The 143,863-nt window shown below is 44.4% G+C and overlaps 2 protein-coding genes, 2 long non-coding RNA genes and 1 other non-coding gene across 6 annotated transcripts in view; 2 read left to right on the top strand and 3 right to left on the bottom strand.

Annotated features, from left to right (window-relative positions):
* Positions 1 to 32,212: 32,212 nt before the first annotated feature.
* On the top strand, positions 32,213 to 112,121 carry RAF1 (Raf-1 proto-oncogene, serine/threonine kinase; the record flags this gene model as incomplete). The annotated part of the gene is given in 17 exon segments (NM_001133258.1): positions 32,213 to 32,543; positions 77,018 to 77,250; positions 83,699 to 83,811; positions 86,445 to 86,547; positions 86,862 to 87,019; positions 89,445 to 89,543; positions 91,442 to 91,595; positions 95,333 to 95,360; positions 95,469 to 95,596; positions 95,951 to 96,068; positions 103,933 to 104,017; positions 104,745 to 104,921; positions 108,090 to 108,136; positions 109,940 to 110,058; positions 110,486 to 110,617; positions 110,759 to 110,893; positions 111,083 to 112,121. Coding segments are annotated over 16 exon segments (1,947 nt in total). The 3' UTR covers positions 111,227 to 112,121.
* LOC112132928 (small nucleolar RNA U13) lies at positions 62,964 to 63,064 on the bottom strand. Its single transcript, XR_002914629.1, has one exon. It is a non-coding gene; the product is annotated as a small nucleolar RNA U13 (small nucleolar RNA).
* LOC134760976 (uncharacterized) lies at positions 92,014 to 93,534 on the bottom strand. Its single transcript, XR_010139110.1, has 2 exons — positions 93,095 to 93,534; positions 92,014 to 92,648 (listed from the first exon to the last, which is right to left on the bottom strand). It is a non-coding gene; the product is annotated as an uncharacterized LOC134760976 (long non-coding RNA).
* MKRN2 (makorin ring finger protein 2) lies at positions 112,018 to 140,838 on the bottom strand. 2 transcript variants are annotated; one of them, XM_002813106.6, is made up of 8 exons: positions 140,672 to 140,838; positions 126,668 to 126,796; positions 125,413 to 125,594; positions 123,285 to 123,589; positions 120,659 to 120,873; positions 118,943 to 119,053; positions 113,749 to 113,893; positions 112,018 to 113,585 (listed from the first exon to the last, which is right to left on the bottom strand). In XM_002813106.6, exons 1-8 carry the CDS (start codon positions 140,695 to 140,697, stop codon positions 113,448 to 113,450), a joined length of 1,251 nt encoding a protein of 416 aa, XP_002813152.2. In that variant the 5' UTR covers positions 140,698 to 140,838; the 3' UTR covers positions 112,018 to 113,447. The 2 variants fall into 2 exon arrangements, with proteins under 2 accessions (XP_002813152.2, XP_063577752.1); XM_063721682.1 differs by having other exon boundaries at positions 112,018 to 113,893; positions 140,672 to 140,810.
* Positions 140,839 to 142,565: 1,727 nt separating this feature from the next.
* Positions 142,566 to 143,863, top strand: part of LOC129058422 (uncharacterized) — a 1,544-nt gene continuing 246 nt past the window's right edge. Inside the window, exon 1 of the long non-coding RNA XR_008523489.2 lies at positions 142,566 to 142,795. This is a non-coding gene — a long non-coding RNA (uncharacterized LOC129058422). The remainder of the gene's footprint in view (positions 142,796 to 143,863) is intronic.

Here is a 143,863-nt window from a genome sequence, read left to right as displayed (position 1 = left end):
ATACCCAGCCAGTGAGCCATGATTGCATCACTGCACTCCAGTCTGGGTGACAGAGCAAGACCCTGTCTCTAAAATAAAATAAAATAAAATCCTACAATGATGAAAGAATGATCCAGAGCTTACAGCCGGGAGTCATTAAGCCTGGGTTCAGATCTCCTAGCTTTTCCTCTGCTTAACTGTGTGATTATGGGCAAATGACTTAATCTAAGTTTCAGTCTTACCTTATGTAAAATGGGACTGTTCATAGCCCAACCTCATAGAGCAGGCCTAAAAACTCAGTGAGATAATACATGAGAAATGCTTAGCGTGGTCCCTGGCATTCTGTGGTGCTCAGTAAAAATTCAGCTACGACTGATTATTCCTGGCCGATGTATGCTTTTTAGATTTGGTGAGCCTCCGGCCCTAAGAAGATCCAAATTTTAGTGGTGGAGAGAAATAAAGGGTCTGAGGGCTGCAGCTCCAAACATGAAAGCGAAGCCTGGAGGAGCAGGAGCTGTTTATAAAGTGAGGTACGGCCGGGCGCGGTGGCTCACGCCCGTAATCCCAACACTTTAGGAGGCCAAGATGGGTGGATCACCTGAGGTCAGGAGTTCAAGACCAGCCTGGCCAACATGGCAAAACCATCTCCACTAAAAATTAAAAAAAATTAGATGGGCGTGGTGGCAGGTGCCTGTAATCCCAGCTACTAGAGAGGCTGAGACACGAAAATTGCTCGAACCCAGGAAGCAGAGGTTGCAGTAAGCCAAGATGTCGGCTACTGCACTCCAGCCTGGGTGACAGAGCAAGACTCTGTCTCAAAAAAAAAAAAAATGAGGTGCACGGTGCGGGGTGGGCTGGGACCTGTGTGTAAGTACTGGAGGTAGATGTACCGGAGCCAGCCAGGCGCTGTGATGGGTAGGAGGATTCCCTCTGCGTGTGCTCATCCACCCTGTCTGGTACAGTCGCCAGCTCTGAAACTGTCCCTGCCGTCTCCTCCCTCCAAGTAAATAGGTGTTGTTATTCTAAGAGAGGCCTGTGATAAAAATAGTTGCTTTGCTTTGGAGGGTTTGTTTTTTTTTTTTAAAGCCATGAAAATAACAGGGCAGTAGGCTGTCTATTTTGGGTTGGGGCCTTTGGCCCGCTTTCAAAGTCACAGCCCAATGAGATCTATTTAGAAAAGGTCACTGCACACTTTGCTCACGTCGATGGCGCCTTAAAACAAGCCTGCGTGGATGCACTTAGGAGACTCTGGGGCTTACCCAAGGGACAGAGTTAGAAGGAATTGTGGGGCCACTATGTTTATGCCCCTGTGTAAATGTAAGCCCTGGCAACTCTCCGTGGGGCTTCAGTGGTCTTTCTCTCCACCGACCTTTCCCCCAGCCCTCACCAACTTCTCAGGAGGCGGAGCTGCCAGCCTGCTTCTCCCTCCACCTTAGGAATCCTGCATCAGGGTGACGCTGGGTGTGGGGAATGCTCTCCTACTTCTCCATAAATCAGCCTATCATGTGGCAGCATCAGTCAGGCAGGAGCTCCAGCTGGGGCCTGGCATCTGGAACTGGGCTGGATTTTTCCATTCTCAGTGGACCAAAGCGTGACTTGGGTGACTGAGAAAGGCACACCCGAGTAGATGGCCTAAGATGACAGAGCAACTGGAGTGAAAAGAACATGAGCAGTGTGAACCTTGTCCCTAACCCTCACTAGCTGTGTGACCTTAGGCAAGTAACTTCACTCTCTGATCCCTTGTTTCCTTATTAGTAAAATGGTGATAAAACCAACTTTATAGGACTATTGGGATGATTAAATAAAATTATGTATGTATGTATGTATGTATGTATGTATTTATACTTACTTATTTCTTGAGACAGGGTCTTGCCCTGTCACCCAGGCTGTAGTGCAGTGGCACCATCTTGGCTCACTGCAACCGCCACTTTCTGAGCTCAGGTGATCCTCCCACCTCAGCCTCATGAGTAGCTGGGACTACAGGGGGACACCATCACAGCTGGCTAATTTTTTGTATTTTTTGTAGAGATGGGATTTCACCATGTTGCCCAGGCTGGTCTTGAACTCCTGGATTCAAGTGATCCGCCAGCCTTGACCTCCTAAATTGCTGGGATTATAGGCGTGAGCCACCGCACCCAGCCACAAGATAATGTATTTTAAAAGTACCTAGTATGTATAGGGTGGCTACCAAGTCTGGAAACACAGAGGATTTTTCAGAATAAATGGTCTGTTGCTAATATATACTAAAATTCTCCATACTTTCAGACTTTAACACTTATATGGTGCTTACCATGTGCCAGCCACTGTTTTAAATGCTTAGCTTTTTTTTTTTTTTTTTTTGAGACAGATTCTTGCTCTGTCGCCCAGGCTGGAGTGCAGTGGCGCGATCTCAGCTCACCGCAAGCTTCGCCTCCCGGGTTCACGCCATGCTCCTGCCTCAGCCTCCCGAGTAGCTGGGACTACAGGCGCCTGTCACCACGCCGGCTAATTTTTTGTATTTTTAGTAGAGACGGGGTTTCACTGTGTTAGCCAGGATGGTCTCGATCTCCTGACCTCGTGATCTGCCTGCCTTGGCCTCCCAAAGTGCTGGGATTACAGGCGTGAGCCACTGCGCCCGGCCTAAATGCTTTGCATTTTTAAACTCATTAATTCTCCATAACAACCCTATGAGGTAAGAACTGTGTTACACCCATTTTACAGAAAAGAAAACTGAGGTTCAGAAGTTAAATCACCACCCAGTGATGTGGTAACTTTCTGCCCTTTTTAGTCAAGAATATACTGAAAACACATTGGAATCAGTTAGCAAACCTTTTTCCGGGAGAGGGCTCTCTATATTGCCCAGACTGGGCTCAAACTCCTGGGCTCACGGGATCCTCTCACCTCAGCCTCCTGAGTAATTGGGACTACCGGCCTGCCACCACACCTGACTACATTTTTTGACTTCGCCCAACCTGTCAGGTGAGAAGTGGTCTCTCAGTGTAGTTTCTCTTACTATACTGGTGGCTCTCTTTTTGTGTATTTGATTTACTTGTGTGTTCCTTTATGTGAATTGCCTATTCATATCCTAACTATCCTAGTCCTGATTATTTGTCTGTGGGGTTCTTTGTTTCTTCTTAATTGATTTTTGGAGCTCTTTTTACATTAGGGAAACCAATCCTTCATCTGTGAATTGTATTTACTTATTATTTTTTTTGAGACAGAATCTCGCTCTTGTCACTCAGGCTGGAGTGCAATGGCGCCATCTCACTGCAACCTCTGCCTTCTGTTCAAGTGATCCTCCTGCCTCATCCTCCTGAGTAGCTGGGATTACAGGCACCCACCACACCCACTAATTTTTGTATTTTTAGTAGAGGTGGGGTTTCACCTTCTTGGCCAGGCTGGTCTCAAACTCCTAACCTCAGGTGATCTGCCTGCCTCTGCCTCCCAAAGTGCTGGGATTACAGGCGTGAGGCACCACGCTTGGCTCATCTATGAATTGAATTGCAAATGTTTTTTCCCAGCTTATCATTTGACCTTTGATTTTGTTTAAGGTATTTATTACCATGCAGAAATTTGACTTTCATGTAGGTCAATTTATCAGGCTTTTCTTTTATGCCTTCTGGCATTCGTATCATGCTTAGATATGGAAGTTTCCCCTGTACTGAAAAAAAATGTTTTTAACCTTCTCATGCTTTCCTCTAGTACTTCTTTTTTTTTTTTTTTTTTTTTTTTTTGAGACAGAGTCTTGCTCTGTCACCTGGGCTGCAGTGCAGTGGCTTGATCTCGGCTCACTGCAACCTCTGCCTCCCGGGTTCCAGCGATTCTCCTGCCTCAGCCTCCTGAGTAGGTGGGACTATAGGCACACACCACCACGCCCGGCTAATTTTTGTATTTTTTAGTAGAGACAGGGTTTCACCATATTGGCCAGGCTGGTCTTGAACTCCTGACCTCGTGATCCGCCCGCCTTGGCCTCCCAAAGTGCTGGGATTACAGGCATGAGCCACTGCGCCCGGCCTTCCTTTAGTACTCCTATGGTTTCATTTTTTGCTTTTTCTTTTATTTTTATTTATTTATTTATTTTTGAGATGGAGTCTTGCTCTGTAGCCCAGGCTGGAGTGCAGTGGCGCAATCTCAGCTCACCACAACCTCCGTCTCCCGGGTTCAAGTGATTCTCCTGCCTCAGCCTCCTGAGTAGCTGAGATTACAGGCACCTGCCACCACACCGGGCTAATTTTTTTTTTGTATTTTTAGTAGAGATGGGGTTTCACCATTTTGGCCATGCTGGTCTCGAACTCCTGACCTCAGGTGATCCGCCCGCCTCAGCCTCCCAAAGCACTGGGATTACAGGCGCCTGCCACCACGCCTGGCTAATTTTTGTATTTTTAGTGGAGAGGATGTTTCACCATGTTGGCCTGGCTGGTCTCGAACTCCTGGTCTCAAGTGATCCACCCACCTCTGCCTCCTAAAGAGCTGGGATTATGGGCATGAGCCACTATGCCTGGCCCATTTTTTACATTTAAATCTGCCTGTCATTTGGGTATCATTTTGGTGTAATTTGTAAAAGTAGAGTCGCTGGGCGCGGTGGCTCACACCTGTAATCCTAGCACTTTGGGAGGCCGAGGCGGGTGGATCACGAGGTCAGGAGATCGAGACCATCCTAGCTAACATGGTGAAACCCCGTCTCTACTAAAAATGCAAAAAATTAGCCGAGCGTGGTGACGGGCTCCTGTAGTCCCAGCTACTCAGGAGGCTGAGGCAGGAGAATGGCGTGAATCCAGGAGGCAGAGCTTGCAGTGAGCGAGATTGCGCCACTGCACTCCAGCCTGGGTGACAGAGCGAGACTCGGTCTCAAATAAAAAAAAAGTAGAGTCACTTTGGGTCCTACTCTACATGCCCAGCACTTCCACTTTCAGCATGGAATCATTTCTGTCCAGTTCCAATTTTAATAAAAAAATTTAGCCTTAATTTGGTGTATCAGTGTCCAGGGCTACCATAACGAAGTACCACAAATTTGGTACCACAAATAAGAAATCATTCTGGAGGCCGGAAGTCTGAAATCAAGGTATCAGCGGGCCACGTTCCCTCTCAGACTCTGGGTAGAATCTTTCCTTGCTTCTACCGAGCTTCTAGCAGTGCTGGCCATCCATGGAGGCCCTTGCCTGCAGCTGCATCACTCCAGTCTCTGCCAGTGTTGTCTCTTGGTGTTCTCCCTGTGCCTCTGTCTTCTTATTAAGACATCAGCCAGACCGAGTGTGGTGGCTCACACCTGTAACCCCAGCACTTTCTGAGGCTGCCAAGGCAGGAGGATCGCTTGAGCCCAGGAAATTTGAGACCAGTCTGGGCAACGTGGGGAAATCCCATCTCTACAAAAAATAAACAAAATAAACAAATAAATGGTGGTGGATGCCTATAGTCCCAGCTAATCCAGAGATTGTAGTGGGAGGATTGCCTGAGCCCAGGGAGGTCGAGGCTGCAGTGAGCTGAGATGGCGCCACTGCACTGCAGCCTGAGTGACAGACTGAGACCCTGTCACTCAGACCCCTGAGTGACAGAGTGAGACCCTTCTCCACTGCAAGTTCACTTCAGCTTCATTGTGTCTGCAAAGACCCTGTTTCCAAATAAGTTCTCATTGACAGGGAGGCTGAGGCAGGTGGATCATCTGAGGTCAGGAGTTCAGGACCAGTCTGACCAACATGGTGAAACCCTGTTTCTACTAAAAATACAAAAATTGGCTGGGCGTGGTGGTGGATGCCTGTACTCCCAGCTACTTGGGAGGCTGAGGCAAGAGAATCCCTTGAACCCAGAAGGCGGAGGTTGCAGTGAGCGGAGATCTCACCACTGCACTCCAGCCTGGGTGACAGAGTAAGACTCGTCTCAAAAAAAAAAAAAAAAAAAAGTTAACTTATTTGTTTTTTGTTTTATTTTGTTTTTGCTCACTTCAACTTCTGCCTCGAGGGCTCAAGCAATTCTCCTGTATCAGCCTCAGGCAGGTACCACCACACCCAACTGATTTTTTGTATTTTAAGTAGAGATGGGATTTCACCATGTTAGCCAGGCTGATCTCCAACTCCTGGCCTCAGTTGATCCACCCACCTCAGCCTCAAAAAGTGCTGGGATTACAGGCATGAGCCACCACACCCGGCCTTTTTTTTTTTTTGAGACTGACTCTTGCTTTATTGCCCGGGCTGAAGTACAGTGGCATAATCTTGGCTCACTGCAATCTCTGCTTCCTGGGTTCAAGCAATTCTCCTGCCTCAGCCTCCCTAGTAGCTGGGATTACAGGCTCATGCCCCCACACTGGGCTAGTTTTTGTATTTTCACTAGAGATGGGGTTTCACCACATTGCCAAGGCTGGAGAAGTTAACTTCTTTATCATAAAAAATCATTCTTATATACTGGTAAGAAAAAAACACCAATACCCAAATGGTCCAAGATCACAAACAGTTAAATCAGAAAACAGGGAACAGGTTGGGTGAGGTGGCTCATACCTGTAATCCCAGCACTTTGAGAGGCCAAGGTGAGCAGATCACCTGAGGTCAGGAGTTTGAGACCAGCCTGGGCAACATGGCGAAACCTGGTCTCTACTAAAAATACAAAAATTAGCCAGGCGTGGTGGCGTGCGCCTGTAGTCCCAGCTACCTGGGAGGCTGAGGTAGGAGAATCCCTTGAACCTGGGAGGCGGAGGTTGCAGTGGCACAATCTTGGCTCACTGCAATCTCTGCTTCCTGGGTTCAAGCAATTCTCCTGCCTCAGCCTCCCTAGTAGCTGGGATTACAGGCACACACCACCATGCCTGGCTAATTTTTTTGTATTTTTTGTAGAGATGGGATCTGGCCATGTTGTCCAGGCTGGTCTCGAACTCCTGGACTCAAGTGATCCACCAGCCTTGGCCTCCCAAAGTGCAAGGATTATAGTCGTGAGCCACCACATCTGGCCTTCTCAACTTCTGTTTTTTTGTTTGTTATTTTTATTTTATTGAGACAAGGTCTCGCTCTGTCACTCAGGCTGGAGTGCAGTCATCCAGGCTCAATCATGGTTCACTGCGGTCTTGACCTCCCGTGCTCCACTGATCCTCCCCACTCAGCCTCCCAAGTAGCTGGGACCACAAGCAAGTACCACCATGCCCAGCTAACTTTTTTTTTTTTTCGTAGAGACAGGGTCTCTCTGTGTTGCCCAGTCTGGTCTTGAAGTCCTAGCCTTAATTGATCCTCATGCCTTGGTCTCCTAAAGTGTGGGCCTCCTAAAGTGTTCAGCCACCATGCTCGGCCCTAACTTCAGGAACTCTATATTAGAGAAATAATCTGAAGTGTGGAAAAGCTATTTGAACAGGTAAAGGAACATTTGTTGGATGCCTACTAAATGCCAAGCTCTTTCCGTATCTTATCTTTTTTTAATTCAGTAATCTTGTAACATAGGTATTCCTTGCTCCATTTGAAGATAAGATCAAGTCTCTGTGAGGTTAAGTCCCTGTCAAGGTCACACAGCTTGTAAATGACAGCTGGGCTTTGATCCCAGGAGATCCAGCTGGGCTCTCAGCTGCCCACGGCTCCATGTGACGCAGAGCACCCTGACCCCTCTTCAGGCCAGCACCCATCTGCCAAATGTGGGGGCTAGAAAGGTTTGCACTGGAAGGTCTCTAGGATTTCTCTAAGCTGTAAGCTTTCGTGACTCTTTATTGCAAGTAAACCTCAGGAAGGACAAATACAGAAATGAGTAAGAATTGTGCAGTAAATTGGCTGGGGGCGGTGGCTCACGCCTGTAATCCCAGCACTTTGGGAGGCCAAGACGAGCGGATCACGAGGTCAGGAGATCAAGACCATCCTGGCTAACACGGTGAAACCCCATCTCTACTAAAAATACAAAAAAAAATTAGCCAGGCGTGGTGGCGGGCGCCTGCAGTCCCAGCAACTCAGGAGGCTGAGGCAGGAGAATGGCATGAACCTGGGAGGCGGAGCTTGCAGTGAGCCGAGATCGTGCCACTGCACTCCAGCCTGGGTGACAGAGCGAGACTCTGTCTCAAAAAAAAAAAAAAGAAGAATTGTGCAGTAAATTTGATCTTGGCTCACTGCAAGATCCGCCTCCCAGGTTCACGCCATTCTCCTGCCTCAGCCTCCCCAGTAACTGGGACTACAGGCACCTGCCACCGTGCCCGGTTAATTTTTCTTTTTTTGTATTTTTAGTAGAGACGGGGTTTTACTGTGTTAGCCAGGATGGTCTCGATCTCTTGACCTCATGATCCGCCCGCTTTGGCCTCCCAAAGTGTTGGGATTACAGGGGTGAGCCACCGCGCCCAGCCTGTGCAGCAAATATTAGACACTCTTCATTTCCCCCTTCAGCATTGTGGCTTTCAGCCAAGATTTATCTTGTTTTGGATTACCATTTTGAGTATGTTGGTGTTTTTTGTTTGTATGTTTGTTTGTGGTTTTTTTTTTTTTTTTTTTTGAGACAGGGTCTCCTTCCGTCATCCAGGCTGGAGTGCAGTGGCATGATCACGGCTCACTGGATCCTTGACTTCCCAGGCTCAGGTGATCCTCCCACCTCCACCTCCCCATGTAGCTGGTACCACAGGCATGCGCCACCTTGCCTCAGCTAATTTTTGTATTTTTTAGAGACATAGCAAAGAGACAGGGTCTTTGCTATGTTGCCCAGGCTGGTCTTGAACTCCTGGGCTCAAGTGATCTGCCTGCCTCGGCCTCCCAAAGTGCTGAGATTACAGGTATGAGCCACTGCAACCGGCCTGTTGGTGTTTTCTTAATTAAGATTAGTTATGTACTATGTTTGAATGCCTATTTATTTATTGAACAAATAAACTATAATGGTTAAAGGTGCAGGTACTATGTAAGGATGTTTCTTGCATATTTTCTCCTTGTTAGAAATTCTATCCAAATAGTTATTTTAGGCTGAGCGCGGTGGCTCATGCCTGTAATCCCAGCACTTTGGGAGGCCGAGGCGGGCGGATTATGAGGTCAGAAGTTTGAGACCAGCCTGACCAACATGGGGAAACCCTGTCTCTACTAAAAATGCAAAAATTAGCTGGGCATGGAGGCACGCGCCTGTAATCCCAGCTACTCGGGAGGCTGGGGCAGGAGAATCGCTTGAACCCAGGAGGCGGAGGTTGCAGTGAGCGAGATCGCACCGCTGCACTCCAGCCTGGGCAACAGGGCAAGACTCCGTCTCAAAGGAAAAAAAAAAATTATTTAAAAAAAATAGAGGGGTGTGGAATTGGACAGCTTGAATTGGATCTACAACTCAAGCACTGTTAGCTGTGTGTCCTTGCCTCAGTTCCCTCATCTGTAAAATGGGATGATAATGGTAGCCATCTAAAACTGTTGTTATGCCCATATGATCATGCGCCTTCTAGCATTATGCCTGACATAGAGCTGGTGCTCTATTTTTGTTAGCTATTGTTGTTAATAATTTCCTTTCTACGTTTTATGACCAACCAATTTGTTTTGGAGTCATTTGGCTTCTGAAATTGTTTCTAAAAGAAAACACTGGCTGGGCTCAGTGGCTCACGCCTGTAATCCCAGCAGTTTGGGAGGCTGAGATGGGTGGATCACCTGAGGTAGGGAGTTCAAGACCAGCCTGACCAACATGGAGAAACCCTGTCTCTACTAAAAATACAAAAATTAGCCAGGTGTGGTGGCAGGCGCCTGTAATCCCAGCTACTTGGGAGGCTGAGGCAGGAGAATTGCTTGAACCCGGGAGGCAGAGGTTGCAGTAAGCCATCACATCACAGCACTCCAGCCTGGGCAGCAAGAGCAAAACTCCATCTCAAAAAGAAAACACTGATTTTCCTGATCGGACAAATGTCTACAGGATGCCAACATTACTATAAAGAATCTGAGAGGCAGGTGCGGTGGCTCATGCCTGTAATCCCAGCACTTTGGGAGGCCGAGGAGGGTGGGTCACGAGATCAGGAGATCGAGACCATCCCGGCTAACATGGTGGAACCCCGTCTCTACTAAAAATACAAAAACAAATTAACCGGGTATGGTGTCGGGCACCTGTAGTCCCAGCTACTCGGGAGGTTGAGGCAGGAGAATGGCGTGAACCTTGGAGGCAGAGCTTGCAGTGAGCCGAGATCATGCCACTGTACTCCAGCCTGGGCAACACACACACACACAAAAGAATCTGAGGAAGAAGATAAAACCACAGTTGCCCAGATCTATAATGAGAAAATGAACTAAAAGAAAGCAATTTCCAGAATTAATGTGCAAACCGTATTTTAGGCTGAGAAAAAGGCTGTATAGACAGGCTTGATTTTTTTCAATCTGATGACCGGAGCTTTTAGCTAAGGTTGACCCTCTTGTATTATCCTTAAATTTTTCACTTCTAGAGAGGTAAGTGAAGGGGCACAAAATTTAAGCTAAACATCAGAGGACTGCATCTTCAGCTACTGTTTAAAGTTAGTTCTCATGGTCTCCAAGTTATGGAAACATTGCACATTATAAGGGTTGTAAATATTGTTAATTATAAACATAATACCAGGCCAGGTGTGGTGGCTTATGCCTGTAATTCCAACATTTTGGGAGGCCGAGGTGGGTGGATTGCCTGAGCTCAGGAGTTTGAGACTGGCCTGGGCAACATGGCAAAACCCCATCTCTACTAAAAATACAAAAAATTATCCAGGCTGGTGGGGCGCGCCTGTAATCCCAGCTACTGGGGAGGCTGAGGCATGAGAATCGCTTGAGCTCAGGAGGCAGAGGTTGCAGTGAGCCAAGATTGTGTCATTGCGCTCCAGCCTGGGTGATAGAGCGAAACTCTGTCCCCCAAAAAATAAACTACCTGCCAGGTACGGTGGCTCACACCTGTAATCCCAGCACTTTGGGAGGTCGAGGCGGGCGGATCACGAGGTCAAGAGATCGAGACCATCCTGGCTAACACGGTGAAACCCCGTCTCTACTAAAAATACAAAAAATTAGCCAGGCGTGGTGGTGGGCACCTGTAGTCCCAGCCACTCAGGAGGCTGGGGCAGGAGAATCACTTGAACCCGGGAGGCGGAGTTTGCCGTGAGCCAAGATCACACCACTGCACTCCAGCCTGGGTGACAGAGCGAGACTCCGTCTCAAAAAAAACAGCCAGGCGTGGTGGCTCACGCCTGTAATCCTAACACTTTGGGAGGCCGAGGCGGGCAGATTGCCTGAGCTCAGGAGTTCGAGACCAGCCTGGGCAACATGGTGAAACCCCATCTCTACTAAAATGCAAACAAACGAACAAAAAATTATCCGGGCGTGGCAGTGTGCGACTGTAGTCCCAGCTACTTGGGAGGCTGAGGCAGGAGAATTGCTTGAACCCAGGAGGTGGAGGTTGCAGTGAGCAGAGATCGTGCCACTGCACTCCTGCCTGGCGACAGAACAAGACTCTGTCTCAAAAAAAAAAAAAGCTGGATCTCCATCCAGGCCAGAGAAGCTTCTCACAGAAGGTTTTCAACTCTAAGAAATAAATTGGTTTGGTAATAAATGGCTTCTAGTCAGATAAAAAATAGTAATAATAAAATAAAAATAATAATTCCAGAGTTCTCACAATGTACAGAATCTGGTCTGATGAAGCCTCTCCAACATGAACCCCTGTGAATCCACAAAAGCCTCAGAGGCTGTGGGGCAAAGCAAGCCACCTGAGGGATGAATAGCGGAAGGAAGACTAAAGGCAATGGGCAGCCTTTTACCCTCATTGGTCTTTGGGGCTCGGAACACTCCTTCAGTTCATAGACTCCCTCTTCCTGAAAGCGTGTGCATAACTTCCAGTGATTTCCACATGTGGTCTGAAGAGAACCCTCTTCAGAAGGAGAAGACATGAGCTTCACTGAATGTCAATATTCAGTTTCCGGAGAGAAAATCAACAGCTAACCGCCGAGGCATCTATCAGGGCTCTGCTATCGGCGATAGAAAAACTAACTTAATTGTTTTAAGTACAAAAAAGGGGAATGTAATTTGCATGGAACTGAAAAGCCCAGGTCTGGCTGTTGCAGGTCTGGATGGTTTCAGTGCTCAACAGAGGTTGAAGGACCCCGCGGAATCCATTCTCGGGTCCTGTGAACTCCAGGCTCTGTTTTTTTTTTGAGACAAGTGTCTCGCTCTGTCGCCCAGGCTGGAGTGCAGTGGCGCGATCTCGGCTCACTGCAAGCTCTGCCTCCCAGGTTCACACAATTCTCCTGCCTCAGCCTCCCAAGCTGCTGGGACTGCAGGCGCCTGCCACCACGCCCGGCTAATTTTTTTTTTTTTTTTTTTTTTGGTATTTTTTTTTTAGTAGAGACGGGGTTTCACCGTGTTAGCCAGGATGGTCTGGATCTCCTGACCTCGTGATCGGCCCGCCTCGGCCTTCCAAAGTACTGGGATTACAGGCGTGGGCCACCGCGCCCGACCCAGGCTCTGCTCTCATTGTATAAAGGTGGCTGAGGGCCGGGCGCAGTGGCTCACGCCTGTAATTCTAGCACTTTGGGAGGCCGAGGTGGGTGGATTCTCTGAGCTCAGGAGTTGGAGACCAGACTGGATAAAACGGTGAAACCCTGTCTCTACTAAAATACAAAAAATTAGCTGGGAATGGTGGCGTGCACCTGTAATCCCAGCTACTCGGGAGTCTGAGACAGGAGAATCACTTGTACCTGGGAGGGAGGTTGCAGTGAGCCGAAATGGCACCACTGCACTCCAGCCTGGGCGACAGAGCGAGACTCCATCTCAAAAAAAAAAAAAAAAAAAAAAAAAAAAAGTGGCAGACGCAGCTCCAGCCTTTCCTCCCCTCCCAGTTCAAGTCCATGGGAAAGCCCAGAAGGCTTATTTGGAAGCTTCCGCTAAAACCTGAGACTCACTGTGATTGGATCCGTTGAGTCATGTGTCCATCTCTCAACCAATCACAGTGACCAGGGGCCTGTGCCTGAGTCACAGCTTCCATTCCTGGCACCAGGGGGAGAGTCCCAGCCAAATAGCAGGGGCTGAGAGTAGGGGAGAGGTGGGTCCCCAAACGTTTCTTAGGATAAGAAGAAAAGGCAAACAATGAAGTCCTCTGTAACCGGCTACTTCAATTGAGGCATGGGGCCTGAGATGGACAACCCAGGTGCTTCCCAGCCCCTTCCACTGGGCCTGTATCTCGCCAAACTTAGGCACTCAACAAACCAAACTACTTACATTTGCTTGCACACACACACTGTATAAGTGATCTATTGCTGTGTAACAAATTATTCCAAAACTCAGCAGCTAAGACAAGCATTTACTATCTCATGCAGTTTATGAGAGTTCAATTCAGCAGGGGCTTAGCTGGTGGCTCTGGCTCAAGGTCTCTCATGAGGTCATAGTCAAAAAATAAAAGCTGAGGTTGTAGTCAGTGGGGACCATGGTATCTGAAGGCTTGATGGGCTTGAAGAATCTGCTTGTGTGGCTGTTGGCAAGCGGCCTCAGTTCCTCATCATGTGGGTCTCTCTATAGGACTGCCTGTGACTTCCTTCAGCACAAATGATCCAAAAGAGAGAGAAAGAGATAGAAGATAGAAGAAACAGGGCTTAAAAAAAAAAAAAAAAAATCTTAGGTGAAGTTCCTTTTTTTTTGGCAGCATTGTACACAGTCTTCTAGAACTAGCCTTGGAAGTGACACAACACCACTTCTGCGGTATTCTATTGGTCATGCAGACCAACCCTGACAAAATATGGCAGGGAATTTCACAAGCTGTGAATACAGGAAGTGGAGATCACAGGCAGTCATCTTGGCTACCATGAAGAGTGCCAACTCCTGCCTCTGTGTGTATCTTTATTTGCCCTGTTTCTTCTGCCTGTGTTTCCTCATCTCCTTCCCTTGGAGAATTTCACTTGTGATTTCATCCCTGAACACACTCCTCCTCCAGGAGGCCCTCCCTTCCCACTTATCCAGTCATTCCCTCTCCAAGGAACACTGACACGTAGATAGACTACTATGTTTCAAAGCCTTGCCTGGGCCTGTAATTCATTTGTTCTCCTCCACACTGCACAATGACGCCCTCAAGGGCAGGGACTCTGCTGGGCATCTCTACATCACCAGTAGCTGGTGTGGCCTCCAGCATGAGGCTGAACTGTAGATAATGGAGAGTGAAAGGGAGAACTGAGAGGATTGTCCATATCATTTCAGCAAAACAAAACAACACAAGCACATCTTTGGTCCTGATTATCTGGCTTTCATTCTCCCTTTGGAGCCAGCCAATGTGAGTCAATGAAGGAAATTGTATCAATTTTAGACTGGATGTGGTGACAATGAAATAACCAGAAATTAAAGTGTTAGTCATCCAATAAGCCTTGTTCCTTCAAGGTTCATCTTAAGGCTAAAGCCACAGTTTCTCTTCTGTCTTAGCTAACAGTGAAATAAGTATACATCAAGCACCAACTATATGCTCAGTACTACACGCTGTGGGATGAGAGTGGTCGAATATACCATAATAAGGCCCTTATCCCAGAGACTGAGAAAGACCTAAGCCATTACTTTTTTTTGAAGCTCCTGAGATTTTTTTTTATTTTTTATTTTTTTTTAAGAGATGGAGTCTTGCTCTGTTGCCCAGACTGGAGTGCAGTGGTGCAATCTTGGCTCACTGCAAACTCTGTCTCCCAGGTTCAAGTGATTCTCCTGCCTCAGCCTCCCAAGTAGCTGGGACTACGGGAGTACACCACCACGCCAGGCTAATTTTTTGTATTTTTAATAGAGACGAAGTTTCACCATGTTGGCCAAGCTGGTCTCGAACTCCTGACCTCAAGTGATCCACCCGCCTCGGCCTCCCAAAGTGCTGGGATTACAGGCGTGAGCCACTACCCCCGGAATTTCCTGGTATATTTTTTTAAATGTAGAAATTCCAAAGCAGGTATTAAAAAATGGTGATGGGCCAGGCGCGGCGGCTCAAGCCTGTAATCACAGCACTTTGGGGGGCAAAAGAGGGCGGATCACGAGGTCAGGAGTTCGAGACCAGCCTGACCAACATGGTGAAATCCGGTCTCTACTAAAAATACAAAAATTAGCCTGGCGTGGTGGCGCATGCCTGTAATCCCAGCTACTCGGGAGGCTGAGGCAGGAGAATCCTTTGAAGCCAGGAGGCGGAGGTTGCAATGAGCTGAGATTGAGCCACTGCACTCCAGCCTGGGTGACAGAGCCAGACTCCGTCTCAAAACAAAACAAAACAACTGATGATGAAGGCTGGGCACGGTGGCTCATGCCTGTAATCCCAGCACTCTGGGAAGCTGAGGCTGGAGGATCGCTTGAGCTCTAAAGTTCAAGACCAGCCTGGACAACATGGTGAAACCCCATCTCTACTAAGATACAAATAATTAGCTGGGTGTGGTGGCATGGGCCTGTAATCCCAGCTACTCGGGAGGCTGAGGCAGGAGAATCACTTGAACCCAAAAGGTGGAGGTTGCAGTAAGCTGAGGTCACACCACTGTATCCAGCCTGGGTGATAGAGCCAGACTCTGTCTAAAAAAAAAAAAAAAAAAAAAGTGATGAATTATTTTAAAGGCTTATTTTTAAATTTTTATTTCTATTTGTAGAGAAGAGGTCTTGCTACATGGCTCAGGCTGGTCTTGAACTCGTGGCCTCAAGCAATCCTTCTGCTTTGGCCTCCCAAAATGCTGGGATTACAGGCATGAGCCACTGTGCCTAGCCTTTAAAAGCTTATATTCAACAAACTAATAACTTTTAAATTCATAATCCACCCCCATACAAACATAATGTAAATTTATGATGCTCTTTTCAAGATAAAGGATTTAAGATGTAATTCACAGATGTGGCCAATTAATAGTTTTCAAAGATAGTGCAACAATAGGTGCCATCCCATATGAATTTCTGTAACCTCATCAGTCCCACATCGAGAAGTGGATTCTGTATTCCCTCCCCTTGGCTCTGTGGGCTGTGACTGCTACAGCCAGTAGAGTACAGTGGAAGAGATGCTAGGTCAGTAGGTCATAAAATACCATGACGCATTAGTTGTTGGTGCTCTGAGTCCCCACGTAGGAATTCTGGACACCCTGAGGCCACCGTGCTGGAAGAGCAGGCAAAGGTGCTCTGGCAGATACCCTCAGCTGAGCTTAAGTTCAGGCAGCTTGTTACACAAGAGAGGACAGCTGGAATAATAATCTACCACAGACAGTGTGGTATGATGTCAGGCTCCAGTTTAAAATTGTATGATGAGTGGTTTCTTGTTTTATTCTGATCAGTGTACCTCTATAACCTTGTTTGGGGAGAATGGCAAATTTTAAGACCCTTCCAGGCCTATATGACCCTCCTGGCCTCTCTCCAGGGTCATCTACATAATTTGTGAGACTCAGTGCAAAATGAAAATGCAGGGCCTGGCTGGGTGCGGTGGCTCACACCTGTAATCCCAGCACTTTGGGAGGCCGAGGTGGGCAGATCACAAGGTCAAGAGTTCGAGACCAGCCCGACCAACATGGTGAAACCCCGTCTCTACTAAAAATACAAAAATTAGCCGGGCATAGTGGTGTGCGCCTGTAATCCCAGCTACTCGGGAGCCTGAGGCAGGAGAATTTTTTGAACCCGGGAGGCAGAGGTTGCAGTGAGCTGAGATCACACCACTGCACACTCCAGCCTGGGCGACAGGGTGAGACTCCATCTCAAAAAAAGAAAAAGAAAAAATGCAGGGCCCGTGGCTGGTTGCGGTAGCTCACACCTGTAATCCCATCACTTTGGGAGGCCAAGGTGGGAGGACTGCTTGAGTCCAGAAGTTCCAAACCAGCCTGGGCAACATAGTGAGACCCCTGTCTCTATTAAACAGAAAAGAAAAGAAAATGCAGGGCCCTTGTTCAAAAGGCAAAAAAAAAAAAAGTGCCATTAAAAATTCGACTAAGGCCGGGCACAGTGGCTCGTGCCTGTAATCCCAGCACTTTGGGAGGCCGAGGTGGGTGGATCACCTGAGGTCAGGAGTTCGAGACCAGCCTGGCCAAAATGGCGAACCCTCGTCTCTACTAAAAATACAAAAATTAGCCGAGCGTGGTGGCGCATGCCTGTAATCCCAACTACTCAGGAGGCTGAGGCAGGAGAATCGCTTGAACCCGGGAGGCGGAGGTTACAGTGAGCCGAGATCAAGCAACTGCACTCCAGCCTGGGTGACAGAGTGAGACTCCCATCTTGGAAAAAAAAAAAAAAAAAGAAAAAAGTTCAACTAAAATATAGAACTTGGCCAGGCACGGTGGCTCACGCCTGTAATCCCAGCACTCTGGGAGGCCGAGGCGGGCGGATTGCCTGAGGTCAGGAGTTCGACCAGCCTGGCTCTACTAAAAAAATACAAAAATTAGCTGGGCATGGTGGCGCATGCCTGTGGTCCCAGCTATTTGGGAAGCTGAGGCAGGAGAATCACTTGAACCCAGGAGGTGGAGGTTGCAGTGTGGTGAGATTGTGCCACTGCACTCCAGCCTGTGCGACAGAGCAAGACTCCATCTCTCAAAAAAGATAAATAAATAAAAAATGAAAAATAAAATGTAGAACATTTTCTTTTCTTTCATGGTTTCTCCACCATGTTTTATATTTGTTATTTCATGTCATGTTCCTTTGGACATGGGGATGCTTATAGGGTGAATGCAGATCCCAATAGGGGCCTGTGTGTTCCCACCAGCTGGTTCCCAGGTTGCCCCTCCCACCAACTGCCAGACTGATGTGCTGAGCCCAGCTGGGGGCAGGGAAGGCAATCTTCGCTTCCCAGTAGAACACTGTCCCACATCCTGATAGATAGTGACCCTCAAGGGATTGCAGCTTCTGTGCCAGGTAGTGTTCAGAATCTGGGTCGGGGCGGGAGGCGCCTGCTAGGCTGCCTGCCAAATGTGTAGTGATAGCACCACACCTGGTGGGCTGGGAGGAGTCCCACCCTGACCTTCCTGGCCCCACCCCAAGGTGGAGGGTCACAACAGGAGCTGGGTGGGGGTGAAAGAGGGGAGGCTGCGCCAGGTAGCAGTAGGGAGTGGGGTGGGGTCGGAGGGAAGTGGCAGAACACAGTGGAGCAAGTGGCTGCAACCGCCCCCCTTCCCAGGTAGGGAGGAAGTAAGAGGCTGGACCACGCAGGAGCAGAGGTCTCAAGCTCCGTCGTCACATTGGACTTCACATAGAAAACGCAAACTCAAAGATAAAATGATGAAGAATTCCAAAACAGAGATCACAGAGCATTCAACCCCAAGTATAGGTGCTTTCTGAGCATGGAATGGGGTTCCTGTGTGACTAGCTGGCCTCGTGGTCATAAAGCCTGCCCTGTCCCTCTCACCACATAAAATAAGAATGCTTTTTTTTTCTTTTTTGAGAAGGCGTCTTGCTCTGTCGCCCAGGCTGGAGTGCAATGGCGTGATCTCGGCTCACTGCAACTTCCGCCTCCTGGGCTCAAGCGATTCTCCTGTCTCAGCCTCCCAAGTAGCTGGGATTACAGGCATCCACCACCACGCCTGGCTAATTTTTTTGTATTTTTAGTAGAGATGAGGTTTCACCATGTTGGCCAGGCTAGTTTTGAACTCCTGATCTTAAGTGATCTACCCACCTAGGCCACCCAAAGTGCTAGGATTACAGGTGGAGCCACCGCGCCCGGCCAATAAGATGTTTTAAATAGGGATATCAGCCCTACCAAAGCCCTTGGTGGGCTGGGGGGAGGTGGGCACATCATTCCCATTTCACAGATAAGAAAACCGCAGATACGTTAGCCAGTTTGCTAATACATAGAGTCAAACAGCTACTAGGATAAAGAGATGGAAATTCAAAGTCTATAGCTGAATAATAATTAAAAAAAATTAGCTGGGTGTGGTGACCTGTAGTCCTAGCTACTCAAAAGGCTGAAGCGGGAGGATCACCTGAGCCTCGGTAGGATGAGGCTACAGTGAACCGTGATTGCGCCACTGCACTCCAGCCTGGGTGGAAAACAAACAAAACAAAATAAAATAAAACAAAACAAAGGCCGGGCATGGTGGCTCACGCCTGTAATCCCAGCACTTTGGGAGGCCAAGGCAGGCGGATCACGAGGTCAAGAGATCAAGGTCATCCTGGCCAACATGGTGAAACCCTGTCTCTACTAAAAATACAAAAATTAGCTGGGCGTGGTGGTGCATGCCTGTAGTCCCAGCTACTTGGGAGGCTGAGGCAGAAGAATTGCTTGAACCCAGGAGGCGGAAGTTGCAGTGAGTAGAGATTGCGACACTGCACTCCAGCCTGGTGACAGAATGAGACTCCATCTCAAACAAAACAAAACAAAACAAAACAAAACACAAGTCTATAGCTGGTTGTGCAGCTGTATTCCCCGCTACACCTGATGCTGAGGCAGGAGGGTCCCTTGAGCCCAGGAGTTTGAGGCCAGTCTAGGCAACACAGTGCAACCTTGTTTCTATTTTTTTTTTTTAAAGATGAGTTTTGCTCTTGTTGCCCAGGCTGGAGTGCAGTGGCATGATCTCGGCTCACCGCAACCTCTGCCTCAGGGTTCAAGTGATTCTCCTGCCTCAGCCTCCTGAGTAGCTGGGATTACAGGCGCCTGCCAGCATGCCTGGCTAATTTTTTGCATTTTTAGTACAGACGGGATTTCACCATGTTGGCCAGGCTAGTCTCGAACTCCTGACCTCGGGTGATCCACCCGCCTTGGCCTCCCAAAGTGCTGGGAGTACAGGTGTGAGCCACTGTGCCTGGCCCCTCTTTTTTTTTTTGAGTAGCACTACCTTTTAAATAAGTCAGATTCCACAGCTTGTGCCTATTCTGTGATGCCTATGTGAGGCTGAGAAAAGGCAATGCACACAACGAAGTTGGGCTAGAGGTGGAGCTAGTCGCTGCAGAAGTGGTCCTCGAGCTGGGATCTAAAGCATGGAAGGGTATTTCCAACAGAGGAAATGGCAAGAGCTGCTTCACCCAGCTGCTCTGGGTTCCACAGCCCTGCAAGAGTAAAAGGAGCCAGTCCTGGGACAAGAAGAATCAGACAGTGCTGGTGTGAAATAGGAGAGAAGCACAGAGGTAGAGTTTCAACAGGAAGGGCATACCCTTTACCAAATGCCACAAAGGGCATTGAGGCCTGGGCTTGGGATACACTCCTGGGATTTACTGGGGGCCTTGGAGGGTGGTTTCCGTGGGAAGGAGAGGCATTCTGGGGATGGCTGTGGAAGGCCAACTGTCAGGGCTTAATGCAGGGGTGGGTGAGAAAATTCAGCCTGAGCCTAGACCATTTTTTAGATTAATTTGGCCCTAAAGGGGAGGAATTAGGGTACCAAGTACAGGGGGCACATTGGTGTTTTTCTTCTTCAAGACCCGGTCGACTTGTCCATGTAGGGCAGAAAGCAGTGAGTCAGGGAGAGGTTGGGGAGAGGGGGAGGAGCCGCGCTTTCTGCGCTCCTACTGTGTGCTAGGGCTGTGCTTTCCAGTTTTGTTTCCTCCCAGCAAGGCCTGAAGGCAAGTGTTTCCTGCTTGACCTGAGGGAGAGGCCAAGAATCACAGGGATGAGGGGCAGGGTGGGGTTTGGTCCCCCAGCTGTCTGACTCCAGAGTCCAGGCCAGCCCCTCTGTGCAGAAGAGAGAGGAGGGATTGGGCTTATCAAGGAGAAAATGCATGTTCTCCTCAGGAGCTGGATGAAGGGGTGGCCTGCCCCTCCACACCTGTGGGTGTTTCTTGTCGGGTGGGACAAGAGACTGTGAGAAAAGAAAGAGACACAGAGACAAAGTATAGAGAAAGAAAAGTGGGCCCAGGGGACTGGCACTCAGCATACGGAGGACCCGCACCAGCCTGGCCTCTGAGTTCCCTCAGTATTTATTGATCATTATCTCTACCATCTCGGAGAGGGAGATGTGGCACGACAATAGGGTAATAGTGGGGAGAGGGTCAGCAGAAAAACATGTGAACAAATGTCTCTGTGTCATAAACAAGGTTAAGAAAAAGGTGCTGTGCTTTGATGTGCACATACATAAACATCTCGGTGCATTAAAGAGCGGTATTGCTGCCAGCATGTCTCACCTCCAGCCGTAAGGCGGTTTTCTCCTATCTCAGTAGATGGAATAATACAATCGGGTTTTACACCGAGACATTCCATTGCCCAGGCACAAGCAGGAGACAGATGCCTTCCTCTTATCTCAACTGCAAAGAGGCCTTCCTCTTTTACTAATTCTCCTCAGCACAGACCCTTTATGGGTGTTGGGCTGGGGGACAGTCAGGTCTTTCTCTTTCCACAAGGCCATATCTCAGGCTATCACATGGGGAGAAACCTTGGACAATACCTGGCTTTCCTAGGCAGAGGTCCCTGCGGCCTTCTGCAGTGTTTTGTGTCCCTGGTACTTGAGATTAGGAAGTGGTGATGACTTTTAACAAGCATGCTGCCTTCAAGCATTTGTTTAACAAAGCACATCCCGCATAGCCCTAAATCCATTAAACCTTGAGTCGACACAGCACATGTTTCTGCGAGCACAGGGTTGGGGGTAGGGTTACAGATTAACAGCATCTCAAGGCAGAAGAATTTTTCTTAGTACAGAACAAAATGGAATCTCTTATGTCTACTTCTTTGTACATAGACACAGTAACAGTCTGATCTCTCTTTCTTTTCCCCACGCTGCTAAAGTAGGAATATGGCATAATCGGGCTCCTATTGAAGGTGGGTCTTCAGCCCTGAGGTGTTTCCAGGGCTCAGAGCAAGTGAGTCTTCCCCCTCCCACCCCCAAGTGTTCAGGTTTATTGAGGCCATGAGGAGCTACGAGGAAGCCTTGAGTGTCTGGGATATATCCTGACATCAGCCTGGACAGTCGCCTAGATGAGGTCTCCACCATTTGGGTTTACTTGAAAGTGTGACTGTCAGCTTCACCTTGCCCAAAGCTTTTGGGCCTGAACACAGCGAAATAGCAGAGGTGGTTGCAATAGGGCTTGCCTTCATGCTCCGGGTGGCCCTTGGAGGTCAGTGTCTTTCCATACTTCTCACACTTGAGGCAAGGCCAATGCCAGTCCTTGCCCTGGGAGGTCACCTGTTCAGCAAAGTACACTTTTTTCTTTTTTTTTTTTTGAGATGGAGTCTTGCTCTGTCACCCAGGCTGGAGTGCAGTGGTGTGATCTCAGCTCACTGCAACCTCCATCTCCTGGGTTCAAGCAATTCTCCTGCTTCAGCCTCCCGAGTAGCTGGAACTACAGATGTGTGCCACCATGGCCGGCTAATTTTTGCATTTTTAATAGAGACAGGGTTTCGCCATGTTGGCCAGGGTGCTCTTGAACTCCTGACCTCAGGTGATTCACCCGCCTTGGCCTTCCAAAGTGCTGGGATTACAGGCATGAGCCACCTCACCCAGGCAGGTACACCTTCTTGTTGCACTTAGAGCGCTTGGGGATGGCAGCACTGGGTCCGGTGCAGGCAGCTGTGGCTGCAGCAGGAGTGGACTATTAGTGCGAGACTCACATGTGAGTTGTGAGGGAATGCTGTGGGCAAACTTCCTCTAGAGGTTAGTCATGGAAATGGTGGGGGAGGTGGTGGGCCACCGTGCCCGGCTCACGCCTGTAATCCCAGCACTTTGGGAGGCCGAGGCGGGTGGATCACGAGGTCGGGAGTTTGAGACCATCCTCGCCAACATGGTGAAACCCTGTGTCTACTAAAAATACAAAAAAAAAAAAAAAAAAAAAATTAGCTGGGTGTGGTGGCATGTGCCTGTAATCCCAGCTACTCGGGAGGGTGAGGCAGGAAAATTGCTTGAACCAGGGAGTCAGAGGTTGCAGTGAGCTGAGATGGCGCCACTGCACTCCAGACTAGTGACAGAGAGAGACTCCGTCTCAAAAAAAAAAAAAAAAAAGATTACAAGCAATTGCAATGTGGCAAGGAATAACCTGTTTGGACATAATTTCACACCTTTACATCTGTAGGATAAATTCCCAGGAGAAGAATTTCTAGCACAAAAGATACATGCATTTATAATTTTGATATTGCCAAATTACCTTCCATAGAGATTGCTCCAATTTTTTTTTTTTTTTTTTTTTTTTTGAGACGGAGTCTCGCTCTGTCACCCAGGCTGGAGTGCAATAGCACAATCTCGGCTCACTACAATCTCCGCCTCCCGGGATCAAGCGATTCTTCTGCTTCAGCCTCCCGAGTAACTGGGATTACAGGCACCTGCCATCATGCCTGGCTTTTTTTTTTTTTTTTTTTTTTTTTGCTATTTTTGTAGAGATGGGATTTCACCATGTTGGCCAGGCTGGTCTTGAACTCCTGACCTCAGGTGATCCACCCACCTCAGCCTCCCAAGGTGCTGGGATTACAGGAGTGAGCCACCACGCCTGGCCGATTGTTCCAATGTATATGCACCCCAGTAATTTATGAGAGAGCCCAGGTCTTAATTTTTAATTGTTTTCCAAGATGGCTGTACTAGGCTTTCCTGCAAATGACACCATAGCATATATTGTGGTTGCCACCCCAGCAACCAGGCCCTCACCCTCCATCATGGGCTGCCCATTATGGCATGAGGGGGATTGACACTGGGCCAGGTATCTTTTGCCCCTCTAGGATTCCCCTTCATCATTCTCTCTGTGCTGTCTGCCCCAGGAAGGCAATCTCCAACCTCAGAGACCTGCTTGCTGTTTCCCAAACTTATGCTAATCACACCTCTATGCCTTTGCCCATACTGTTCCCACCTCTTGCCCTGCACTCCTTCCCTTCTCAGTCTGGACCATTCTGAAGTTGTCCTCACAGGATTAACAAGAATTTTGGACAAAAATATATTAATAGTTATAATTAAGCATTACTTAGGCTGCACTTTGACTCACTTTCTTGTAACTGAAAGTTACAGGGCACTAGATACGGACTATTTGCATCCCCATTGTTCCTACAGATAGGTTTTTGTTTTTTTTTTTTGACAAGGTCTCACTCTGTCACCCAGGCTGGAGTGCAGTAGTACAGTCATGGCTCACTGCAGTCTTGACCTCCCACGTTCAAGCAGTCCTCCTGCCTCAACTTCCTGAGTAGCTCGGTCTACAGGTGTAGGCTACCACACCTCGCTAATTTTTGAATTTTTTTGTAGAGACATGGGTCTCCCTATGTTGCCCAGAATGGTCTTGAACTCTTGGGCTAAGGGGTCCTCCCACCTCAGCCTCCCAAAGTGCTAGGATTACAGATGTGAGCCGCCACCACACCTGGCCTATAGATCAGCTTTCTGATGCTAGAATAATAAGCTTTTTATTTAAGATAGGTAGACTCTCTGATATTAGAATCATAAGGCTTTTGTTTAAGAATTTCTTAAGGTGTTTTTTAGATCCTGAATTCCGGCAAGACAGCTGACCTCAAATAGTCTGAAGACCCACTGACCCCTACAGAGTAATGGAATCAGCATGAGAATACAGTTTCTTCATCTCCCTGTCCCATGACTTTGCCCTGTGCCCTTTGAGCAATCAAGGATCTTCACACTTTGGCTGATTCCCAAACCCCTGAAAACCCTAGCCCCAAACTCTATGGAGACGGATTTGAGGTTTCCTCCCATCTCCTGTTTCAGCATCCCTAGAATTAAACCTCTTTCACTGCTGCAATGTGGTGAACTGACTCGCCATGTGCACTGGATAAAGGACCTATTATGGTTACAATTCCACTCATCCTTTTTTTTTTTTGTCTTTTTTTTTAGTTAATTAATTTATTTTTTTATTGTTATTATACTTTGAGTTTTAGGGTACATGTGCACAATGTGCAGGTTAGTTACATATGTATACATGTGCCATGCTGGTGTGCTGTATCCATTAACTTGTTATTTAGCATTAGGTATATCTCCTAATGCTATCCCTCCCCCCTCCCCCAACCCCACAACAGTCCCCAGAGTGTGATGTTCCCCTTCCTGTGTCCATGTGTTCTCATTGTTCAATTCCCATCTATGAGTGAGAACATGCGGTGTTTGGTTTTCTGCCCTTGCGATAGTTTACTGAGAATGATGATTTCCAATTTCATCCATGTCCCTACAAAGGACATGAACTCATCATTTTTTATGGCTGCATATTATTCCATGGTGTATATGTGCCACATTTTCTTAATCCAGTCTATCATTGTTGGACATTTGGGTTGGTTCCAAGTCTTTGCTATTGTGAATAGTGCTGCAATAAACATACGTGTACATGTGTCTTTATAGCAGCATGATTTATAGTCCTTCGGGTATATACCCAGTAATGGGATGGCTGGGTCAAATGGTATTTCTAGTTCTAGATCCCTGAGGAATCGCCACACTGACTTCCACAATGGTTGAACTAGTTTACAGTCCCACCAACAGTGTAAAAGTGTTCCTATTTCTCCACATCCTCTCCAGCACCTGTTGTTTCCTGACTTTTTAATGATTGCCATTCTAACTGGTGTGAGATTGTACTCATTGTGGTTTTGATTTGCATTTCTCTGATGGCCAGTGATGATGAGTATTTTTTCATGTGTCTTTTGGCTGCATAAATGTCTTCTTTTGAGAAGTGTCTGTTCATATCCTTTGCCCACTTTTTGATGGGGCTGTTTATTTTTTTCTTGTAAATTTGTTTGAGTTCATTGTAGATTCTGGATATTAGCCCTTTGTCAGATGAGTAGGTTGCGAAATTTTTCTCCCATTTTGTAGGTTGCCTGTTCACTCTGATGGTAGTCAAACTAAAGAGCTTCCACTCATCCTTCAAGATAGCTTACATGTTGCCTCTGGTCACTGCCTCCCTCCTCTTGGTGCCCCTCGCACAGTTATCCATGAGAGCACATTTGTGTCACCTGCTGGGGCAACTGTTTGTTTACATGGCTCTCCCTCTCCCAGGACCCAGCCCAGGCCAGACCCACACTTCAAAGTCCCTGCAGGGCAGGATGGCATGGAAAAGTCACAGGTTTGGGAGTCAGACTGAATATGACTCCATCCTCTGTCCTCAGCTTCATCTGCTCCCCCAGTTTTCTGTGCTCTAACCACACTGGCCTGCACTCCTGTCTCACTTCATGGCCCTTACACATGCCGTTCCAACTGCTTAGAAGCCGTTCCAACTGCTTAGAATGCTCTTCCTCTGGCTCTTTTTCATCCTTTCGTGCCCAGCTTAACTATCACCTCCTGAGACAGGCCTTCCTTGACTACTGAATCTAAGGGCACACCCTCTTCCCATTCTGTCATTCTCCAGCAATTCCCTTCATTGATTTGCCACAACCCTAATTATCATATTATTCATTTACTTGTTTGCTGCTTGTCTCCCCTGCTAGAGCTTAAAGTCCTTGAGTACATACAGGGACTTTGCCTTGTTTACTGCTATAGGCCCAGCTCTAACACAGGGCCTGGCATATATTAAGCATTAAAAAAATTTAATTTTAACTTTTTTTTTTTTTTTGGTGAATGGAGTTTCGCTCTTGTTGCCCAGGCTGGAGTGCAATAGCACGATCTCGGCTCACCACAACCTCCACCTCCCGGGTTCAAGTGATTCTCCTGCCTCAGCCTCCCTAGTAGCTGGGATTACAGGCATGTGCCACCACATCTGGCTAATTTTGTACTTTTAGTAGAGATGGGGTTTCTCCATGTTGGTCAGGCTAGTCTTGAACTCCCGAACTCAGGTGATCCACCCTCCTCGGCCTCCCAAAGTGCTGGGATTACAGGCATGAGCCACTGCAACCGGCCAATTTTAGCTTTTTTCAGACAAGCTGGAGTGCAGTGGCATGATCATAGCTGACTGCAGCCTCCAATTCCTAGGCTCAGCTGATCCTCCTGCCTCAGCCTCCCAGGAAGCTAGAACTACAGGAATGTGCCACCACCTCTGGCTAATTTTAAAAATTTTTGATAGAGATGGAGTCTCACGATGTAGTCCAGGCTGGTCTCAAACTCCTGGCCTCAAGTGGTTCTCTCACTTTGGCCTCCTGAATTGCTGGGATTACAGGTGTGAGCCACCAGTCCACCAAGAAATTTTTATTAACTGAATGAGGAATGAACAAACAAAATAGATCCAAATCCTTGCTCCACTACTTACCACCAGCTTTGTGTCTTAGGACAAATTACTTACCCTCTCCTCATGTGAAGATGAGGCCTCTCATGGGTTGTGTATTGGAAACTGTAAAAATGCCTGATATGTGAAGACATTCCATAAATGGCCGTTATTTTTTCTTTCCTTCATCTGAAAAATGTACCCTTTTTGCCAAGCATAAAGACCTTACTGTACATCTTTCCTTTTTCTTTTCTTTTTTATTTTTGAGATGGAGTCTCGCTCTGTCTCCCAGGCTGGAGTACAGTGGCGTGATCTCGGCTCACTGCAAGCTCCGCCTCCCGGGTTCATGCCATTCTCCTGTCTCAGCCTCCTGAGTAGCTGGGACTACAGGCATCCGCCACCACACCCAGCTAACTTTTTGTATTTTGTTTAGTAGAGATGGGGTTTCACTGTGTTAGCCAGGATGATCTCGATCTCCTGACCTCGTGATCTGCCCGCCTCGGCCTCCCAAAGTGCTGGGATTACAGGCGTGAGCCACCACACCTGGCCAACTGTACATCTTTCTTTTTTTTTTTTTTTTTTTTGAGACAGGGTCTCCCTCTGTCACCCAGGCTGTAGTGCAGTGGCACGATCTTGGCTCACTGCAACCTCCACCTCCTGAGTTCAAGCAATTCTCGTGTCTCAGCCTACAGAGTAGCTGGGCCTACAAGCATGAGCCACCATGCCCAGCTAATTTTTGTATTTTTAGTAGAGATGGGATTTTTTCATGTTGGCCAGGCTGGTCTTAAACTCCTGACCTCAGATGATCTGCCTGCCTCAGCCTCCAAAAGTGTTGGGATTACAGGCGTGAGCCACTGCGCCCGGCCTATTTTCCTCCTCTGATCTGACATCATGGGCATGTCTATTCTTCCTTCAAACCATTTCAGACTCATTCCTTCCTCCTATTACTCTTCTGAGGCCTTTCCTAATAACTTTAGCACACTTGACCTCTCCTACCACCAAATCAGAGGTATCCAAAGTAGGGGATATGCAACCCAGCATGTAACACACATGTTCTTAGCACACACGATGCCCAAAAAATGGAAACAGCCCAAATGTCCACCAACAGATGAATGAATAAACAAAATGTGGTATAAACTTACAATGGAATATTATTCAGCCATGAAAATGAATAAAGTACTGACACATGCTACCATGTGGATGAACCTTGAAAACATTATGCCAAGTGAAAGAAGTCAGTCACAAAAGGCCACGTATTGTGTGAGTCCATTTTTATGTAGTATCCAGAATAGAAAAATCCATAGTGACAGAATGCATATTGGTGATTGCCAGATGTTCAGGGGTTGGGGAAGAAACTGCTTGATGGGTAAGGGGTTTTACTTTGGAGTAATGGAAATGTTTTGGAACTAGGGGTAGTGGCTGTAAAAGACTGAATGTACTAAATGCCACTAAATGTTCAGTTTAAAATGGTTCATTTCACCTCAGTAAATTTTTTTAAAAATGAAGTAGCCATTCTTCCAGGTGAGCTGAAAAGTTGGAATGAGGCACAGGCTCCTTAAATTTCTAAGATGTAAAGTGCTGGGCAAATATCAGCTGGGGATGCTGAAGGAAGGAATAATCAGAAGGTCAGTAAGTGTGGCTTCGAAACTCTGCCTCAAGTAATAATGATAATGATAATTAGAGATAGTTATAATATTGACTTCTTTGGTTTCCTTGTAAACCAGTGTTATTTTAGAAAAAGAGGGAGATAGCTCTAATAATTACAGCTAACACTTCTACAATGCTTAATATGAGGAAGGCACTGTTCCAAGTACTTTACGTCTAAAACTTACTAAATCCTTACAACTGTGAGAGGTAGTATCATCACATTTCCATTATAGATGAGGGAATGGAAGAATTGAGAAGTTTAAATGAGTTCTCCAAGTCACAGATAAGGAAATGGCAGAGTCCAAATTTGAACCCAGGCAAGTCAGACTCTAGGCACTGAAGTCTCAACCACCAGGCTCCGCACTAAGTGCTCTCCAGGTTTTATCTCATTTAATCCTGCAAGGAAGGTGTTATTATTCCCATTTTATTTTATTTTATTATTTATTTATTTATTTATTTTTTTGAGACGGAGTTTCACCCTTGTTGCCCAAGCCAGAGTGCAATGGCACAATCTCCGCTCACTGCAACTTCTGCCTCTCAGGTTCAAGCAGTTCTCCTGCCTCAGCCTGCCGAGTAGCTGGATTACAGGCCACCATGCCTGGCTAATTTTGTATTTTTAGTAGACATGGGGTTTCTCCATGTTGGTCAGCCTGGTCTCGAACTCCCAACCTCAGGTGATCTGCCTGCCTCGGCTTCCCAAAGTGCTGGGATTACAGGCGTGAGCCACCGTGCCTGGCCTATTATTCCCATTTTAAAAATCCCTCTCATGCTATCCACATTCCACACCTTCTAGTCTTTCTTTCTTTTTTTTTTTTTTTGAGACGGAGTTTCGCTCTGTTGCCCAGGCAGGAGTGCAGTGGCGCCATCTTGGCTCACTGCAAGCTCTGCCTCCTGGGTTCACGCCATTCTCCTGCCTCAGCCTCCCGAGTAGCTGGGACTACAGGCGCCCGCCACCACGCTCGGCTAATTTTTTGTATTTTTAGTAGAGACGGGGTTTCACCGTGTTAGCCAGGATGGTCTCGAGCTCCTGACCTCGTGATCCGCCTGCCTCGGCCTCCCAAAGTGCTGGGATTGCAGGCATAAGCCACTGCGCCCGGCTTTTTTTTTTTTTTTGTATTTTTAGTAGAGGCCGGGTTTCACCATGTTAGCCAGGAGGGTCTCCATTTCCTGACCTTGTGATCTGCCTGCCTTGGCCTCCCAAAGCGCTGGGGTTACAGGTGTGAGCCACCACGCCCAGCCAGTCTTTCTCCTACATTTATTTTTACGTTGGTCCACATACTCCTGTCATTCTCACTTTGCTTCATTTTTCCTTTCTTCTTTTTTAAGAGACTGGGTCTTGCTATGTTGTCTAGGCTGGAGTGCAGTGAGGCAATCATAGCTTATGCTATCCCCAATTCCAAGTGATCCTCCCGCCTCAGCCTCCTCCCTAGCTGGATTACAAGAGCATATCACTATGCACACTAATTTTCTTTTCTTTTTTCTTTTTGGTAGAGATGGGGTCTCACGTTGCTCACGCTGGTCTTCAATTCCTGGGCTGAAGTGAGCCTCCTTCCTTGGCCTCTCAAAGTGCTGGGATTAGAGGCTTTGGCCACCACATCCAGCCTGAATTTTATTATTCATATTTTCTTTTAGTCTCCCATTACTAGAAGGCAGGGATTTTGATTACTGTTAATTTTCCAATATCCAAAATAATGTGTGGTACCTAATAGGCTCTCAATAACGAAAAGTAATACTGCACATGGCATTCTGTAGTATTAGGTAGGTATCTTGTGTTCCTGTGTTTGCGTAAATAAGATCATACACAATGTTCTGCTTTTTTAACTTAATGACTTTTTTTTTCTTTTTTTTTGCGACAGAGTCTGGCTCTGTCACCTAGGCTGGAGTGCAGTGGCGCTATCTTGGCTCACTGCAACCTCTGCCTACTGGGTTCGAGTGATTCTCCTGCCTCAGCCTCCTGAGTAGCTGGGATTACAGGCGCGCACCAACACACCTGGCCAATTTTTTTGTTTGTTCATTTTCTTTTCTTTTCTTTTTTTTTTTTTTAGGCGGAGTCTCACTCTGTTGTCCAGGCTGGAGTGCAGTGGCGCGATCTCGGCTCACTGCAAGCTCCGCCTCCCGGGTTCATGCCATTCTCCTGCCTCAGCCTCCCGAGTAGCTGGGACTACAGGCACCCGCCACCACGCCTGGCTAATTTTTGTATTTTTAGTAGAGACGGGGTTTCACTGTGTTAGCCAGGATGGTCTCAACCTCCTGACCTCGTGATCTGCCCGCCTCCGCCTTCCAAAGTGCTGGGATCACAGGTGTGAGCCACCGCACCCGGCCTAGCATTTTTTAGCAGAGACAGGTTTCACTATGTTGGCCAGGCTGGTCTCAAACTCATGACCTCAAGTGATCTGCCCGCCTCGGCCTCCCAAAGTGCTGGGATTACAGGCGTGAGCCACCACGCCCAGCCATGTTTTTTTTTTTTTTGAGACAAGAGTTTCGCTCTTGTTGCCCAGGCTGGAGTGCAATGACGCGATTTCGGCTCACCGCAATCTCCGCCTCCCGGGTACAAGCAATTCTCCTGCCTTAGCCTCCCGAGTAGATGGGATGACAGGCATGCACCACCACGCCCACCTAATTTTGTATTTTTTTTTTAATATTTATTTATTTTTTCGAGACGGAGTCTTGCTCTGTCGCCCAGGCTGGAGTGTAATGGCGCGATCTGGGCTCACTGCAACCTCTGCCTCCCGGGTTCAAGCGATTCCCCTGCCTCAGCCTCCTGAGTAGCTGGGATTACAGGCGCACGCCACCACGCCCGGCTAATTTTTGTATTTTTAGTAGAGACGGGGTTTCTCCATGTTGGTCAGCCTGGTCTCGAACTCCCGACCTCAGGTGATCTGCCTGCCTCGGCCTTCCAAAGTGCTGGGATTACAGGAGTGAGCTACCGCGCCCGGCCCTTTTTTTGTTGTTTTTTAAATTCAGTAACTGTATCTAGTTCATTCTTGGATGGATGACAACCCAGATTGGATGTGTAGCAGCGTTCTTTTAACCAGTTTCCTATTAATCTTTATTTCATCCCCAGTGTTTCTCCAGAATGCAAATAATATGGCATTAAATATCTTCACACATAGCTTTTTGTGTATGTGTATACTTATTTCTCTAGAATTAGTGTCTAGAAGTGAAACTGCCGGGAGTAAGGATATATACTTTTAACATGTCCAAGTTTCACTGTGATAGCGCTGCGAGGGCACAAAACAGGTTTCAATATACCTTGGACCAAACTGGATATTATCAGTTTTTCTAACTTGTTGCTAATGTGATGGGGGAAAAATGAACTCGGAATTTACACACAAGGAAAAGACCGTTTAAGGTTCAGGGACTGTCCACACAGCTGTCAAGTGGCGGAGCCATGATATGGTATTAAAGTGCCCGGAGAGGACGCGTCAAAGTTGGACACTGTGCCCTGTGTCCTGAGGCATGTCTGGTGATCGCTGGGCCTTGCAATGCTGGGCAGGCAGGCCTTCCTCTCCCCTTCTAGGCCTCTGGCCACTCCTGGCTGGCCGAAAGCCGGTTCTTCTCGATTACCGAGTGCCCCTCCTGAAAGCAAATCAGCATCGCCTAACCTCTTCAGCTTCGAAATGGCGGCCACCAGATCGCGAGGCCACGCCCCGGAGGCGGGGCATGAGCTCAGGCCAGAGCGATGGATGCCCGAGCCAAGTTAGAAGTCGACTGCCAGTAGGGCTCGCGCAGAATCGGAGAGCCGGTAGCGTCGCAGGTCGGGAGGACGAGCACCGAGTCGAGGGCTCGCTTGCCGGGGCCGCCCGAGAGTCTTAATCGCGGGCGCTTGGGCCGCCATCTTAGATGGCGGGAGTAAGAGGAAAACGATTGTGAAGCGGGAACGGTTTTCTGCTGCTTTTTTTGGGCCCCGAAAAGGGTCAGCTGGCCGGGCTTTGGGGCGCGTGCCCTGAGGCGCGGAGCGCGTTTGCTACGATGCGGGGGCTGCTTGGGGCTCCGTCCCCTGGGCTGGGGACGCGCCGAATGTGACCGCCTCCCGCTCCCTCACCCGCCGCGGGGAGGAGGAGCGGGCGAGAAGCTGCCGCTGAACTACAGGACGTTGGGGCGGCCTGGCTCCCTCAGGTAGGTGGCAGGGCCGGGTCGTGGATGCTGGGGGAGTCGGGCGGCGGGGCTGAGGGATCGGCTTCCAGGGCGACCGGGCCTGGGTGGCGCTGATGGAGCGGCCCCGCGGCTGCCGGGCAGAGGGCTTGGGCCAGGCCGCTGTCACCCCGGGTAGAGTTGGGCGGGGGCCCCGGAGTCCGGTGTCATGGCCGGCGAGCCTAGGTCCCACATCCCACTCAAATTTCCTTGTGTTTGGCGGAAACGTGCCAACGCCACCCTTATGCCATGCGCATTCCTCATATTTGGCAGTGGGAAAATCCGCCCAGAGCTGCCCCATATCTGTTGTCACTTGGATGGGGCAATTCCTTTTCTCTTGGGCCGCCGAATGTGGGACCCGGGCTTGCACCCTTTCTCAGGGTACTTCAGTCAAGTGACACCCTTTTAGAGAAGACGTGAGGAATCGGGTAAGAGAGGAGGAAACTGGCCAGTGCCCTACCACAAAGGCACAGGGGCCTCTTCTTGGGTATCAGGGCTAGCCTTGGGTATCAGGACTGTGGGTTATTAATGAAAGGCTTGGGATACTTACAGAGGATTGGCCTCAGGACGCTTTGGAATGAAGAGCCAGGGCTGTCTTTTGTGTGAAGCGAGAGCCGCCGGGACGCTTCAGCTCTGCAGCTGCTGAGGCTCTGCGAGCGAGTCGATGCCCAAGAGAGAGGCGTTTGGACGTCGTGAGAGGCTAGGCGGCCGTGTTCATTCATTGTTCTCGTTCTAGGGCCCTGGGTGTGCCCCTGGTATTCATTCTGTGGTGGGAAGAAGGAATGGAACTTATGTGTATCCTTGAGATGTGAACGGGTTCTAGGGGGTCACTTAATCTAAGTGGAAAATGAATTCAAGGCACGTTCATTGAGCGTTTCTGTTTGCCTGGTCCTCTGTGGGCTGAGTGGAGAGACTCTGCCCTCCCTGCGCTCCTAAGGCGTGAAAACAATGCAGTGTGATAAGAATTGGCTTATCAAGTGTTGTGGGGATTTAGAACAGTTAGTTTTGCTTGGGGAGGAGTTGAGGAAGCTTCTACACTCGAGGAGACTTCTGAGTCGAGTTTTGAAACACCGGTGAGTAAGTGCTCACCAGGTGAGGAGGAGCTCAGGGAACAGCTGGTACAAAGGCTGAGAGCCATGTGGGAGTTGGGATGAGTTTGGGGAGCAGCAAATTGCCTGGGGTGCAGGAAGGAAATGGTGAGAGATGTGAATAAAATAAAAGTTGCTAGAATTGTGAGGGGGCTGTCTTTGTCGTAGATAGTGAACTAGTTGAATTTGGATTATTGTACATGGGTTGCTGAATCTTCATTCTTGCTGATAATTTTCTCCCTTTGTTGATGTTGAAGCTGATAGTGATTGAACATATTTAGTTTAACTTAGTTAATGACTATAACTTTTTTTTTTATTTTTTCAGAACAATTCAAACTTTTTTTTTTTTTTTTTAAAGGAACAGGATCTCACTCTGTCGCCCAGGCTAGAGTGCAGTGGCATGATCATAGCTCGGTTGCAGCCTCTAACTCCTGGGCTTAAGCAGTTCTGCCTTTGCCTCCTGAGTAGCTGGAACTACAGACAGGTGCCACCACACATGGCTAATTAAAAAAAAAAAATAGTAGAGATGGAGTCTGGCAGTGTTGCCTAGGCTGGTCTCAAACTCCTGGGCTCAGGCGATCCTCCTGCCTCCACGTCTCCCTCCCAACGTGCTTGCTGGGATTACAGGGGTGAGCCACTGGCCAGGCAGAACTTTTTTTTTTTTTTAAATAATAGAGAGGGGGTCACATTATGTTGGCCAGGCTGGTCTTGAACTCTTGGGCTCAAGTGATCCTCCAGCTTCAGCCTCTTAAAGTGCTGAAATTACAGGTGTGATCCACTGTGCCTGGCCAGCAGAACATTTTTGATAAGTGTTTTATATCAATGTTTTGCACTTACACAGTGGTGAATGAATTGAACTCATATATTCCTGGGGATTCTTGCAAAAAATTCTCTTAAAGTTATACTTGCTCACAAAAATGTTAACTTTATAAATGTAGAACACTCTCCTACTAATTTTTATTTTATTATTCTATTGTTTTTTATTTTTTTGAGACAGAGTCTCACTCTGTTGCCCAGGCTGGTGTGCAACGGTGCAATCTCGGCTCACTGCAACCTCCGCCTCCTTGGTTCAAGCAATTCTCCTGCCTCACCCTCCGGAGTAGCTGGGATTATAGGCACACACCACCACGCCCGGCTGATTTTTGTATTTTTAGTAGAGATGGGGTTTTGTCGTGTTGGCCAGGCTGGTCTCGAACTCCTGACCTCTAGAGATCTGCCCACCTCGGCCTCCCACGGCCTCGCTGGGATTACAGGCATGAGCCACTGTGCGGGGCCTAAATTTTAAATATAAATAATGTACTCCCCAGTCTTACAGAAATTGGACGACTATAGAAAACAAACATCAAAAAAAGTGTAGAATGTGAGTATTTTTAGTTTAATAAGTGTATTTTATAAACTATTTGTATTGACTTCTCGGATAACCTGTTATAAAATCTTTATCCCCATAAACATAATTTTCCTAAAATAGCTATAATATTGTGATTAATGTTTATGCTAAAGTGACTATTATGGAATTAACAGACTTCAGTTGCAGTTCCTAAATCTTGCTTTGGTTGTGATGATTATATACCACTGAAGAACATTCAGGATTATTTTGGCTTGTTTTTACCCTTATCATTCAAGGGCTAAGCTGTTTAAAATGCAACATAAACATTTGACCCAGTTGAATGCTGGGATACTTGGAAAAATAAACCTGTTACTGTTTCTGTACTAAAGGCTTATCTTTTAAAGATATGTGGTGTTTTTTTAGTGCAGTGGTGCGATCTCGGCTCACTGCAACCTCTGCCTCCTGGGTTTAAGCATTCTCCTGCCTCAGCCTCCTGAGTAGCTGGGACTACAGGCGCCTGCCACCACGCCTAGCCAACTTTTATGTTTTTAGTAGAGACGGGGTTTCACCATATTGGCCAGGCTGGTCTTGAACTCCTGACCTTGTGATCTACCCACCTTGGCCTTGCAAAGTGCTGGGATTACAGGCGTGAGCCACCGTGCCTGGCTGATATGTGGTGTTTTGTGATTATAAATTGTAGTAGAGTTCCTTAGTTTTGTTAAAGTCTTGTCAGTAGTTGTAAAAACATCAGCCAGTTGTGGTGGCTCAGGCCTGTAAGCCCAGCACTTTGGGAGGCCGAGGCTGGTGAATTGCTAGAGCTCAGGAGTTTGAGACCAGCCTGGGCAACATGGTGAAAACCTGTCCCTACAAAAAATACACACACGCAAAAAGAAAAAAATTAGCAGGGTGTGGTGTAGTATGCCTGTAGTCCCAGCTGCTTGGGAGGCTGAGGTGAAAGGCTCACCTGAGCCCAGGGAGATTGAGGCTGCAGTGAGCCATGTTCATGCCACTGTACTCCAGCGTTGGTGACGGAGTGAGACCCTGTCTCAAAAAAAAAGTGGCCTTTAATAGAAGGCTTGTGCATATTTTATGGGATTTGGTTTAGCTGGAAAAAACAGTGAGCAGCAGATTAAGCTGGTAATTTCTGACAAAAAGTATCTAAAAGATGAAGTGAAGAATGTTAAACATCAAGTATTGTATTACAGTTGCTCTGAGACTAGTTGCTTTTAGTTTATAACATGTCATTTGTTTGCTCTGAAGATTAAACAAGTTCATACTTCTTGGAAGTTAAATTTGACTTTTCCAGAAGCCCTGGATTATTTACGAAATAAAAAATATAATTGATAACTTTAAACTACTATTTCAGGTAGTCTATTACTAGTAAATGTATGATTCTACATTTAAATTTCAGGTAAATCTTTTTTAGTAACCTACTGCCTAAAAAAATGTTACATGAGGGAGTACTTTTGTTTGCATGTTAAGAACATAATAGGCCATACATAATAATCTTGATCTTGGGAGGAGCTTGTTAGCCAAACAGCATGCCTTAATGTTGACTTGCAGAAGAGAATTTTAAATATTGCCTTTGAAAGGCAGTAGGTAATGTGACAGTGAGGGGGTTTGTGAAACCATAAAATTGAGCTTTGACTTAGTTTTTTGTTTTTAAGTTGTGCAGATCTTGGGAGTCATTTCTTCAAAACAAATGACTATGTGGTGGCAAATTACTTACCTTGAATAAATTAATTGGAAAATCAGAGAACACTGGGTTTATTTAGGATGAGGTTGTTTAAGTCTTTTATTGGTATGTGTATGGGAGGGTAGAATTCCTAATTGCTCATCTGACTGGGTTCAAAATGTAATACTAGATATTTGTGTTGCAATTCAGTTGGTACTTTTGGTATAGGGCTAACATATCTTGCCTGTAATTTTTTTTTTTTTTTGAGATGAAATCTGGTGCTATTGCCCAGGCTGGAGTGCAGTGGTGTGATCTTGGCTCACTACAACCTCCGTCTCCCAGGTTCAAGGGATTCTCATGCCTCAGCCTCCCGAGTAGCTGGGATTACAGGCGCCGGCCACCTTGCCTGGCTAATTTTTGTATTTTTAGTAGAGACGAGGTTTCACCATGTTGGCCGGGCTGGTCTTGAACTCCTGACCTCAAGTGATCCACGCGCCTCGGCTTCCCAAAGTGCTGGCATTACAGGGTCGCTCAGGCATCTTGCCTTTTAATTTTCATGATAGTAATGGCTATTTTTTTCTTGCCTTAGAGTTGTAAGTAAAAATTCCTTAATTACACATTAAAGTTTGATCTTTAATTTTACAATGTTTGAGTCTTTTTGTTATTTCTTTTCTCCCAGAATGACTTGCATAGCTTTAAATGATTTTAGTTAATTTCAGATCTGTTTGCCTTTCTTCTAAAATGACCCCTAGAATCTCAGCTTAACCAAGGAAAATGTCAAGTGGGTGTTGTTTCTTTGTTACTGGTTTTGGCCTAGACTATCTAAAGTTTGGCAAATTACTCACAAAGTATGTTAATTGGCATCACATTCCAATCAGTGTACATAGTATTTTTTGAGGAACACTTGACACACGGTTTTATTTTTAGACCAGATTCTAAGGGGTTTTACTGGGTGGGGCTTAACAATCCTAAAGCTAGTTTACAGTTTTAAAATCTTTATGATTTAGAGGTTGTTTACATTTTTTGTTAATAAATGGGAAGCAGCAGGCAGTGGCAGTCAATTTTTTTTTTTTTTGAGACGGAGTTTCGTTCTTGTTGCCCAGGCTGGAGTGCAGTGGCATGATCTTGGCTCACCACAGCCTCTGCCTCGTGGTTCAAGTGATTCTCCTGCCTCAGCCTCCTGAGTAGCTGGGATCACAGGCATGTGCCACCACGCCTGGCTAATTTTGTATTTTTAGCAGAGACAGGGTTTCACCATGTTGGTCATGCTGGTCTCGAACTCCCTAACTCAGGTGATCCGCCTGCCTCAGCCTCCCAAAGTGCTGGGATTACAGGCGTGAGCCACCATGCCCAGCCCTCACATAACTTTTATGATATTATGTTCTTATAATTGTTCCATTATTAATTATAATTAATCTCTTACTGTGCCTAATTTATGTTAAACTTGATCCTGGGTATGTATGTATAGGAAAAAACATAGTGTATACAGTATAGTATACTGTTCTTGCTTTCAGGCATTCATTGGTAGTCTTGGAACATATTCCAAGTGGATATGGGGAGCGCTACTATGTGATGGAATGTTACTCAGTAATAGAAAGAAAGGATGTACTGATGTATACTACAACATTGAAAACATGCTAAGTAAAAGAAACCATGCAGGAAAGACCACATTGAATTATTCCATTTGTATGAAATGTCCAGAATAGGAAAATCCTTAGTGACAGAAAGTAGATTAGGGGTTGAGGGATGTAGGGAATGGTCAGTGACTGTGATAGGGTTGTATTTTTTTTATTTTTTATTTTTGGGTGATAAAAGTGTTCTACAATTATGGAGATGGATCCACAACTGTGAATATAATAAAAGCCATTTTATTGTATACTTTTTTTTTTTGAGATGGAGTTTTGCTCTTGTTGCCCAGGCTGGAGTGCAGTGGTGCGCAATCTCAGCTCACCGCAACCTCTGCCTTGGGTTCAAGCGATTCTCCTGCCTCAGCCTCCTGAGTAGCTGGGGTTACAGGCATGCGCCACCATGCCCGACTAATTTTGTATTTTTAGTAGAGATGGGGTTTCTCCATGATAGTGAGACTGGTCTCGAACTCCCGACCTCAGGTAATCTGCCCACCTCGGCCTCCCAAAGTGCTGGGATTTACAGGTGTGAGCCACTGCACCTGGCCCCTGCCTGGAAATTCTTAAGAATTAAATATTATTTTTTTTGAGTAAGTAATAAGGTCACATGTCACAAAATTTAAAGGATATAGAAAGTTATGTTGTGCATAGTAATTCTACGTTCCCCTTTGTTCTCTAGCTACCCAGCTTCCTTTCACAGAGGGAAATGTGAATTCTTATGTATCCTATTTTGTGATGACATAAGAATATTTAAGGGTAGATGTGCTGGCCTTACTTTCTAGCTCAGATCTTCCAGGCTTTCCCTGGCTACCAGACTTAATACCAGACTTGGTATTAAGACTAATACCAAGAATATACAATTCTTGCTTCCCTGTCTTGCTCACATGGCTTTCTCATAGTAATAGTATGTTTAGTGGAAATCAAAAGCCAGTATTTTTAAGCCCCTGAAGGTGCAGGCCAGTGCATTTGGTGCAGCATAAGGCAAGTTCCTACCTTCAAGGACCTTATCTAATTGAGAGAGGCTGACATTTCCTTACTTTTATCTATTCCTCTTTTTTTTTTTTTTTTTTTTTTCCGAGATGGAGTTTCACTCTTGTCACAAAGGCTGGCGTACAGTGGCTTGATGTCGGCTCACTGCAACCTCTGTCTCCTGGATTCAAGTGATTCTCCTGTCTCAGCCTCCCAAGTCGCAGGGATTACAGGCATCTGCCACCACGCCTGGCTAAATTTTGTATTTTTAGTAGAGATGAGGTTTCATCATGTTGGCCAGGCTGGTCTTGAATTCCTGACCGCAGATGATCCACCCGTTTCGGCCTCCCAAAATACTGGGATTACAGGCGTGAGCCACCGCAGTGGCCAAGTTGAATTTCTTGTATAGATGTCTTATGTCTCTGTTTAAAAATGAGGCATGTCTTACTCTTGCCTATATATTTCCAGTGGGGCATGTCTTATTCTTGTTTATATACCTCCAGTTCTTAAAACCTTGTCTTACACAGCAAACATTAATCAGAGGTTAATCACTTATGGATTTAGTTTCACTCTACTGCCATCTCTACAAAATGCTTACAGTAAAGAGGCTACACTTACTAAATTCAAACTTAGAACTTTGTAACTTAGGACCTGTCTGTTAGAGGAGCTAAGTTGCTTAAGCTTCTCCCTCTATTGGGCATTATATGTAGAGTGCTCTAGGTTCTGCCTGCTAGCTGCTTGATGACATTTGCCTGCTTTAGCAGCACACTGACTCTTCAGCTCAAGCAGCTGTTACCATGCTGGCTATTTCCTTTTGCATTGATAGGTTTTAGATATGGAAGAAAGTTATACCCAGAGAGAATGGGGGGATAAATGATACTCTTCTACCATTTTTGACCTTAGTCTGGTCTAGCATTATAGTGTGATTTTGAGAGGAGAGATTGTGATTTCCCTGGCTGGTATTATCTAATATTGCCTGACAATGCAAAATGGACCCCTAGGCTGTCTTATGTAAGTTGAGGGGGGGGGGGGATTGGGGGGGATGTGTGTGTGTGTATCTATAATCCAGTGACATTTAACAACATTCACAATGTCTTAAAACCATCACCACTACCCGTTTCCAGAACCTTTTCGTTACTTCAAACAGAAACAGTACTCATTAAGCAAGAACTCCTCATTCCTCCCTATGCCCAGTTCCTCGTAACCCCTATTCTACTTTCTCTCTATGAATTTGCCTATTGCAGTTACCTCATGTAAGGGGAGTCATACACTATCTGGCCTTTTTTTGTCTGGCTTATTTTACTTAGCACATTTTCGAGGTTTATCCATGTGGTGGTGGCATGTATCCGTATTTTATTCCTCTTTATGGCTGAATAATATTTCATTGTATGAATATATCATTTTGTTTATCTCCTCATCCGTGATGGACACTTGGATTATTTCCACCTTTTGGTTGTTGTAAATAATGCTGCAGTGAACATTGGTGTACAAATATCTGTTTGAGCCCCTGCTTTCAGTGCCTTAGGGTAATGCACAGGAGTAGAATTACTGGATCATATGGTAATTCTGTGTTTACTTTTTGAGGAACTGCCAAACTGTTTTGCACAGTGACTGCACCATTTTACATTTCCAACCAGCAAAGCACAAGGGTTTCAGTTTTGCCACATCTTTTCCAACACTTGTTATTTTTTCTTTTTTAATTTTTAAAATAACAATCCTGGGCTGGGCACGGTGGCTCATGCCTGTAATCCCAGCACTTTGGGAGGCCGAGGCGGGCGGATCACCTGAGGTCAGGAGTTCGAGACCAGCCTGGCCAACATGGTGAAACCCCATCTCTACTAAAAGTACAAAAAAAATTCGCTGGACGTGGTGGCGCATGCCTGTAATCCCAGCTACTTGGGAGGTTGAGGCAGGAGAATCCCTTGAACTCGGGAGGCGGAGGTTGCAGTGAGCTGAGATGGCGCCATTGCACTCCACAAGAGTGAGACTTCGTCTCAAAAAATAAATAAATAAAATAACAACCCTAATGATTGTGAAATGGTTGTAGGCTTTTCTTTTTGCATTTTAAAAAATTATTATTTTTACTATTTGAGAGATGGGGGGGTCTCACTATGTTTACCAGGTTGGTCTCGAACTCCTGGCCTCCATTGATCCTCCCATTTTAGCCTCCCAAAGTACTGGGATTACAGGTTTGAGCCACTGCGCCCGGCCCTCCTTTTCTTCTTATTGCTACTTAGATCTAATGGGCAAACCAGAACCTTTGAATTTGGCTATATTTGGATCTGATGGGTTTTTTCCTCCGTCTTAAACTTGTGTATAATGTTGTTCAAAGAGATACATTAATTAGACAATTAATGACATCTTTTTAAAAAGAACACTGTTTTTCTTTCATCCTTGTGAAGTGTAAGAAGAAAAATAAGCAAAAAAAACCGAATAAAGTTTTTCTATAAGTTGATACACATAGTTGTAGTTACTTTATACTCATACCCTTTTTTTGTGTTGTGAGTGACACAGTCTCACTCCATTGCCCAGGCTGGAGTGCAGTGGTGCGATCTCAGCTCACCGTAGCCTTGACCTCCCGGGCACAAGCCATCTTCCCTCATGAACCTGCTGAGTAGCTGGGACTACAGGTGTGTGCCACCACACTCAGCTAATTTTTGTATTTTTTGTAGAAATGGGGTTTTGCCATGTTGCCCAGGCTGATGTCGAAGTGCTGAGCTCAAGCGATCCTCCCGCCTCCCAAAATGCTGGGATTATAGGCATGAGCCACTGTGCCTGGCCTCTCATACTTTTTTATTCTATTATGTATTTAGGGCCAGCCTCTGTGGCTCATGCCTGTAATCCCAGCACTTTGGGAGGCCAAGGAGGGAGGATTGCTTGAGGCCAGGAGTTCAAAACTAGCCTGGGCATCATAGTGAGACCCCCATCTCTAAAACCAAAAAAACTAGTCAGGCATGTGGTATGCGCCTGTAGTCCCAGCTACTTGGTAGGCTGAGGAGAGAGGATTGTTTGAGTCCAGGAATTGGAGGCTGCAATAAGCTATGATTGTGCCATGGTGCTCTAGCCTGGGCAGCAGAGCAAGATGCTGTCTCTTGAAAAAAAAAAAGAAAAAGAAAAGATGAATAGTCTGTCTGAAATGGCCAGCAATCGCAGCTGCTGACCTGACCTGCATCTACTGTATAAGTCAAGCAGTTCAACTTTTTATTATAATGTCATGGCTTTTCTTTGCTTCTTGGAAGCGCTTCCAGCATCACTAGTGGCACTTCATATGGGAGCCATGGTGTTATTCAAAGTTTATGGTATTGTACTGTACATGATGAAAAATACAGAAGACCCATGAGAGATCACTTTTTTTTTTTGAGACATAGTCTTGCTCTGTCGCCCAGGCTGGAGTACAATGGCATGATCTCGGCTCTCCTCTGCCTCCTGGGTTCAAGCGATTCTCCTGCCTCAGCCTCCCTAGTAGCTGGGATTGCAGGCACTTGCTACCACGACCAGCTAATGTTTATATTTTTAGTAGAGACAGGGTTTCATCATGTTGGCCAGGCTGGTCTCGAACTCCTGACCTCAAGTGATCCACCAGCTCGGCCTCTCAAAGTGCTGAGATTACAGGAATGAGCCAATGTACCCAGCCAAGAGATATCACTTTTTACTGCAATAGGAAATGTACTGGAGAGACCAACTGCTCACAGGGACACAAGGCCTTTTAAGTGGATACTTGCAACTTGTAACACTTGAGTTCACTGCAATAGAAAGAAGAGGTGGCTATGAAATTACTATAGTAATATAGTTTGTACAACAGGTTTGTTTTGTTTTGAGGCAAAGTCTCACTCTGTCACCCAGGCTGGAGTGCGGTAGCAAGATCTCAGCTCACTGCAACCTCTGCCTCTCAGGTTCAAGCGATTCTCCTGCCTCAGCCTCCCAAGTAGCTAGAATTACAGGCCTGTGCCACTATGCCCAGCTAATTTTTGTATTTTTAGTAGAGATGGGGTTTCACCCTCTTGCCCAGGGTGGTCTCAAACTCCTGGCCTCAAGCGATCTACCCGCGTCAGCCTCCCAAAGTGCTGGGATTATAGGCATGAGCTACCGCACCCAGCCAACATCATTTAATTTTATGCAGTTATTTATTTATTTAATTAAAAAAATTTTTTTTGAGATGGGGTCTCACTCTGTTGCCCAGGCTGGAGTGCAGTGGCTTAATCTTGGCTCACTATACTCACTGCAACCTCTGTCTCCCGGGTTCAAGTGATTCTCCTGCCCCAGTCTCCTGAGTAGCTGTACAACACCTGGCTAATTTTTTGTACTTTTAGTAGAGACAGGGTTTCACCATGTTGGACAGGCTGGTCTCGACCTCCTGACCTCAAGTGATCCACCTGCCTCTGCCTCCCCAAGTGCTGGGATTACAGATGTGAGCCACTGCACCTGGCTTCAGTTATATAATATGCTGTAGTTATTTAATATACTGCATCTTAACATTTGTTTACATTTCTCTCAACTGTGAATGTGTGTCTGTGCAAATGGTGTTATGTATGGTCTGTAAGTATATGCATAAGTTTTGATTTTTTTTTTTTTCTTTGAGACCCTGTCTAGCTCTGTCACCCAGGCTGGAGTGCAGTGGTGCGATCTTGGCTCACTGCAGCCTCTGCCTCCTGGATTCAAGTGATTCTCTTGCCTCAGCCTCCCGAGTAGCTGGGATTACAGGCACCAGCCACCATGCCCAGTTAATTTTTGTATTTTTAGTAGAGACAGGGCTTCACTGTGTTGGCCAGGCTGGTCTCAAACTCCTGACATTATGATCCACCCATCTCGGCCTCCCAAAGTGCTGGGATTACAAGCGTGAGCCACTGCGCCCGACCTAAGTTTTGATAAATTTTAACTTTTTATAATTTGTGTTTTATTTTATGATAGTAAATGATAAAAGACTAGTATCTACATACATTGTATGCATTCATGATATATCTAACATCTAAATTTTTTTTGATATTTTTATGTTACAGTGTAAGTGCCAGTTTTTTCAAATTATTACAAATCTCCCCAAATTTTCCAATATATTTATTGAAAAAAAATCCACATATAAGTGGACCTGCACAATTCAATGTGTGTTGGGAAGGGTCAGTTGCATATTGAGTGAAAACAGCACTAAAATATGTTAAGTAAGACCTCATTTTTTTTGAAGAAAAATACTTACAAGTATGTATCTGCATGGAAAAGATGGAGTCAGGGCAAGGTAGAGCATGCCTATAATCCCAGCACTTTGTGAGGCGGAGGCAGGGGGATCACTTGAGCCCAGGAGTTTGAGACCAGCCTGGGCACCATAGCAAGACCTCATCTCTACAAAAAAAAAAAAAAAAAAAAAAAAATAGCTGGGCATGGGTGCACCTGTAGTTCTAGCTACTTGGGAGGTTGAGGTGGGAGGATCACTTGAGGTCAGGAAGTTGAGGCTGTGTGGTAAGCCATGATCTTCCCACTACACTCCAGCTTGGGCAAGAGTGAGATCCTGTCTCGGAAAAAAAAAAAAAAAAAAAAGACTGGATACAAATATCTACAAATGTTCACATTTGTCGTCTATAGGTTATTTTAAGCTTTTGGTATTTTTCCATAGTTTTATTATTATTATTATTTGGCATGATCTTGGCTCACTGCAACCACTGCCTCCCGGGTTCAAGCGATTCTCTGTCTCATCCTCCTGAGTAGCTGGAATTGCAGGCGCCCACCACCACCCTTGGCTAATTTTTGTATTTTTAGTAGAGATGGGGTTTCACCGTCTTGGCCGGGCTAGTCTTGAACTCCTGACCTTGTGATCCACCCACCTCGGCCTCCCAAAGTGCTGGGATTACAGGCGTGAGTCACCATGCCTGGCCTATTTTTATTTATTATTGTTTTTTTGAGATGGAGTCTTGCTCTTTCTCCCAGGTTGGAGTGCAGTGGCATGATCTTGGCTTACTGCAGACTCTGCCTTCTGGGTTCAAGCGATTCTCCTGCCTCAGCCTCCAGAGTAGCTGGGATTACAGGTACTCATCACCCTGCCCAGCTAATTTTTTATGTCATTTATTTATCTATTTATTTTAGAGACGGAGTTTCGCTCTTGTTGTCCAGGCTAGAGTGCAATGGCGTGATCTCAGCTCACCACAACCTCCGCCTCCTGGGTTCAAGCAATTCTCCTGCCTCAGTCTCCCGAGTAGCTGAGACCACGGGCATGCGCCACCACGCCTGGCTAATTTTGTATTTTTAGTAGAGACGGGTTTTCACCACGTTGGCCAGGCTGGTGTCAACCTCCTGACCTCAAGTGATTTGCCCGCCTTGGCCTCCCAAAATGCTGAGATTACAGGCATGAGCCACCGTGCCCAGCTCATATTTTTAATTTGTTTCCCTCCCTCTTTGAACATGTATTCTGTGATCAATTCGTGTATCTTTTTTTTTTTTTTTTTTGAGACCAAGTCTCGCTCTATTGCCCAGGCTAGGGTGCAGTGGTGCGATCTCGGCTCACTGCAACCGATCTCGGCTCACTGCAACCCCCGCCTCCCGGGTTCCAGCGATTCTCGTGCCTCAGCCTCCCGAGTAGCTGGGACTACGGGCATGAGCCACCACGCCTGGCTAATTTTTTTTGTATTTTTAGTAGAGACAATGTTTCACCATGTTGGCCAGGCTGGTCTCGAACTCGGACCTCAGGTGATCCACCCGCCTCGGCCTCCCAAAGTGCTGGGGTTACTGGCATGAGCCACCACACCCGGCCCAATTCGTGTATCTTAAAAAATTATTGGGAAAAGAAATTATTGCAAAAAATCTATATATATCGGTATGAGATTATAAGCATGTAGGAAAACACTGAAGAATAATTGGTTATTGGGAGAAGGAAAGGAAAGATAAAACAAAGAAGGGGTTAAAAGACCCCCTCTAATATATGCAGTGTTAAAGTGCTATAGAAAAAAAACAAAGCAGGGTAAACATTTTAGAAGTAAAAAGGCTTGCTATTTATAACGAGTGCCTTTGTAAAGACATTAATTGTGAAGATTTAAAATAAAAGGAAACGAAGTTATATAATAAGAAAGGCTGTATCCTTCATCAGGCTCATTTCTTTACCTGCTTGTCTGTGCTTATTCCCTGGGCACACTTTAGCTTTTGTTTTACCTCTGCGTTAGTCTGTTGAAATATTGCCCCTTTAAGCTCAAATACACAATGAAATATCCTTGTCTACCTCTTCTTCCACTCAAGCTAGAAGTGACCTTACCACATTTCAGATTCTTATAGTACCTTTCTTGAGAATCCTCCCTACCCTTAATTTCATATTTTGTTGTAGGCCTACTTGTCTTCCTGAAAGCTCTTAGCCCAGTGCCTATCACATATTGAATTTTTGTTAAACGGTGGTGGTTTTTACTTCTACTTTAAGGGGTTCTGGAATGCAAGGACCATGTCTCCCTGAACTTTATATTCCTCAAAGCAGCTAACAGTTGAAAGTAGATTCTTAGAAATTGTTGAATGAATGGTGCTCTTTATTCTTATTTTCCTTTCATTCCTTGCTGGGTTACAGTCTATAGAGAGGCATTCTGGTTCTTTAGATTTATGTGATAGTGATTCGGTATTCATGAAAAAGGGTTAGGATAAATATTGTAATTGTTAAATTTTCTCCATTAATATTCAGCAGATATTTGAGTACCTAATTTTGTGCAATGTCCTATACTGGATGATGGATTATAACAAGATTATAGGAAATACATGTAGTTCTTCAATGCTTTCGTGTATAATTATGTAGGTTATATTTTCTTTTTTGAGATGGGGTTTCATTTTGTCACCCAGGCTAGAGTGCAGTGATGCAGTCATGGCTCACTCCAGCCTCGACCTCCTGGGCTCAGACAATTCTTCTGTCTCAGCCTCCTGAGTGGCTGGGACTGTAGGCACGACTACCATGCCCGATTAATTTTTTTTTTTTTTTTTTGAGATGGAGTCTCGCACTGTCTCCCGGGCTGGAGTGCAATGGCGTGATCTCGGCACAGTGCAGCCTCCGCCTCCTGGGTTCACGCAGTTCTCCTGCCTCAGCCTCTCAAGTAGCTGGGATTACAGGCGCCCATCACCACACCTGGCTAATTTTTTGTATTTTTAGTAGAGATAGGGTTTCACTATGTTGGCCAGACTGGTCGCGAACTCCTGACCTGGTGATCCGCCCGCCTTGGCCTCCCAAAGTGCTGGAATTACAGGCATGAGCCGCTGCGCCTGACTGCCCAGCTAATTAAAAACAATTTTTTTGTAGAGTTGATGTTCCCCCTCAGTTGCCCAGGCTGATCTGGAATTCCTGGGCTCAAGCACTCCTCCCACCTTGGCCTCCCAAAGTGTTGAGATTACAGATGTGAGCCTTTGCTCCTGACCCTAGGTTATATTTTTGTGTTTCATTTACTATTTTATCCTCTGGCAAAATAGCAGGGTATAATTTAGAGCTTTAATGAATTAATAGTGTAACTAACAGTGAAAACTGTGTGTGTGTGTGTGTGTGTGTGTGTGTGTGTGTGACAGTCTCTGGCCCCCATGCTGGAGTGCAGTGGCACGATCATAGCTCACTGCAGCCTCAAACTCCTGCGCTCAAGTGATCATCCCGCCCAGCCTCCTGAATAGCTGAGACTAGAGGCATATGTCACCATGCCCAGCTAATTTTGTTTCATTTTTATAAAGATGGGGTCTCACTCTGTTGCCCAGGGTGGTCTTGAACTCCTTGGCTCAAGCCATTCTACTACCTTGATTTCCCAAATTACTGAGATTACAGGCGTGAACCACCACGCCTGGCCAGGGAAAAATTTTAAACATGTCCTTCTTTTGAGAAAATTATTATTGAAAAGTTGGTTAAAAGTAATTTCTGAAGAACAAATGATATTACCAGTTTTACAGGTGTCTTACTGTAACTCTTAGAAGTTGTTAAAGTTTACTATTGAGTGCACCACTAAAGACTAGGGAATTTTTTTCTTTTCTTTCTTTCTTTCTTTTTTTTTTTGAGACTGAGTTTTGCTCTTGTTGCCCAGGCTGGAGTACAATGGCATGATCTTGGCTCACTGCAACCTCTGCCTCCTGTGTTCCAGCGATTCTCCTGCCTCAGCCTCCCAAGTAGCTGGAATTACAGGCATGTGCCACCACGCCTGGGTAATTTTGTATTTTTAGTAGAGACTGGGTTTCTCCATGTTGGTCAGGCTGGTCTTGAACTCCCGACCTCAGGTGATCCGCCCACATCGGCCTCCCAAAGTGCTGGGATTACAGGCGTGAGCCACCGCACCCGGCCGATGGGAATTTTTCTATTTGAAAGCCATTGACTTCAGAAGGAAGTGTAGGGGAGCTGGCCAAATCAGATGGTTACTTTTTTTTTTTTTTTTAAGCAGAGTCTCACTCTGTCACCCAGGCTGTAGGACAGTGGTACGATCTTGGCTCACAGCCACCTCTGCTCCCTGGGTTCACATGATTCTCGTGCCTCAGCCCTTTGAGTAGCTGGGAATACAGGTGTGCACCACCACATCCGGCTAATACAGATGGTTACTTCTTGAAATTGCTTTGGTAAGATGTAAACTTGGGGGAATACCTCTTCTCTTGAGGACACATCTCCTCTGCCAAATAAGTGTTGCCAGTGTGTAGAATGAATGATTCACTTATATTCTGTGTCCTTATCTTTGAGGAGGGCTAATTTTTTTTAACCACTTGTTGAATATGCAAGATTTACTGTGAAAATTAATGCCTTTAGTATGAAAGAGAAATTAGTGTTGAAACTGTTAGTGTTTCCAGGTGATTTTTTTCCCCCTTCCTTCCTACTTCATTATGTAGCTTTTTTTTTTTTAACTCCACTGTTACTTGGCTATCTGAGTAATCATTCCTAAACCATATTTTATTTGTACATTGTGTGTTTTGGTACTTGTGTTAATGGTGTACTTTGAATACACATCTGTTTATTTTAAAAATCAGCAGTTGCTGACTAGATGAAGAAAACAGTGACTGATTTGAAGGTGAAAAGAAAAACTCGGGTTAAAAAAGAGTCCAGACAATGTGATTTAAAATGAAAATAATTTAAGCTCATTTGTGGTGAGAGTTAAAAATAAAGTTGGCTCCAGGTATCGTTTGTGGAACTGATTGTTTTAGCATAATTGTTTTTGAACTAGCTCATTTTTAACTTGTATTTTTAAAGTTACACTTTTAAAATGTAGGAGTCTGTTTTGTAAACTTGTACAGCCCCTGCTAACTTTTAGAAGAGTAGAGTGGCTTATTTCTTCATGTGTGTTTATTCTGGGCTGTCATCTGATGAAGTTACCAGTTTGTGGTCAGAAATTGAGAAAGAGGAGTGAGGAAACTCAAAATATTGACACATACACATCACCTTGCAGTGCATGAGAGTGCCCTTTTGGACTGGTGAGGAAGCTAACATTTGAGCATATTTGCTCAGCAGAAACTTTTTATGTGTGAGATTTATTTTTTTTCCAGTGTTGTGACCACTTAAAATTTATTTATTTATTTATTTTGTTTGTTTGTTTGTTTGAGACAGGGTCTCACTCTGTTGCCCAGGCCGGAATGCCGTGGCACAATCATGGCTCACTGCAACCTGGACCTCCCTGGACTCAGGTGATCTTCCCACTTCAGCCTCTTGCGTAGCTGGAACTACACATGTGCTACACTGTGCATGGCTGATTTTTTTGTAGAGATGGGGTTTCTCCATGTTGTCCAGGCTGGTCTCAAGCTTCTAGGCTCAAGCAGTCTGCTTGCCTCAACCTCCCAAAGTGCTGAGATTACAGGTGTGAGCCACCACACCTGGCCTGAATTTTTTTTGTTTTTTTTTTTTTGAGACGGAGTCTCGCTCTGTTGCCCAGGCTGGAGTGCAGTGGCGCGATCTCAGCTCACTGCAACCTCTGCCTCCCAGGTTCACACCATTCTCCTGCCTCAGCCTCCTGAGTAGCTGGGACTACAGGTGCCCACCACCACGCCTGGCTGTTTTTGTATTTTTAGTAGAGACGGGGTTTCACCCTGTTAGCCAGGTTGGTCTCGATCTCCTGACCTTGTGATCCGCCCGCCTCGGCCTCCCAAAGTGCTGGGGTTACAGGCGTGAGCCACCATGCCTGGCCGGTAATGAAGATTTTAATAATGACTTTAAAAACCAGGCACAGTGGCTCACTCCTGTAATCCCAGCACTTTGGGAGGCCAAAGTGGGTGGATCATTTGAGGTCAGGAGTTTGAGACCAGCCTGGCCAACACGTTGAAACCCTGTCTCTACTAAAATCACAAAAATTAGGCCGGGCGTGGTGGCTCACACCTGTAATCCCAGCATTTTGGGAGGCTGAGGCAGGTAGATCCCCAGGTCAGGAGTTCGAGACAAGTCTGGCCAACATAGTGAAACCCGTCTCTACTAAAAATACAAAAAATTAGCCGGGTGTGGTGGTGTGTGCCTGTAATCCCAGCTACTCGGGAGGCTGAGGCAGGAGAATCATGTGAACCTGGGAGGCGGAGGTTGCAGTGAGCCGATATTGTGTCATTGCACTCCAGCCTGGCAATAGTGTGAGACTCTGTCTCAAAAAAAAAAAAAAAGACAAATACAAAAATTAGCAGGGCATTGGAGGTGCTCGCCTGTAGTCCCAGCCACTCAGGAGGATGAGGTAGGAGAATTACTTGAACCTGGAGGCAGAGGTTGCAGTGAGCTGAGATCGCGCCACTGTACTCCAGCGTGGGTGACAGAGGAAGACTGCATCTCAAAAAAAAGACTTAAAAGAAACCGGTAATATTGTTATTATATTTCTGCCTGTCTTAATTCTTTATCCATTTGCTGTAGATTATAATGTTAGCTGCATGAATGAAAGATTACATTTTTCCAGCTACTCAGGAGGCTGAGGTGGGAGGATTGCCCTACTCAGAAAGGGCAATAGGAAGATTTGACTGCTAGGCCTTGCTAAGCAAAAGGATAGAGCCAAGGGATAGGGCAAAACAAAGTCATCCTTAACCCTAAGTTTGTCCAGCTGCTTCTTGACTCTCTTTTGGACAGAAGTTTTAGGACTTGTAGTTCTTGTACACTTAACTCCTGAGAAGCTTGCTGCATTAGTCAGAATTGTGATAATTCTTACCACTGTCCAAAGGAATCTAATCTCATTTTTCGGGAGAGTAGTTGCGGCAGTACAATCCATGAGAAAACTTAAGTGGGTGTTCTAGTATGGCTTACTTCTCTAGACGTTGATAAAATAACATTTTCACTCAAACATTTATTCCTCAGATTTAGCTTTAATGTGACAGATGTACCTTAAAATATTAGGATTCAAATCACTTAAAATGATACCCAAAGTACAGGTAGTAACTCTTTAATAATTGTAGTCTCTCCAGATTTGACTTGTCCCGAAGCTACTTCATTGTACTTTGTATGTGTGCTGCTCTCTAATAGTCTTGCACCTTGAACATAGTGGTGCTTTCTTATTTTTTACAGGATATGATAAACTGAAAAAAACCAGCAAAACCTTTCCAGGGTTTTTGAAGGTTTGTTGTCTAATTTATAGTTTATTAATCTGGTACTACTTATTCATTTTTAGAAATGCCTCTGAATGCAACAATTCACTGAAATTATTTCTAGAGGTGGACCACAGGGTGAGAAGGCTGAAATGACTGTTGAGTTGAAAATGCCTTAATCACAACCCTATATTCTTCTGGATTATGAGCATCAGAATAAATTATACAAGATTCCTGTGTAAGATCACTTCTCAGCAATTTATTAGGAATTGCACAAGGAGGTAAACTGGATTTCTTTTTTATTTTTATTTTTTTTGAGACAGAGGTTTGCTCTTGTTGCCCAGGCTGGAGTGCAGTGGTGCGATCTCGGCTCACTGCAACCTCCGCCTCCCGGGTTCAAGCGATTCTCCTGCCTCAGCATCCCTAATAGCTGGGATTATAGGTGCCTGCCACCACGCCTAATTTTTTGTATTTTTAGTAGAGATGGGGTTTCACTATGTTGGCCAGGCTGGTTTTGAACTACTGACCTCAGGTGATCCACCCATCCCAGCCTCCCAAAGTGCTGGGATTACAGATGTGAGCCACTGCACCCGGTTTCTTTTTAATTTTTAAACAAGTCACTTTTTGGCAAATATAGTATGGCCCCTATAGTTACTCTTTTCTTACTTTGATCCTTAACATGTTTGCATACCCAAGAGTGTTCTGTCTGCTATATAGTCTGTTTCTTAGCCTGATGGTGCTTTGTGTACGTTGAGATATGAGGATTATGGGAATAGTGCTCAGAACTCTGCAAGCTCTCTGGAAATACAGTACACCTTTTTGCTTTAGCAGAATGTTTGTGAGTTCTGTGCTGAAGCCTGGGGGTTGAGTGGTAGATATTGTGCTTTTATCTGTCATTTGATTTGTTGCCTGAGGACAGAGATGCAGTGTTATGGGTAGGACTTGTGTCTTGCCTTACCAGTGTTTAGACTTTTTAAAATATAATGAATCTTACTTCTTGAAAGAATAGGAGATGAAAATCAATGTCCTCCTGCTTCTGTTCTTCTCTTTCTTCATAGCTTTCCACTTGGCATATAGCAGAAAACTCTTTGGCTATATTTGGTGCATTTTGTTGGTGGAATTCCTCAAGAATGCATTCTTGACTTTTTTCTTTTTTTTTTTTCCTGAGACAGAGTCTTGCTGTGTCACTCAGGCTGGAGTACAGTGATGTGATCATGGCTCTCTGCAGCCTCAACTTCCCTGTTAAGCCATCCTCTCCCCTCAGCCTCCCACCCCCGGGCCCTGCCCCAATAGCTGGGACTTCAGGCCCATGCCACCATACCCAGCGTGTGTGTGTGTGTGTGTGTGTGTGTGTGTGTGTGTGTGTGTGTGTGTGTGTGTGTGTGTGTGTGTGTGTGTGTGTGTGTGTGTGTGTGTGTGTGTGTGTGTGTGTGTGTGTGTGTGTGTGTGTGTGTGTGTAGAGATGGTGTCTCCCTGTGTTGTCTGGGCTGTCTATAAAACTTGACATTCAACAGTCTCTTGTTTTTATTCATTGAGAAACTGACTTCATCCTTTTACTGAAATGGGAGAAGTGTTATTTATCTTACTATTTTTTTAATTAATTATTTTTTTTCCTGAGATGGAGTCTCGCTCTGTTGCCCAGGCTGGAGTGCTGTGGCGTGATCTGAGCTCACTGCAAGCTCTGCCTCCCGGGTTCACTCCATTCTCCTCCTGCCTCAGCCTCCCGACTAGCTGGGATTACAGGCACCCGCCACCACACCTGGCTAGTTTTTTTTTTTTTTTTTTTTAATGTATTTTTAGTAGAGATGGGGTTTCACCGTGTTAGCCAGGATGGTCTTGATCTCTTGACCTCGTGATCCACCCGCTTCAGCCTCCCAAAGTGCTGGGATTACAGGCATGAGCCACCGCGCCCGGCCTAAATTAATTTTTTTGAGACAGAGTTTTGCTCTTGTTGCCCAGGCTGGAGTGCAATGGCACGATCTGGGCTCACTGCAAACACTGCCTCCTGGGTTCAAGCAATTCTCCTGCCTCAGCCTCCCGAGTAGCTGAAATTACAGGCGCCTGCCACTATGCCTAGCTAATTTTTTTGTGTTTTTAGCAGAGACAGGGTTTCACCATGTTGGCCCAGCTGGTCTCGAACTCCTGACCTCAGATGATCCACCTGCCTCAGGCTGGGATTACAGGCGTGAGCCACCACACCGGGTTCCTATGGGAGTGTTTTAAGTTAACATCCAGGAATCTAAACTACAACTAGCATTATGTAGTTATGCTTAAGAAAGCATTTTTGGGGCCGGGTACGGTGGTTCACATGTGTAATCCCAGCACTTTGGGAGGCCAAAGCAGGTAGCTCACTTGAGCTCAGGTGTTCAAGACCAACTTGTGCAACATGGTGAAACCCTGTCTCTATGAAAAGTGCAAAAATTACTGGGATATGGTGGCATGTGCCTGTGGTCCCAACTGCTTGGGAGGCTGAGGTGGGAGGATCCCTTGAACCTGGGAGGCAGAGGTTGTAATGAGCTGAGATTGCGGCACTACACTTCAGCCTGGGTGACAGAGCGAGACCCTGTTTCCAAAAAAAAAAAAAAACTTTTTTTTTTTTTGGGGGGGGGGCATGTCCACCAAATATTTGGAAATTGTTGTATTTCCTGTAAGTGGAACTATTTTTTCTCCATATCTGAAATCTTTCTGTTTCTGTGCATTCTTTTTTTTTTTTTTAATACTTTAAGTTCTAGAGTACATGTGCACAATGTGCAGGTTTGTTACATATGTATACATGTGCAATGTTGGTGTGCTGCACCAGTTAACTAGTTAACTCATTGTTTACATTAGGTATATCTCCTAATGCTATCCCTCCTCCCTCCCCCCACCCCATGACAGGCCCCGGTGTGTGATGTTCCCCACCCTGTGTCCAAGTGTTCTCATTGTTCAATTCCCACCTATGTGTGAGAATATGTGGTGTTTGGTTTTCTCTCCTTGCAGTAGTTTGGTCAGAATGATGGTTTCCAGGTTTATCCATGTCCCTACAAAGGACATGAACTCATCCTTTTGTATGGCTGCATAGTATTCCGTGGTGTATATGTGCCACATTTTCTTAATCCAGTCTGTCATTGATGGACATTTGGGTTGGTTCCAAGTCTTTGCTATTGTGAATAGTACCACAATAAACATACGTGTGCATGTGTCTTTATAGCAGCATGATTTATAAGCCTTTGGGTATATGCCTGGTAATGGGATGGCTGGGTCAAATGGTATTTCTAATTCTAGATCCTTGAGGAATTGCCACACTGTCTTCCACAGTGGTTGAACTAGTTTACAGTCCCACCAACAGTGTAAAAGTGTTCCTATTTCTCCACACCTTCTCCAGCACCTGTTGTTTCCTGACTTTTTAATGATCACCATTCTAACTGGTGTGAGATGGTATATCATTGTGGTTTTGATTTGCATTTATCTGATGGCCAGTGATGATGAGCATTTTTTCATGTGTCTGTTGGCTGCATAAATGTCTTTTGAGAAGTGTCTGTTCATATCCTTTGCCCACTTTTTGATGGGGTTGATTTTTTTCTTGTAAATTTGTTACAGTTCTTTGTAGATGCTAGATATTAGCCCTTTGTCAGATGGGTAGATTGCAAAAATTTTCTCCCATTCTGTAGGTTGCCTGTTCACTCTGATGGTAGTTTCTTTTGCTGTGCAGAAGCTCTTTAGTTTAATTAGATCCCATTTGTCAATTTGGGCTTTTGTTGCCCTTGCTTTCGGTGTTTTAGACATGAAGTCCTTGCCCATGCCTGTGTCCTGAATGGTATTGCCTAGGTTTTCTTCTAGGGTTTTTATGGTTTTAGGTCTAACGTTTAAGTCTTTAATCCATCTTAAATTAATTTTTGTATAAGGTGTAAGGAAGGGATCCAGTTTCAGCTTTCTACATATGGCTAGCCAGTTTTCCCAGCACCATTTATTAAATAGGGAATCCTTTCCCCATTTCTTGTTTTTGTCAGGTTTGTCAAAGATCAGATGGTTGTAGATGTGTGGTATTACTTCCGGCGGCTCTGTTCTGTTCCGTTGGTCTATATCTCTGTTTTGGTACCAGTAGCATGCTGTTTTGGTTACTGTAGCCTTGTAGTATAGTTTGAAGTCAGGTAGCATGATGCCTCCAGCTTTGTTCTTTTTGCTTAGGATTGTCTTGGCAATGTGGGCTCTTTTTTGGTTCTATATGAACTTTAAAGTAGTTTTTTTCGAATTCTGTGAAGAAAGTCATTGGTAGCTTGATGGGGATGGCATTGAATCTATAAATTACCTTGAGCAGTATGGCCATTTTCATGATATTGATTCTTCCTATCCATGAGCATGGAATGTTCTTCCATTTGTGTCGTCTTTTATTTCGTTGAGCAGTGGTTTGTAGTTCTCCTTGAAGAGGTCCTTCACATCCCTTGTAAGTCGGATTCCTAGGTATTTTATTCTCTTTGAAGCAATTGTGAATGAGAGTTCACTCATGATTTGGCTCTCTGTTCATCTGTTATTGGTGTATAGGAATGCTTAGGATTTTTGCACATTGATTTTGTATCCTGAGACTTTGCGGAAGTTGCTTATCAGCTTAAGGAGATTTTGGGCGGAGTCGATGAGGTTTTCTAAATATACAATCATGTCATCTGCAAACAGGGACAATTTGACTTCCTCTTTTCCTAATTGAATACCCTTTATTTCTTTCTCTTGCCTGATTGCCCTGGCCAGAACTTCCGACACTATGTTGAATAGGAGTGGTGTGAGAGGGCATCCCTATCTTGTGCCAGTTTTCAAAGGGAATGCTTCCAGTTTTTGCCCATTCAGTATGATATTGGCTGTGGGTTTGTCATAAATAGCTCTTATTATTTTGAGATACGTCCCATCAATACCTAATTTATTGAGAGTTTTTAGCATGAAGGGCTGTTGAATTTTGTCAAAGGCCTTTTCTGCATCTATTGAGATAATCATGTAGTTTTGATTTTGGTTCTGTTTTTATGATGGATTATGTATGTTGAACCAGCCTTGCATCCCAGGGATGAAGCCAACTTGATCTAGCAGCACATCAAAAAGCTTATCCACCATGATCAAGTTGGCTTCATCCCTGGGATGCAAAGCTGGTTCAACATATGCAAATCAATAAACGTAATCCATCATGTTCCTGTACATTCTTTTGCATTCTACATGATCTTATGTATGTTTAAAAACACATTTTTACATTTCTTTTTTTGTGTTTTTAGGCCGTGTTGGCCAGGTTGGTCTCGAACTCCTGACTTCAGGTGATCCGCCCATCTCAGCCTCCCAAAGTGTTGGGATTACAGGCATGAGCCACCATGCCCAACCCATTTTTACATTTCTTGAGCAGGAGCCCTGTAGTTTAAAAGTCCCCTTTATTTTCAGCAGTGTACGTTTAGGACAAATCAGATGTGTGAGTAGGTAGAAAATATTTACCGTTTACTGTGACAGAACAGATGAACAAGAATGTATTTGGTTTTATTTGTAATATAAAACAACTATGAAGGGAATGCCAAACAATAGTAGTAAATCAAACTTTGGAAATACCTCTGAAGTAGAATTCTATAGTAGCTTTAATTGGGTATTATTATCAGCTGGTCTGTTTGGGATTTGTTTGATGAACTGTTACATGACTTTGACTGCCAGCCAACCATTATCCTGGCTGCTCCTTAGCTGACTGCCAGTCAACAATTACTCCATGCTGATTCTACAGTTTTTCCACAGTTGTCGGTGTTCTAGTTCTGAGTATAGTCTCTTGGCATAATGTGGTTCATAAACGACTGCACTGATAATTTTGTTAGAACTCACCACTTGCCAGATAGCCCAGATACCATATGTTACTCATTCAGGAAATAACTCTTAAGAGCCTGCCAAATGCTAGTTATTTAAAGGCAGTGGGTTATAAGGGTGAACTGAACTTAGCTTCTTGGAGCATACTACCTAGTGGTATAGGCAGACAATAATCATTGAGTAGGCAGATACCTAATATTATTTCAAATGGTGATAAATTATTATGAAAACCATAAAGCTGAGTAAAGAGAAGAATGATGGGGAAGGGCAGGATACATTTGAACCAGGGTGGTCAGGGGAGGTCCTGTTTGATGGGTAAGGGGCCAGGCCATCATGAAAGGTCTTGTAGGTCACAGTTAAAGAATTTGAGTGCTAATTTGAGTGTAATAAATAACAGATAAAGGGTATTTAATAATATGTCAAAATTTGTGTTTTTTGTTTTGTTTTGAGACAGAGTCTTGCTCTATCGCCCAGGCTGGAGTGGAGTAGTGCAATCTCGGCTCACTGCAACCTCTGCCTCTCGGGTTCAAGTGATTCTCCTGCCTCAGCCTCCCGAGTAGCTGGGATTTCAGGCGTGTGCCACTACACCCGGCTCATTTTTGTATTTTTAGTAGAGACAGGGTTTCACCACATTGGCCAGGCTGGTCTCGAAACTCCTGACCTCAGGTAATCCATCCACCTCAGCCTCCTGCGAGCCACTGTGCCCAGCCTCGATTTTTGTTTTGAGAACACAATGACTGTGCTCCATAGAGGACAGATTGCTTTCAAATGTTAATAGAATGGAGGCGGGTGGATCACCTGAGGTCAGGAGTTCCAGAACAGCCTGGTCAACATGTCGAAACCCTGTCTCTACTAAAAATACAAAAATTAGCCAGATGTGGTGGCATGCGCCTATAGTCCCCGCTACTCGGGAGGCTGGGCAAAAGAGCGAAACTCTGTCTCAAAAAAAGAATGTTAATAGAAGCAAGACCTACAAAGATGTACGTGTGCATATATACAATACACTGTATTCAGTTTCTGGAAGTTCGTGAATTCACTGAAGTTCTCAGAAGTTGAAAGATTGAAGTTAACCCCCATACCCTAGTTCCTAGGTGATAATCTAATTCCCAGGTTTACTAGTGAGTATAATACACTTAAAAATTGAGCGAGTTCAGCTTTTCACTTGAAGAATTTGTTTTAATAGCGGAGTTATACAATTTTTGCTAACTTAGAATGTTTTTTATATGCCAGACTCTAAATTAGGTACTTTATATACACTATCTTATTCATTCTTCACTGCAATTTAGTGAAGTTTGTACCATTATTATCTTTACCCTAGATCCATGGAGTTGCCCAAGTAGTGAAGCTGGATTTCAAACTCAGTACCTGTTCTTTTATCTACTAAACCAAAAGTGTTCAGTATAGTCTCCAGGATATGTAGTATGTAATGAAACTGTTGTTGCCGCTGCTGTTCATTGATGTAGCAAATATTTTTTCTTTCTTTTTTTTGAGACAAGGTCTTGCTCTGTTACCCAGGCTGGAGTGCAGCGGCATGATCTCAGCTCACTGCAGCCTCCACCTCCCAGGCTCAAGTGATTCTCCCCTTTCAGCCCCCCAGGTAGCTGGCACTACAGGTGCAAGCCACCATGCCTGGCTAATTTTTGTATTTTTTGTAGAGATGGGGTTTCACCATGTTGCCCAGGCTGGTCTTGAACTTCTGGACCCAAGTAGTCCTCCCCATCTCAGCCTTCCAAAGTGCTGGGATTACAGGCATGAGCCACCGCACCTAGCCAGTGTAGCAAATGTCTTTTTTTTTTTTTGAGCAACCATTCTTACTGCATTTTAATTTAATCAGTTTTTTTTTTTTTTTTTTTTTTAAAGATATACAGTCTTGTTATGTTGCCAAGGCTGGTCTTGAACTACTGGGCTCAAGCGATTCTCCCACCATGGCCTCAAGCGATTCTCATTTCTCAGCCTCCCAAGTAGCTTGGTGGCATGTACCACCAAACCCAGCTATTTTTTTTTTTTGTTTTTTTTTGAAATGGAGTCTCGCTCTGTCGCCCAGGCTGGAGTGCAGTGTCGCAGTCTCAGCTCACTGCAACCTCTGCCTCCCAGGTTCAAGTGATTCTCCTGCCTCAGCTTCCCAAGTAGCTGGGATTACAGGTGCCCACCACAATGCCCAGCTAATTTTTGCATTTTTAGTAGAGACGGGGTTTCACCACATTGGCCAGGCTGGTCTGGAACTCCTGACCTCAAGTGATCCACCCACCTCGGCCTCCCAAAGTGCTGGGATTGCAGACATGAGCCACCACGCCCGGCCTAAAAACATTATTAATTTTTTTTTTTTTTTTTTTTTTGAGATGGAGTCTCGCACTTTCGCCCAGGCTGGAGTGCAGTGGCGCGATCTTGGCTCACTGCAAGCTCTACCTCACGGGTTCATGCCATTCTCCTGCCTCAGCCTCCTGAGTAGCTGGGACTACAGGTGCCCACCACCACGCCTGGCTAATTTTTTGTATTTTTAGTAGAGACGGGGTTTCACTGTGTTAGCCAGGATGGTCTCAATCTCCTGACCTTGTGATCCGCCCGCCGAGGCCTCCCAAAGTGCTGGGATTACAGGCATGAGCCACCGCGCCCAGCCTAATAAATTTATAAAGTAATCTCTCTCTCTTTTTTTTTTGGAGCCGGAGTTTCACTCTTTTTGCCCAGGCTGGAGTGCAATGGCATGATCTCGGCCCACTGCAACCTCTGCTTCCCAGATTCAAGGGATTCTCCTGTCTCAGCCTCCCGAGTAGCTGGGATTACAGATGTGTTCCACCACACCCGGCTAATTTTGTATTTTTAGTAGAGATGGGGTTTCACCATGTTGGCTAGGCTGGTCTCGAACTCCTGACCTTACATGATCCGCCCGCTTCGGCCTCCTGAAGTGTTGGGATTACAGGTGTGAGCCAAGGCCCCTGGCCTTTTTTTTTTTTTTTTTTTTTTTTTGAGACAGGGTCTCCCTCTGTCGCCCAGGCTGGAGTACAGTGGCAAGATCCTGGCTTACTGCAACCTCCGCCTCCCGGTTTCAAGCAATTCTCCTGCCTCAGCCTCCTGAGTAGCTGGGATTACAGGTGCATGCCATCACAGCCCAGCTAATTTTTGTATTTTTAATAGAGACAGGATTTCATCATATTGCCCAGGCTGGTCTTGAACTCATGAGCTCCTGCAATTCACCCACCTTGGCTTCCCATAGTGCTGGGATTACAAGTGTGAGCCATTGTGGCTGCCCTAGTAGAAAGTCTTAAAGAAGTATTAAACATATACTAGCACCTAACTGAGACTTTTTCCTTATGTCAGTTTTAGTTTATATCTTGTATACATATCCCTTATAATCATTTTGTAAACCATGAATGGTATATATCCCCTGCTTTAGGAAACACTATGGTGCTATACTATTTTATTATTGTTGTTCAGCTACCTGGAGTATCTCAAGACCTAGCACAGGTTTTACCATTCACCTCCTCCAAAGGGGAGAGAATATACTTAAAGGGGCTAACTTTGAAAATATGGGCTATTTCCTTCCCTTCTCTGTTACTCCTTCCCTCCCTCCTTCCCTCTCTCTGCTCTTCCTCCAACCACTTTCCTCCCTCCCTCCCTCCCTGGCACTCTCAAGAAAAAAGGCCATTATGTAGATGATAGTTGGAAATTGCTAGAAGGGGTCACATAATTATGGATTCTTGTATCCGGTGCACAGTTGTCATCCAGGGATTTCCCTCCATTGGCCTTCTGGAGATTTCCTTCTCTTTTCCTATGCTGGATGTCCCGTTTCCTACATCCTAAGTCTTTCTCTTGCTATATTCCTGTAACAAATCCCTTGAGAAAGGAATTATGGGTCAGGTGCGGTGGCTCAAGCCTGTAATCCCAGCATTTTGGGAGGCCGAGGCGGGTGGATCACCTGAGATCAGGAGTTCGAGACCAGCCTGGCCAACATGGTGAAACCCCATCTCTACTAAAAAAAAAAAAAAAAAAAAATTAGCCAGGCGTGGTGGTGTGTGCTTGTAGTCCCAGCTATTTGGGAGGCTGAGGCAGGAGAATTGCTTGAACCTGGGATGCGGAGGCTGCAGTGAGCAAGGTCATGCCACTGCACTGCAGCCTGGGTGATAGAGCAAGACTCGTCTCAAAAAAAAAAAAAAAAAAAAAGGAATCATGGAGGTTCAAATTTTTGTAATCATGAATGTCAGAAAATATTTCTCTAGTTCTGTCCCTCACTGATAGTTTTGCTGATTATTGTAAATTGGAGAGATAGTTTTCCTTCAGAATCTAGGAGGCTTTGCTCCATTATGTCTTCTAGTGTTGTTGAAGAGTTTGAAGTCATTCGGATTCCTGATTTTTTTTTTTTTTTTTTTTTTTTTTTGAGACAGAGTTTTCACTCTTGTTGCCCTGGCTGGAGTGCAATGGCGCAATCTTGGCTCACTGCAGTCTCTGCCTCCTGGGTTCAAGGGATTCTCCTGCCTCAGCCTCCCAAGTAGCTGAGATTACAGGTGCGCGCCACCACACCCGGCTAATTTTTGTATTTTTTAGTAGAGACAGGGTTTCACCATGTTGGCCAGGCTGGTCTTGAACTCTTGACCTCATGATCCGCCCGCCTCAGCTTCCCAAAGTGCTGGGATTACAGGCGTGAGCCACCGCGCTGGGCCTGTATTTTTTTTTTTTTTTTTTTAAACTGTAAAAGTTTATGGAATCTGGTCCTCCATTATTGTGAAATTTAATGTGTTAGGCATTTGATAGGCTATTTTAATCTGATAGTTCAAGTTATTTCATTGTGGATTTTTTTCTTTTTTCTTTTCCTTTCTTTCTTTCTTTTTTTTTTTTTAATTTCCAGACATGGTCTCTCTCTGTTGCCCAAGCTGGAGTGCGGTGGCACAACACAGTCACAGCTCTCGGCAGCCTCGACCTCCTGAGCTCAAGTGATCCTCCCACCTCAGCCTATACCTGGGAGTACAGGCGTTCGCCACTGTGTTGGAATAATTTTTATAATTTTTTGTAGAGATGAGGTTCTCACTGTGTTGTCCAGGCTGGTCTTGAACTCCTGGGTTCAAGTGATCCTCCTGCCTCACCCTCCCAAAGTGCTGGATTACAGGCCATTGTGGGTTTTTTTCTCTGTGTGTTTTGGTCTTTATCATCCATGTTCGAGGGTTTCCTAAAAAGTCTGATATTCCTTGGCAACCTCTTTATTTTTTTTTAAAGATAAGATTAAAAACAAATTGGAATCTTTGGGTGCATGGATGAGATTTGTTGTCTTTGAGCTTTATTGTAAGGTAAGGGAAACTAAAGATTTTAGTTTCTTTGAGTTTGGTTGCCCCACTGGGGAAAAGGGGTTTCTGCAGTCAAGGATTCAGTTAGTGTAGTTTGCAGAACAGTATTCATACTCTCAACTGTGTCTGGAATTCTCCAGTCAAGAGATCCTCTAATTTACCTTCTCCAGGAATATAAGCCTGGGACTACTTTTTTCTTTTTTCCTCTTTACGTCAGATGGGTAATGTGTCCATGTCATTACAAGGTTTGAAGAAGGCACATCTCACACATGAGTGTGAAAACTCAATCATGCTTATAAACTACAAAAGGATCAGCCTGGGGACTGAGTTTTAGAGAGTTTCAGAGTTTCAGAAGAGTTTCAGAGAGCTCTTTGGGAACTAGGTTATTGAATTCTACTTTTTGTCCAAGGAGTATAAAAAATAGAAAATAGTCTCTTTCTTTTAAGGTGCTGATGGAAAGCTGACTAATGTGGAATTCTTAGAAAGATTATACCCACTGTTGTTGGTTGCCTTTATCAATCTGTATCTTCACCTTCTCTAAACTTTTAGAAGGCTTTGGCACTTAAGAAAGAGGAAGTAGTAGCACAACCCTCCTTTTCCGGGTTAAACCTACTTCTCCCTGCCCTAAAAGATCAGAAAAAACAGACAGTGATCCATTGCTTCAGAAAATAAGTTTATTGTGACAGTTCACCCAAGCCTACTCTTTTTTTTTTTTTTTTTGAGACGGAGTTTCGCCCTTGTTGCCCAGGCTGGAGTGCAACGGCATGATCTCGGCTCACTGCAACCTCTGCCTCCCGGGTTCAAACGATTCACCTGCCTCAGCCTCCCGAGTAGTTGGGACTACAGGCATGCGCCACTGCGTCCGGCTAATTTTTGTATTTTTAGTAGAGACAGGGTTTCACCATGTTGGCCAGGCTGGTCTCGAACTACTGACCTTGTGATCCCCCTGCCTTGGCCTCCCAAAGTGCTGAGATTACAGGCGTGAGCCACTGTGCCCTGCCAAAATTAAATAATTTATTATCAAACATTTAAAATTAAATTTGAAGGAGAATCTTGTGATACAGTATTTGGATTGAGAATGTAGTTGTGTGAAAGTACATGTGTATGTGGAAAAGGATTAGGGCCACAGCCCCAAAGTCACCATTACTAAATAGAAAAAGGTCCATTTTGAACAGATGTACCTCTGCAGAGATGTAGCTCAGCTAGCAGGAAAACTTCTACATGTGAATTAGAAGGATCCCCATCCTTCATGCTTATGCTGTCTGTATACCAGACATATGGCCTAGCAAGTGAAGCATGGGCTGAATTTCCACCCTCTCTCATCTCTTGTGGTGGGTGTTCTGTGGGATAGAAGCTATAACAGTATCGTTTATCTGTGTTAGGTGCAATGCTAAGTGCTTTACAAACACTACTGAACAATTTTGTTTTGTTTTGTTTTTGAGACGGAGTCTCACTCTGTCGCCTAGGCTGGAGTGCAGTGGCGCGATCTCGGCTCACTGCAAGCTCCGCCTCCCGGGTTCCTGCCATTCTCCTGCCTCAGCCTTCCGAGTAGCTGGGACTACAGGCGCCTGCCACCACGCCCGGCTAATTTTTTTGTATTTTTAGTAGAGATGGGGTTTCACCGTGTTAGCCAGGATGGTCTCTATCTCCTGACCTCTCGATCCGCTTGCCTTGGTCTCCCAAAGTGCTGGGATTACAGGCGTGAGCCACTGTGCCCGGCCACTATTGAACAATTTAGTAACAACTCAATTAGATAAATATTATCTTTATTTTACAGTTCTTCTGCCCAGACATCTTCTGAACTTCATAATTCTATATCTAACTGCCTATGTCATTTATTTTCAATATAGTGAGCCACCACGCCTGGCCAGCTTTTAAATTTTTTTGTAGAGACAGGGTTTTGCCATGTTGCTCAGACTGGGTCTCTAACTCCTGGGCTCATCCGCCCACCTTGACCTCCCAAAGTGCTGGGGTTACAGGCATGAATCACTGTGCCTGGAACAATCCTTATAAGATTTAAGCCTGGCCAACACAGTGAAACCCCATCTCTACCAAAAAATACAAAAATTAGTCGGGTGTGGTGGCATGTGCCTGTAGTCCCAGCTACTCGGGAGGCTGAGGTGGGAGAATCGCTTGAACCCAGGAAGCAGAGGTTGCAGCGAGCAGAGATCGTGCCACTGCACTCCCTCCGGGTGACAAAGTGAGACCCTGTCTCCAAAAAAAAAATCGAAGGTAGATTGTGCCTTTTGTGCCTTTCCTCTGCTCAGGACCTTTCAGTGGCTTCCCACTTCACTCAGTAAAAGGCAAAAAATCCTTTTAATAACCTACAAGGCATTATGTTACCCACATTGTCCCTGCTCCCCTACATTGTACTCACTTAACTCTATGATCTTTTTACCATTCCTTGTACAAAGGATTTTCACTGGCTGTTCTTTCTGCCTGGAATGTTGTTCTCTCAGTTATCTGCAAGTCAGACTCACTGATTTCCAAGTCTCAGCTGTTACCTCTTCGTTGAGACCTACTGTGACCTCACTATGTAATTGCAGTCTGCCTCCCTTTCCCCAGCATTTATCACCCACTATCATAGAATTTACTGTGCATGCCTCCACCAGAAGATAGGCTTCTCTTATGATCATGGATCCTTGTGTTTTGTTCCTGAGGTAGCCCAAGCATCTTGAACAGTGCCTGATACGTAGTAGGCACTCAGTAATGTTTATTGCATGAATAAGTGATGAAAATTGGTATATGGGAAAGGTAAGCAATTTGGTGAAAGGCCAGGCCATACAGCTAATAAAAGGTGGAGGTAGATTTTGAACTGATACTTATTTATTGTGCCTCTAATATTAGAAGATGATACCCCAAAAAATGTGTTAGGATCCCTAAAATTATGAGTAACTTCCCCTTTATCCTCCTTCCCAAATTTAGTTTTTATTTTATTGTAAATAAAAATATAATTAGGCCAGGTGTAGTGGCTTACGCCTATAATCCTAGCACTTTGGGGAGGCTGAGGTGGGAGGGTCACTTGAGGCCAGGAGTTCAACACCAGCTTGGGCAAGATAGTGAGACTTCGTCTCTACAGAAAATAAAAAATTAGCTGGACTCAGTGGTGTGCACCTGTAGTCCCAGCTAATCAGGAAGCTGAGGCAGGAGTATTGCTTGAATGTGGCTCAGGGCTGCAGTGAGTCGTGATCATGCCACTGCACTCCAGCCTGGGCGACAGACCCAGACCGGTCATGCCTTAGAAAAATAAACAAATAAAAGTATAATTAGAAACAGATTATCAGAGTAGAGGGAAGAGCCAGATACCAGGAAGCCTGAGTAGGCTGCCACAAGGTTGAAATCTGGCACCTCATCTTAGGAACCGCCTCTCCCACAAATGCACGGATCTTAACATGTGTGATGGTGTGATGAAACCCTGGTGAGATTTGTGAATATTCTGAATACCATGTAACCTTGGACATTTTTAGTTAACCTTTATGGTCCATAGATTCCTCACTCTAAAATGATAATTTCTCTTATAGGGGGTTGTTGGGAGGATTAAAAGGGATATTGTATGTAAAGAACTGATACATAATAAGCATTCTGTATTAGCTAATACATTAGCTAATATCATTATTGTTGCTGCTGCTTAGTTGATACAGTTTTAAGAAATTTATTTTTTGGTGGATATATCTTCTTGCCTAGTGAGTTTTAGCGAGTACCAAAATAGAGAGCAAACACTTACTGTTTTTGTTCAGATAGCCAAACAAGCTTTGTCAAGTATTTGTGTTTTTTCATGGACACTTGCTTGTGGTTCTAATTTTATATTACATCTTAAACAATAGCCACCTTTTCGTAATTATTTACATAAATTTTAATAATTAACATGTGGATTCTTCAACTACCATTGTTTCATTGGTTTTGCATTTTTGGTTGACTTCTGTGGGTCAGCTGATTTAAAATGATCCAGAGGAATTATGATACAACTGTCATGATATTTAAAAATTAGTGAACTGGCTGGGTGTGGTAGCTCATGCCTGTAATCCCAGCTGAGGACAAGCTGGTGAATCACTTGAGGTTAGGAGTTTGAGACCAGCCTGGCCAACATGGTAAAACCCTATCTCTACTAAATATATAAAAATTAGCCAGCATGGTGGCTCACACCTGTAGTCCCAGCTACCTGGGAGGCTGAAGTGGGAGGATTACTTGAACGTCGGAAACAGAGGTTGCAGTCAGCCAAGATTGCACCACTGCCCTCTAGCCTGGCCAACAGAGTGAGACCATGCCCCCTGCCCCCCCAAAAAAATAGTCTCAGGTTCATCATACTTATATGAATAGAAGTTACTGCCAGTGTATCCATTAAAGTATCTTCTACTTTAAAGTAGAAATTTGAATGATAAATAAGGTCACAAAATAACTTACAGTGCCTGAGAAAAGAATGACAGTATAATATACTGAGATTTTTTTCTTATTAACACGATAATGAAATACATGAAAACTAGTAGAGTTGAGTTACATGAAGTAGGAAAAATGACTTTTTTAAAAACTTTTTTTGTAGAGTAGGTGTCTAACTGTGTTGTCCAGGCTGGTATTGAATTCCTGGGCTTAAGTGATCTTCCAGCTTCAGCCTCCCAAGTAGTTGGGGCTACAGGTGCATGCCACCACACCCGGCTAGTTTTTAGATTTTGTAGAGATGAGGTCTCAAGATTGCCAAGGCTGGTCTCAAACTCCTGGGCTTAAGTGATCTTCCTACCTTGGTCTCCCAAAGTGCAGGGGTTAGCCCAGGCTGGTCTCAAACTCCTGGGCCTAAGTGATCTTCCTACCTCGGTCTCCCAAAGTGCAAGGATTACAGGCATGAACTACCGTACCTGGCCAGGCTGTAAGCCCATTTTATAACTTGAATATAGAAATAGTTTTACACTCTAACTTTTTAATTTTTGAGATGGAGTTTTACTCTTGTTGCCCAGGCTGAAGTGCAATGGCTCACTACAACCTCTGCCTCCCAGGTTCAAGCGATTATCCTGCCTCAGCCTCCTGAGTAGCTGGGATTACGGGCACGTGCCATCACACCCGGCTAATTTTTGTATTTTTAGTAGAGACGGGGTTTTGCCATGTTGGCCAGGCTGGTCTCAACCTCCTGACCTCAGGTGATCCACCTGCCTCGGCCTCCCAAAGTGCTAGGATTACAGGCGTGAGCCACTGTGCCTGGCCACACTCTAACTTTCTAAAAGAAATATTCACATAGGGAATAAATGCAGTTGAGAGATTATAGAAAGATATGGCTTTGAAGAGTTTACACCATAACAATCATGAATTGCTTGATTAAAGCAAATATATCCTCAAAGTCCAGGTGGCAGAATGATGCATGAAGCCAATAAAAGGCAATTTTTTTTTTTGGTGAACCTAGGGAACCTACCACCCTCAGAAATAATGTCGACCAGAAAAAATAGTTATAGAGAAGTTTATATAAATTCATGATTGATAGATGTAGAGTAGGTGACTACAGAAAGCTACGATAACTGGCAATTATGAGTCATCCCTTTTTTTTCTGTCCTAAAACGTCCCCTGGTATCTTTCAGAGATTGATTTTGGGGTTAGGCCCATGTAGTAACTTTTTAATGGAATAGTAGCCAAAGTAGAGGAAGGCAAAACAGAGTAGAATCTAGGCCTTTTGATTTTTGAAGCATTCTGTGATGATTGGTAGGGGTGACCAGGGGAAGTCAGGAATCCAGAGAGAAGTAGCTTGGAACCAGGTAAACCTAATTTCTGTAATAGACTAGAATAATTTGTATTAAGTAAATTGTAGGCTTCTGAAATAATTTATATGGTTTAGATATCATGATAAATTATGATTACACTATGTCTTCTCTGGCATGTAAAAGGTAAATGTTTTGCCTATAGAATACAAGTTCCCAGACTGTCTTACCAAATAAATGTTTAAAGCCTGGGAACTTTTGTGGTAATAAAAGTTTTTACTACTGTTTTATATATATGAAGAGGTTTTTTTTTTTTTTTTTTTTTTTTGGGAGACAGAGTCTCGCTGTCACCCTGGCTGGAGTGCAATGGCACAGTTTTGGCTGACTATACCCTCTGCCTTCTGGGTTCAAGCGATTCTCCTGCCTCAGCCTCCTGAGTAGCTGGGACTACAGGCGTGCAGCACCAACCCTGGCTAATTTTTGCATTTTTAGTAGAGACGGGGTTTCACCATGTTGGTCAGGCTGATCTTGAACTCCTGACCTCAGGTAATCCACCTGCCTCAGCCTCCCAAAGTGCTGGGATTACAGGCGTGATCCACCCCGCCTGGCGAAGAGAGTTATCTTTTTAAAAAAAACAGAAAACAAAAAAACTTTATCATTGAGCAGAAATGTGATTTTACAATTAGTTTCCATATAAACTTTTTGTTACCAAAGTATCTTCAAATTACATACTTAACAATATTCTTTTAAACAACGCCTTTTTTTTTTTTTTTTTTTTTAAAGACAAGGTCTCGGTCTGTCGCTTTGGCTGGAGTGCAGTTGTGTGATTGTGGCACGCTGCAGCTTCGACCTCCTTTGCTCAAGTGATCCTCCCACCTCAGCCTCCCAAGTAGCTGGGTCTACAGGTGCATGCCATGACACTCAGCTAATTTTTGAAATTTTTTTGTACAGATGGGGTCTTGGTATGTTTCCCAAGCCGGTGTTAAACTCCTGGGCTCAAGTAGTCCTCCCATCTCAGCCTTCCAGAGTCCTGGGATTATAGGTGAGAGCCATGGTGCCCAGCCCATGAACAATTAACATTTTTTTTTTTTAATGTTTGGTTTACCTTTTTTTTTTTTGAGACAGAGTTTTGCTCATGTTGCCCAAGCTGGAGTGCAGTGGCGCCGTCTTGGCTCACTGCAACCTCCCACCTCCTGAGTAGCTGGGATTACAGGCATGCACCACCACGCTTGGCTAATTTTTTGTATCTTTAGTAGAAATAGGGTTTCACTATGTTAGCCAGGCTGGTCTCAAACTCCTGACCTCAGGTGATCTGCCTGTCTCAGCCTCCCAAAGTGCTGGGATTACAGGCGTGAGCCACCGTGCCCAGCCTACTTTTTTTTTAATGCTTATCTATTTCCTGCAGTATGGTTTACTTTCGATATTACACTACGCATATAGTACTTGGAAGTATTAAATTGTATTGGTATTGGTGACAGATGACACTGACCTTATTCTTAAATTATGGAAAATGACTCGTGTGTGTGTGAAGGGATCTCACTGTGTTGCCCAGGTGGACTTCAATGGCTCTTCACGGGTGCAGTCATGCACTACAGCCTCGAACTCCTGGCCTCAGGAAATCCTGAGTAGCCTCCTGAGTAGCTGGGGGTAAATATTCTTTCAGTTAGACCTTTAGCTAATGTATTGGGAGCAATATTCTTTCCTAGGAGGTCTTGTTTTTAAACCAGTCCTGCCTTAAATTGTTCCAATTTTAGTTCTGTGGCTTTGAGTCTGAGGTAATTTTCAGTTTATTGGTATTAGAAACATTCCTGTGTTTGTGTAGTGCTGGGTGTGAAATGTAAAGTTAAATCTTTAAATAGTTAATAGATACTATTAGATTGCTATACTTCTGTGGTTTATACTCTTTACTGTGAGAGTAGAATACTTCAAATGCTTGTGCTAGATGTTTTGTCTTTTTAATTTTACAAATCTGGCTGGGCACAGTAGCTCACGCCTGTAATCCCAGTACTTTGGGAGGCTGAGGTGTGGGTGGATCACCTGAGGTCGGGAGTTCAAGACCAGCCTGGGCAACATGGTTAAACCCCATCTCCACTAAAAACACAAAATTAGCCAGGCATAGTGGCGCATGTCTGTGATCCCAGCTACTTGGGAGACTGAGACAGGAGAATCACTTGAACCCAGAAGGCGAAGGTTGCAATGAGCAGAGTTTGCGCCACTGCACTCCAGCCTGGGCAACAGAGTGAGACTCCGCCTCAAAAAAAAAAATAAAATAAAATAAATTTTACAAATTGATATTAAAAATAGTTTTTATATTTGTTTCCCTACTTTATATATAAACATATATGTTTGTTGGCCTTTGTATTGCTTTTCTGTGAATTTAATTTTCTGTTTTTTTCCAATGGCATTGTTCATCTTTTACTAATTTTTAGGAGCTCCTTGTTTTTTTTTTTGTTTGTTTGTTTTGTTTTTGTTTTTGTTTTTTTGAGTTGGAGTCTTGCTTCATTGCTCAGGCTGGAGTGCAGTGGCGCAATCTCGGCTCACTGCAGCCTCTATCTCCTGGGTTCAAGCAATTCTCCTGACCTCAGGTGATCCACCCACCTTGGCCTCCCAAAGTGCTGGGATTACAGGGGTGATCCACTGTGCCCAGCCAACATGTCTCTCTTTTTAAATGATTGATCTTTTCCAACATGACAAATTTCTCCATTCATAAGAGAATGCATTTGATTTTAGAACTTATCTGTGGAACTTTGAAAGACCTTTCACATGCAGAAGCTGATTTTCACTTTGGCTTAGCTAGTTTTAGTATGTGTCTAGGATGTGTGTGTATGTGTGTCTGTGTATACATTTTTTTTAACATGGGGCCTTTAGTCAGAGAAATTACAGTATTAAAAGCTAGATCTATGCTTATATTTGAAGGTAGTATCAACAGGGTTTCTGATTATCTCCATTTAAGATTGAAGTATGTTGCTGCTATATGATTTTTTTAGAAGATGCTTTTTCTTCCTTGTTTTCAGATGTCTGCCCTGATTTTTCAGATGTTTGCCTTGATAAAGGAATACCTTAGTAGAATTTTCTGTGATTAACAGGTTAGAGTTGTACCCCTCTTCCCTGACACAACTTGTAGGGCCCTTGAAGCAGCATTGTCTGCGTATTTCAGCATATTCTGCAAATATGACCTATCGTTTGTATGAGTATGTGCCATGAAAATGGTTAGGAAGGCCAGGTGCAGTGGCTCACACCTGTAATCCCAACACTTTGGGAGTCTGAGGCGGGTGGATCACCTGAGGTCAGGAATTCAATACTAGCCTGGCAAACATGGAGAAACCCTGTCTCTACTAAAAATACAAAAATTAGCCAGGCGTGGTGGTACATGCCTGTAATCCCAGCTACTTGGGAGGCTGCGGCAGGAGAATTTCTTGAACCTGGGAGGCAGAGGTTGCAGTGAGCCAAGATCGCGCCACTGCATTCCAGCCTGGGCAACAGAGCAAGACTGCCTGAAAAAAAAGAAAAAAGAAAAGAAAAAGGTTAGGAAACATTAACTTAGCCTGCCTCTTTTTTTTTTTTTTTTTGAGACAGAGTCTCGCTCTGTCGCCCAGGCTGGATGGAGTGCAGTGGCGCGATCTCAGCTCACTGCAAGCTCCACCTCCCAGGTTCATGCCATTCTCCTGCCTCAGCCTCCTGAGTAGCGGGGACTACAGGTGCCCACCACCACACCCGGCTAATTTTTTGTGTTTTTAGTAGAGACGGGGTTTCACCCTGTTAGCCAGGATGATCTCCATCTCCTGACCTCGTGATCCACCCGCCTCGGCCTCCCTAAGTGCTGGGATTACAGGCGTGAGCCCCCGTGCCCGACCCTTAGCCTGCCTCTTAAGCTGTAAGTGGTCTTGATATGGAGATAGAAAATAAAATACTATGAATGACAAATAATCTAAAACTTGAATTAAAGCAGGTGTATTTTTATTTTGTCACTTTTTATTAAAAGTTATTGTAGTATGTTCTCTAAGTACCAGCACTATATTTTGAGTGCCTGCAAGACTTAGAATTCATTGTAAAATTACTGTTCTTGGGCTGAGGTTACATTTTAGTCTCGTCAGTGGATTCTTCACCAATCAATTGGAATCAGTCAATTCCAATACAGTCTTTCCCCACTGTTGAATATAGAATAAAATCTATTGCAAGCTGGGTGCAGGGGCACACGTGTGGCAGGACCGCTTGAGCCTAGGAGTTCAAGACCAGCCTGGGTAACATAGTGAGACCTCATCTCAGTTGAAAATATATATATATATATATATATAAAATAAAATTCATTACAGTTCATCTTGCTGGAAAACAAAATACTGTTTTTGTAATTAAAATTTTTTTTTAAATTTAGAGATAGGGTCTTGCTGTGTTGACCAGGCTGGTCTTGAACTCTTGGCCTCAAGCAGTCCTCCCATCTGGGCCTCCCAAAGTGCTGGGATTACAGGTGTGAACAACTGCGCCCGGCTGACAAAGTATTTTTTAAAGATGTACCACTAAATGGAGATTTGATTCACATTTGATAGTTTTTGACAGGTCTTTTCTATTTAAAAACATTACTGTTTTTGTAGCATTATTTTGGCTTTTCCCTTAATTTAGTAAATATTTGAGCGCCTTTGTATTCCAGATACTGAGCAAGATTGGCAGGGTTCTGCCCTTATGGAGCAGAAGGAAGGTAGGGGGACTGACTAAAACTTGAAAACTATCTAACATAAGTACCATGCAGAAAATGAAACAGTATTAATTGGCAGAAGGAGAGCAGGCTATTTTGGCTAGTGTGGTTAGGGAAAGCCTCTTTAAAGAGATGTTTCTTGGGTGGAGACAAGATGTGAAAAAACCAGCTTGCCTGTTTTTGGGGTTTCAGCCTTGCAGGTGAAGAGAAACACGAAGTTCAGAAGTCTTGAGGCACAAAGTCTGGCATGTAATGAAAGAAGGCCTTTAGACAAAGCCTTGTCAAGGAGTTTAGATTTTATTCTGAGTTTTAAAACAGGGGAGTGACACAATGAGTTGCATTTTAAGCTTGTTCAGGCTGTTACATGGATCATTAGGAGCTGTATCATTTCAGGCTAGTGAGATGCTCAGATGAGTCTGCCTTCTGTCTCTTCCCTCATCTATTTCTCTGTTATCTGGTCTTAAGCTCCTCCATCTTTTCCTTTTTAGTTGGAAAAAAACTCAAAGATCTAGAAAAAAGAGCTGTGTGTACTCCTAAGAAGGGACCTCACAGTAACCTGGGGATAGAGTTAGGTAGGAGTGAGTCAGGGCTCAGGTTGAGGTTCTAGAGGCAGGAGGCAGCGAGATCTTGTTCTGTCATCCCCTCTTACAGAAATAAAATATGCCGATAAAAGTTTATAGTGTAATAGTAAAATATAAAAACAAAAAGTAAGTAATGTAGAAAATAAAAACCCTTCACAGTCCTGCTGAAATGATTACTGTTAACACTTTAATTCTAGAGTTCCCTATCCATTTATTTATTTCTAGATTTCCCTCCCTCTTTGTCAATTAATATTAAAGGGTTCAGACTATATATTTTGTTCATTTTTTGTTGTCTTGGATATCTTTTCCCATCTCTGTATATATGGATCTACTTTATCACATGGATATTAACATGGTTTATTTAATCCCTATTGCTAGGCATTTGGTCTTTACCACAGTTTTTCAAGGGTATGAATAGTGCTGCAAGGAATATGCTTACACATGTTTTTATACACTTGTCTTAGGCTTCTGTAGGACAAATTTCTGGAGTAGAATACTAGATCATTCTTTAAGAACATTTCAAACTTCTAATAGATATTACCATATTCTTTCCCAAAAAGAATGTACCAAGACTGTATGAGAATAACTCCATATTGTGATCTTCAGTTGTCTCTAAACCTCTTTGGTTTTCTTAGCTGTCATCTAAGAATACTAAATATCTAATCTCCCTCTTGATTTGGGCATGTGATGTGATTTAGCATATAGTGGATATTAAGTTAGAAACTTTTGGTTGAAAACAAGGTTTGGATTCTGTGGTCTTTAATTCTAGGCCATTTCAGCTCTGACTAAAATGATTTGAGTGTTAGTGTTATATATGGGAAGGTAAGGGCTATGGAGTCAGTGCAGCCCAGTTCAGAATCCCAGTTTGCCACTTACAAGCTGTGTGTGTGAGAATTTTCTCAACTGTAAAATGGGGACATAATTCCTACCTAGAGTAATACTGTAAGTATTAAGGTGGATAATGATTGGAATGTATGCTATGTATCCTGCCTCATAATAGTAAGCTTCTAGTAAATGGTAGCTATTGTTAATAATAAAACAAGTTTCTGAAGGAGGAAGGCTTGAAAAGATGGGATTCCTTATCAACCTCAAAGTTTTCTAAAGGAGGAAACCCTACCCCTCTTACGTCTACATGGTTTCTGACCATGAACTGAACTCTGAACTCTGAATGTTATGGTAGAAAATTCATGGACTTTAAATTTAAACAGATAAGGAATCTGGTTATTTTACCCACTGCTGGGGTGTTCTTGGGCAAGTAGCATGACTTCTGTGTCCAAAAAAGAAAGGGTTTGCAGTGACTGAACCTGTAATCCCAGTACTTTGGGAGGCTAAGGAGAGTGGATTGCCTGAGCTCAGGAGTTCAAGACCAGCCTGGGCAACATAGTGAGAGCCTTTCTCTACAAAGAAACTGTTTTTAAAAATTAGCTGGGCATGGTGATGCACGTCTGTGGTCCCAGCTACTTGGGAAGCTGAGGTAGGAGGATCATTTGAGCCTGGAAAATCGAAGCTGCAGTGAGCTGTGATCATGTCCCTGCACTCCAGCCTGGGCAACAGAGCAAGACCCTGTCTCAGAAAATAAATTAATTAAAAAGAAAGTGTGGATGGAGGAAGGGATTAAAAACCTGGCTGGGCACGGTGGCTCATGCCTGTAATCCCAGGCGTGATTTGGGAGGCCGAGGCAGACAGATCACGAGGTCAAGAGATTGAGACTATCCTGGCCAACATGGCCAACCCCATCTCCACTAAAAATACAAAAATCAGTCGGGCGTGGTGGTGCATGCCTGTAATCCCGGCTACTCGGGAGGCTGAGGCAGGAGAATCGCTTGAACCTGGGAGACGGAGGTTACAGTGAGCCAAGATCGCGCCACTGCACTTCCAGCCTGGCGACAGAGTGAGACTCCGTCTCAAAAAAAAGAAAAAGGAAAAAAGAAAAGGAAAGAAAATCTTTGGGGTTCTTACACAAATTAAATGAGATAATTTATTATTATTATTTTTTTGAGATGGAGTCTTTCTCTGTCCCCCAGGCTGGAGTGCAGTGGCGCGATCTCAGCTCACCGCAAGCTCTGCCTCCCGGGTTCACGCCATTCTCCTGCCTCAGCCTCCTGAGTAGCTGGGACTACAGGCGTCTGCCACCATGCCCGGCTAATTTTTTGTATTTTTAGTAGAGACAGTGTTTCCCCGTATTAGCCAGGATGGTCTCGATCTCCTGACCTTGTGATCCACCTGTCTCGGCCTCCCAAAGTGCTGGGATTACAGGCATGAGCCACCACGCCCGGCTTGAGATAATTTATAAAGTGCCTAAAATACATCCTAGAAATATTAGTTTTTCTTCCTTGAAGTCATAAATTATGGCTTACACTTTTTTGCAGGTATTTCTCATAGTACTAATGTGTTGCTCACACTCAAGGGTAGTTGCTTAGGAAGAAGAGAAATGTAATTGAAAAAGTAATAGACGAGAAGTCTTGAGACCTGGGCTCATGTTCCAAGTTGGCTTTTTTTTTTTTTTTTTGGGAGATGGAGTCTCGCTCTTGTCCCCCAGCCTGGAGTGCAATGACGCGATATCGACTCACTGCAACCTCCACCTCCTGGGTTCAAGTGAATTCTCCTGCCTCAGCCTCCCTAGTAGCTGGGATGACAGACACCCACCACCATGCCTGGCTAATTTTTGTATTTTAAGTAGTGACAGCATTTTACCATGTTAGCCAGGCTGGTCTTGAACTCCTGGCCTCAAGTGATGCGCTGGCCTCGGCCTCCCGAAGTGCTGGGATTACAGGCATGAGCCACTGTGCCTGGTCCCTTGCTAAATGTTTTGTTTTGTTTTTGAGGCGGAGTCTTGCTCTGTCACCCAGGCTGGAGTGCGGTGGCATGATCTCCGCTCACTGCAAGCTCCGCCTCCCAGGTTCACGCCATTCTCCTGCCTCAGCCTCCCGAGTAGCTGGGACTACAGGCGCCTGCCACCATGCCCGGCTAATTTTTTGTAATTTTAGTAGAGATGGGGTTTCACTGTGTTAGCCAGGATGGTCTCCATCTCCTGACCTCGTGATCCACCCACCTCGGCCTCCCAAAGTGCTGGGATTACAGGCGTGAGCCACCGTGCCCGGCAGTCCCTTGCTAACTCTTTTAACTGCTGGTCCCATTTTCCTCATCTATGAAATATTTTATGGAAATGTACTATTAAAGAAACTCTTCTTTGCTGATGAATGCAGGAGGTATCATTAAAAACCCACACAGTGCTATTTTCATAATTACTCTTTATGTATTGTGTTCTTGGGTTAAATACTTTTGTTCTAGAGTTACAATTATTTGTGTTTCTTACCAGGTTTAAGAATTGTTTAAGCTGCATCAATGGAGCACATACAGGGAGCTTGGAAGACGATCAGCAATGGTTTTGGATTCAAAGATGCCGTGTTTGATGGCTCCAGCTGCATCTCTCCTACAATAGTTCAGCAGTTTGGCTATCAGCGCCGGGCATCAGATGATGGCAAACTCACAGATCCTTCTAAGACAAGCAACACTATCCGTGTTTTCTTGCCGAACAAGCAAAGAACAGTGGTATGTGAACATTCTACTTAGGAAATTTAGCCGTGTATCTGCCTGTGGAACACATTAAGGATCGTGTTGTTCAACTTAAAGAGGCAAAATATTCATTGTCATTTAGGGTCTTTATTGTTTTTTTTCTAACTGCAGATTTATTTCTTTATATTGCTGTTCCTTCCACACCCCCTATTTTTTCCTACCTCTTGGCCTTCCTTCTGTTACTCTTGCCTGGAATGTCTTCCTTTGTGCCACTTCATCCAAACAAATAGTACATTCTTATGGGTATGTTTCAAAGACTTTTCTTTGAAAAATCTCTAGGCCTTTCCAACTACTTATTTTAGAAGACATTTTATTTCTTCTATTAAAATATTCACCTAAAGCTTTTTGAATATTACAATCAAGTATAAAGAAGAAAGTAAAATTACATAGAAAAAATTATTTTTGTATATTTCATAGGCCCAGGACCAGTGTGGAGGCAGCTTAGAAATCATGGAATCTTCTTTTTCAGGGCACTGACACCAGCCACTTAGTTCTGCATAGTTTATTTTTGTAGTACCAGTGATAGGTTCATATTGGCATCATGGCAGGACACTGCCACTAGGTTTTCTGATAGAAAATTTATTTTCTTTTTTTTTTTTTTGAGACGGATTCTCACTCTGTCGCCCAGGCTGGAGTGCAGCTCACTGCAACCTCTGCCTCCTGGGTTGAAGTGATTCTCCTGCCTCAGCCTCCCAAATAGCTGGGACTACAGGCACACACCACCACGCCTGGCTGATTTTGTGTGTGTGTGTGTTTTTAGTAGAGACGGGGTTTCATCATGTTAACCAGACTGGTCTCAAACTCCTGACCTCACGTAATCCACCCGCCTCGGCCTCCCAAACTGCTGGGATTACCAACATGAGACACCATGCCCAGCCTGATACAAAACTTCAATTTTTCTAAGAATTTAGCACTCAAAAAGTTTTCTGGCTGGGTGTGGTGATTCACACCTGTAATCCCAGCACTTTGGGAGACCGAGGTGGGCAGATTACTTGAGCTCAGGAGTTCGAGACCAGTCTGGGCAACATGGCAAACCCCATCTCTACAAAAAAAAAAAAATCAAAAAAGTAGGCCTGGTGCAGTGGCTTGTAATCCCAGCAGTTTGGGAGGCTGAGGCCAGCTCATTACTTGAGGTCAGGAGTTCAAGACAAGCCTGGCCAACATGGTGAAACCCCATCTCTACTAAAGTTGCAAAAATCGTAGCCAGGCATGGTGTTGCACGTTTGTAATCCCAGCTACTTGGGAGGCTGAGGCAGGAGAATCACTCGAACCCAGGAGGCAGAGGTTGCAGTGGGCCGGGATTGCGCCACTGCACTCCAGCCTGGGCGAAAGGGTGAGACTCTATATAAAAAAAAGAAATAACAACAAAAATATAGTCAGGCGTGGTGGCATGCGTCTTTAGTCCCAGCTACTCGGTACTCAGGAGGCTGAGGTGGGAGGATGGCTTGAGCCCAGGAGGCAAAGGTTGCAGTGAGCTGAGATCGCACCACTTCACGCCAGCCTGGGTGACAGAGAGCCAGACCCCTTCTCAAAGAAAAGAAAAAAAAAAAAAGTTTTCTACTATTATGGATAAAACAAACAAAACCAACCACCTGGCCAAAACAGAAAAGTGAAATTGCATTGGTTTTGCTTGGTGGAACTTTTGAGAAAACTTGAGTTCAAAACTTCCATGCCTCTTCCTTTCCCATCCTCTGTTCTTTGTGTAAAATCAATGCATTGTGTTTATTCCATATAGTCAGGTGAAGCAAGGTTCTGAGGTGGGGAACCCCTGTCTAGTTTTCTGTTTGCTTCTAACAGTTCCACTCTTCCCAATTTGTTAATAAATTGTTCATACTTTTTTTGTGAACCTAAGGAGCCTCCCAAGTGTAGTGTTGAATACTTAGGTGCATTTTGAACTGAAGGCAAAACTCAAAAGTCTTAACTTCAATTAAAGTTTGAGTAAGTTTGTCTCTCTTCCTAAAAATGAAAATTTTATGGCTGGCAAAATAAGCAGTAATAATCCCCTATATCTGAACAATGGTCTTCCATTTGCAAAGTAATTTTACCTAATGTTTCTCATTAATTTTCTTTGTGACCTTAAATTGAGAAGTCAGATAGAAAGTGTGTGTTATGAGAAGCTGAAGACCATTTGGTGCTTCTTCATAGTGTTATTGAGACTATCTTCTCCATCCCCATCTGCTACCAGTTTGCCCAGAAGGCTGGGAAACTTAATTTGGCATAGTGATTAAGTGTATGAACGTTTAAAACAAGAAAACCCCAATTTAAATCCTTGCATTGCCTTTTATTAGCTGTATCATTTAGACAAGTTCTGTACTTTTTTGATCCTCTTTCCTGACCTTTATGAAATGAGGCTTGTACTTAGCACAGTGGCTGATTGATAAGTGAAGTGGTAGCTATGATTATTATTATTATATGTATTCCTTTTAGATGGAGGCTCTCACTGTCACCCAGGCTGGAGTGCAATGGCCCAATCTCGGCTCACTGCAACCTCCACCTCCCAGGTTCAAGCGATTCTCCTTTCCTCAGCCTCTCAAGTAGCTGGGATTGCAGGCACCCGCCACCACGCCTGGCTAATTTGTTGGTATTTTTAGTAGAGACAGGGTTTCACCATGTTGGCAAGGCTGGTTTCAAACTCCTGACCTTGTGATCTGCCTGCCTCGCCTTCCCAAAGTGCTGGGATTACAGACATGAGCCACCGCGCCCGGCTGCTATGATTATTTCTTAGCTTTTTATACATCTATGTAGTCCTTGATCCCTCCATTTGAGCACAGCTGGTGGTTGGAAACCAAGCTTGACTTCTCCTACAGCTTATGAGAAGGTTGTAGCCTGGGTTAGTTTTGCCTGTTTCTTTGGGTAAAGATGAACTAACTGTGGAAGAACTAGCTGCTTTCACCAGGCACTCAGCTTCAGGAAAGCGGCAGAAGAGGGAAGAGTCGCTTAGCTAGGCCAGCACCATCAGTCAGCTCTTTTTACTCCTCCCCAGGTTGCTTCACTTCCTGAACCCAGAATGACTCTCATAATCACTCAGTGGGGTCTAGAAATTATTTAACTGATTTCAGCATGTATCCCTGGAGGGCTATAAAGAGGAGAATGAGACAGAGGACCTGTATCTGATTTAAATAATTTTAGATGTGATAATTAGGTTTTTGAGTGTTTCTTGGAATTTTTATTTTCTAAATGTGTGCCTCTTTGACTTCCTCCTGCTGCTGTTGCTGCTATTGCTGCTGCTGCCACTGCTTCTAATTATTATTAGATGAGTGATTGACTGGAGCCAAGGACCATTGCTATTAGAATCAGCTGACCAGCAGGTTAAAATACAGATTCATTCTGTATGAATGGGCTTTATTCCATACTAACTGAATCAGAATCCTTGGATGTGTTGGACAGATAGATGGAATCTATATTTTCACAAGCTTCTCTGAGGATTCTCATGCCAGCTACATTTGGGAACCTGACTGGATTAGACGATATTTAAAGAACTGTCCAGCTTGAAGTATGATTTAATGAAGACTGATAATGTAACAGATATCACTTTATAGCTTAGAAAACATTGGTATACAGTATTTGATGCAGGTCATGATTCCGTTAGTGTATGTTTATTACTCTTTGTTTTCCTCATTCTTAGTGTCTTCATAGTTCACATCAGTATAGCTTACTTGTTTTGTTTCTGAAAAGCTGGAAGTTGGTGGGATCACTGCGTCAAGAAACTTTTAAAATAAACTTATTTTGGAACATTAAAAAATATATACAGGCTGGGTGCAGAGGCTCTTCCCTGTAATCCCAGCACTTTGGGAGGCTGAGGTGGAAGGATTGCTTGAGCCCAGGAGTTTGAGACCAGCCTGGGCAATATAGTGAGATCTTGTCTCCACAAAAAAAAAAAAAAAAAAAAAAAAACATTAGCTGGAAGTGGTGCTGCCCACCTGTGGTCCCAGCTGAGGCTGAGGCAGGAGGATCACTTGAACTGGGGTGGTTAAGGCTGCATGTGTCATGATCATGCCATTGTATTCCAGCCTAGATGACAGAGCAAGACCCTGTCTCAGTATATATAATATAGATTTTATACACACATACACACACACACACACACTCTCACGCACGCATGTAGAGAAAATAACAAATCTGATGTATCCCTTACTCACTTTCAAAACTTAGCTAACCACGGCAGTCCTGCTTAATCTGTGTTTTCATCCAATCCTTTCCCACTGTTTTGACACAAATCCCAGGTATCATTTGTCTGAACTATTTTGATATGTACAAGGAACTTTTAAAGAATGCTAATTTTATTTTTAAGTAGGTAAAGCATTCATGTGAGCCAAAAGTCTTGGGTGACCCCTGCCCCTGTATCCCCATTTCTTTTCCTCAGAGGTTTCTTATGATCAATCTTTATCTATTCGAAGAATCAGTTGGTTTCCCCTTACCCTGTTGTTCATGACCTTTCCTTTCTTCCACATCTCTGAAGGAGAGGAAAAACCATCGGTAGCTAAGGAGGCTATCACAAACTCCAAAGGAACTTTTTTCGTTTGGAAAATCTTTTCCTTCTCTCAGATGATTGATCCTCCTGGAGAATATTCCTCCCCCACTCCCATCACCTTCTCGACTAATCTGTTACAAGTTCAAATTCTTCTATACTGCACTCTCAATGTGGAGTCCATCTTTGGGCTTCAAAGAATGATTACTGGGCAGATAAGTCCCCATCAGTCCCTGGTGATAGCAAAATAAAGCCTTGTGAAAAACTTCTTACGTTGCCCCTCTCTGATGTTTTCAAATTCCTTAGGCTTACATGCATTCCCTTCTTTCCTAGATTGTTTTCTCTGCTTTGCATCCAGATACTATGCCCTGGTTTGGAGCCTGGTAACTAGAAGGGCCCAGATACCTATGTCCTCTTTCTTAAGACTTTTTTCTGTTGTAAACCAGCTAGAGAAGGTTGGCTGGATTGGCATTGAGGTGGCTGGAGTAAGAGCCAAGATGAAGAACACTTTGGGCCTTGATTGGAGCCCTGCTTTACTTCCTTCCCTCTCCCCATGTACCCACATAGGTAGATATATGCATACACTCACCACCTTCTGGGGAGGGGGTGGGGGAGGGGGGGTTGGCTGGCTGCTGTCAGCTGTTAGCACTTTCAATCAGAGGAGGAACCTTGTTGTAGGCAGTTCACAAGCACTGCAAATCTCTGTTTTGCCCTCCTTGCTGGCCATACTGACTCTAGTTACCTTACTTTTGATTAATTCTTGGCTTTGAAGTTAAAACATGGAGGGCTTTTATCAAAACTCTGAAATTTTAGTTCAGATTTTTTTACAGCTGCCATTAATTGTGAGTATCCTGGGCACTCACACTTCCCAATAGGGTTCTGAGTACCTGCCTAGCTTTTTGAGGATGGAGTACAGGGGAATATAGAGAAGTATGTGCCACTAAGGCTGCTTGGTATGGTGTGCACATATATTTAAACTAAGATTGGTGTTTGTCCCTATAGCAGGGCTGGAGTTCTGTATCTTCCACTTCCTGCTTTGTCTTCACTAGTGTTAAGTACTTGTGAGATAGAATTTTTGTTAGAATCATCAGTCATTTTTGTTGAAATAGGTTGAAGTACAAATTTTGATCATAGAAACTCGTTTGTTTATAGATCAGATTGGCTTATTTCCTCTCTAATGAATCTAATGAACATACACATGTATACATTCTAATCCACAAAATTAGAGACGTATAAAGGAAAAGTTTATAATTTTATCTTTCTTAACCACTGTCCTTGATGTGAACAGCTAAATCTTTCCACTCATATAACATATACAGATTTCTTCACCTTTTTTTTTTTTTAAACGGAGTCTCGCTCTTGTCACCCAGGCTGGAGTGCAATGGTGTGATCTCAGCTCACTGCAACCTCTCCCTCCTGGGTTCCAGCAATTCTCCTACCTCAGCCTCCCAAGTAGCTGAGATTACAGGCATCCACCACCATGCCCGGCTAATTTTTGTATTTTTAGTAGAGGCAGGGTTTCACCATGTTGGCCAGGCTGGTCTCGAACTCCTGACCTCAGGTGATCCACCCGCCTCGGCTTCCCAAAGTGCTGAGATTACAGGCGTGAGCCACCGTGCCTGGCCTCTTCACCTTTAAAATAATCTTACTCTATTATTCTGAAGGATATTTTCCCCCAATTAATATATCATGGACTTCTCTCCATCCAGGTCATTATAAGTAATATAATAGCTGCATAATGTGACATAATAACAGATGTCTCACACTCCATTCAAGTACTTTCCTATTGCTGGACATTCAGGTTGTTTCGTATATGTGTGTGTGCGTGCGCCATCACAAGCAATGCTGTCATAAATTTGCCCGCACCCTTACAGACTGGTGCATTTATTTCTGTGCCCACCTTTCCAAGGGGTGCTGCAGCCTGTGTTGGTCCTAAAGGTGGTCCTTTGTTTGTAGGTCAATGTGCGAAATGGAATGAGCTTGCATGACTGCCTTATGAAAGCACTCAAGGTGAGGGGCCTGCAACCAGAGTGCTGTGCAGTGTTCAGACTTCTCCACGAACACAAAGGGTAAGAGCTCAAAAGTCAGTTGACTTCTTCAGACTAGTAAGAATCTTCTAGCTTCAAATAGCTATGTTTGTATTAAATTGTACTAGCTTCCTATAGAATATTGTATATTTCTATACCTTTCTTTATAAGGAGATAATTCAGAAAAATAGGTATTAAGAAATTGAAATTATTGCTTGGACATTCTCTTGAAAAGTTAAATACACGTTAAGCTGGGCATGATGCCTAATACCTGTAATTTTTTTTTGAGATGGAGTCTCGCTCTGTCGCCCAGGCTGGAGTGCAGTGGCGCGATCTCGGCTCACTGCAAGCTCTGCCTCCCAGGTTCACGCCATTCTCCTGCCTCAGCCTCCGGAGTAGCTGGGACTACAGGCGCCCACCACCGCGCCTGGCTAATTTTTTGTATTTTTAATAGAGACGGGGTTTCACCGTGTTAGCCAGGATGGTAATACCTGTAATTTTAACACTTTGGGAAACTGAGGCAAGAGGGTTGCTTGAGGCCAAGATTTCAAGAACAGCCTGGGCACATAGTGAAGGCTCATCTCTACAAAAGATTTTTAAAAATTAGCTAGGCATGGTGGTGCGACCCTGTAGTCCTAGCTGTTCGAAAGGCTGAGGTGAGAATATTGCATGAGCCCAGGGGCTTGAGGCTGCAGTGAGTCATGATTGTGCCACTGGACTCCAGCCTGGGCTGGAGCAAGATCCTGTCTATTAAAAAAAGCCAAAAAACAAAAAAACAAAAACAAACACATGTTAGGCATTGATAATGTTTCCATGGATGGAAACAGTGATGTTAGATGCTGTGTTTTTTGAGACAAAGATTTTTCTTCGTGTTTACTCTAATGCATTATATAGACTGGGCACTCAGAAAGTGCATTATTATATATAAAGAATGCTGTCCTCGGGAGATTGACTTTTCTTGTTCACTAATTTTTTTTTTATTCAGTTAAATGCGTAGTAATCCCTACTGTTTGATAGATTGTTTAAAGATGCAGAAGCATTTCTGCTTCAGGGAAGATTCATGGTTTATCCTATTCCTACTGGTGGTGGCAAGATAGAGGCATCCCCTCAAAGGCTAGGAGTAATACCTCAAAGCAGCAGAGCTGTCCATAATTATCCATTATCCATTATTCCCTCCACCCCTAAAATATAGGGAAACCTTTAAAGGGTTCTTTTTTACCCTCTTCTTGGAAAGCGTCACTTATGTTATTCATCTTTAGCTTACATTTTTTCATGTTTCAAAGAGTTCTCCAGTTTGGGAGAATAGTCCAGGGAATGAATCTACTCAAAGGGGTAAGTGTAATTCTCAATTTAGGAGGCGTTTGTTGAAGTGCAAATCTTTGAAGCAGATGTTAACTTTTGCTGAAGGTAACCCAGGTTGGGTCCCTAAGCCAATCCATAGTGTTCCTTAAGGACTAGAGAGATTCTGAGACAGGGAGGGCTTGGTCTACTCTCATCCAAGGCTGCACTGGTTTGGAGCTACTCTGGAGTCTCTAGGACAGACAGCAGATTGTCACTAGGATCAGTCTGCAGATGATGAGAAAATAAGGCTTGTCCTCCTCTTTATAAGGGCAAAGTAGTCCTTTGGAGTTATAGGAAGTTTTCCAGGTGCTGTATAGGTAATTATATTAAGGAATGTATTATTTACTGTTGGATAGTGAGAAAAATGGCTTGACTAGGCTTCTGGTAGATAATGGAGAGGCTTGAATGGTGCTATACATGTTATTTTCTCTTTACCTGAGAATATTCTTCCTTTGGAAAATGGGCCAGATTAACTGGATAAAACATAAGAAAGGAATTGGCATTAATTTTTACTTATGTATCTATTTTTTGTCTTATTTATACTGTAGGCACAGAAAGTGTGGTTTCAGAGTAGATTTTAAGACAGTTAAGTTTCTCATTGACTTATAGACCCTACAACTACAGATTTGAGTCTTATTAATTAATAGAAGAGTACATTTTTCATTTGTGGTTCCTTTCTATTTATCTAGATTGAAATAGGCTACTGAAGACTAAATTTTGTACTGCAGCAATATTTATAATCCATTTTACAGGATTTGGGGATTTTTGTAAGATGTTAGTGTTACAAATTCCAATTTAATGTATATTGACTTTATCGTGAGATTGTTATATTATCATTGTTTAAAGAAAACTTTATTCTGGCCAGACATGGTGGTTCACGCCTGTAATCCCAGCACTTTGGGAGGCTGAGGCAGGAGGACCGCTTGAGGCCAGGGATTCAAGACCAGCCTGGGCAACACAGCAAGACTCTGTCTCTACCAAAAAACATTTTTTTAAGTAAATAAAGAGAAAACTTTATTCTAAGAACATGGGCTTTGGAGTTCAACAGACCTAGATTCCAACATAGGCCCTTTAACTTGCTGTGTGGCCTTGAGCAAATTACCTTCTTAGAGTCCCAGTTTTCTTATTTTTCAGATAGAAATAATACCTACTTCATAGGTTTGTTGTATGAATTAAATAAATTATTGTTGTATGAATTAAATAAATTATTGTTGTATGGATTAAATAAAGTTGTGTTTATATGGCATGTGATAAATGGTAGCTGTTGTTATTTCTGTTGAACTTTGAACTTGTTTAAACATTTCCCTTTCATGTTTTTTTTTAATCCTTTCTAGTAAAAAAGCACGCTTAGATTGGAATACTGATGCTGCGTCTTTGATTGGAGAAGAACTTCAAGTAGATTTCCTGGATCATGTTCCGCTCACAACACACAACTTTGTAAGTTGTAGATCTCTTCTCTTTCTGGCATGTTGAGGGCTTTGCCAGGCATAACAGAAATTTCTCAGGTAATATGCATATATATATATATATATATAGTTGGATTGTTTAAAGTTCTTTATGCTATTGTTTACAGTAAGGCAATTTAGATTTCATTAGTCAGAGATAGACTGTAATTTGTGATTATGAATTCTGTACATGTTGGAAGTATGATTCATTTTGTAAAAACTTTTTTGGAGGCCAAGAAGGAAATGATGTTGTCTGTTGTCATCTTTATTTATTCAGCATAATTTACACCTGTGTTCTTGTTGTAGGCTCGGAAGACGTTCCTGAAGCTTGCCTTCTGTGACATCTGTCAGAAGTTCCTGCTCAATGGATTTCGATGTCAGACTTGTGGCTACAAATTTCATGAGCACTGTAGCACCAAAGTACCTACTATGTGTGTGGACTGGAGTAACATCAGACAACTCTTGTAAGGCATTGTTCTTTTTCTCAAGAAATATAGGGATGAGGAGTATGAATACTTTAAAGGGTATTTGTTGTAGATTTTGACAGGTCTGGATTCTAGACTCATTTAATGAATTGTGATCCAGAAACTACTTTTAGAAACAGTGATAATTCTGAAACTAGCTAGGTTTGGTGGCATTAATACTCCAGAATGAGCAAGTAGGAGTAGGACTTGTTATCTGTCAAATTGAGATTGACATACTGTGACTGTGATTCAGTAAGGAAAAGAGCAAAAGGATATGAAAACAAGATTTTTTGCTTTTCTCTCTTAATAGTATCATCTAGGGTTGCTAGTAGACACTGCTCTGTATTTTGTTGAATATGCTGAATGAGCCTTTGACATTGAGAAGGAGCAGAAAGCACGGTTGATGCTATTTTCTTCACTTCAAACTGGAGAAAACTTAGTTGTTTGGACTTAAAATTGTTTGAATATAAAATCTTGAAAGATTCTTGTTTCTTTCAGGAGACAATATATTTCATATAGATAAAATTTTATTAAAGAATTTAAAGTTTATATTAAAAGTACGTGGTCCAAACTGCCTTTTAAAAACTGTAACTAGGGATATGAAAAGTTTACTAACTTTTGTCCTTTTTTTGACAGTACTAGAGAAACCAAGGGAGTGTTATTATTAGACCATGATGAAAACGTTTTTGCTTTCATGGTCACTTATGTATTGATTTTGTGATGAGAGCTTGAGTAGCACAAATAGCACAAGCTTTTAATCCCCCACCTTTTTTTTTTTTTTTTTTTGGAGACGAGTCTCTTTCTGTCATTAGGCTAGAGTACAGTGGCGTGATCTTGGCTCACTGCAACCTCTGCCTGCCAGGTTCAAGTGATTCTCCTGTCTCAGCCTCCCGAGTAGCTCAGACTACAGGCACACACCACCACACCCAGCTAATTTTTGTAGTTTAGTAGAGATGAGGTTTCACCATCTTGGCCAGGATGGTCTTGATCTCTTGACCTCATGATCTGCCCACCTCGGCCTCCCAAAGTGCTGGAATTACAGGCGTGAGCCACCACGCCCAGCCTTTTTTTTTTTTTTTTTTTTTTTAAGACAGGGTCTTGCTCTGTCTCCCACAGTGGAGTGCCGTGGCATGATCACAGCTCACTGTAGCCTCGACCTCTCGGGTTCAAGTAATCCTCCTACCTCAGGCTCCTGAGTAGCTGGGACTACAAGTGTATGCCACCATGCCTAGCTAATTTTTATATTTTTTCTAGAGATGGGGTTTCAGCATGTTGCCCAGGCTGGTCTCAAACTCCTGAGCTCAAGCAGTCTGTCTGCCGTGGCCTTCCAAAGTGTTGTGGTTACAGGTGTGAGCCACCACATCTGGTGGCACAAGCTTTTGAGTCTAACAGACATATGTCAGAATCTCAGTGTTGTCATTAACCATAACCACATCTGAGTTTTCGTTCATGCATCTGAATAAAGGGATATTACCTTCCTTGCATTGTTCTTATGAGGCTTGCTGACATAACCTGTGAAATTACTAAGCACAAGTGCCCACCTCATGGAAAGAAGGTGCCTAATTACTCACTTTTCTGTGATTTATTCCTCCTGTTTTAGTCTTTTATCTATGTATTTTCAAGATGGAATGTTTCCGGAGAAGCTCTATGTGACATAGTTTGTGAAATGTTATACTGTAGTTTGAAAAACATTATTTTGATATAGCTAGACATAGGACCAGTATTTCCTAGAAATGCACACTGGGCCGGGCGCGGTAGCTCACGCCTGTAATCCCAGCACTTTGGGAGGCCGAGGCAGGTGAATCACCTGAGGTCAGGGGTTCGAGACCAGCCTGGCCAACATGGTGAAACCCCATCTCTACTAAAAATACAAAAATTGGGGGAGGGGGATAGCATTAGGAGATACACCTAATGTTAAATGAGAAGTTACTGGGTGCAGCACACCAACATGGCACGTGTATACCTATGTAACAAACCTGCATGTTGTGCACATGTACCCTAAAACTTAAAGTATAATAAAAAAAAAATGAAAATTAGCTGGGCATGGTGGTGTGTGCCTGTAATCCCAGCTACTTGGGAGGCTGAGGCAGGAGAACCCGGGAGGTGGAGGTTGCAGTGAGCCGAGATTATGCCTCTGCACTCCAGCCTGGGCGACAGAGTAAGACTCCATCTTAAGAAAAAGAAAAACCACACAGGAGCCTGTATGTTTATTGGCAGGTCAGTATTATTCACATTCAATAATCATTCAAATCCAGTTATTTGGAATATTGTTCCCTTTATTCTAGGTAATGTAAAACAGTTGAGGAAAATGTGACTGGGAAAAGTTCAGTTTTAGTAGCTCTGAGTTTGCAAAAGCAAGGCATGCTGATTGTCTCTGTAAGATTACTGCAAGCCTAAAAACCAGTCTTTCCCTGCTTTTGTTTAGATTGTTTCCAAATTCCACTATTGGTGATAGTGGAGTCCCAGCACTACCTTCTTTGACTATGCGTCGTATGCGAGAGTCTGTTTCCAGGATGCCTGTTAGGTAATTTTTTACCTATAGCTTTTCTTTTAGAAAGTTATTGGGGGTGGTGGGGTTGGAAGCTTGAAGACAAAAAATAAGTCTCTTCGCATTCCCTCCTCTCTATGTGGAAACCCCTTGCTGCTTCTGTGGAACTTGATACTGGTGGTACAGCAAAATGTAGAAATTTCTCTTTATGGACCTGTAGGTCTTACATTCTGGAAAGTGACTTTGACTGTAGCTTCTTCTGTTATCATAGCATATTCCTTAATAGGTCATTACATTTTAAAGAGCTTGAGATTCTGCTTTCCTCAGTATGTACTGAGTTCAACCTCGATGGAAAGGGTCCCAAAACTTAATACAGTGATTCGATAAAAATAAAACCCTTAACTTTGAAATGCATGTTGTGGCCGATGCATTTGCTAAAACCATGTATTTAAATAGACTAGTGTCTTTAAAGAACATTTAATTAGATTTTCAGCATAAATATTGTTTCTAGTGTGTCTCTGAGTTTGCATATAACTTGTCTTTACTCTGTTTTCCAGCTTTATAATCAGTTTTGTTGAGTTCACGTGTTGCTCAGTGTTACACACATGAATTTGAAACCTAAAGTAAAATCTACATCCAAAATATCTTACTTTAGGCCAGGCCTGGGATCACAACTGTAATCCCAGCACTTTGGGAGGCCGAGGCAGATGGACCACTTGAGGTCAGGAGTTCCAGACTGGCCTGGCCAACATGGTGAAACCCCATCTCTACTAAAAATACAAAAAACTGGGTGCGTGTGGTGATATGTGCCTTTTGGCCCAGCTACTTGGGAGGCTGAAGCAGGAGAATCTTGAACGTGGTAGGCAGTGAGCTGAGATGGCACCACTGCACTCCAGCCTGGGTGACAGAGCAAGACTCTGTCTCCAAAAAAAAAATATTATGTATATATATATACACACACACACATACACACACACACATATATATAATATGTAATCAGATAATGTTTAATGTGAAAATACTATGGAAATATTAAAGGCAGCATATCTTAGAATAAGGAATTTGCATATGTCTGGATATTTATTTCTGTATGGCTCTTATTTTTCTTGATAATTCCAAAAGTAGTTACCTCTGAAGATTAGAAGAAACCAGGCCTCTGAAGCCATAAACAGAGGATTATGTGGGAAGGCATTTTTTCAAGACAATAGAACAATTTCCCTTAGAAAAGCTGGCCTTTTTCCCTTTAATTCATACGTGGGTGTTAACCTGAATCTGAACAAACCTCAGACTAATCTTTAGAGCAAATAATGAAAACGTTATACCTCTTAATGCATGTTCCAGTTTGGTTGGTGGGGAGGTGGTGGTGGCTGGAAGAGGCCAGTGGTTAATTTCACATTTAGGTATTTCCATCTAAAAACTGAATTCCCATTTATTTACTTTGTTTGCTGATTGTAGCAGGAAAGGACAAACAGAGGGTAAAATCCTTGCCTTTTTGCAGACATGCTCAGCACGTCTACTCATCTGTTTAAATAAATTCTCAAATTTAGTCTCTAAATTAAAGTGGGCATGTGCCAACTAGCTTAATAGGTGGTAGTGTGGTTGTCAAATGTTAATCTGTTCTTTCCTGGAGATGTTGTAAAAATTTGGAGTATTCAGGTGGTGCTTTATTTAAAAAAAGAAAACTTATAATGCACTCTCCTTTTCATTGAATTCCCAATACATATATTATTTCCTGTTCCAAATTTTGTATGCAAAAGCACCTAGACTTAAGATAATTTTTAGATGTCACATATTTGAAAGAATCAAACATTTTGTCAAAGGTTGTACAGGTAGAGTTTGCCCTTAAGCATCTTACTTTGTCAAATATGTACTTGAAAGACTTCACCAGTATGAAAGCCTAAATGCCAATCATGGAATTTTCTTTTTCCTCCTAGTTCTCAGCACAGATATTCTACACCTCACGCCTTCACCTTTAACACCTCCAGTCCCTCATCTGAAGGTTCCCTCTCCCAGAGGCAGAGGTCGACGTCCACACCTAATGTCCACATGGTCAGCACTACCCTGCCTGTGGACAGCAGGATGATTGAGGTAAAGGGCCCCTTGGGGGTGGTAATGTCAGTCAATTAATGGGGTGAGATTGATATTTATTTCAGAGTTTTGGGTTTCAAATCTGATCAAGGAATGTTGCAACACTTTCTCAGGTCTCTGGACTTTTACAGTTTATTTTATATCCATAATATCTTCAGACTTGCTGAATAGTCTGGTTAGTATATCATTCAACTGGAGAACTAAAACTTCCTGAAAAAATGTTAACATTTGAACTCTTCCCATTATCAGATTTGAATAGGCTATTAATGAACGAGTGTCTAAGATATTTAAAGAGCAGTTTAATTTTGGTGTGGGACAGAAAATAACAGTGATGGAGAACTACAGATTCTCTGGAAGACTTTTGTGATTTTATTTAGAAATAAAAGGGTGGAGTCCTAGGACTTTTAATAAGCAGGTATTTAGGGAGATGTCAAAGTGCCCAAAGCTAGTGTTTTTGAACTGCTTTTTCTTTTCTTGGCTTTTTGGTTATGTCCTATTGGTTTAATTTGCTTTCTGCTTCATCTTTAATAACAACTGAATACACTTAAATACTTCCTTTGTTCTTTATTCTTCTTTATTTCTCATTGCTTTGGACTAGAATAACAACCTGAGTGCTTCTCCCAGGGCGTGGTCCAGACGATTTTGTTTGAGGGGAAGAGTAGGTATTTTTCTTCATGCCTTTGCTTTCTTGTAATTAACAGGATTGCTAAAACTGTCAGACAGCAGACTACCAAAAATGAAATAGTTGTTAAGTTAAATTTATATTTCTTGTCACTTGTTTCCATGTTTTCTTTTTCTTTCTTTCTTTTTAAAATTTTTTTTTGGCAGTAGAGTATATAGAAGTAAAAAAAAAGTTGTATATGGTATTGATGATAGGTGAAATGAATTTCTGAAGTTAGGCCAGGCATGACGGTGTATGCCTGTTGTCCCGGCTACTCCAGAGGCTAAGGCAGGAGGATCACTGGAGCCCAGAAGTTCTAGGCTGTAGGGAGCTACAGTTGTGCCTGTGAATAGCCATTGCACTCCAACTGGGGCAACATAGTAAGAATCCACCTTAAAAACAAACAAAAAATCTCAAGTTAGATTTTGAGGCCAAGGGGCATTAAAAAGTTTTTTTTTTTAAGTCCAACCAAAGACTAATGTTAGACTTACTTAGTTGGTGCTCACAGCATTGGTATTCTGTTTATATATTAGTAACCAAATGTGTTTTTGGTTGATAAACCCTGGAATAAATATTCTTTATTGAAAGCTTATCAGAGACAACTATGCTCTCTCTCATCATGTAGACACCTGCTGCCTTAGGCACAGTTTATCTCATTCAGACCTCAAATCACTTTCAGCATAATTGTCCTGCCACTATTGTGAGGAGGTCATGTATAAGCTATAAATTTTATTATTTTGACTTTATCATTATGATTAGTCCTGATAATACAATAATATACCAGTTACTGCTACTTCTATTAAATGGTTTGTTCCTGTATGAACACTGTAATACTTACAGGGAACAGTAAAGGTCAGAATTGGCTGGGCGGGAAGATCACTTGTGACCAGGAGTTTGAGACCTGCCTGGGCTGTATGTAGCAAAACCCCACCTCTACAAAAAAAAAAAATAAATAAAAATTAGCTGGGCTTGGTGGTGTGCACCTGCAGTCCTAGTTACTCAGGAGGCTCTGGCAGGAGGATTACTTGAGCCCAGGAGTTTGAGGTTGTAGTGAGCTGTGTATGATTGTGTCAAGTAAGAATTTTTGAGTTTTCATTATAAAAGAATTAGCACAATTGTTGTGCCTAATCATTTTTTACTTTAGAAGCAGGGTAAATTTTGATTCCTGTTAATTTAATCACATATAAGTCAGCATTTTTAAAGTAGACTAATTGTTGCTTTATTTATTTAAATTATTTGTAGGTCTCAAATTATTTATAGTTCTCTAGAGTATTTAGACTCCAGGAACAATAGGAAAATTCTTTCTAGAATAAATTGATCCAACTATAGAAATTAGCACAGAATAAAATATGGGATATTTAATGGATACAGGGAAGAAAATTACCATAACAATAAGGAAAATATTGTACTACATAGGAATATAATTGTGGTTGATAAAAATAAATTGTGCTTTGCTTTAAAAACAGAACAGATTACTTGGATAATGAAACTACAGCTGCCGATTACTATTGAAATCCACATTATTTTTTGCCAGTGTTTTGCCCACCTGGCAGTTATCCTGCTGTACTTAAAAACACACAGATTCTTGGGCTTCCCACATTCCCCTCCAAAACATGCTCAGTCAATCCTGGGTCGGGGATTAGGGGTGGATCTTCATTCTTCTTTCCAGAGTCAGAATCACTCTCTAGGTAATTCTGAAGACTAGCTAGTTTTGGGAACCAGAACTAGGCTTTCTTGTTAAATTCCGAATTATGTTTTGGGAGCAGGGGAACAGCTTGGTTTGATTCTTTTTATCTAATTATATAATTAGATATATATAATTAGATATATAATTTTATCTTTTTATATAATTGAGTGGGAGCATTCTACTAATAGTTGTGCGGAACAAGTATCTTGTCTATACTGTAGTTACACAAAGAGAATAGTAGGACTTCCCCCAAAAAAATGTCCTTTTTGAGTATATGGGGGCCAAGTGGTTTTGAATTATTCTATTATACTGTTCTATTCCAAGCGATGAATTTTAGATTGGGGTTTAGGTCTCATGGAGGCCTCTGTGATTTAAACTATTTTCCAAACAGTTTCTAATAAATTCTAAAGACAGCCTTTGCCTTCTCCCATGAGTAGAATGTAACCGATTTCCAAATTTACCCATAAGGCAGTGTTTTGTGGTGAAAGAGCTGAGGGCTGAGATTCATGTATGATGATTTCTCGTTCTATTTCTGCCACCTACTGGTTCTGCCAAGTGACCCTGCCAAGTCTCTCTACCTGTTCAGATGTGTTTTCTTATATGTAAAATGTAGGTTTTGAACTTGGATTTGTGGTCTTTCTAGCTTTCTGTGATTTTAGGCTTGGATAAAGTATGTAGGCTGCTTACCTTTTTCAAATCCAACTTCTAGTCACTTTAGCCTAACTCCTCGTGGAGTAAGAGTGAGCTTCCCCCAGAATCCACCTCCCCACCTTGCCTTTTTAAAAGAGTTTTGAGCCTCAGTGAAACAAGAATCCCAATCTTTGGAAGGGTCTCAGCTGAGAGTAACTTTGCTAGCTTCCCTTGAAAAAGAGTGTTTGTTGTGTACATTGCTTTCTTTTGAGAAAAAGAATGTGGTTTTCATTATATATGAAAAACTAATACCAGGCTTGGCACAGTGGCTCACGCCTGTAATCCCAGCACTTTGGGAGGCTGAGGCGGGAGGATCACCTGAGGTCAGGAGTTCAAGACGAGCCTGGCCAACATGGCGAAGCCCTGTCTCTACTAAAAATGCAAAAATTAGCTGGGTGTGCTGGTGCACACCTGTAATCTCAGCTACTCGGGAGACTGAGGCAGGAGAATTGCTTGAACCTGGGAGGTGGAATATTAAATCCTTCTAATATTTAATGAAAAATCAGCCTTGGAGGTACTGGCCACTGATATTTGCTGAATTTAATCAAGGAATGTTAATTAGAATATGTTTAGGATTTCTATGGTTTTTAGAGGTTTTATAATCTATTTTGTTCTTGCACATCCTCCTCCTCTCTTTTCCCTCCCCCAGAGAAAATCTTTTATGTGTAGGAGTTGACCAGCTTTCCTTTTCTGTTTCAGGATGCAATTCGAAGTCACAGCGAATCAGGTACTTTTCCATAGTCATTTAGCCAACAATAATGGGCTTTTTTTCTTTATGCGGTGTATCTTCTGTTGGCTTATCCTTGTGTGGATTCTGTTTGTCTTGTCTATTAAGCCTCACCTTCAGCCCTGTCCAGTAGCCCCAACAATCTGAGCCCAACAGGCTGGTCACAGCCGAAAACCCCCGTGCCAGCACAAAGAGAGCGGGCACCAGTATCTGGGACCCAGGAGAAAAACAAAATTGTGAGTATAGACAACAGTACCTCCTGCCAGTTAGGGTTCAGTAAGAAAAACTTCGTTGGAAATTAGAGTACTTTTAACTTATTTTGGGAGAGGATTCTAATAAAATACATTTAATGAAGGAGATGATAAATGTCACTGTCATTTTTGGCACACTTGCATCAGACAGTTTGCCAGTGCTATAACTAAAATGGCATTTCTCAAAAGACAAAAATTGGAAGACAAAAAAAGTATGGTTAATATGTTTATCTTTAAAAGATATGGAAACAGATGACATGGGTTGATCCTTTGATGCCCTCATTATCAGAAGATTATTACCATTGCATGGAGTATAATAATGATTTCTACTTGTTTCAGAGGCCTCGTGGACAGAGAGATTCAAGCTATTACTGGGAAATAGAAGCCAGTGAAGTGATGCTGTCCACTCGGATTGGGTCAGGCTCTTTTGGAACTGTTTATAAGGGTAAATGGCACGGTAAGCTTGGGGCCCTCCCTTTACTTACTGCAGGGCTTTGGTGTGAAGTCAAGTTTCAGCCCAGGGGGCCAGGAGGAGGAGAGGACTGAGTGCTCCTGGGCTTACAGCAGTACTTTCCCTTAGATACTTGATGATACCTGAAGATTGAACTTAATTCTTTTTAGACTAAGTTCTTATAAAGCTCCCAGGATAATTCGAAATTAGTGAATAAGACTTGAGCCCTATAATCAAATGTCAGGAGTACTTCTCCTTTAAACTGATTAAATACAGTCTGCACATGGGTCATGCTTGGAAGCTCCTTAAGTGAGTGAGTCTGCTGCTATGGAGGGAGCATGGGTTCTAGAAACTTTAAGCTGGAAAGGACCTTAGAGATTGAAATGGGGGCTGATTTGCCCATGCCCATGCAGTTAGGCATAGGAAAGCCGGAAATCTCCTGAAATAACTTCTCTTTGTCCTGCCCTAGGATTAGTTGTGGGTGTCCCTGTCAAACAGGGAAGGTATAGACTTAATTCTTGAATCTATGTGGAATATTAGTGTTCTTATTTTAATGGAAACACTTTGTCACTTGGAAGAAAGGTACTATTTAACTTATGTAGTTACAGCTTGTGTATTTTGGCAACACTGAACATTTTGGCAACATATTTAGCATTTCTCTGTTAGGTTTTTAATGCCTCTGGCTTTAGGACTTAGGGAAATAATAGGTATTTCCTTGAAAATGCTGCATGTTCCCAAAAAGTCATCTCTTCTAAATTCAGATTGCAATAAAGCAAAAATCACAGAGTCCCTCGGTGTCTATACTTCTACTTTGGATGACACTGGAATTATCTTTAGAGATAAATGTGCAAAGACTGAGAGAAGTTAAAAGTATCGAATGGAGTATTAAAATTCAAGGTACTGAAAATATCAAACACCTCCAGTTCTGAGTACTTGGTGTGTTTTGTTTTGTTTTGTTTTGTTTTGAGATAGATTATTGCTCTGTTGCCCAGGCTGGAAGTACAGTGGCACAATCACAGCTCACTGCAGCCTCCAACTCTTGGGCTCAAACAGTCCTCCTTCCTAAGCCTCCCAAGTAGCTGGGACCACAGGTGAATGCCCAGCTAATTTGTTTTACTTTTTGTAGAGACAAGGTCTCACTATGTTGCCCAGGCTGGTCTCCAACTCCTGGACTCAAGCAGTCCTCTTGGGTCTCTCAAAATGCTGGGATTACAGGCATGAGCCACTGTGCCCGGCCTTACCATGTGCTCATTAATGCATGGTTTTTACCACTTGTAATTAATCATCTGACCAATTTCTAGTTCCTTAAGAGGATTGGCACCTGACTGAACATTTGTAAAGTACATGCGGAATGATTCCTTTTCCTTTGAAAATTGCATCTGGCTGGGCAGGGTGGCTCATGTCTGTAATCCCAGCACTTTGGGAGGCTGAGGCAGGCAGATCACTTGAGCCTAGGAGTTCAAGAACAGCTTGGGCAACATCGTGCAACCTCATCTCTACCAAAAATTAGGTAGATGTGATGGCACTCGCCTGTAGTCCCAGCTACTCGGAAGGCTGAGGCAGGAAGATTGCTTGAGCTCAGGAGGTGAATGTTGTAGTGAGCTGAATACAGTGAGTACACACTACTGTACTCCAGCCTGGGTGAAAGGGCAAGACCCTGTCTCAGGAAAAAAAAAAAAAAGAAAATTGCATCTAGTATGTACTACTGGGCTGCCTCTTGGGTCCCAGAGAAATGATACTGTTGTAGAATATTTATTTATATGTATTTAGAGACAAGATCTGGCTCTGTTGCCCAGGCTGGAGTAGTGGCACAATCTTGGCTTACTGCAGTCTCTGCCTCCTGGGCTCAAGCTAGCCATCCTCCTGCCTCAGCCTCCCAAGTAGCTGGGACTACAGGCACATGCCACCACACCCGGCTAATTTTTGTATTTTTTGTAGAGATGGGATTTCACCATGTTTCCCAGACTGGTCTCGAAACCATGAGCTCAAGCGATCCGCCTGCCTCGGCCTCCCAAACTACTGGGATTGCAGGTGTGAGCCACTGTGCTCAGCCAGTTGCAGAATATTTTAGATGGCATAAATATCTCCAGGATTCCTTAGGAAAGAAGAACACAAGCACTTTGTGGGATAGAGCGCTTATTTGTGTCTGAGATAACAAGGCTGCTAGTAACTGTAGGAGGCAGAGCAATGGATATTGCATTTATTGCTTCTGTTAGCATTAGATCATTTTTATATCACATTTTAAAAGCCCCAGCTAAAAGCCAGCGGATGAAGTTTAAGTTGTACCCAAGTTTAATTTTCCTCTGGTTGAGCACTTTCATTTGGGGATTCATAATTTTTCAAGGCATTGGTACGTGGTACTGCTTCTGAGCTTTGTCTTCTCTCAATAGGGTGAGCTTTCAAACTATGATAAAGATTATTTGTTACAGTGTTACTTCCATAAAGACTGCTATTAGAACGTAGCTAACTTGTTTTTAAGATTCTAGGTTTTTTAGGCCGGGCGCGGTGGCTCACGCCTGTAATCCCAGCACTTTGGGAGGCCGAGGTGGGTGGATCACGAGGTCAAGAGATCGAGACCATCCTGGCTAACACGGTGAAACCCCGTCTCTACTAAAAATACAAAAAATTAGCCGGGCGTGGGGGTGGGCGCCTGTAGTGCCAGCTACTCGGGAGGCTGAGGCAGGAGAATGGCGTGAACCCGGGAGGCAGAGCTTGCAGTGAGCCAAGGTCGTGCCACTGCACTTCAGCCTGGGTGACAGAGCGAGACTCCATCTCAAAAAAAAAAAGATTCTAGGTTTTTTAAGTCAGAAAGTCTCAAAAGTCAGAGGAGTGAGGAGCAGTGGACTTTTATGCCATGCTTTCAGAAAGCAAGCCCTGGTCTATGAATGAAGAAGAAAAATGAGTGGTCCAGGAAACATAATTTCTAGATTGTTTTGTGCAATACTTTTTCCCCCCCATATTCTAGTTCCTGTATACAGTATATCTGTTCAGTATCTTAAAAATTACAACTGTTTTCTTGATTTTGATCGAAGATTTTTTTAACTCAGCCCACTCACTTGTGGAAGTAAAGCAGAAAGGGTCTCAAAGCAACTCAGAGGCCTCAGGTGCATGATCTAAAACTCAACATATTTATTTAAAGCAGCATCTGTCAGGCCCAAAGCTCACAACCTCCTTCTGAGCATTAAATTTGGCATCAAGGCTGGGTGCGGTGGCTCATGCCTGTAATCCCAGCACTTTGGGAGGCCAAGGCAGGCAGATCATTTGAGGTCAGGAGTTCAAGACCAGCCTGACCGACATGGTGAAACCCTGTCTCTACTAAAAATATAAAAATTAGCCGGGTGTGATGGCGTGCGCCTGTAATCCCAGCTACTTAGGAGGCTAAGGCAGGGAATTGCTTGAACCCAGGGGGCGAGGTTGCAGTGAGCCAAGATCACGCCACAGCACTCCAGCCTGGGTGACAGAACGAGACTCCATCTCAAAAAAAAAGAAAAGAAAAATTCTTGCTCTAGGCCAGGTGTGGTGGTTCACACCTGTAATCCCTAGCACTTTGGGAGGCTGAGGTGGGAGGATCACTTTAGCCCAGGAGATCGAGACCAGCCTGGACAACATAGTGAGACCCTGTCTCTACAAAAAACACAGTTAGCTAAACATGGTGCTGTGTGTCTGTTGTCCCTGCTACTCGAGAAACTGAGGCAGGAGGATCACTTGAGCCTGGGAGATAGAGGCTGCAGTGAGCCATGATAACACCACTGCACTCCAGCCTGGGCAACAGAACAAGACCCTGTGTCCAAAAAAAAAAAGAAACTTAAGGAGTTTATATTCTAGTGGAGACAGTAAACAAGAAAAGTAGAATATATAGTGTGCTGTAATTGCTAAGGAGAAAAATGGAGGAAAGGAGATATGGAGTGGCAGTCCCAGTTCAATGTTTTTAGTAGGTTGGTCAGGGAGGAATCTGCCAAGAAAGTGGCATTTGCATGGAGGGTGAGGGTGGGTGGTGCAGATATCTAGGGAAGCAGCAACATCAGGTACAAAGTGGACCACTCACCTGGCCTGTTCAGAGAACTCAAGGAGATCTTATGGCTTCATTTAGAGTGAGTGAGAGGTATACTAATAGGATTGAGGTCCAGTGGTAGGGTGTTTTAGGGTCCTGTAAAGACTATCATTTGGGTTAAATGGGATCTGGGGTTGTAGGAGACCTTTAGGAGGTTTGGCAAGCCTTTGTTTGAAAATGAGTGTGATGAGAGAGCTCATTATCTGTCTGAGAGCCCATTCTATCTCCAGGTAGTTCCTACTAGTAGAAAATAGTTTGATTGGGTGCAGTGGCCCACATCTACAACCCCAACACTTTAGGAGGCTGAGGCGGGAGAATCACTTGAAATCAGGAGTTTGAGACCAGCCTGGGCAACATGAGACCCTTGTCTCTACAAAAAATTTTAAAAATTAGCTGGGCGTGGTGGTGCACACCTGTATTGTAGTCCCAGTTACTTGGGAGGCTGAGGTGGGAGGATCCCTCGAGCCCAGGAATTTGAGGCTGCAGTGAGCAGTGATGGTGCTGCTGCACTCCAGCCTCGGTGACAGAGCAAGAGCCAGAGTGGGGCGAGGGAAGGGCATGGAATAGTTCTTCATTAGAGTTGAAATCCGTTTTCCTATAATGTTTGCTCATTGATCCTAGCAGACTGAATGAATCCCTTTCATGGCAGTCCTTGGATTATTTATATGTAAATGAGGGGAATGCTGCAGTATAGAACATTGCTTCTGGATTTCATAAGAAATTGCAAATAATCTGTTACCATAACTGTGTTAATGAGAGCTGGCTGGCAGATGGATCCCTATGGGCACTGTCTTTGGTTGACCCTGTTCAGTCTTCCCATCAGTGACTTAATCAGAGGTGTGATATGTATTTGCATAGTAGTGAGGATTTAGAAAAGTGAGAAGAGTTCAACTGGCTAGGATGATGGAAAAAAGAAAAGATCAGCTTTTAACAGAGATAAGTCATATTCATTGTTCCAAAAAGTAGAACTGGAGGGGTAAGATGTGGCTTAATGATAATGTGTGTGGAAATTGCTAAGGAAGTTCAGCCGACTGCAAGGTCAGAGTAAGTCACTGCGTGGGCTTGGCTCTGAATTCTGAGGTTATATTACTGATAAGGGCCAGAACAGGTGACACCAGAGGGTGGGTTCAGTGACAACTAGAGCATGCCCAGAGGAGAGCTATAAGAAAGGGAATGGACTACAAAATGAGGTCCTTGAAATAGGAAGGTCCTTAGAAGCAGTTCCCCCTGAGTGATCATCCAGCATCTCCCAAGCCACCTGCCTGAACCCCTAGCCCTGTCCTGTCCCATCCCGTTAAAGACTCTGCCCTTTTCTGGGTCCTGGAGCCTGGGTCATAGTGTTGGCCATTTTCCCAGCACTTCCACTCAGTTGACTGCCTCATTGGGTCAGTTTACCTTCACAGGATTTCTTATCTTCATCCCTTCTTTCTAAGTCCCCACAGTCAGCCATTCTGCTTGTACCTTTCCTGAGCTATTGCAGCAGATTCCTCTGTGGCCTCCCTCTTTCTCTCCTACAGGTGTCCAAATCCTACCCTAGAGTTTACTAAACACAGCTTAGGTTTCTCTCATCCCCCTCACCTCACCTTTATTTCTGATGCGCCCAGTCTGAAACATTCTCTCTCCTATTTACTAAAATCCTTCCCTTGGTTTATATCCCATTTCCTTCAGAAAACCTTTCTGTATTCTCTTTGAAAAGAGATTTACTTAGGCACCTGTAGTCCCAGCTACTTGGAAGGCTGAGGTCGGAAGATTGCTTGAGCCCAGGAGTTCGAGGCCAGCCTGGGCAACATAGTGAGGCCCCATGTCTAAAAAAGAAAAAAAAAAAAAGGAATTTACTCCCCCATCTTGGGGAACCCCTTCTGTTCCAGCACTCCTGTCTTGGCTCCAACTGTACCAGAATGGATACTTATGCAAATGATTGTTGTCCTCCTACTCAGGGCTGGTTATACACGTTTGCCATATGGTGTCCCATATGGATCCATTTTTCTAGATAGAAGGTGGCTCCAAACGTAGTGTGGATCTCTCCCATCCAGTCAACAGCACCTTCACCGGCAGCCCGTGGCAAACATGTGCAGGTTAACTGGATGAGAGCCACTTGGGAGGCTGCTGTTAAAACATGGGGACTCGTTGAAACTTTAGATGATAAAACCAGAGATCACAGGGAGACAATTTGGGCCTATCGTGAGAACCATCTCTCTACCAATTTTCTTCCCAAAAATGAAATGAGGAGGGCTGGGTGGGGTGGTTCACGCTTGTAATCCCAGCACTCCAGGAGGCCGAGGCAGGCAGATCATTTGAGGTCAGGAGTTTGAGACCAGCCTGGGCAACATGGTGAAACCCCATCTCCACCCAAAAATACAAAAATTAGTTGGGCATGGTGGAGTGTGCCTGTAATCCCAGCTACTCGGGAGGCTGAGGCAGCAGAATCGCTTGTGGAGGTTACAGTGAGCCAAGATTGTGCCACTGCATTCCAGCCTAGGTGACAGAGCGAGTCTCCATCTCAAAAAAAAAAAGGAAGGAGGAAGGCTCCAACAGAGAGGCTCCAGAAACATTTTTGAAAGTGGCTTTTGGCCAGGCACGGTGGCTCACGCCTGTAATCCCAGCACTTTGGGAGGCTGAGGTGGGAGGCCTCACAAGGTCAGGAGATCAAGACTATCCTGGCTAACACGATGAAACCCCGTCTCTAGTAAAAACACACACAAAAAATTAGCTGGACATGGTGGCGGGTGCCTGTAGTCCCAGCTACTCGGGAGGCTGAGGCAGGAGAATGGCGTGAACCTGGGAGGTGGAGCTTGCAGTGAGCCGAGATAGCGCCACTGCACTCCAGCCTGGGTGACTGAGCGAGACTCTGTCTCAAAAAAAAAAAAAAAAAAGAAAGAGAGTGGCTTTTAAATTTATAGCACTCTAAAGTGGAATGGATCCCTGGATGTGTCTAAAGTTATCTCAAGAGGCTGGTTTTACAGTGCTTGACAATCAGTTGTCAGTATTGTAGGTAGAACAGCAATTGGAGTCAGACTGGGGTTTTGATCTTGGCTGCAGCGTTCTTTGTTTTTTGGCTGTATGACCTTGGGCAAGTGACTAAACATCTCTGCTTGTTGTCTGTGAAGATAAATTATTTACGTCATAGGGCAACTGTGAGGATTAAAAGAGATAAAGTACACACAGTGCCAGGATTCAGTATTATTAGAATTACTTTTTAATGGTATTGAAGGCTTAATTTCAATATATATCTCTGAATTTTTACTAGGGACCATCTTAAGTCTCACTGAAATGTGGATTCAGAGTTCAGCCTCAATAGTTGCTAAATGGCCTGCTTCCTTACACCAGCATCCAGCCCCAGTCATTCTGTATTTGCCAGGCCATTCATATCTATGCACTGATTTCATCCCCACAGGACAAGGTTTTGACCTGTCACACATGACCTCACCTCTGTGGCTTGCCAGGGTTGGTGTGAATAGTTTAACCAAGCCTATTGAAGGCCTAACTGTAGCGATAGCAATTAACCTATGTAACTTTTTTGAGTCATTTGAATTATGTAGAAATTGGACCTGTAATCCCAGCACTTTGGGAGGCCAAGGTGGGAGGATTGCTTAAGCCCAGGAGGTCAAGGCTGCAGTGTGCCACTGCAGTCTAGCCTAGACAACAGAGTGAGACCCTGTCTCAAAAAAAAAAAAAAAAAAAAAAAATTGGAAATTTGTTGTATCTGTGTAGGTATGTGATTCTTTGGATAAATGATTCACTGTATCTTCCTCAAAACTAGGTTATTTGAAAGACTAAGATCATTCAACTGATTGCACTGACTGCCAACTAATTTTGCAGGAGATGTTGCAGTAAAGATCCTAAAGGTTGTCGACCCAACCCCAGAGCAATTCCAGGCCTTCAGGAATGAGGTGGCTGTTCTGCGGTGAGTAGAAAGCTGGCGGTCCAGTCCCTCTGGAGTGCTGGAGTGGGGAGTACAAGGACTGTAGAGTTAGTGGACTGTGCTGCGGGTTGGGACGGGCAGGCGGTTAGGACTCACTGTGGAGTTCCTGTGGTTGGATGCTCCTCCCTTGAGAGCAAAGGGATGTTTCCTTTAGTTTATGTGGTTGTCAAGCCTTTCGAAGAGCCCCTTTTTAGGAGAATACCCTCCTCTGGGCACAGTAAACTCAATAACCCAATTTCTGTCTCTGGGTTTTGGTTTGAGGTGGGCAGAAATAGGCCCTATTTTTACCTTTATTTCCCAGAACCCTCTTTATAGCTGAGTTGCCTTATTTTAGACTTCAGAACAGTCAGCTTTCAAATCTTTCAGTCACTATTTAGACTTGTAGGAATAAGTCATATAATGGAGACTTCTACAGAGGAGTCCTTGTGACGTCCACAGGGAAGGTCATGGAGTGTACATTGATGAAAGAGAATGTCCTCTCTATAAGCAAGGCCGGCACTGAACTGATGGCCCAGTGAACTAATGGTGGGCTTCTGTTTGCTCAGAATGCCACCCAGGTTATCAGCCGTGCCATGTGTTTGTTTTTGGGACTGGGGGTGGTGTTGGGACTGGGGGTGGTGTCGAGAGCACAGAACCCAGTGTCCACGGGAAAGCACAGTAGACCTCCCTGAGCACTTTCCTCCTCCCTCTCCTCTCTTCCCCTCCCCAGCAAAACACGGCATGTGAACATTCTGCTTTTCATGGGGTACATGACAAAGGACAACCTGGCAATTGTGACCCAGTGGTGCGAGGGCAGCAGCCTCTACAAACACCTGCATGTCCAGGAGACCAAGTTTCAGATGTTCCAGCTAATTGACATTGCCCGGCAGACGGCTCAGGGAATGGAGTGAGTAGATGGTCTGATGCCTCTCTGGGACCCAGGCATCAAATTTGTCCCTAAATTGGAACCAGGATCAGGAAAAGCCTTCTAGTCCATTAAGCGATTCTGTGATATCTTTGCACAAGCCTCTGGCCTGGGCTGGAGGGGCCAATTATCAGGAATGAGTTGTTCAGGTTACAGCTTGGTGGAGTGGCTCACACCTGTAATCCCAGCACTTTGGTAGGCCAAGGCCAGTGGATCACTTGAGGCCAGTAGTTCGAGACCAGCCTTGCCAATATGGCAAAACCCTGTTTCTACTAAAAATACAAGAATTAACCAGGCCTGGTGGCACATGCCTATAATCCCAGCTGCTCAGGAGCTGGGACAGGAGAATCGCTTGAACATGGAAGGCAGAGGTTGCAGTGAGCTAAGATCACGTTACTGCACTCCAGCCTGGGCTGCAGAGCGAGACTCTGTCTCAAAAAAAAAAAAAAAAAAGAGAAGTTCAGGTTCCTCCTTGGGACTGAACTTCCCCCTTGGGGCTCAGATTCGGGCTCTGCCTGCTACCCTGGCTTTATCAGAAACCTGAGAATATAGTGGGGTGCATGTACCTTCTGCTTGGACAGCTGTGGCAATGCCTTCTGCTCAGCTGAGGCATGGCTGTCCCACATGAGGGTTTAAGCAGATGTCGTTTTTGGGATAATTTTTTTATTTAATTAAAAACTTTTTCCTGGCCAGGCACAGTGGCTCATGCCCGTAATCCCAGCACTTTGGGAGGCTGAGGCAGGTGGATCACGAGGTCAGGAGTTTGAGACCAGCCTGGCCAATATGGTGAAATCCCATCTTTACTAAAAATACAAAAATTAGCTGGTTGTGGTGGCACGCGCTTATAATCCCAGCTACTCGGGAGGCTGAGGCAGAAGAATCACTTCAACCCGGGAGGGAGGCGGAGGTTGCAGTGAGCGGAGATCGTGCCATTGCACTCTAGCCTGGGCGACAGAGCCAGACTCCATCTAAAAAAACAAAAACAAAACAAAACAAAAAAACACACTTTTTTCCTTAGAGACACAGGTTCTCACTCTGTCACCTATGCTAGAGTGCAGTGGCGCAATCATAGCTCACTGCATCCTTGAACTCCTGGGCTCCAGCTATCCTCTTGGCTCAGTCTCATAGGTTGCTGGGACTGCAGGCACATGCTACCGTGCCCAGCTAATTTTCGTGTATTTTGTAGAGTCGGAGGTCTCACTGTGTTGCCCAGGCTGGTCTCAAACTGGCCTCAAGTGATCCTCCCACCTTTCCTGGCTAGCCTAGGGTAGTGCTTCTCAAACTTTTCCTCTGAAGTAGAGGAACTCCTTGTACCCCTAGACATCTGGGAGTTACTAAGCTATAGCTGTGCTTGCAAGTCCTACATAAATTCTCATACTGTCTTTAAAATTCATATGGAAGTTGCCTTCTGTGTATTTTAAGAAATGGAATGACTTTTCAGAAAAATTGAGATATAATTCATATATCATAAAATTCCCCCTTTTAAAATGTACACCTACCTCAGTGTTTTTCTGGTATTGAGTTGTGCAGCCACCACCACTGTCTAATTTTAGAACATTTCCATTATCCCGGAAAGAAACATATGCCCATTGTATTAGTCTGTTTGGGTTGCTCTAAAGGAAGACCTAAGGGTGGGTAATTTATAAAGAAAAGAGCTTTATTTGACTCGGGGTTCTACAGACTGTACAAAAAGCATGACACCAGCATCTGTGTCTGGTGAGGCCCCCAGGAAGCTTTTACTCATGGCAGAAGGCAAGGGGAGCCACATGTGACGTGGTGAGAGAAAGCAAGAGAAAGAGCATGGAGGGAGGTCCCAGACTCTTTAATAACCAGGTTTCATGTGAACTAATAGTGTGTGAACTCACTCATTACCGCAGGGAGGCACCGAGCCGTTCGTGAGGAATCCATCCCCATTGACCCAAACACCTGCCACTTAGGTCCCACCTCCAACACTGGGGATCACATTTCAACTTGAGATTTGGAGTGGACAGATATCCAAACGATATACCCATTAGCGGTCACCCAATACCTCCCACCCACTCGCAGTCTACTTTCTGTTTCTATGGATTTTGCCTCCTTTATAGTTTAATATAAATGGAATCATGTAAGATATAATATAGTCAGGTAACATATAATGATGTTTCGGTCAATGACCACATATAGGAAGGTGGTCCCACAAGATTATAATACTGTATTTTTACTGTGCCTTTTCTATGTTTGGCTATGTTTAGAGACACAAATACTCACCATGTTACAACCAGCTACAGTATTCAGTACACTGAGGGCCATACAGCTTTGTAGCCTAAGTGCAACAGGCTATATACCATTTAGCCAGGGTGTGTAGAAGGCTGTACTATCTTGGTTTGTGTGAGTACACTTTATGAAGTGTGCATGATGACAAGTTGGCTAACAACACATTTCTCAGAAGGTATCCCTGCTGTTAAGTGATGCTTGGCTGTATATAATACATAAGATATGGTATTGTATGCCTGGGCTCTTAGACCTAGAATAGTATTTTCAAGGTTAATCCAGGTTGTGTAGCATGTGTCACTCCTTCATTCCTTTCTGTGTCTGAGTAACATTCCATTGTATGGATATGCCACATTATTCATTCATCATTTATGGACATTGGGTTATCAGAATTACTTTAGAGGAAAACTGATGCTTGAAGAAGTGTCAGCAATGGTCAGGCGCCAGGGGCCCATGCCTGTAATCCAAGCATTTTGGAGGCCAACGTGGGAGGATCACTTGAGCCCAGGAGTCAAGACCAGCTTGGGCAACACTGCAAGACCCTGTATCTACCCAAAAAAAAAAAAAGGCGGCGTGGTGGCACATGCCTGTGGTCCCAGCTACTGGGAGGTGGGAGGATCACTTGAGCCCAGGAGGTTAAGGCTGCAGTAAGCTACGACTGCACCACTGCACTCCAGTCTCCAAAAAAAAAAAAAAAAAAAAAAAGTGTAAGCATATTTGTGCTGTGGCCTCACAGGTAAGCAGTGATGTGAACCAGGCTGAACAGCACAGAGTCTATCCCTGTGTGTAACACTCCTTGGAGCCAGGCCTTCAGTGGCTTTACTTCTTAGCCGTAGTTTAAAACTGCTTTCTACCCATGCCCCTCAAACTTATTTTTAATAATTTCTTTTCCCTTCACAGCTATTTGCACGCAAAGAACATCATCCATAGAGACATGAAATCCAACAGTATCCTTTGGTTGTTGAGTTCATTTGACTGCTCGGTTCTAAATTTAGGGAAACAGAAGGGAGCCTTTCTATCACAAGTGGCTCTCCGTGCCAGGGGATATCTTTTAAAGGAAAGAGGCAGAGGACAGGAAAACAGAAAAGTCAGAAAATTAGTAGGCTTGGCCTGCCCCTCAGCAGCTTATGCCTCACCTGGACTGATGAGAGCAATGTTTAGGTTAGGTTCCTTTCTGAGTTTATCAGCAAAAGTGATTTGGAGAGATTTCCGTAAGCTTGAAATAGGCATAATTTTGTCACACTATTAGTAAATTTAACCTGAGGGGGATTGGGCTTTTGTCTTATGTTTATTTCTAGTTTGTGGCCAGTGTGTGTATGTCTATCTGCTTGTTATGTGGATAGCAAGTAGCTACAAGCCAAATGTTGAAAGGTTTCCAAAATCACTATTTAAAATGGTCTTTCTTGACTGGGCGTGATGGCTCACACCTATAATTCCAGTACTTCGGGAGGCTGAGGCAGGTAGATCACTTGAGGCTAGGAGTTTGAGACCAGCCTGGCCAATGTGGTGAAACCCCATCTCTAAATTTAAAAATTAGCTGAGTGTGGTGGCACGTACCTATAATCCCAGCTACTCAGGAGGCTGAGGCACGAGAATTGCTTGAACCTGGGAGGCAGAGGTTGCAGTGAGCTGAGATCACACCACTGCACTCCAGCCTTGGGGACAGAGCAAGGCTATGTCTCAAAAAAATAAATAAATAAAATGGTCTTTCTCAAAGGTACATAAGTGGGTTCCTCAGAAGTCACTGTTAGAAGAGGAGAGGGGTTGTTTTTATAGAAGAGTAAATGAAGAAAGGTATTTTTAATGCTGTGAGGCGTGAAATTTAACAATTTTGAATCTGCCACCCTCCACCAGCCTTTCCTTGTGAAAGAAAGATGGCATTACAGCCCACGCTTTGCCTCTTGAGCAGTGAGAGGCATGATAGTTGTGTTGGATTATGGGACATGGCCTATTTTAGGTACATGTCTGAGGTGTGGAACGCCTTTCAGTGGTGGGTTTTTTAGCAGGCAAACATTATACCATGAAAGCAGACACCACAGATTTAAGGACGTGTGAATTCCTGGCCACCAACGTCACAAGTTACTTTGTGTGTGTTTTGTTTTTTAATTTTTTGTTCTCTCTTTTTTAATTTTTTTTTCCTCACAAGTTAGACTTAAACTGTATGACTGTATGACTTCTTTACCCAGAAGCGAGCTGACTTTTGTTCTCATTTTGAAGTCACTGAGTGGTACCAATTCTAGTGAGGAATTTCTTATTACAACATTGAACACTCAGTAAGGGATTTGCTATTTTGTTAACCACTCAAGTTTCAGATGATGATTTGAGGGCAGAATACAGGCAGAAATGACTGTAAGCTGTCAGGCCATCCTTGGCCCTCTGGGGAGCACTGGAGTGTGGCCTCTGCTCATCCTGTTAGGGTTTCAAGCACCTGTATTATGTGGAAAGGTCACAAGGCCAGGGACCCAGCACCTAGATGTGCAAATGGGGAGAAGAAGTAGGGAAGAAACGCTGGCTTGCTTTTGGCTAGGGCCAAATAATCTGGCACATTGACCAATCCCTGCCTGTCTTCTGGAAGAAGGTGCATTTCAAAAGCACTTTAAAGAATTTCAGAAACCTTAGGAAGTTCAGTGCAGAGAGGCTGTGACAGAGGTAAGGTGGAGAGATTACCGTGTTATAAAAGAACTTTGGGATGTTTTTTCAAAATTAACCTGACCATTCTTTTGAAACCAGAGTCCTTAACAAGCATTGAGATATATTTCTCCATGAAGGCTTAACAGTGAAAATTGGAGATTTTGGTTTGGCAACAGTAAAGTCACGCTGGAGTGGTTCTCAGCAGGTTGAACAACCTACTGGCTCTGTCCTGTGGATGGTGAGAATCTGGGCTCCCACCAGCAGTCTCTGGTGTAGGGCAAAAGGAATGCCTTGGAGATTTATGTGGAAACTTAAAGCATTTCTGTACATTTCCCCAAAATCCACATGACCCCTAGTGACAGCCAGCCTCAGGGCAATTGTAGATTTTCTTGAGGAAGCTGTTGATCAGAACCACTGTGAAGCTTAGTGTGGAGAGGAGTTAATAAGCTGGGTGATAGAAATGCTGGGTCTTGGTCCTTTAAAGACAAGGATTCCTGAGCTGTTTTAACCAGCGCCTGAGTTGGAGTCCTTTGGGGGAAAAGCTATGTGGGGACTGAAGAATGGACTCATTCATAACTAATGAAAGGGACAGCCTGGCCCCTAGATGTCTGTGAGGCCTGTCATATGGTGATAAATGCACTTTTGTCATATGGTGATACATGTAGGCCCCAGAGGTGATCCGAATGCAGGATAACAACCCATTCAGTTTCCAGTCGGATGTCTACTCCTATGGCATTGTATTGTATGAGCTGATGACGGGGGAGCTTCCTTATTCTCACATCAACAACCGAGATCAGGTAAGTCTGTGCTGGTGCTAAAGGACCTAACTTGTGGGAGCCCCTGGGCCTCCTGCCAGCCTAAGCAGCTAGAGGGTTAGGACTTGTTATTATCTGTTGTTCATTTACCCCCCATTAGCTCAGCTGTTTTCTTTCCCTTAGATCATCTTCATGGTGGGCCGAGGATATGCCTCCCCAGATCTTAGTAAGCTATATAAGAACTGCCCCAAAGCAATGAAGAGGCTGGTAGCTGACTGTGTGAAGAAAGTAAAGGAGGAGAGGCCTCTTTTTCCCCAGGTAAGGCTCAGGGCTGCTAGAACGTGATTAAAGCATGGGTTGGTTCTTAAAGATGGCAATATAAGGTGGGAGTATTTTGTTTTGTTTTATAGGGAGGGGACCCAGGTCCTCTACAAGATGGTGGGGGGCAGGGTACATCCTGTGTCTTTGAGACACCGCTAATGAGAGCATTCTTGGGCTTTGTTTCAGATCCTGTCTTCCATTGAGCTGCTCCAACACTCTCTACCGAAGATCAACCGGAGCGCTTCCGAGCCATCCTTGCATCGGGCAGCCCACACTGAGGATATCAACGCTTGCACACTGACCACGTCCCCGAGGCTGCCTGTCTTCTAATTGACTTTGCACCTGCCTTCAGGCTGCCAGGGGAAGAGGAGAAGCCAGCAGGCACCACTTTTCTGCTCCCTTTCTCCAGAGGCAGAACACATGTTTTCAGAGAAGCTGCTGCTAAGGACCTTCTAGACTGCTCACAGGGCCTTAACTTCATGTTGCCTTCTTTTCTATCCCTTTGGGCCCTGGGAGAAGGAAGCCATTTGCAGTGCTGGTGCGTCCTGCTCCCTCCCCACATTCCCTGTGCTCAAGGCCCAGCATTCTTTAGATGCGCAAGTGGATGTTGATGGTAGTATAAAAAGCAGGGGCCCAGCCCAGCTGTTGGCTACATGAGTATTTAGAGGAAGTAAGGTAGCAGGCAGTCCAGCCCTGATGTGGAGACACATGGGATTTTGGAAATCAGCTTCTGGAGGAATGCATGTCACAGGCGGGACTTTCTTCAGAGAGAGGTGCAGCGCCAGACATTTTGCACAGAAGGCACCAAACAGCCCAGGACTGCCAAGACTCTGGCCGCCTGAAGGAGCCTGCTTTGGTACTATGGAACTTTTCTTAGGGGACACGTCCTCCTTTCACAGCTTCTAAGGTGTCCAGTGCATTGGGATGGTTTTCCAGGCAAGGCACTCGGCCAATCCACATCTCAGCCCTCTCAGGGAGCAGTCTTCCATCATACTGAATTTTGTCTTCCAGGAGCTGCCCCTATGGGGCGGGGCCGCAGGGCCAGCCTTGTTTCTCTAACAAACAAACAGCCTTGTTTCTCTAGTCACATCATGTGTATACAAGGAAGCCAGGAATACAGGTTTTCTTGATGATTTGGGTTTTAATTTTGTTTTTATTGCACCTGACAAAATACAGTTATCTGATGGTCCCTCAATTATGTTATTTTAATAAAATAAATTAAATTTAGGTGTAATGGCTGTTAACTCCTTTTAAAGTAATTCTGAGCTCACAACTTGAATGCGCCATTTGTTCACCCTCTTCAGGAGCAGAATTCAAGAACAGGAAATGTGCCCAGAGCCTAGGCTGGGAAAGAATTTGTAATTTAACCTTTGTACTCTTTGTAACTCTCTACTGAAGAGTTAAGTATAAAAATTAAGCAGAAAGTACTCTAAACTCAGCTAATACCTTAAGTAATACATTTTATAAACTATTTGGTAGGTACAGCTTTTTTAAAAAAACACAAAAATAGATAAATTTCAGCTTGGAACAAGCTAGTGCTGGTTCACAAGGTTGTGCTCACCCTTCAATTAAAACCAAAATGACTACAAGACTTGCCGTCGGCTCTCTTCAGGACCACTGCTGGGTCAGAATCAGAAACCTTGGGTGCCATGAAATTTTTACAAAATTTCAAATCAAAGCCAGGCTTTGCAGGTAATGGATCACTTGAGTACGAACCACACATTAAGTGCACGTCTATTTGAGTTCTCAATACAATTACCCTGATGGGCATGAACCCACAGGTGAGAGCAGAGGCTTGGTTCCCCTAGAGGGCCCTGGCTGGAAGCCCCAGCACCAACCAGACAGGAGGGCCAGACTGCTACCCAGTACTGTACCTCCTGCTCCTTAAAGAGCCTCCCTAAGGGAGAAGATTTATACTTCCACTTTGTTTGCTGCACATGTGGCAACAAGATTGCTACCCTGATTTGGGACACTTGAGAGAACTCGAAAAAAAATGACCACCCTTAAAGCCCTAGAAAAAAGTTGTTGTATGTTAACAGCTACGCTGCGCTCACTTTGCATTGTGTGTTCTTGAAAGCTCTGTATAAATCAAAATTTTGACCACACACTAAATACAATAGAGAAATACACTATAGAGGAATCCTTTTATAGGGTTGAAGACTCCTTTGGTAAGAAAAATATGCTGCATTAGGGGCAGCTGCAAGTTTACTATATTTCTGGGGAAGAAAAGATCAAAGATAAGAGCCAGGTTTGTTTTTTAAAGCAATCAATCCAAACAGTCTGGGTGTTAGTTGTTACCCCTGAGGGGCTTGAGGTGTAACTATATCAGCTATAAAAATAGCAATTCCATACATTTAATTAGGTTACTTTATATCCTTCACTCTTCTCCATGGCTGTAATAATGGAGAGTGAATGAGACTAAGGCTAAGCCCAACTCCACTCAAATCCAAGCCACACGCCACCTTGGCTGCAGTACAGGGAAGCTCTGCACACCCTGGCTTGGGAAAGTTTCAGCTGATGGAGCCCAAGATGCAGGGCAACCATCTACTCTTTAGGGTTCTGATGACTCTACTCCAGAAAGGTGCATGAAGAGGTCCCCGAGCTCTGTCATGTCGACATCTTCATTGTTGGGGACATGCCGGCTTTCTCGGTTCTCGATGAAATCCCAGAGCCGCACTGAATTAAAGAACTGCAAAAACAGCCAGTGGACATGCCTGGTTACTGCTAAGAGCAACAAGAAGGCTGCGTTGCTTGATCGTTCTTTTGCCTATCCCATTTCTCTGCCAGGAACAGTACCTGGAAATGCCCACAGCTGCTAAGTGTCCCCGACTAGAGATGGCTAAAGTCCTTACCCTCACAGTGCCTTGAGAACTGAGCTGTTTCCGAGGTTTTTCAGGCTCTGCTAGCCGCCCATCAGGGTAAGCATGGCGATAAAGACATTTGCTTCCAAATGGGCAGGTCCCCTTGCCTTGTTCAAAGTATTTACAGGCTTTTTTCCTGAAAAGCAGAAAGAAAAAGTCAAGAGGCTGGTGGGAAAATGAGGGGTCCAGATTGGGCCACTGCCTTCCTCCATCCTTACCCTTACGCCAGAGGTAGGTCAGCCTCACATTCTAGGTGGGGCAGCTGAGGCTGGGAGAGGTTGAGTGATTTGTCTCAGGTCACACACAGCTGGGATTCTGATTTCCAAGCAGAATAGGAAGTATCGCCACTTACCTGCAGCCTTGCAAAGGATATTAACCTGCCAGGGGACTGGCTGTGTGGAGACTGCAGTGCTCCACAGGCCCTCCGGCAGCTCCAGAGCACCTCCTGGGTCACCACAGAGCTAAGCCAGGCCTGGTCACTCCTCTGGGCACTAAGGTCTGAAGCTGGGCCACTTATCTCTGCTCAAAGTTCCCTAGGTACCCCACCAAGCCAAGTCTCCCCTTCCTCCTGGCCGCAGTGCTGTCAAGGTGGCTACAGGGAAAGCAGAGGGTTTTAGCAACTGCCTAAAGCCATAGGTCTCCTTCCAGTTTTCCTGTCTCCAACCTCGGCACCAGGGAGGGCTTCTTCATGTGCTTTGGACCCCTTCTCTGAACAATGTTTTTCAATGCATAAAACACATGGGTCTACAGCATACAGTTACCAAACAGTTCAAAATGTTTTCCCTCTCTCTGAATTCTACCATTCTCCCCACAGACCTCTATGTTAAGAACCCTGCCCAAGGAAACTCAATCAAATGAATTCCCATTTTGCTCAAATGAATTCTGCTTTATCCAATCATAAAGGACCCCAAACTGAAGTTAAAAAAAAAAAAAGATACCCAAGAATCCAGAGGGCCATCTCGGAGTACAGAGGAAGGGGAAAGTCACAGAAATAAAGCCAAACAACAGAAAGGGCACACTGCTGTCAGGGGCAGCTGGGGTGTGTGACAGCGGGAGACAAGAACAGGGAAAGGAGGCTCCTGAATCCAGTGGTTTTCTGTCTTGTCAGATGGGAATGGCCACAGGCCAGTGGTGAAGTTCTCTGAGGACGGCTTCATAGCAGCATAAAGAAAAGCCCTCTGGCCGAGTGCGGTGGCTCACACCTGTAATTCCAGCATTTTGGGAGGCCAAGGTGGGTGGATCACTTGAGGTCAGGAGTTTGAGACCAGCCTGGCCAACACAGCAAAACCCCATCTCTACTAAAAATCCAAAAATGAGCTGGGTGTGGTGGCGGGCACCTGTAATCCCAGCTACTCGGGAGGCTGAGGCAGGAGAATTGCTTCAACCCGGAGGTGGAGGCTGCAGTGAGCCAAGATCATGCCACTGCACTCCAGCCTGGGAGACAGAGTGAGACTTCGTCTCGGTGGGGGGGGTGGGGGCGGGGGGGGCATGGGTAGAGAGAAAAAGCTCCCTTGCCAGCTGATCTGATTTGAGCACAGGTGGCTGCAGAGCAGGTGTGTGGACCACACATCCTCCAGGCCCCTGCCTGCCTGGAGTTCTGAGCAGACTTCAAATGACCCTGAGCAGTTTGCTCTCACCAGAGCCTGCTGGACAACTCCAGAGCATCCTAGCACACTGGTTATGAACTCGATCAGGTCAAACACATTATATGCTGGTCCCCACTCTCACAAGAATATTACTCTTTTTCCTCCCCCAGGCTTATCTGGTCACCAAGGCCAAAAGCCGCCAGTTCACTCTGACACTCACTCTGTGTCCTTGGCTCTCACACCCAACTGTGTTCATTGTTTACAAATCACTTCCCAATCTCCCCTTCCTTTGGGTTCCCACACTTGTGGAAGCCTCTGGGACCTGCCTGCCAGGGCCACTTCCTCACTGGCCTCCCTCCCACTCCCACCAGTTTACCACCTTCAGAGTACCACGGAGGAGCTTCCCAACCTTTTTTTTTTTCTTTAAAGAGATGAGGTCTCCCTATGTCTCCCCTGGACTTAAGCAATCTGCCCTCCTCAGCCTCCCAAAGTGCTGGGATTACAGGCATGAGCCACTGTGCCTGGCCCCAACCTGTCCTTAAAGACCATGGTCACACTGGGATTCAAGTGTCCCTTAGATTCCAGTCTGTCTGTAGGTCCCACCACATCCTTCTACACACCTGTTTCAATGCCAGGAGCCACTCCCAGTGTCCTCCAGACACAAAACCTACACCCTTCTGTGCCCATGTCCTTCCATCACTTCCCCCTACAGACAGGTGCTTCCTGCTTCATGGTTCAGGCTCCCATGCTGCTTCCCCTGGCAGCCCCTGGTGGATCCAAGTGCTTTCTCTGTTGTGATAGATGGTCCCTCATGAAGAACTGGTCACCAGCAAACCTGTATCATAATTGCCCTTTTGCAGTTTCCCATGAAGTTGTCTTACTTGGCCGGGCACAGTGGCTCACACCTATAATCCTAGCACTTTGGGAAGCTGAGGTGGGTGGATCATCTGAGGCCAGGAGTTCAAGACCAGCCTGGCCAACATGGCAAAACCCCATCCCTACTAAAAAAATACAAAAATTAGCTGGGTGTCGTGGCGCACACCTGTAATCCCAGCTACTCGGGAGGCTGAGGCAGAAGAATCACTTGAACCCTGGAGGCGGAGGTTGCAGTGAGCTGAAATCACGCCATTGCCAGCCTGGGTGACAGAGCGAGACTCAAAAGAAAAAAGAAATTGTCTTACTAATCTCTACATCCCCCAGTGGTGCTTAGCTGGAAGGTACCTGACCCATAGTGAGTACTCAGTAAATGTTTGTGGACTGCAAAAAACACAGTCATTAAAGGAAAGCAAAGCAAGGAAAGATCCAAATAGCAATAACAATTTCCAGACTGCTTTTCAGCAGAGCCCCTTTCTATAGGCCGGGGCCCTTTTCTACAGGCTGGGACCCCTCTGCTTGCCATGCCTGCCCTCTTGTGGACACACAGGAAGACTGTCTGAGGAAAAAATGATGTAAAAAAAAAAAAAAAAAATCAAGCTTTAGTAAACTAATATGCAACATAAAGGAACCATTAAAAAAGGTAATGCATAGTTTCACTTTTAGTATGACAAGTAAACTTCTACCACACCCAACCCTCCTGCAGATAAGTCTTAACACAAATATTTCAAGAAGACCTGAAGGCACCGGAGAATGAACAAATGCAGTTAGATTCTTTGGAGGAGTAAACACAAAGAAGAATAGCAATGGCAAAGGCTAAATTACCTTTTTTAAAAATGGTAGCTTTTGTGGCTCACATCTGTAATCCCAGCACTTTGGGCGGCCGAGGCAGGTGGATTGCCTGAGCTCAGGAGTTCGAGACCAGCCTGGGCAACACAGTGAAACCCTGTCTCCACTAAAATACAAAAATTAGCCAGGCGTGGCGGCATGCGCCTGCAGTCCCACCTTCTTGGGAGGCTGAGGCAGAAGTGCTTGAACCCGGAAGGCGGAGGTGGCAGTGAGCTGAGACTGTGCCACTGCACTCCAGCCTGGGCTACAGAGCAAGACTCCATCTCCAAAAAAAAAAAAAAAAAAAAAAGAAAAAAGAAGTAGCTCTTATCCTGGAGCAGGCCAAAATCATAACCACATGGGGTGGCTAAAACTCCAAGGGGAAATCCATCTTTCTGGCCTGAAGAACTAAAAGACAAGAGTTCAAGGAAATCACAGCCATTGGAAAGTGAGGAAGCAATCCCACAAAGTAAGGGGCCTGTGAAAACGTGCTCAAAGGCTGTGTATAAACTCTGCCCAAATCTGACTAACTCCCGAACCACACAGGAATGCGACAAAGTCAGCTACGAATGCAAAACCAGAACTGAGATCTGAACTGCTACCTGGGTTTGAGTTCAAACAATTTACCTGCCTGTTAAAAACTGCAACACTTGGCTGGGCGCAGTGGCTCATGCCTGTAATCCCAGCACTTTGGGAGGCCGAGGTGGGCGGATCACCTGAGGTCAGGAGTTCAAGACCAGCCAGGCTAACATGGTGAAACCCTGTTTCTACTAAAAATACAAAAAATTGGCCAGGCGCAGTGGTGCATGCCTGTAATCCCTGCTACTCGGGAGGCTGAGGCAGGAGAATCGCTTGAACCCGGGAGGCAGAGGTTGCAGTGAGCCGAGACTGTGCCACTGCACTCCAGCTTGGGCAACAAGAGTGAAACTCCGTCTCAAAAAAAAAAAAAAAAAAAAAAAATCAACACTTTACAGATAAACGGTAACAGAATCCTAAGTCTCTCTACAATGTAATATTTACAATGTCAAGGATAAAATCTAAAATTACTAGACATACGAAGAATCAGGAAAATGTGATCCATTCTTAAAAGACAACAGAGGTCAACTTCAAGATAACAAGGATTTCAAAGTAGCTGCTACAACTATGTTCAAGGAGATGAAAAGAAAAAAAGATTGAAAAAAAATGAACATCCCCACAGATCTATGAACAATATAAAAAAACTATCATAAATGGAAGTAGAGTCCCAGTAGGAAAAGAAAAAACAAGACAGAAAAAAAGTTAATGAAACAATAGCTAAAATTTCTCTAATCTTGGGGAGTGACATAAATGTAGAGAAAAACCACTCCACTCCTAGACAAAATATCAACATGCTGACAACCAGGATAAAGAGGAAAACTTGAGGTCGGGCACGGTGGCTCATGCCTGTAATCCCAGCACTTTGGGAGGCCGAGGCAGGAGGATCACTTGAGCCTAGGAGTTCAAGACCAGCCTGGGCTACATGGCAAAACCTTGTCTCTACCAAAAAAATTAGCCAATTAGCCGGGCATGGTGGCACACACTACTGGTGGCCCCAGCTACTCAAGAGGCTCCTGCTTGAGCCCAGGAGGCTGAGGCTGCAGTGAGCTGAGATTGCACCACTGCACTCCAGCCTGGGCAACAGAGTGAGACCCTATCTCACCGAAAAAAAATAAAAACAAAAAAAAAAACACCAAAACTAAACAGGTCCACATCACCATGTCCTTGCTCATTGCTGCATCCCAGAGCCCAGCATGGTGCCTGAGAGAAGGAAGAGAGGAAGAGGCCCCTAAGACCACACTCCTGGGAGGGAGAACGAGAACACGGGCTGACAGCAGAGACAGGCAGGCAGCAGGGGCATGTCGAAACTCAAAAGCACTTACCCCATCCCCTGTTTGAAAGCTTCAATCAACTCGTTCTTTTTATTCTGATCTTCCACCCAATAAACACTTGGAATTACAAACTCTGATATCACACGGCATTCTGGACAAGACCTGAAATAAGAATTAGATTACTAAGGGAGAAGTCATGTTACGAAGCCTGGGCACGCTCTCTGCTAAACCTCTTGCTCAACTGCCTGACCACTACAGGCATTTCCTTCACCAGAAATTCCAAAAGATGAAATCACAATCATCCAAGAACCTTATTTACTATTAAAAAAATAGGGTTTCCCAATGAGAACACATGAACACATGTAGGGGAACATCACACACTGGGGCCTGTCGGGGCAGGGGCAAGGGGAGGGAGAACATCAGCACAAATAGCTAATGCATGCGTGGCTGAAAACCTAGGTGATGGGTTGAGAGGTGCAGAAAACCACCTTGGCACATGGATACCCATGTAACAAAGCTACACATTCTGGACATGTATCCCAGAACTTAAAGCAAAAAATACACACACACACACACACATATATATATAGGGTTTCCTCAACAAAAAAGACAGATGAAATAAGAACCCTCATACACTGCTGGTGAGAATGTAAAATGGTGCAGCCACTTTGAACAGAGTCTGGCAGATTCTCCAACAGTTTAATGTAGAGTTATTATACCATAAAACCTAGCAATCCCACGCCTAGGTGTATACCCAAGAGAAATGAAAACACATGCCCACCCAAAACTGTGTTCACAAATGTTGACAGCAGCATTATTCATAATAGTTGCAAAGTTAAAACAGCCTAAATGTCCACTAGCTGAGGAATGGATGAGGGAAATGTGCTGTGTCATACAATGGAACGTATTCCGCCAGGAGAAGGGGACTCTGGCACATGCTACAGTCGGGATGAACTCTGACAACACTATGCTCAGTGAAAGGGGCCAGGCACAAAAGGCTGCAAATTCTATGATTCCATTTATAAGAAGTGTCCAGAATAGGCAACTCTGTAGAGACAGAAAGCAGATGAGTGGTGAACTAAATTGTGGGCTTTTATCTCAATAAAGCAGTTGTTTTACCACACGATTTTTGGCAAGTTACTTGACCCCCGCACCCCAGGCCTGTTTCCTAATCTGTAACTGAGGAGGGTCTTTGAGGGAATGAGATGAGCGGACAGATGTGAAGAGTTCTGAACAGTAGAACGCGTGCAGTAACCTCTCCACATGCCAGCTCTTCCCATGTCCTGCTGGAGAATTTGAGACTCCTATGTTGGCCACATTGAGCACATCCCATGTGCCAGGCATCATGCAGAATGTTTTACATGCATTATTCCACTTCATCCTCAAATAACCCTATTTTCGTTTTTGGTGGGGGAAAAAACGAAGCTCAAAACAGGCAATTGGGCTACAGGCAGGTAGTACTGGATTTCAAACACAAGGCTAGGAGATGAAAACAGGCCAGTGCCATTTAACACCTTTTTACACAGACCATCTTTGCTGAGTTCCTCCCCAACACCCAGAAGGCTTGGTAGGAATTGTTGCCCATCTTTTATAGGAACAGGCACTTAGGCTCAGGAAGAGTAAATGACTTGCCGAAGTTCATGCAGCCAGGGGCCAGAACTCACCAGTTACTCTGGAGTGTAACAGAGGGCTTAAAAGTGGATGGAATAAAGTCTCAAATCAAACATTCTCCTAGCTCCTACAGCTAAGACCCCTGGCTGTACTTACTTAATGATTGGGTTTTCAAACTGTTTGGCACACCGCCACTGCCGGATGCAGGACAAGCAGTACGTGTGATTGCAATTGGAGAGAATCCCAAATCTCCTCTCAGAAGCAGAGGCCTTCTCCAGGATCACTTCCATGCAGATACTGCACACTTTGTCCTGGCTTGCCTGGAAGGCAAAGGCCTTTTCCATCTCGTGTTCGAATGTCAACATGCAGATCTGAAGCACAGACAGGAAGGAAGGCTTTGGTTGTGGGCCACTGAGGAGTGGCAGGAGCCCTAGGAGTAGCTGCAGCCACACTGCCACAGCTGAGATCAGGAACACTGACAGCGACTGCTGTGAGCAAAGGCCCAGCCTCCCCCAAGTCAGGACACTGACATCTCCCTCAGACCACACAAAGGACTTCAAACCATCACTGGTCCAGCCCCTTGCTTTCCTAGGAGGTGACACGGTCACCACCCATTTAGGACTGAGAACACGGAGATCCAAAAAGCTTAAACTGCAGTGGAGTCAGAGTCCGTAAGGACTGTGGCCCTAGTCCCCCAGCTCCTCTGGGCACTGTTTCCCCCGACTCTGAGCCATGTCTACATCAGAGATGCTGACTCGTCCTTACCATGAGCCTTGAGGCTGGCAGCCTAGTCATATGTAAGAAGTACCACTTCTCCCCAAGAAAATGATTCAATGAATTCATTCATTCACTAGGCACGCCCTGAATTCCTTCATGTGCTGGCATTTGAGCAAGAGTGAGAAGACCTAGGCCCAGCTCTTGTGAGCTCAGTGTGTCCAGATCTGAGACAAGCCAACACTCACCGCAGAGACCTCACACACTTGCATAAAGAAGACAGCTCTAACCCTCTGCTTCCCTGGAAGACAATGGAGAGTGTCTCCTTGTCCATTGCCACATGGAGTCAGTACTAACTTACCCCTTGATTATCTAGAAATACGCTGTCCATTTAAACATGCCTTAGGCAAGGTGCAGTGGCTCACACCTGTAATCCCATTACTCTGGGAGGCCATGGTAAGAGGACTGCTTGATCTCAGGAGTTCAAGACCAGCCTAAGCAACACAGCAAGACCTCACCTCTGTGAAAAATAAAATAAAATTTTTTTTTTTTGAGACGGAGTCTCTCTCTGTCGTCCAGGCTGGAGTGCGGTGGCGCAATCTCAGCTCACTGCAAGCTCCGCCTCCCGGGTTCACACCATTCTCCTGCCTCAGCCTCCCAAGTAGCTGGGACTACAGGCGCCCGCCACCACGCCCAGTTAATTTTTTGTATTTTTAGTAGAGACAGGGTTTCACCATGTTAGCCAAGATGGTCTCAATCTCCTGACCTCGTGATCCGCCTGCCTCGTCCTCCCAAAGTGCTGGGATTACAGGCGTGAGCCACCGTGCCCAGCCAAAATAAAATAAAATTTTAAAAGTTAGCCAAGCCACCACACCGGGCATTTTTAAGTTTTTTTTATTATTTTTCTTGAGACAGGGTCTCACTCTATTGCCCAGGCTGTAGTGCAGTGGCACAATCTTGGCTCACTGCAACCTCTGCTTCCCAGGCTCGGGTGATCCTTCCACCTCAGTCCCGCCAAGTAGCTGGGACTACAGGTGTGCACCACCATACCTGGCTAATGTTTGTATTTTTTTTTTTGTAGAGATGGGGATCTTACCATGTTGCCCAGGCTGGTCTCAAACTCCTGGGCTCAAGCGATCTGCCTGCCTTGGCCTGCCAAAGTGCTGAGATTACAGGTGTGAGTCACCATGCCTGGCCCTCCCCTGCCTCTTATCGAGCTTTGTACCCTCTGCATCATGCACAGGGCCTAGCATAAGGCAAAGCCTCCCAAAACACTGCAGACATTAATGACTTTAAAAGGCCCTTCCAACAAGTGGCTCCTCAGATTCTATGATTTGGGCTCAAATCTTCCCAAACTTCACCTAGCTGGATCCCAACCCTGAGGAAGTGTGAACCTAGGGAGGGAGGATGCTGTATCTGCATGTGATAGAGATATGCACACAGACGACATACCATGGTCCCGAGCTAGATCTGTTCTTTGAACTTAGCATGATTTTATGTTTCAGATACCACTTCTCTTTCTCTTTATTCTGAGTAATCAAAAATTGGCAAAATAGGCCGGGCATGGTGGCTCATGCCTGTAATCCCAGCACTCTGGGAGGCCAAGGCAGGCGGACCACTTGAGGTCAGGAGTTTGAGACCAGCCTGGCCAACATGGTGAAACCCCATCTTTCCTAAAAATACAAAAAGTAGCCGGGTGTGGTGGTGGGCGCCTGTAATCCCAGCTACTCGGTGGGGCTGAGGCAGGAGGATCACCTGAGCCAGGAAGCAGAGGTTGCAGTGAGCCGAGATTGCACCACTGTACTCCAGCCTGGGTGAGAGGGAGACTCCGTTAAAAAAAAAAAAAATTGGCAAAATGACTGCAGGAAAAAGAACCTGAAAATAGGATGTAAATATACCAGATACATAATATGGGTATTACTGGCAGGGGGATGCCTGTGGAAATACCAACTATTCTGTCACTTAGTACATTTCAGATTTCTTGAGTGTGTATGGATGGCCTTCCATGTCCTGTTCAGTACATTTCAGATTTCTTAACATGAGTTCATGCAAAGGTTTGTGACTTTACCTTTTCGTGAGCCTTCCTCTGCTCTGGGTCGAATGGGTGCAAGACTTGCAGCCTACAGATTTCACACACCTCCCCGTGCAGGTAGACACAGGCATCCCCAAACCGGCACTCCCCAGCAGCCGCGTAGGGGCACAGCTGCTGCTCGCTGCTGTAGGAGCTGCTGGCCTCCACGTCATCAAGGCCACTCCTGATGGCATCCAGGTAGGAATGCGGCTTCATCTCGGGGCTGGGCTGGGGGTCGCTGCAGCTGCCTGGATTACTCACCATGCTCGGCTGGGTCTTCCCTTCAGCCATGCCAGAGAGATCTGAATACAACACACAGCACACATGCACATGAAAATGGCCCAATTTTTTTGGTATGCGTTAGCCAAAGCCTAACATTTTAAGCTACTCTGACCTAAGAATTCCACTCTTGAGAACATATGGCCAAAAAAACAGACCGAAAGGGAAAAATAAAAGGAATAGTATAAAATGTTCATAGTGACATTACTTATAATTACTTAAAAAAACAAAAAAACAAAAATGGCAAGACAGGGAAATAGCAAAACAACAGGATACACTTATACAAAAGAACACTAAAGCTGTTTAAAATGGCAAATATGGAAATGTTAACACCTGGACCAGTTAACACTAAAACAAACAAAAAAACAGTGGGATCACTAGAACACAGTGTTTCCTTCATACCAGCAAAAGTAAAATCATTTTAAGTGAACTAGAATAGATGTCTAGAGCAAATCTGTGGGTCCTGAGGCCAGTGTAAACTGCCCCATGGTGACCCCTTCTCACGCTAGGAGCTGCTGCCTTCCCACTGCACACCTCAGAGCTTGTTTAGAGGTCACGTATTCTCACAGGATTACTCATTTGCTGGGGATGGAATCTGCCTACCTCATGGTACCCAATTCCAAGAATTAGAAATCTCTTCACCTGGTGAGGACCAGCCAATAAAAACAACTTTTATGGCCGGGCGCAGTGGCTCTTGCCTGTAATCTCAGCACTTTGGGAGGCCGAGGTGGGTGGATCATGAGATCAGGAGTTTGAGACCAGCCTGGCCAACATAGTGAAACACCGTCTCTACTAAAAATAAAAAAATTAGCCGGGCATGGTGGTGGGCACCTGTAATCCCAGCTACTCGGAAGGCTGAGGCAGGAGAATCCCTTGAACCCGGGAGGCGGAGATCATGCCACTGCACTGCAGCCTAGGCGACAGAGCGAGTCTCCATTTAAAAAAAAAAAACAAAAACAAAACAAACAAACAAACAAAAAACACAAAAAGCAAACAAAAAAACTTTTACAATTTGTAGCTTTCTTCCTCATCAAACTCTGTTTTAAGGCACAGACCATGTCCCAAACCCTAGTGTGCTATTCTGTTCCCAAAGGTGCAATCTAAACTGTCAAACACTGTCAGTATAAAAACTAAGACCATTCACGGGCCTAAAAGTCAAACAGTGAAACATGCTCTTTAGCAAAATATTTAGTTTTTTTTTTTTTTTTTTTTTTTTTGAGAGGGAGTCTCACTCTTGTCATCCACGCTGGAGTGCAGTGGCTTGATCTCAGCTCACTACAATCTTTGCCTCCCGGGTTCAAGAAATTCTCCTGCCTCAGCCTCCCAAGTAGCTGGGATTACAGAACCTGCCACTACGCCCGGCTAATTTTTGTATTTTTAGTAGAGACAGGTTTCTACTAAACCATGTTGGCCAGGCTGGTCTCGAACTCCTGACCTCAGGTGATCCGCCCGCCTCAGCCTCCCAAAGTGTTGGGATTATAGGTGTGAGCCACTGCACCCAGACAAAATATTTAGGTTTGAAATGAAGAGCTTGATGCTTCTCACCAGCTGGACAACCACCATATGAAGATGGAAGTTACATGTTGACAAAAAGATTGCGTTTTTATGTTTTGCCAGGCCAGTCTTAGAGCTCAACCCAGCCTTGGGCACGAGGGCGAATGTATCATTTGAATGATCTGCAGCCACATGGAGCCTCTTCAGAAGAGTTCTGAAGTCTCTCCACGCAGACAATCTGGAGGTGTATTAGGTTAGGAGTCCTCTTGACAAGAGGAGGCTAGAAAGGAGCACCAAGCATAAACAAGAGTGGTATGCAAAAAGACGCAACAAAAGGCTTCCGCTTACTCACTTCGGTCTCTAAGAACCAATGTTCTCTTTTCACGCTTTCCGGGTTCATGTGAGTTAGTTTTCACAATGGATGCAGTGACCTCGGAAGGAGGGTGAGGATTGTGGAAAGCTGGGGGGGGCACACTGTGGGCCATGGTGCCCACAGCACCTCCAGCTGCAGCGGAGGGCCTCGTGTGGTCATATCTAAACAAAACACACAGCAGACGCATTACAGATATGCCACCCACACACATCTCCCACACTCCCCAGATGCCAATGGCCCTCCTTCTGCTGCACTTGTTGAGGTGAAGAAGGTGGCCATCTTTTCCAATATTTAAACTCTAACAGGATTATCGATTATTAACAGATGCTTGGCAATTCAGTGTGAGGGGGACATTTGCTATCTATCACCTATGCTTAAGTGTCTCTATGGGACTTGAGTGGGACAGACACACAGCACCAGACCACACAGAGAACCTGAAAGTTCCAAACAGATGTTGAGCTGAAATCTCCTGATGCCTGACTGACCCAGTATTCTTTTGAGCAGGAGTCCCCAAAATGCTGACAAGGGCCAATGATCTCTCCCTGACTGTCTCTCTTGGCACTCATTGACAGGGAAAGACCAAGGTGGGCCTACTTCCATCATCTCCCACTGCACAGCACAGAAAAAGGAGGGAAGGAAGCTTTGCAGCCTAGGAAAGAAAAGATCAGCTCTTCACTACAAAAGCATGAACAAGTTTCCAGAATTGTGTACAATTTTATAACTATATATTCCTAAGAATAAGGCTGAAAAGTAGTTTTAAAAAATGAAAATTAGGCCGGGCACGGTGGCTCACGCCTGTAATCCCAGCACTTTGGGAAGCCGAGGCGGGTGGATCATGAGGTCAGGAGTTAAGAGACCAGCCTGACCAACATGGTGAAACCCCATCTCTACTAAACATACAAAAAAAAAAAAAATTCAGCCAGGAGTAGTGGTAGGTGCCTGTAATCTCAGCTACTTGGGAGGCTGAGGCAGGAGAATTGCTTGAACCCTGGAGGCGGAGGTTGCAGAGAGCCGAGATCGCGCCACTGCCCTCCAGCCTGGGCAACAGTGAGAGACTCTATCTCAAAAAAAAAAAAAAAAAGAAAGAAAATTAGTTTTAGGGTATTGAAACTGAGGTTTTAAACTTATTTGCCATTCTTTTTGTAATGTTGTCCTATTACTTTTACATTAAAATTTCCCCCTTTTCTCCAAATGAAACCAGTGTCGCAGCTGGAGCCTGGTGCAGAGTCCTTGCCTGCACCGAGTTCCATAGGCACAGTAGCCCTTCTGGTAGTACTTGCAGATGGTGGACGGCTTGCTGTTTGCCAAGTCATGTGAGAACAGGCACTGACTTCCTTCCCGACACACACCATGCATAAAATACCTGCAGAGACAAGCACAGGCATACGACTTTTAGAAGCACATTTTGCTTTATAAAATCAGCTTATTCTTGAACCTAGCATACAAACATTTACCAAGCATATATTATGTATAAAGGCTCTATTAGGCACTGGAGAGAGATCTATATATTTCCTTGATTCTACAACAGTGATTTCAGAGGCACTACAACTGATTCAATGACAGCTTTTCTGAAAGAAAAACAAATGATCCCATATATTTCTATGTGAAGATATATGTTCCTGATTTGAGATATGTTCAATGTGAGCCATATAACTGAGAAAATACTCTGTGAAAAACTGTTCTCTCTGTTCTCAAGGAGCTTAAAGGGCATGACTAATGACACCAGAAGATCTGGGCTCAAGACCCAGCTCTGCCACTTAAGAACATGTCACAAAACCAACTTCCCTGGGCCTTGCTACCTTTCCCTATAAAATGAAGATTATACTACCCACTTAACTGGTCGTGGTGAGGATCAAATACCATAGTGTGGTATCAAAAGATATACACAGATGCTCCTTGACTAATAATGGAGTTACATCCCAATAAAGCCATTGTTTTTTGCTTTGAGACGGAGTCTCTCTCTGTCACCCAGGCTGGAGTGCAATGGCACAGTCTCAGCTCACTGCAACCTCTGCCTTCCGGGTTCAAGCGATTCTCCTAGCTCAGCCTAGGCTACCTTACTTATGCTCAGAACACTTACATTAGCCTACAGTTGGGCCAAATCACCTAACACAAAATCTATTTTATAATAAAGTGTAGAATAATCTCATGCAATTTATTGGACACTGTACTGAAAGTGAGAAACAGAAAGATTGTATGGGTACTTGAAGTATAGTTTTTAATGAAAGCCGTTTCTGATACATTGTTTCAGATGTATCAGAATATCAGATGTATCACATGTTCTGTATCAGAATATTCCACTGAGATATCAGATCCTGGCCTTGAAGGAATAAGTGGTACAGGAATACCTGGGAGGCTAACTCTGTCCAGACAGGGTAGAGAGACCTGAGTGAATACTCAAACAGTAGAGACCCTAGATGAACATGCCTTGATATTAAAGGTAAACTAGACTGGGCGTGGTGGCTCACACCTGTAATCCTAGTACTTTGGGAGGCCGAGGCGGGCGCATCACCTGAGGTTGGGAGTTCCAGACCAGTCTGACCAACATGGAGAAACCCCATCTCTACTAAAAAAAATACAAAATTAGTCGGGAGTGGAGGCGCATGCCTGTAATCCCAGCTACTCGGGAGGCTGAGGCAGGAGAATCGCTTGAACTCAGGAGGCAGAGGTTGTGGTGAGCCGAGATTGCGCCATTGCACTCCAGCCTGGGTGACAAGAGCAAAAACTCTGTCTCAAAAAAAAAAAAAAAAAAAAAAGATAAACTAGCCAGGGCAACAAAGGGAGACCCTAAAATTTAAAAGTTAGCCTAGCATGGTGGTATGCACCTGTGGTTCAGCTACTCAGGAGAGTGAGACAGGAGGATTGCTTAAACCCAGGAGTTCAAGGCTGCAGTAGCCATGATTGTGCCACTGCACTCTAGCCTGGGTGACAGCAAGATTCTGTCTCACACACACACAAAAAAAAAAGTAAACTAGTGTTAGAGTAGAAGTATTTTAGACACACCCTAATAAGGCTTAAAAATAAGCTAAAAAAAAAACAAGCTGATAGCAAGTATATAACTTACTGTCAGCCAAAACAAACTTTAAAGAAAGACAATAAAATCCAAATGCTCAGAAACTCACAATGCTTGGCATCCAATCATAAATTACTAGATATGCCAAAAAGCAGAAAAAAATGTGACCTATAACCAGGAGAAAAATAAAGAACAGGAATTACAGAGATGATGGAATCAGCAAAATAAGACCTTAAGAACAGCTATTATAAATATGCTCAATATGCTAAAAGATTTAAAGAAAAACATAAACATAATGTGGAGAGAAATGGATGATTTAAATAAGACCAAATACTGGGCGTGGTGGCTCACGCCTATAATCCCAGTGCTTTGGGAGACTGAGGTGGGCGGATGACCAGAGGTCAGGAGTTCAAAACCAGCCTGGCCAACATGGTGAAACCCCGTCTCTATTAAAAATACAAAAATTAGCCAGGTGTGGTGGCAGATGCCTGTAATCCCAGCTACTTGGGAGGCTGAGGCAGGAGAATCACCTGAACCCTGGAGGCGGAGGCTGCAGTGAGCCGAGATCGCGCCATTGTACTCCAACCTGGGCAATAAGAGTGAAACTCCATCTCAAAACAAAACAAAAAACAAATGAAACTTCTAGAAGTGAAAAATACAATGTCTGAAATGAGAATTACATTAGATGAGTTTAGTAGATGGGATACTACAAAGGAAAATATCAGAATACTTGAAGACACAGAATAGAAACCATCTGAGAGAGAGAGAGAGAGAGAGAGAGAGAGAAACAAACTTTTGCTTCTGACTATCAAGGAGCATGGATCTTGGCTTCTCACTGTAAAAAAAACAAAACAAAACAAAAAAAACCCGACTGGAAAATGAAACAAAATATGTGAAACAACTGCTTTCAGACAATAGAAAATAGGACTTGGTCCTTAAGAGAAGGGAAACACAGGCAGTAAGCCCCACATTTAGTCTGACTTCCTACCTGGAGGCATATTCTAGGTCTTGGTACTGGGAGTAGAACCTCAGGCAAATCACAGAGATTGGAGTTTAGGGAGGCTGCAGGGATTCTTTAAAGATCCATAAATAGTCTGGGCTCAGAGGCTCATGCCCGTAATCCCACCACTTCAGGAGGCCAACGTGTGAGGAGTGCTTGAACCCAGGAGTTTGAGGTCAGCCTGGGCAACATGGCAAAACACAATCTGTATAAAAAATACAAAAATCAGCTGTGCATGGTGGCTACTTGGGGGCCTGAGGTGGGAGGACTGCTTGAGCCCAGGAAGGAGAGAGGCTGCAGTGAGCTCTGTTTGCACCACTGTACTCGAGCCTGGGTGACAAAGCAAGACCCTGTCTCAAAACAAAACAAAAAACAAACAAAAAACCCTGTAAATAGAACCACACATAGGCCACATGCAGTGGCTCATGCCTGTAATCCAAGCACTTTGGGAGGCCAAGGCGAGTGGATTGCTTGAGCTCAGGAGTTTGAGATCAGCCTGGGCAACATGGTGAAACCTCGTCTCTACCAAAAAACATACAAAAAATTAGCCAGGCATGGTAGCGTGCGCCTGTGCTCCCAACTACTCAGGAAGATGAGGTAGGAGGATCGCTTGAGCCCAGGAGGCAGTGGTTGCAATGAGCCAAGATCATGCTGCTGCACTCTAGCCTGGGTGACAGAGTGAGACTCTGTCTCAGGAAAAAAAAAAAAAAAAAAAAAAAAGTAAGTGGGGGAAAGAATCAACAAATGATGCTGGACTCAAAATCGACTTGGAAAAAACTTAAATATGTACCTGCTGATATGACCCAAAATGAAGTATAAAACAACCTATGACTTATTCTAGCCAGAAACAATTAATTTGAATCCACAAAACTCCAGATCTAACATCCAGTTCATAGAAAATACAGGAGACTGGGGACAACCTATGAAAGACATCTCAAGAAAACAACCAAATACAAAAGAGGCTGTATGTGGGACCTAGGCCTACTCTCTTTATAAGTGCCACGTAACTAAAGGAGGTTAAGTCTGGAAGACAGTTTGACAGTTTCTTAAAAAATGTAAACATAAATCTACCATATGACCCAACAATTCTACGCCTAGGTATGTACCCAAAAAAATGAAAATCTATGTCCACACAAATACTTGTACATGAATGTCCAAAGCAGCATTATGCATAACAGCCAAAAAGTGGAAACAATCCAAATGTCCATCAACTGATGAACAGACAGACAAAATGTGATTTATCCACACAATGGGCTCTTATCCAGCCATAAAAAGGAAAGAAGTACTGGCACATACTACAACATGGGTGAACCTTGAAAACATTATGCAGAGTGAAAGAAGCTGGACACAAAAGACCACATGTTGCATGATTCCATTTATATACAATGTCAGAAAAGGTAAATCTATAGAGACAGAAAGTAGATTAAGTGGTTGCCTAGGGTTGGGAGGACAGAAGTGAGGGTGACTGCTAATGGGCACAAGGGATCTTTTAGGGGTGACAGAAATGTCCTAAAATTTAACTGTGGTGATGGTTGTACAACTTTGTAAATTCACTAAAAAGTTTTGCACTGTACACTTCAAACAGGTAAATTTTATGGTATATAAGTTATACCTCAGAAAAAGCTGTTAAAAAAGAGAAAAAAGGGAAGGGACAATGCTAGGTTAGCAGACAGAACACGAGGGACATAATAACCAGATGCAATACTTACCTCTGGACTAGAATCTGGTTTCAACAAACCAGATACAAAAGACATTTTCGAAACCAGATATTTTGAAAGATATTTTGAAATAAATGTGAGTATGGACTAGGTATAAAATGAAAACTTATTAATATGGAAAGTTAAACACAATTAACTGAGAAGAGTAGATTATAAAATAGCTAATGGTGCAGCTGCTATAGAAAAACAGTATGGAAGTTCCTTAAAAAATTAAAAATATATTTACCATATGATCTGGCAATTCCACTTCTGGGTACAGACATAAAATAATTCAGGCCAGGCCCAGTGGCTCACGCCTGTAATCCCAGAACTTTGGGAGGCCGAGGTGGGTGGATCACCTGAGGTCAGGAATTTGAGACCAGCCTGATCAACATGGTGAAACCCCCTCTCTACTAAAAATACAAAAATTAGCCAGGCGCGGTGGTGGGCGCCTGTAATCCCAGCTACTTTGGGGGCCGAGGCAGGAGAATCACTTGAACCCGGGAGGGAGAGGTTGCAGTGAGCCAAGATCACGCCACTGCACTCTAGCCTGGGCAACAGAGTGAGTCTGTTTCAAAAAAAAAGAAGACTTCAAAGTAGGGACTCAAACAAACATTTGCACACCCGTGTTCATACCAGCATTATTCACAATAGCCAAAAGGTGGAGGCAACTCAAGCGTGAGCTAATGGACGAATGCATAAACAAGATGTGGTCTATCCACACAATCAGCCTTAAAAAGAAAGGTGATTCTGGCTGGGCTCATGCCTGTAATCCCAGCACTTAGGGAGGCCGAGGCGGGCGGATCATGAGGTCAGGAGATAGAGACCATCCTGGCTAACACGGTGAAACCCCGTCTCTATTAAAAATAGAAAAAAATTAGCCGGGCGTGGTGGCAGGCGCCTGTAGTCCCAGCTACTCGGGAGGCTGACGCAGGAGAACGGCACGAACCCGGGAGGTGGAGCTTGCAGTGGGCCGCGATTGTGCCACTGCACTCCAGCCTGGGCGACAGAGCGAGACTCCGTCTCAAAAAAAAAAAAAAAAAAAAAGAAGGTGATTCTGACACATGCTACAACATGCATGAACCTTGAGGACATTACGCTGAGTAATAAACCAGTCGCAAAAAGGCAAATGCTGTATGATTCCACTTCTGTGAGGTCCCTAGAGTAGTCAAATTCATAGGGACAGACAGTCGAATGCCAGGTGTCAGAGGCTGGGGATGGGAGAAATGGAAGTTTTTTAATGGGTAGTACAGAGTTTCAGTTTTGCAAGACAAAGAGCTCTGGAGATTGGTTACACAACAATGTGAATGCACGTAACACAACTATAAACTTAAAAATGGTTAAGATGGTAAATTTTATGGAAATTTTACCACAATAATTTTTTTTTTTTTGAGATGGAGTCTCGCTGTGTCACCCAGGCTGGAGTGTAGTGACACGATCTTGGTTCACTGCAACCTCCGCCTCCCAAGTTCAAGCGTTCACCTGCCTCAGCCTCCGAAGTAGCTGGGATTATAAGCACCCGCCACCACGCCCAGCTAATTTTTGTATTTTTAGTAGAGACGGAGTTTCACCATGTTGGCCAGGCTGGTCTTGAACTCCTGACCTCGTGATCTGCCCACCTTGGCCTCCCAAAGTGCTGGGATTACAGGAGTGAGCCACTGCGCCCGGCCTACATAAAATTTTTTAAACCAGTATATACAGTATGATCTCATTTTGGTAAAAGATTATAAATATATACATACATGTACTTTAAAAATCTGAGGCCCAGCAGGGCATGGTGGCTCACACCCATAATCCCAGCACTTTGGGAGGCTGAGGCAGGTAGATCACTTGAGGTCAGGAGTTCAAGACCAGCCTGGCCAACATGGCAACATCCCATCTCTACTAAAAATACAAAAATTAGCTGGGCGTGGTGGTGGGTGCCTGTAATCCCAGCTACTTGGGAGGCTGAGGCAGGAGAATCGCTTGAACCCAGGAGGCTGAGGTTGCAGTAAGCCCAGATCGCACCATTGCACTCCGGCCTGGGCAACAGAGCAAGACTCTGTCTCAAAAAAAAAAAAAAAAAATCTGGGGCCACGCATAGTGGCTCATGCCTGTAATCCCGGCACTTTGGGAGGATGAGGTGGGCAGATCTCTTGAGCCCAGGAGTTCAAGACTAGCCTGGGCAACATGGCAAAACCTCATCTCTACAAAAAATACAAAAATTAGCCAGCTGTGGTTGTGTGCGCCAGTAGCCCCAGCTACTAGGGAGGCTGAAGCGGGAGGATCACTTGAGCTTGGAAATTGGAGACTGCAGTGAGCTATGATTGTATCACTGCACTCCAGTCTGGACAACACAGTGAGACCCTGTCTCAAAAAAAAATCTGGAAAGATATATAATAGCATGTTAAGAGTAGGGATTCTTGAGGATAAGATATATGGTATTTTTTTTCTTTTTCTTTTTGCAAATAGGAAAGCCAAGGCTTGGAGAGGTGAGGTGACTTACAGATGATTTAATTGCTAGGTATGAGGACCCCAACTCTGGCCTTTCCAGATAGCCCTGACCTTTCCCCAACAAAATCAATTTCCCTACCATGCTGCCTTCATCCCCATCGTGGCCCCTGTGTAAAACACAGTAGCCCATATCTTTCATTCCACTGAATTACTATAACCCACCTTCCTTCATGGACCAGCATGAGTCTTGGCTGATCTAAGAGGCCTCCTCATACCCTCCAGCCCACAGGCTCACTCACTAGTGGCATCCACATGCTATGGCACTTCCCAATCTGAGGCCCCAGATCCTCTTGAGCTAGTGCTCTGGAAGATGTAGTAGGGAACATCTGTTCTCTAATGAAGAATGCTTGGGAATAACTGCAGGAAGGCACAGCTAGAATATGACTAAATGCAAGCAGATATAGAAAGCCTCAACCTAACCATTTATATGGTTCTGTCTGAAAGTGGAAAACAGAACTACACAACAGAATGCCAGGCACAGTGGCTCACGCCTGTAATTCCAGCACTTTGGGAGGTCAAGGCGGGCGGATCACCTGAGGTCAGGAGTTTGAGACCAGCCTGGCCAACATGGTGAAACCCCGTCTCTAATAAAAATACAAAAATTAGCCGGGCATGGTGGCAGGTACCTGTAATCCCAGCTACTCGGGAAGCTGAGGCATGAGAATCTCTCGAACTCAGGAGGCAGAGGCTGCAGTGAGCCGAGATTGTGCCACTGCACTCCAGCCTGGCGACAGAGTGAGACTCCGTCTCAGGAAAAAAAAAAAAAGAACTAGACAACAGGAGGGAATGGTATGGAAGGAATGCCAGGGAGGCCCGAGAGGCCCAGACTGCTGGTGTCTCCAGAGAAAGGTACTAGTGAACATGCTGCACATCCGCCCCAATCAGAAACCTCTGACTTCTCCACCTGTTTCTCTCCCCAAAAGCAGAGGAAGTGCTGACCAGACCTCCTGTTTATTTTTTTCCCAGGGAAATTATAAAAGGATATTCTAGTATATAAGTCAGTCTCTTATGAGTTTGGCTAGTATGAGCCACCTCTATGTACACCAACAGAATCAAATTTCTGAGCCTATAAAATGAGAACTGGGACCTCATGACTTAAGTGACTATACAATGGTGCCATCCTACAGCCTTTGCTAGGTAGTCAGCTAGGCTTTCCCCAGGAAGCACCCTCTTGTGGCCTACCATTAGATAAGCAGTCCCAAATCTTTTTGGAGCCAGGGACCAGTTTTATGGAAAACAATTTTTCCATGGAATGGGGGGATGGGGGATGGTTTCAGGATGATTCAAGCACATTACATTTATTGTGCACTTTATTATAATAATATATAATGAAATAAGTATACAACTCACCAGTGTAGAATCAGTGGGACACTGAGCTTGTTTTTCTGCAACTAGATGGTCCCATCTGGGGATCATGGGAGACAGTGACAGTTCATCAGGCATTAGATTCTCATAAGAAGCACACAACGTAGATCATAGGGTTAGTGCTTCTATGAGAATCTAATGCTGTTGCTGATCTGACAGGAGGCGGAGCTCAGGTGGTAATGTGAGTGATGGGGAGTGGCTATAAACACAGATAAAGCTTTGCTCACTTGCCCACTGCTCACCTCCTGCTGTGTGGCCTGGTTCCTAAAAGGCCAGGGACTGGTTGGGGACCTCTGCACTAGATCAGACATTGTGCAGTAATTTGCCATAAGGCTGTTAAAGTTTTATTTTTTAAAAAGAAAAAGCACAAACAGAAGCTGGGAAACTAACTTTTTGTTAGAGACTTAGAGTTCCTGTTATTTACAATACTGATTTTATAAATGCACAGAAGAGAGTTACGTAGCAGATCTGAGACTGCTATCCTTAGGAAGGTCTGCTTCCAAGGCTGCCCCTTGCCTGGCATCTGGGAACTTGGCTAGTAACAGTTCTCTACACAGATACAAAATTTTCCCTAAATGATGGAGAGTGGCTCGCTGTGTCTAAACTGATGTACAATGTAGTTCATGCTGAAAACCTGCTTTCCTTCTGGGAGTCTGGAATTTTGGTTCATGCTAGGCAGAGGGTGCCTATGTGACCAGCTTGGGCACTGAATCCCTAATGGGCTTCCTTGGACACATGTTGCTGCATTTTCATTGCTGTGTGGCCCTCTCAGGGAGGGAGAGATGTAGGAAGCCTGCACCCAGGCTCCTCCAGACCCCCTATGTCTTCTGCCCTCATGATCTGGCTGTGACCCCTTACTAGATATGGTAATAATCTCAGCCTTGAATACAGCTGTATACTGGGACCCACTTGTCCTAGTTCTAGACAGTCTCTGGATTTGGGGTGCTCTTGGAGATCCCAAACACAAAAGTAGAGTATACATCTAAGCAGTTTGAGAATTATTTTTGAGAAATGCTGCTCAAGACTGCAATATTTCAATTGTCCTCAAACATGGTAATCTTTGAAGGTATAATAGTTTAAAAAAAAAAGTCAGTGCCAAGAGCCAAGTCTGAATGACAAAGAGGTATCAGGATTAGTAAACTCATAAATACTGAAAGAAGACAGGTTCAAAGTGGCAACATAAGCAGTTACACAAAAGTGATATCGAATGAATACTGTATAGTTTCTTTCCTTTTCTCAGGTAGAGACAGGATCTTGCTATGTTGCCCAGGCTGGTCTTGAACTCCAGGGCTCAAGTGATCCTCCTACCTCGGCCTCCCCAAGTGCTGGGATTACAGGCACGAGCCACTGCACCAGCCAATACTGTATCGTTTCTTTTGAAGCAATTAGAACAGAAAATTTCCCGAAAGAACCAGGGTGGAAGACTACCACAGGCCCTCTACCAGACACTATTTGTTAACAAGGCAGACAAGAAGAAAGATTTTTTTAGGTAGTGGTCTCCTGCAAGGATGCCTTTTATAATTCTACCTCCACCTTCCATAGGTCCTATCCAAAAAACTTGCCTTCCAAACTGCACTAATTATCTCTTCCATTAAAATACAAATATTTAACTGCCAACCAGAGCTTCTAGTTAGTTTTGCCATTTATAAGCTGGTGACTTCATAAAAGCCACTTCACTTCTGTAAGTGACTGAGCTGAGATTTAAACAGATTCAAAAATAATTTCTAGACCACCATCACTGCCTTCAAGAAAGGCAAGTATGAAACGAGAGTTATGTAAGAGGTGAAGTCAGCCCAGTCCTATTTTTGCAGCATATGTCACCATTTCCACTCCCCAGTGACAAGCACAAAGCCACCTAGAGCACATCCTGCTTGTCCTTTGGGGCATCTCTGTCATGTGCTTACAGTCATTCCTCTCCATCTATGTTATACCGATCTTACTCCAAGCCTCTTTCATGTTGCGCTTTGTAATGAATTTCCAACTGCTCACCCTTTCTGATGGACAAACCGCCTCTCATATCTTCCAAGAGAGATGACTGAGACATGAACTGGAGGAGGGGAGAGACGACTAGGCAAGTGAAGTGCATAGCTGGAGACTCAGAGCAGGTAGGTTCTTTCTGGAGGACACTCCAAAGGGGTGTTACACTGGGTAAACCCAAAAGACTGTTTCAGACAGTATGGCTATTATACACTGCAGAGCATATCAGGTTCACTGCTGGCCACAGAACCACCAGCAGCTCTAGCAGCAGCAGTGCTAAGCAAAACAATCAATCTGGTTTTTTAGAGGCCCTTGAATGTTGCCTGTTTAGCAAAACGCTTTTGCAAATCACTTCCAAGTATACAGGTAATTTGCATCCTCAGTGTCTTTTTTTTTTTTTTTTTTTTTTTTTTTTTTTACATTTTCCTACATATTTTCGCAGGCTAAAATTTTATGGCTATACTCCTTGTGACAGCAGATCCATTGAGGGGGAAGGACGCAAATGGTAGGCACTGTGGCAGGCTTGCAATAAATGTACTGATTAGAGGTGGGGATAAAATGAAGTACGGTGTGGTGGTGAAGACACTGAAGTCAGACTGCTTGCTATGTGAGCTTGAGCAAGTTATTTAAATCACTGAGCCTCAGTTTCCCCATCTGTAATGTGATTATAATAACTGCACTTACTTCATAGACTGCTATGATAGACTACTGGGACATTTAACCGAGAAAATGCATGTAAGTACTCATCCTAATACAAAATAAATGGTTTGTTGCTATTATTTAATTTTTAAACAGCCCTGCCGGTTAGGCATTACCATCCTCATTTCACAGATGAGGCAGTTGTGGCACAGGTGGTACCAGGATTAGAATCCAGAACTGCCCAACCCTGGAGCTCAAACTCTTCCTACCACCTGCCAGCTGAAAAGATCCCCCATGTTTTGTGACTTTCAAAGAATCAAAAGCCCAAGGCTTGACTATCTTAGGACAATGAAATCCTGTGTCTTCTAATAGTGATTATGAGATGCAGGGAAGCTCTATCACAAGAGGAGAGGGTGAAATAAACTGGTTACCAAGCTATAATAAGGGCCTCCCCCAGGGCTCTGAAAACAGACTGGAAGACAGGGAGATGGTTGTGGGGGAGGGGAATCAGCAAAAATGCACAGATTGAGATTCTGGATAGAGCGGCATGTCAAGGAATCAGAAGAGCTGACTGACAGTATAACTGTACGAGCAGTCATTTTTACCATTCCAGGCAATAAAAACATGGAGTGTCTTTGTCATTAGGTTTGAGACTCCTAGCATTTGATAAGCATCTCTTGGAGAGACATAATACCTAACAGATTGGAAGCAAACCTGACATTATTCTGCTGTCATTCAAAATAAACATGTACATCACATCCCACAGTCAGGAAAACAAACCTAAAACTTTGTGACCTGAGATTTAAAAAAAAAAAAAAAAAAAAAAACAACACCCTGCTTAGATCTGGTCCCCAAAATAAATCATACCTTGAATATTTCCTATAAATTATCAATGTCTAGAGATAAGGCTTTTGTTAATGAGATAATAAAGTGAGAAAAGCTTTTGGTAGATAAGCTGGTAGAAAAGTTGATGGTAGATAAACACACTAATGTAAACTTGGTACTCTTGGTCATATTGGGTTTTTCCCACTTAAAACACCTGTTATGTTTTTTATTTGGCAAGGCAGTCATCGGGAGCCCTGACTCCTTTACACCCCTTTGTGAGTAAACTTCTTTGCAGTTTTACATATCCTTGTATGAGTTTCCTTTCATGAGAACATATTAAAAGCTTTGAAAAGTCCTGCAGTAAGGAAATTTTAATTTAGCATTTCGAAACTTATCTGGAGGCCCTACAGTCTATGAGGGCATGAACTTTGATTTCACACCTCTGTCACCTGGAAACTAAATGACCTTAGGCAAGTCGCTTCAATGCTGAGGCTCAGTTTTACGATCTGTGGAATAGCGCTGGTTCCTGGATTATACACTACAGTACCTAAGAGCCGCAGCACATTGTAAGTCCCCAACAAACATGAATAAACACTTAAACAGAAGTGATCCCTTCTCAACATTCCAGCCTGATCTTCATTTATATGGAACAACATCCTACAGAACACCCCTGTTTGGGAAACAGAATTAAAGCTTTCAAGTCAAGCTATCTCCAGGTATACAAGGAAAACACCAAGATGATCCTGATTTAGGTCCTTGTGCCTCTACTAAGGTGCGAAATTTTAGGCAAATTTCAAGTCTTTCTGAGCATAAGATTCCTTATTTGTAAAATAAGATACTACAGAGTTGAGATTCAATGATAAAGCATTATTACATAAATGTGTACTGTTTTGTGGACACTTCTTAGATGAGGTACAGGAATAAACGGTAGAATTAAACCATAAGCGTGGGGAGGAATAGAGAGGTTTTTCTAGAAGGCTACAAGCTACTTTACAGTGCACAATAACCTAGGAATACTTCCTCCAGCAGGAGAAACTTTATACAAATAAAAATACGTAAACACACACAAACCCGTCTTCACAGAACACCTTCCAGTACAAAAAACCTAGTAAAAGTCTTTATAGACACTAGGTGCAAATTTCTGACAACAGCTTAACATAAGCCACCTGGGCCTTGGATAAATTGAACAGTAAATGTACACTAATGCTAATAGAAAACTTACTGCACAGTCACGTCTCGACTATTCATACCAATGAAGAGAAGTAATAACATAGAAAATAAACTGTTTATTACACAAACTCTATAACTGTTTTTAAGCAATGTTTCCCACAGAAATTATTAAATGAAATTTGCATTTTCCAAGCATACAATTCAATAGGACTAGACTCCATTACCAGTAAGCCACAAGCTGACCAAGCAATGAGGGTGTTACACAACCACACCATTCTATTTCATAGGAGAAGTCGTAGTGTAGCTATCTGGCTTTCTATTTTCTACAATAAACCATCCATTACCGTGGCATTTCTCCTCGTAAATGGCTCTCTCACTAAGATAAAAGGGAGTGTCAACGTCTTTCAGTCTCAGTTTCCTGCACTGTAAAATGGTAATAATAACTACTAAGTTGTCTTACTGTGAAGTCTGATAATAATGAATATAAAGGACTTGGAAATATGCAGGGCGCTTCATCGATATTCAGAATATGCTACCTGTCGTTATTATTTTCCACACAACAATTTTTACTTTCTAACTCTCTGCAAGTTTAGATTGCATCTGGATTCTCCAAACTTTGAGGCCCTTATAATCGATTAACAAATTACTCCTATGTGGTATCCTCATTTGTAAACGTCCTCTTGGCGTCCCTTTACTCAACTCCAAATCTTTTCCAGTTAAAGCGTAAGCCCCAGAACCTTCTCGACAGCGCCCCGGCATCCTGCACGGCCCTGGCTAGGACGTCCTTCCTCCCAGCCCACAGGGGCCACGCTTCAAACTCGCGGCGTAGCCCCCAGCTCTGGCCTCGCCCAGCGTCTCGGCCACGCATCCCCCAGATCCCCGGCTCTGGCCGCAGCGCTCGCTGTGCCTCGCAAAGCCCCGCCGCGAACAGCTGAGTAACTTTCCGAGTCCCGCTCTAGCCTCAGGTTCCCGGGCGACAGGACTGGCGCGCACAGGCCCCCCTGCGGCCTGGGGGAGCGGCCCGAAGCGGCCCGGCGCTCCTGGCTCCCGCGCACTGACCTGCAAGTGACCTGCTTGGTGCTCATGGTGGCTGGGCTGAGGGACCGTCGTCGTGCCGCCGCCTCTCGCAGCCGCTGCCGCCTCGGCCTTGGCCCTGGCCCGGCCCATCCCGCGTAGCCGCGTCACGCCGGCGCACGCCGCCCCTCCGGTGTATCACCTTTGTAGCGCCGGCGGGTAACCTAGCCGCCGTCACAATTGGTTCCGCACCGGGGATCGGGCAGGCTGTCCCGGCGTCCCTGCTCTCGGTGTCCCGCACTTCCAAGCCTCCGGGGCGGAGCCTGGCTGGCATCCTAGTCCTGCCTGTCTTATCCCGATGCCTACTGTTAGTGCCTGCGATTCTGCCCCGATCGCCAAGAGTATTCATTAGGGATCTCCCGCCTCCTTCGAGGCACTTCACCATTCCTGGGGCAAACTCCAGCCTCTCCTCTTAATCCCAGATGCCCCTATCCATTCATATTTGCACTCCCTGGACACCCTTCTCAAGCTCTGCCTCAATTGTTCCCGCCGGACCTCGCCTCCTACTTAAGGAAATTCCTTAGCTCTCTCCCAACTGCTCTTTCCCCAAGTCTCTACTTCCACAAGTTTTAGTCTTCATTTTCTTTCCTGCCAGTCCTGTGCTGCTCGTCTTCCATTTCCTATGGTGGAAACCCCAAAAGTTATTTTTGACACTTCCCTCTAGCTCTCTATACCCTGCAGATTCTGCTCCCACACCTCTGTCCAATGCGTCCTCTTCGGCCCCTTTCCACCGTCCCTTCTACCTAGCACCATGCGATAACTTTTTTTTTTTTTTTTGAGACGGAGTTTCTCTCTTGTTGCCCAGGCTGGAGTGCAGTGGGGCGATCTCGGCTCACTGCAACCTCCGCCTCCCGGGTTCAAGCGATTCTCCTGCCTCTCAGCCTCCCAAGTAGCCGGAATTACGGGCGTGCACGCCCGGCTAGCCATGCAATAGCCTTTTAACTGGTCTTCTGGCTTCCGCTCCAGGTAAAAATCTATTTTTAAAATATAAATCGGATCATGTCATTCACCTTTTAATCTTACAATGGTTTCTCATTGCTTAAAACCTCGAGATACATAACATGCACAATATAAGTGCACCAAACACATTCTATGAATTTTTGCACATGCATACACTCATGAAACTACCACCCAGATCAAAATAAAGAATGTTTTGTTTTGAGACAGGGTCTTGCTCTGTCGCCCAGGCTGGAGTGCAGTGGCGCCATCATAGTTCAAGCAATCCTCTGCCTTAACCTCCCCAGCAGCTGGGAATACAGGTGTGCGACACCATGCTCGACTAAACTTCAAAATGCTGGAGTAAGGAGAGGTTGAGCCGGAAGGATCCTTTGAGCATAGTTCACTGCAGTCGAGGCTGCAGTGAACTGTGATCGCACCACTGCACTCCAGCCTAGATCACAAAGCAAGACCCTGTCTCTTAAAAAAAAAAAAGGGGGGTAGGTGGGTGGGGGGTGGATATTATCGACACCCCAGAAGGCTTCCTTATGGTCCTTCCCAGTCAATACTTTACAAAGGTCATTGCTTGGGTTCATCTCTATTACTATAAATTAGTTTAACTGTTCTTGATTTTCATATAAATAATAATTCAGTATCTATGCTTTTGTCTGCCTTCTTTTGACTAACATTTTATTTGTGAGATCTTTCCATGTTATGTATGTATAACTGTATGTTCTTCTTTTACTTTGCTATAAAAATATTGAGTCTTCCAATGAATGAGCATGGTACATACTTCCAATTACTTAGAACTTTTGAAATTTTTCTCAGGAATTTGGAAGTATACTGGAAATTTTGTTTTCAGTGTCTTGAATATTGCATTTTAATTCATAACACATTTGATCCATGCAATTCATGCTCGTAAAAATTACACGTCTTTTTTTTTTTTTTTTTTTGAGACAGAGTCTTGCTCTGTCACCCAGGCTGGAGTGCAGTGGCGTGCTCTTGGCTCACTGCAACCTCCACCTCCCGTGTTCAAGCGATTCTCCTGTCTCAGCCTCCGGAGTAGCTTGGATTATACAGGCACACGCTGCCATGCCCAGCTAATTTTTTGTGTTTTAGTAGCGACGGGGTTTCACCCTGTTGCCCAGGCTGGCCTCGAACTTCTGAGCTCAGGTAATCCACCAGCCTCGGCCTCCCAAAGTGCTGGGATTATGGGCGAGAGCCACCGCGCCCAGCCCATGCCACTTATTTTTAAAATTCAGCTTATCTCATTCTTTATGGAATACATTCACGATCTGAACGTTATTATGTTCAAATATTTTAAAAGCGTAAAGTGAAAAGTCTCAGTCTCCTGTCAATTTAGTTCCCGCCTCTTCAAAACAAAAAGCAGAAACATTTTTTAAAAACTCAAAACCTGGCCACTGTTATAAACTTTGTATATATCTTTCCAGAATTTCTTTAAATATACACAAGTAAATACATATATATTATTTTCTCCCTTTTGTAGAAAAGATAACGTACGTACTGTTCTGCACAGCGTACATATCAGTGAAGATTTTTCCATATCAGTACATAGAGCCTCTTCCTTCTTTTGTAGAACTGTATAGTATTCCATTGTACGACTATGCCGTAAGTTATTTCATCAGCCTTGTACTGCTGGTGCCCTTTAGGGTATCTGTGCTAATAAAACACTGGATCGGGCACATGTTCTCAGGATCTCCTGAGGGCTGTGTCATGGGCTATATATATATATATGTGTGTATATATATGTATATATGTGTGTGTATATATGTATATATATGTGTATATATGTATATATGTGTATATATGTATATATGTATACATGTATATATGTGTATATATGTATATACATGTATATATGTGTGTGTGTATATATATATATATACACACACATGAAAAAAATAAATAAATAATAAAACACTGGATCAACGACGGCCAGTGTGCACTTCCACAAGCTGTACCCAACAGCTTGGTTCCTGCTACTGTCATGGTACTTAGCACTTAGATTTTTCCCGAAGGATGCAAGCAGTCTCCACTTGGGGTTCTTCCGGCGTTATCTGGCGCTGGGCACTAAACACCAAGTCCTGCCCTACCGGGGACGTGGAACTCACTTTCCTCACCCCCAGGGAACCCGCGCTGGCAGAGAAGGCAGGGCCACTCGCTCCTGCCCGTAGCAGGGGCGCGTAAAACTTTACGTCTGCTTGCTAACCACCAGCTCCC

Source organism: Pongo abelii, chromosome 2 (genome assembly GCF_028885655.2).
Source record: "Pongo abelii isolate AG06213 chromosome 2, NHGRI_mPonAbe1-v2.0_pri, whole genome shotgun sequence".
NCBI classification, from domain to species: domain Eukaryota; kingdom Metazoa; phylum Chordata; class Mammalia; order Primates; family Hominidae; genus Pongo; species Pongo abelii.
Note: the sequence above shows the minus strand (reverse complement) of the source record. Positions and strands in the feature narration are given on the sequence as shown.

Bases quoted from the DNA above. Each gene is read 5' to 3' on its own strand.
- MKRN2 (XM_063721682.1), bottom strand. From the start codon at position 140,697: ATGAGCACCAAGCAGGTCACTTGCAG. The intron at 126,797-140,671 runs GTCAGTGCGCGG...TTGTCTCTGCAG, and splicing joins ACCAAGCAGGTCACTTGCAG to GTATTTTATGCATGGTGTGT. The intron at 113,894-118,942 runs GTAAGTGCTTTT...TCTGCTTTTCAG, and splicing joins GCTTTCAAACAGGGGATGGG to GAAAAAAGCCTGTAAATACT.